General features: G+C 60.0%; 2 protein-coding genes across 7 annotated transcripts in view; one reads left to right on the forward strand and one right to left on the reverse strand.

Annotated features, from left to right (window-relative positions):
* Nucleotides 1–30,796: 30,796 nt before the first annotated feature.
* On the forward strand, nucleotides 30,797–93,590 carry BRSK2 (BR serine/threonine kinase 2; the record flags this gene model as incomplete). 6 transcript variants are annotated; one of them, XM_079709545.1, is made up of 21 exons in its annotated part: nucleotides 30,797–30,890; nucleotides 71,404–71,498; nucleotides 72,536–72,621; nucleotides 75,141–75,281; nucleotides 75,783–75,899; nucleotides 76,644–76,677; nucleotides 76,893–76,961; nucleotides 77,070–77,216; nucleotides 78,071–78,102; nucleotides 78,413–78,577; nucleotides 78,687–78,784; nucleotides 78,860–79,010; nucleotides 80,739–80,804; nucleotides 82,740–82,800; nucleotides 83,153–83,729; nucleotides 84,472–84,520; nucleotides 87,934–88,057; nucleotides 89,436–89,616; nucleotides 89,729–89,818; nucleotides 92,106–92,153; nucleotides 93,328–93,590. In XM_079709545.1, the coding sequence occupies 21 exons, from the start codon at nucleotides 30,797–30,799 to the stop codon at nucleotides 93,549–93,551; spliced, it is 2,649 nt and encodes an 882-aa protein (XP_079565671.1). The 6 variants fall into 6 exon arrangements, with proteins under 6 accessions (XP_079565671.1, XP_079565672.1, XP_079565674.1 ...); XM_079709546.1 differs by having other exon boundaries at nucleotides 83,522–83,729; XM_079709548.1 differs by having other exon boundaries at nucleotides 83,522–83,729; nucleotides 93,376–93,590.
* Nucleotides 93,591–100,906: 7,316 nt separating this feature from the next.
* MOB2 (MOB kinase activator 2) overlaps nucleotides 100,907–139,081 on the reverse strand; it is a 50,139-nt gene continuing 11,964 nt past the window's right edge. The window contains exons 2-5 of the mRNA XM_079709556.1: nucleotides 110,727–110,887; nucleotides 109,885–109,978; nucleotides 102,227–102,351; nucleotides 100,907–101,748 (exon numbers count right to left, since the gene is read on the reverse strand). Of these exons, the coding sequence (XP_079565682.1) occupies nucleotides 101,444–101,748; nucleotides 102,227–102,351; nucleotides 109,885–109,978; nucleotides 110,727–110,887 (685 nt within the window). The 3' untranslated portion in view covers nucleotides 100,907–101,443. The remainder of the gene's footprint in view (nucleotides 101,749–102,226; nucleotides 102,352–109,884; nucleotides 109,979–110,726; nucleotides 110,888–139,081) is intronic.

Below are 139,081 nucleotides of genomic sequence, written 5' to 3' on the forward strand. Positions count from 1 at the left end.
CCTCCCATCCCCTCACCACGCGGGCCTCTTCCCGCTGCTCTGGGTCTGGAAACCTCCCTCTGCGCCCCCCACCCCGCGTCAACCCCCCTTTCTCCTTCCTCCCTCTCTCTTCTCTTTATCTCTCCGTCTCTGTATGTCTCCCTGTCTCTTCTCGCTGTCTCTGTGTCTCCCCGTCTCTGTGTCTCTCTCCTCCCAGCATTCTCCTTCCTCAGAGAACCTTTTCCTTCTCCTTTCACTTGCTGTGGTTGGTCTTCCTGCGTCTCTTGTGTCCCGAGCCGGCGGCTCCCTTCCCCGGAACTCACCCACGGCCTCAGGCTCCAGCCTTTCCCCTGCACAGGTCCTCGTCCTCCGTCTGCTCTGGTCCCCCTGCGACCCACCCCCCTCAGTCCCTGGGCCCCATCTTCACAGTGCGTCCCAGGCTGGCGATTGTCCACGTGGCTGGAGCTGTCCCCAGCACTGAGACTCCCTCCGTGACCACTGGCCCTGCGGCCCTCTGGGGCATCTGGGCCAGCAGTGGACGGCCATCTGGAAGGCTGGACTGTTGCCAGCTGCTCGGCCACCAGCAGGAAATTGTTTCCTTTTCAGAGCATCTGTGGAAACTCACACAACATCCCTGGAAGGACGGAACCACCACCTCACCGTGGGTTCTGCGCTGCTTCTGCGCGTGCAGTTTCGGTGCCTGTCACCGAGCTTTCACTGGGTGTCATCGGGCGTCCCCTGCTTCTGGCATCGGGGACACAGAGGAGAAGGGGCCGAGCCCTGCAGCCTTGGGGCCGATGTGTGCACGTGTGTGAGCGTGTGTGTGCATCTGTGTGAGTGTGTGTACGGGTGTGTACATTTGTGCTGTGGGTGTATAGTTGTACCTATGAATGTGTGGTGTATCTGTATGCATGTGCACACACGTGTGTACCTGTGGGTTTTATGTGGGCATTTCAAACCCAGCATAAGAGCGGCTTCTCCTCTTGCTTCCGAGGAGGGCAGAGATGCTGACTGACTGCACCCAAAGAGGGTGATGGGCACCCCACCCCGGGTGCATAAGGGAATCCAAGAACCATAATAAGCTGACCAAATGTGCGTGCGTTGTCATCACTGCACTCTGACCCTCCTAAACAATGTCGGTAAAATGTCTCCCCGGACTGGCAGCTCCTCTGTAACCCCTGACAGGAGACTGATGCCAGGTATCAACAGAAAAATATCTTCCAACCTATGTTAAGATTTTATAGCTAATCAACAAGGACCTACTGTATAGCACTGGGAACTCTACTCAATATTCAGTAATAAACTATATGGGAAAAGAACCTGAAAAAGAATGAGTATATGTATCACTGAATCACTTTGCTGTACACCTGAAACTAACACAATGTTGTAAATCAACTCTAATACAAAATAAAATTTAAAAATAAAATAACTTAAAAATAGGTGTTAAAGGTGGCCACCAGGAGAACAGAAATTGGATGGAGAACTTCCAAACCATCATCGAGACAAAAAACGGAGCAAAGAAAATTCAGTCAATACGATGAAAGGCTTGGGAGGAGGGGTAACAGTAAAAACCATGGTAAATAAGAAATACAGGGCCTCCCTGGTGGCGCAGTGGTTGAGAGCCCGCCTGCCGATGCAGGGGACACGGGTTCGTGCCCCGGTCCGGGAAGATCCCACGTGCCGCGGAGCGGCTGGGCCCGTGAGCCATGGCCGTTGAGCCTGCGCGTCCAGAGCCTGTGCTCCACAACGGGAGAGGCCACAACAGCGCGAGGCCCACGTACCGCAAAAAAAAAAAAAAAAAAAAAAGAAATACAAGACCAGACGGCCAGGTAAATGCAAAGCTGCTAATGATCACGGAAAAGCGTCAAGGGCTTAGGTCCCTACTAAGAATCTTCCAGATTTGAGGGGGTGGGAGAGGGATTAGTGGACAATTCTGTATGCTGTTTATAAGAGATGCAGTTAGAAGCTAAATGAAAAGGAACCTTTGAACATAGAGGGAAAGACAGAGATTAAAGCAGCCACGCACACAAAGAGAAAACGGTTGTGCCACTCTATGTCTGAACAAGTATTAATTAAAATAGAATGAAGATGGAAAGACTTAATCTAGAAAAAGGAAGGTTTTATATGGACTAAAGGTATAATCCTCCAAAAAGACGTAACAGTAGCGAATCGTGCAGCTAAATGCTCACCTTCAGGATGTAGGAAGCAAAACCCTTTAGGACTTTTCGGGTGAGCTCCACCCTCACAGTGAGACACCAGACACGCTCACAGAAGCTGATGAAGGTGAAGGTAAATAGGTAAGTAGGTCCCTGGGGATGGAGTTACCTGGTCAGAGGGCAGGCCGAACGTGTGGTCACAGTAAGCAGAGGAGGCTGGGGACGGGAAGGTGGACTCGCTCAGTGCCACACGGGGGCCGGGAGTACCCATGAGCTCCCTCCGTGCCCCAGTGACGCAGGGCCCCGTTTCCCGGGACCCTTTAAAGAGACCTTTGTAAACAACTTCCTGGATAAAGCTGCCTGGAAATGGCCTCACAGCAGCACCGCGGGCGTTTCCTGGAGAACGGGGGTGGGGGGGATGCTGAAGCCAGAAAGCACAGGGCAGATGCCCCCAGGAAAGGGCTCAGTGAGGCAGAAGGAAACTGAGAAAACAGGAAATTGACAAGTAGACCTGCCCAGGAAAACCCAAAGCTGGACTTTGGGGGAAAATGAATTTTATTAAAGATAAAAGACAAAAAAGTAAAATAATGGCAGAAACTAAAGGGATGTCAAAAGTTAAAGGAGAACTTCATGCACAAGTTTCTACCCAGCACTCTGAAGGTCTAAATGAAACTGAGGAACTATGGGATGAAATGGACTCGTTCATTTCTCCCCAGATATTTGGGGGCATCTCCTGTGAGCCAGGGACAGACAGACCGACAGGGACCACAGCCCTCGGGGCACTGACTCTCTAAGGAAACTAGACGATGACCAGGAGTATGTGACGTGGTGGCCGTCTGCCAGCCATCAACACCAGGGAGACCCACAGAGCAGGTCCGAGCAGCGGGCAGTGCCCCCTTATGTGGGAGCGGCCAACAGTGAAAGATGGACAGCGGTCCTGGCCCTGGGACCAGCCTGCCCGCACCAGCGTCCCCCTGCAGCCGACAGGCGTTCACACACTCACAGTCACACACACACACACACACACACACACACACACACGGTAATACACACAAACAGACACAAATACACGAGCACGCACAATCAGACACACAGACATACCTGGTGATACTCACAGACACAGACAATCACATGCAGTCTCACACACAGACACACACAAAGGAAAAAAGAACGTGAAGGAAAATCACAGGCAGCATCACAGGAGACTGTGGATGCAAACACCCTGCAGGTTTCCATTTCACATTTGTTTCAGCTGCACGAGCCACAGACGGGCATCACACACAACGCAGACAATGGTTCAAAGCCCCAGGCCCTCCCCTTCCCAGAGTTAAATGCCTGGTTGTTGTTTGGAATCTCTCAGGCACGTCCACGTGGAGGTACGTACTGTTCTGAACTTGCCTAAATAAAACACCGGCAAAAACCAAGTGAGGGATCAAAAGAGTAACTGGTCCTCGACCCGAAGGAAGCCTGCTCTCGGCCTGCGAGGGTGTGTCCACGCTACCACGTCCATCAGTGCGATTCCGTACGTTAGGAGCTCAAAGGTGAAAACCCTCAGCGAATCAGGAGCACAAAAGCACATCCCTCATTCATGAAGCTGGAAACCTACAGCAACTGCCCTGTTTATTTCTTAGGTATTAAAAGCACTCCATTAAAATCCGGTGTCAAACACTGATAACTGCTTTGAGGAGAACTGACATCCAAACAGTACTGAGTCTCAAGATCCATCAATATAGCGTATTTCTCAATTTTTAGTGATAATCTTTAAATTCCCTCAAAATGTCATGACTTTCACCAGAGTGGTCTTATACTTCTTCTATTAGATTCATAGTTATTTGATATTTTTGATGCTTATTATAAGTGTCAGCTTCCAAGTTCTATTTTCAACAGTGTGTTGCAGGCACATAAATAATTGATTTCTGTGTATTGATTTTTTTTACTGTGGTAAAATAATACAACATAAAAGTTACCATTTTAACCATTTCTAAGGGAACAGTTCAGTGGCATTAAGCACATTCCCATTGTCCTGCAACCACCGCCATCATCCAGCCCCAGAACGTCTTCGTCACCCCAAAGAGAAACTATATACCCTGTATGTTGATTTTGTATCAATCAAGGCTGTATTAGTTTGCTAGGGCTGCCATAACAGCATGCCACATATGGGGTGGCTTAAACAACACACATTCACTGTCCCCAGTCCTGGAGGCTGGAATCTGAGATCCAGGTGTGGGCAGGGCTGGGTCCTCCCGAGGCCTCTCTCCTCGGCATGTAGACGGCCGTCTTCTCCCTGTGTCCTCACAGGGCCGTCCCTCTGTGTGTGTCTGTGTCCTGATCTCCTCTTCTTATAAGGACACCAGTCCTACGGGATTAGGGCCCATCCTAGTGGCCGCATTTTCACTTAATCACTTCTGTAAAGGTCCCAGCTCCAAACACAGCCACATTCTGAAGTCTGGGAGTTAGGACTCCAACATGTGAATTTTGGGGACACAGTTCAACCGGTAGCACTGGCTCTTGTGGATTTTTCTGTATACCCAACTATATCATGTGTGATGACATAATTTAATTTTTCCTTTTAATTTCTCTTTCTTACAGCAGTGGTCAGGACCCCAGCACTGAATATAGGCATCCAGCCTCAGAGGGACAGCTTTCTGTGACTCACCTCGTTTACCAGTCAGTTTTTCTCCAATTCGCGCTGTCTCAGCGCACGTACGTGTCACCGGCTCTTTTTTTTTTTTTTTTTTAATTTATGGCTGTGTTCGGTCTTCGTTTCTGTGCGAGGGCTTTCTCTAGTTGTGGCAAGTGGGGGCCACTCCTCATCGCGGTGCGCGGGCCTCTCACTATTGCAGCCTCTCTTGTTGCGGAGCACAGGCTCCAGATGCGCAGGATCAGTAATTGTGGCTCACGGGGCCAGCCGCTCCGTGGCATGTGGGATCTTCCCAGACCAGGGCTCGAACCCGTGTGTCCGGCATTGGCAGGCGGACTCTCAACCACTGCGCCACCAGGGAAGCCCCTACTAGTTATTTTTTAAATCAAATGAGGGAAGATTGGATATGTTCAAAACGATCCTCAGTCTCTGTTGAGATGATCGCAGGACTTCCTCCCTTTTTTAATTTACTTAAAAAAAATATTTAGGGACTTCCCTGGTGGCGCAGTGGTTAAGAATCCGCCTGTCAATGCAGGGGACACGGTTCGATCCCTGGTCCGGGAGGATCCCACGTGCCGCGGAGCAACTAAGCCCGTGCGCCACAACTACTGAGCCTGTGCTCTAGAGCCCACAAGCCACAACTACCGAGGACTGCGCGCCTAGAGCCCGTGCTCCGCAACAAGAGAAGCCACCACAGTGAGAAGCCCGCGCACCGCAATGAAGAGTAGCCCCTGCTCACTGAAACTAGAGAAAGCCCGCGTGCAGCAGCAAAGACCCAACACAGCCAAAAATAAATAAATAAAATAAATAAATAAATTTATTTAAAAATATGTATTTATTTATTTGGCTGTGCTGGGTCTTCGTTGCAGCACGTGGGATCTTCGTTGTGGCGTGCGGGATCTTTTAGTTGCAGCATGAGGGATCTGGTTCCTTGACCAGGGATCGAACTCCAGGGCCCCTGCATTGGGAGTGTGGAGTGTTAGCCACTGGACCACCAGGGAAGTCCCAGGATATCCTCCTTTAATCTGTGAGCCACGGCAATGAGGTTTCCAGTGGGCATGTTCTCCTGAGGCACTATATTTTGTAAATTCCTAGGCATGTTTTTTTCACCATTTAACATCTCTGAAGTCAGGTGCAGTGTTGCCGTGGATGTTGTCTTTTTCTATTATTATTGAAGTATATTTGATGTATAATATTGTATATCAATAAATTACAATTGTACAATATAATGATTCACAATTTTTAAAGGTTATGCTCCATTTATAACTATTATAAAATATTGGCTATATTCCCTGTGTTGTACAATATATCCTTGTAGCTTATTGTATACCTAATAGTTTGTACCTCTTAACCTCCAACCCTACATTGCCCCTCCCCGCTTCCACCTCTCCACTGGTAACAACTAGTTTGTTCTCTAGATCTGTGAGTGGCAGTGGATATTGTCTTATAATCACTGCCACCCTGGTGGCAACTGTGACATGTGGACATTTGGTCACCACCCACACACAGGAAAACTTGGCGGTTTCTCCTGTGGGTCTGACTGGACAACCACGGGCACTCCACAGCTGTCACCCAAAAGGCCATGTAAGGACCATCTGGAGAAAGGATATGAGTCCTGACTCTTGTCTGAAACCCTGCCTAACACTCTAGTAAGTGTTTTGTTTTGTTTTTTAACTTTTAAATTTTTATTTATCTATTTATTTTTGTTTTTGGCTGTGTTGGGTCTTCACTGCTGCACGCGGGTTTTCTCTAGTTGCAGCGAGAGGGGGCTGCTCTTCACTGTGGTGCGTAGGCTTCTCCTTGTGATTGCTTCTCTTGTTGTGGAGCACGGGCTTTAGGCGCATGGACTTCAGTAGTTGCAGCACACGGGCTCAGTAGTTGTGGCGCACGGGCTTAGTTGCTCCGCGGCATGTGGGATCTTCCCGGACCTGGGATTGAACCCGTGTCCCTTGCATTCTTAACCACTGCACCACCAGGGAAGCCCCATAGTAAGTTTTCTTTGTTTTTTGTTTTTTGTTTTGCAGTACGTGGGCCTCTCACTGTTGTGGCCTCTCCTGTTGCGGAGCACAGGCTCCGGATGCGCAGGCTCAGGGGCCATGGCTCACGGGCCCAGCTGCTCCGCGGCACGTGGGATCTTCCCGGACCGGGGCATGAACCCGTGTCCCCTGCATCGGCAGGCGGACTCTCAACCACTGCGCCACCAGGGAAGCCCCCATAGTAAGTTTTTGTTTGTTTGTTTTAATATCATTGTCAGAACTTGCAGAATTGGCATCAGCTGCTTCAAAGGGAGACACAGTGGACCACTGTTTTGAAAAACACTGCACTGAAACCCATGGGGAAAATTTTAAAACACTCTGGAAAGGGGCACAAGTCGGCTTGAAGAAGTGGAAAGACATCCTCATCCCCTTGGACAGAGGGACCCAACATTGTAAAGTGTCACTTCTTCCTAAGTTAATTTATAAATTCAATGCAACCCCAATCAAGATACCAAGACACGTTTATGGAGTGAAACGAGTTGGTGATACAGTTCTTGTGGAAAAGCAAACGTATAGGAAAAGCTAGGAGCGCCCCGAAAAAGAGAAACTGTGAGGACCCAGCAGACGTGATGACACCTGAAAGTCTCTGTGACCTGTTTAGAGCCGCGTGGTGCTGGTGCCGGAGTGGACTCGGACCACAGAAAGGACCGGGCTGGGTGGAAAGTTCGTGGATGACAAGGGTGGGTCACAAGTCACGGGGTAAAGACAGAATCTTCAGTGATGGCGTTGGGAGAACCGAGTGGCCCGTCGGAAAAGGGATTCACGTTCGTCTGGTCGTGAGTGGTTGCTAGGGCTTCTCTGCTCTCTACTGAGCATGGGTGCCATCTGCCAGGCCACCAGGGACACACGGCATCTTTCAAGGCCCTCCTTGGCTTTCTCATCCCCCAGATGTCCACGTGAAATGTCCGTCTGTCTGGGTGGTCCGCCGCTTGCCCCGACCACTACGGGGACCTCGGGCTAGCTGGGGTGTTGGCCTTCTCTGTCAGTTGCCACAGAGTTTGTTGTTGTTGTTGGCACCGCCCTGAGCATGGAATTTTCCAGACTCAGCTCCAGAGAAAGCCGGCCCCCTCTGCCATGGTCCTCCTGCTCTCCAGGCTGGGCCGGACTTCCCTGCAATGGGCCTTGTGGGCGGGGAAGGAGAGGAGCAGCCCCTGGCTAAGATGCCACAAACTCTCACGGTTCCTACCAAGATTCAGTAGATTTCCCTGGATAAACATGTCTCAAGGGACTTCCCTGGTGGCGCAGTGGTTAAGAATCCGCCTGCCAATGCAGGTGAAACGGGTTCGAGCCCTGGTCCGGGAAGATCCCACATACCGCGGAGCAACTAAGCCCGTGCGCCACAACTACTGAGCCTGTGCTCTAGAGCCCGCGAGCCACAACTACTGAGCCTGCGTGCCACAACTACTGAAGCTCACGCACCTAGAGCCCATGCTCTGCAACAAGAGAAGCCACGGCAATGAGAAGCCCGCACACCACAACAAAGAGTAGCCCCACTCACTGCAACTAGAGAAAGCCCACGCGCAGCAATGAAGACCCAACGCAGCCAAAAAATAAATAAATAAATTCATCAAAACAAACAAAAATAACATGTCTCAATTTGTTGCATGCATTTGGACAATTCCTAGGGTTTTTAAATGGTCGTCTTTGACCATTTTGCCCTGTTCTATCATTGCAGCTTTGGGGAGAAGACTTACCAAGCTCCTCACTCAGTCATCCTAGAAGCACTGCCAAGCTCTTCCCCACTTCACCCTTTGACTCCCCCATTCCTGTTGGTCATATTATTATTTCTAAATCGTCAAGGTTGATATGTCTGTGTTCTCCTTTGCTTTGTTTAGTCATTCTACATTTAAGTTGATTCAGGGTCAACCTCACTCATTTTACATCAGCATCTCGTTTTATTTCGTTATTCATTTATACAACGGATGCTGGGGCCCTATCTGAGGGGCTGGATAGTGATGCACATAATAGGGTCCTCCCTGGCCAGGGGGCTCTCAGCAAGTGGAGGAAGCACCACAGAGTCTCCGGGAGGCTCCTGTTCTCGAGATGTTTGAAAATGTTGTCTGCGATGCTACAAAAGGGTCAAAGGTCACAGACACGATAATGAGTGAAAATGGACACACAAAGAACAGGGCATTTGATTTCACTATCACAACGTCCTAGAACAGCCAAAACTGATCTATTGATAGAAGTCAGATCAATGGTCAGCAGCACTGGGGATGGGGCAGCAGGGATTTACGGCAAAGGAGCACAAAGAAACTTTCCAGGCCGATGGAAATGCTCTGGGTCTGGACCGGGAAGGTAGTTACAAAGGGGTGTACATTTTTTTTTTACAACTCATTGAACTGGACAGTTTACATGGGAGCATTTTATCCTCCAATAAATTATAAATTTATAATTTGTTGTGTATAAATTATATCACAACACAGCTTCCAATTACAAAATTTGAAAAATTCAAAAATTTCACATTTCAAAAGTCTGTGGCCTTTCCTTGCACAAGAATTTAGCTGGTTATAGAATTACTGGATTACACTCTCTTCCTCTGAGGTCCCTGTAGACATTGCTCCTGGCATGGAATGTTCCTGTGGAAAATTCAGAAACGAGCCTGATAATCTTCCTTGTAGATGAGTTTTGTTTTCTTCCAGGGCCAGGAGAAAAATGGGATGGCCACAGAATTCTCATCTGGTTCTTTGAATTCCAGGAATTCTGGACTCGTTCTGATAGGGTTTGAGGAGGCCCACTAAGTAACACTTCTCCCCGTGGAGCTCTGCACCAGTTGAGAAATAAAAGAGTGAGGTTTTGGGGACCAACATTCTGTTTATTACCGGTAAAGCTGCTGTTGGAAAATATGAGCTAAGGGGTCTTTTTAACAACGACCCTCAGAATGTACAGACTTGCCCCCCAGGCCCAGCTGTCCCTGCCCTTCCCTAAGAGTAGAGCCTGATGCTGGAAACCCCGGAGGCTGGAACAGCAGGGAAGAGGCTTGAGCAGGTTGGTTCCCAGGGAGGAGTGGGGACCCCTGCCCTGCCCTGCCCCTCCCCTTAGCTCTCCAATAAGCAGGGCCCCCTCCCCAATCTACGGGAAGAGCCATCAGGGCGGAGGGACACATCCGCCACCTCCTGTCTGACACTAAACAAAAAGTCTGTGGTGGATGAATGAGCCCCCTCCCAGGGCCGTCCACAGAGACCCCGACCTCTGGTCCCCGACCTCCTGGGGCCTCTGGGAGGCAGTGTAGCCTTTACCTCTAGCAGGTTCTGAAGCGGTTAGAACCATACTTAATTCCAGTGCCATTCTCCATCTGTGATGGGCTGAGTCATGTCCCCTTAAAATTCCTGTGTAGCAGACCTAAACCCCAGGACCTCAGAATGTGACTGTGTTTGGAGGTGGGGTCTTTAAAGAGGTGATTAAGGTAAATGAAGTCATAAGACTGTGACCCTAGTCCAATGACTGATGTCCTTATAAGAAGAGGAGGTCAGGACACAGACACACACAGAGGGACGATCCTGTGAGGACACAGGGAGGAGACGGCCGCCTACACGCCGAGGAGAGAGGCCTCGGGAGGACCCAGCCCTGCCCACACCTGGATCTGGGATTCCAGCCTCCAGGACTGGGGACAATAATGTCCGCTGTTTAAGCCCCCTGGTCTGTGATGTTTGTTACAGCAGCCTGAGCAAACTCATACCCCGTCCAAGGTGTAAATGCATTATTTCCCTCCTATTTCCCAAGCTTATTGTGTCCGGCCATGTTGTCTGGAACAGGCCATCAGAGATTCTGTGATGACATCATAAATATACTCCCAAACTCCACACACAATTATGCTTCAACGATACAACAAGAGCTAACACTTCTATACCGTCTGATAGCAACAGGTACTTTTAAAAGATTTTACACGTATTGACTCACTCAGCTCTCTCAAGCACCTCATGAGGCTGGCTTGCCGTGACCCTGGTTTTTATGAGAGAAGAGGACAGCAGGTCCCCCACCAGTACCTCTCCAAAGCCTTGCGGGTAGAAATGTGCAAGGCTGGCTTGGTGCTCGGGCTTCGGGGCCTGGAGCCTGGATTCTTGACTCCAAGGCTGTGGCCTCTCCAAACAGCCAGCTCTCCAGAGACGCCTCAAACTGAAAACAGTCCCCCGCCATGGTTCAGTCCAGGGTGGGTGTGAGGCCCCAGGCAGTGGTTTGTGTCAACTCAGCTGAATCAGGGCCATGAGTGTCTTCAGGACACAGTCGGCCAGAGAGGGGCTGGTGGGACTTGGGAGAGGAGCAAAACTCAGCAGCCACTGTGTTCTTTTTTAAAAATACTATTCATTTATTTTAGGTTGTGGTAACAAACACACAACATAAAATTTACCATCTCAGCCATTTCTAGGTGTACATGTTCGGGCGTGAAGCACATTCACATGGTCGTGTTACCTTCCCCACCATCATCCCCAGAACGTTCCGTCTTCCCAAATGGACACTCTGCCCCCATTAAACATTCCCCTCCCCTCCCCCAGCCCCGGACCCCACCATCTCCTGTCTGTCTCTATGGATCTGACTCCTTCAGGGACCTCACGTGGGTGAAATTAGACAGGGTTTGTCCTTCTGTGTCTGGATTTTTTTCACTTAGCATAACATCCTCCAGGGTCCATCCTGTGGTAGCCTGTGTCAGGATTTCCTTCCTTTTCAAGGCTGAGTAATGCCCCACTGTGTGCATGGACCACAGTTTGCCTGTCTGTTCTCCTGTTGACGGGCGTGGGCTGCATCCACCTTCAGGCGCTGTGAATGATGATGTCGTGAACACGGGTGAGCACGTGTCTCTCCGAGACTGCTTTCACTTCTTGTGGGGACACAAGTCACAACGCTCTTAAGGTCACGGTGGTCACAGGCAGTGAGGCAGACACAGGGCTGGCACTTTCCAGGTGTCTCCACTTTTCCTGCCCTGAGCCCTCTTTCCGATGGGTCCCCGCTGCCCCACAGGGACCCCAGGTGTTGTCGGGCACTTGGCTGTGGACTGGTGGAGGCAACAGCGAGGGGGGCAGCAGCCGGGGCTGCGCGAGTCCGGACCCAGCTGCGGGGGAGGCGAGGGCAGCCACCCCCAGGCCCTCCTTCCCTAGAACCTCCGACACTCACAGCGGGTCCAGCCCCGCTGCTACATTCTTTATTCCGTGACCTATTGCATCGGCTGCTGTGTAGCAAGTTACCCACAGACGTCACGGCTGGAACCAACACGCATTTCACCACCTCCCTGCTTCTGAGGGTTAGGATCCGGCAGGGGCTCGTCTGGGTCCCCCAGGGCCGTGGTCTCCCCTGAAGGCTGCCCTGGGGAGGCCCTGCCTCGAGCTCCTCCGTGGGTGCTGGCGGGTTCACTTCCTGGAGGGCTTCCTTTGCTTCCAGTTACTACGGGACATCCGGCCATTGCCGTGAGGGCCCCTCCCCCCAGGCCCCCTCAGGGCAGCTCAGCACGTGGCAGCTGCTTCCCCCAGGAAGTGGAGCACGGAGGGGACAGCAGGGGAGGACCCCGCCGCCTGCTGTGACCCAGGTCTAAAGCCCTCTCCCCGGGGCGGGGGGGGCTCCTGAGCACCCCCACGTGGTCAGCTGAGCCCCGTCCTCAGGGCCCGTTCAGCGCCAGCAGCCCTGGCCCCTCCCCACATCCCCATCTCCTCTCCCTGAGCTTCTCCAGGGGACCCTCCTGTCAGCACCCCCGGGAGCCCCACAAACTGCCAACTCCACGCCTGGCCTCAGCGGTGGCACCGTCACCAGCTGCCCACTGAGGGTGCTGGGCTTCTGTCACCCGGGGTCCCGGTGTTTCCTGGGGCAGGGATTCCCCGCCCCCCACCCACCCCAAGCTGCGCCCGGAGTCTCCCCGCTACCCTCCAGGGGAATAAACCCGAAGGCACCTGCAGTGGTCCCAGGGTGCAGGGGGGTGGGGCCTAGGGGTCTGCTGCTTCTCAGAGAGCCTTCACCAGCCTGCCTTCCTCCAGCGACCCCCGCCCGCGCTCACCCCCATGGCACCCTCACTGCTCACTGCTGTCAGGATGCGGGTGTGGCTTCCTCCCCCGTGAGCTCTCCCCGTGGACACTCCGTGGGTTTGCCCCCTCTGTCCGGCACTGACCACTATTCCTGGGGGTCCGTGGGCACCAGCTGCCCCCACGCCTGCGAGTCCTCGTCCACCTCCATCCCAGGTCGCACCATCGGCAGCAGGTTCGAGGCCCCTCGCGCTTCGTTTTCTGGCGGTGGATCAGCAGTGGTGGGTGGGGTGTCGTCACCCCGCCTCACAGGAGCCGGGCAGGGTCATTTCTCTGTGCATCTGGGGCGGCAGGGCCCAAAGAAGGGGCACAGGGCCAGCAGTCCCCCTCCTGGTGGGAGGAGGTCCAGCAAGAGGGTGACATGGTCTGAATTGTGCGTCTCTGGCTGGAGATTAGTTGGATGTCCCCCTGGAACAGAAGTCCAAGTCCTTGCCTCGCCTGCAGGACCCTCTCTGCAACTGGCCCCCCCTTGGTTCATGCCACCCTTCCCCAGCCCGCTGGCCTCGGGGCCCCTTCCTGCTCACTGGACGCACGTGGGGCTGTGAGGCTTCAATCGCTGGCACCTCTCTCCCAACCCACATTCTGAATTGAATGAAAACTAAGAAGAAGTACTGAGCACTTGAAGCCAGGCGGGGTGTCCTGAGTGGATACCTGTGCAGAGCGTGGGGCGCTGCGGGGAGAGCCACATCCTGCCTCTCGGGGAAGGGGCATCTATGACTCATGCAAACAAAACGCCGGCTGCACCAGGAGGCCCCTCCGAAAATCCAGCCGCGCAGTGGGACGTCCGCCTGTCCACGGCAGAGTCCTCTGCTCAGACTCCCGCCGGTGTTGGGGGCAGTTTGCAGTCTTCCTTGGGATCCCTGGGAAAGCCACCAAAAGCACATGCTCTGAGTTTCCTGGGGGAGTGACCTCACTTCTGTGTGCCCCTCCCGGGGCCCTGTGACCCTGTTGTGGGCGCTCTGAGCCAGGAGGGCGGCCCCAGGGAAGTCCCTGCCTCCTCCCATTTCCTATTAGAATTTCAATGGGACCTTCCATTTGATGGATGGCTTGTGGCGGTCGGTCGCCAGGCCCAGAGCACAAAGGCCCGGGCCTGGCCCCGAGGCCCACCTGCTCCATGTGGCCTGACTCTGACGGGCTCAGCGCCGGCTGCCGCCTTTGTTGTCTTTGTCCTTCCTCCCTCCTCCGAGACCCGGGCAGTAGGCTCCAATCCCACAGGCCTGTGGGGCGGCCAGGGCCTGGCTGTGGCCATGGGAACCGACCGGGCGCTGGGCTGGACAGCCCTTCAGGTAGAGAATGTCCTGCCTGGAACCCCCATGTCCATACAGCCCAGGCTCTGGCCCAAACATGGGCTGGTGCCCCACTGGCTTCTAGAACCTTCTGGTGGCCCCTCCTCCTGCCATCTCTGGCTTCACCTGGGTTGTCTCAGCTGACCACCCCCATCCTAACACCCGGCCCCTGCCTACCCACATGTCATCCTGGGGGGCCCGGCCCATCAGATTTGCGTCCTTCCCCAGGGCGAGCACCCCTCCGTCACTGACCCCAGCCATCCCCTTGGCCACACCCCCTGTGCTGGCTGTCCTTGCCGTCCAGCCCTGGCTCATCTGCCCTCCACCTCCTGGGACCCCTCCCTCTCTGCAGGAATGCACATCCCCCTCTCCAGGACCGCCCGAGTCTGGCCTTCTCCAGAAACATCTGGTCCCGTGCAGGCGAGCATTCCATCCAGAACTTAGTCAGTCTTGGGGCAGCTGCTTGTCTGAGGGCCTGCTGGGCGCTGGAGCAGAACGGTGAGCGACGGCGGACGGTCCTGCCCTCAGTGGAGGGCGTGGCTGAGGAGGGGGATCTCCCGGGGAGCAGCTCCTGGTTCTGGGCCTTTGCCCTAATGTCGTGTATCTGCCAGATGCCACCTGCTGCTGCCAACTCCTCCTCCCAGGTGGGCACTGTCTCCAGGTCTGGACAGGAGCCGCTGCACACCCTTCTTTCCTTACGCTTGGCCCCTGGCCTGGCCCTGTGCTCATGGGAGGACCTCTATCCACCCTGGCAGGACCTGCTCCAACTAGACAGGACGTTTCTAGAACTTTCATTAGTCATGTCTCTCAAGGTGTTCTCCACTAAATTTGTGGCAATTTGGTGCAGCAGCAGTAGACAGCTCTACAGTAGGGCAGAGCAATTGGAAAGAATTAAAGACAAAAGGACAGCAATGGATGCAAGTGGAATATGCGGCAATAACAAACTCCAGGAAAAACAATAGGCTGTACAAAGAAGGAAATGAAATTACACTACCTACTAGAGGGGATGGTATTTAGACATGATGTTGTAAACATTGACCATTGATTCAAATTTAAAAGTTCTCTCTATATTGAGTACATGAGGAAGGACAGGTGAGGGGTAATAACAGAGCTAATCCTCATCTAACATAACAGAAGTTAGTGAATAATATCTAAAATTCACCAATTAAGAACCATAGAGGATAGCAGAGACGGCTGCATAACATTTGTGAATGCACTGAGTGCCACTGAATTGTACACCTAAAAATGGTTAAAATGGCAAATTTTATGTTATGTGTATTTTACCACAAATATAAAATTTTGAAAAAATAAAAAGCAAATGAACAAAACTGTGTGCATGCAGAAAGCATTACTGAGGCCTCCATGGAAAAGGCAGATGAGACTCCAGCCTTGAGGAGACTACCGGGGGTGTATAGGGTGGACACAGAAGTACACGTTGAATTATCCTGCTGGGGATGGATAGTGGGGGAAGAAACAAAAGGATGGGGGGTGGGTAGTGGCTACTGGGCTCATGCGGGGAGAGAGGTGGTATAAACAGGAAGGAAAGGGTGGCATCCCTGCTAGGATGCGCTGAGAACTGGCAAGGGACAGTTGTGTGCATATTCCCCAGCCCCACCCTCGCCTTGCCAGGCACACCCACCACAGCTGCTGCCTGGACACCTAAGCTGCCCACTCAGTTCTCCTTCTGGCCATGGACTCTCCACTCCCCACATTCTCGGGGTCAGCAGACACCCTGGCAGCCGGTAGACCCTTGACCAACACAGAGAAGGGCAACAATTCCTGTACCCAAGAAAGTGGTCTCCGGGACTTTACAAGGGTCTCCAACAGCCACACCCAACCCTGAAAGGCTCTACCTTCAGGTGACCAAAATGAATTCCAAATCCTAACCTGTGGTCCGAGCTCCCCGCATGGGGCTCTTACTGCAGTGAGTTGCTTCCTGAATTTCTGGCATGTGGCTCCGTGGGACAGGACGGGAGTTTTTCCGATGGGCGTGTGATGGGGTGGAGTCAGCAGATGACCAAGGTGCCAAACACAAGCAGCCTCACCCCTCATGTGGGACTCAGGAAACGGGTCAGGTGAAGACCAAGTGACTGATCACGGTGTTGAAAGGGTCCTGAAAAAACAAGAGAAAAATCCCACATTAAACACCAATTTCATGGGAAACACTAATATTGCAAAAATGCAAATCTGCCAGCTATTCATGTACAGAGAATTGATGCACAGGCTTACCTCATGATGAGACGGGCAAACTCCAAGAAAGAGGGACTCAATCCACTGAGTTATATTAACTGTAATTATTAACATTCAACATAATTATTAGATATTTTTCTTCTGCTTACATCTGAGGGAAGCTTTTGCCTGCACTTTGGAGACATGTGACCCGGTTCTGGGGGAGAGAGGATGTTTGATGTACTCCTAATTCTGTAAGAGCGAATAATAATAATAATAATAATAATAATAATAACCAAATTGAAAACATAAATAAATGGCCCCATTACGAGCCAGGAGCAGACAGGAGGGGAAGCTGGGTTGGGGCAGCTCCCTGTCTCCCGTAGCACTTCCGGGGCTGGGACCTCTCCAGGGTCTCTGGAGCCCCATGTCATTAAACAAGTAAATACAAAGACAGTCTTACTGAAAATGCATCGACTATTAAGCCACAATTCGCCGGATTACAAGCGTCATTACGTTTTATCAGTCTGTCCGGTTATCAATCAGGTGGGGACTCCGCGCGCGGAGCGTTTTCTGCCCTGGCGCTCGGGCACGGTTTCTTTCTACTCTTCTCGGCCAGCTCGAGAACGAACGAGGGAGAAGGAAATGCGCACGCACCCTGGCAACCGCAGCACCTGCATTTATTGCGCTTGCCTAATAAGTGTAATTTCCAGCGTGGCCTGCTTCCTCCTTCCTCGGTGGTGGCGCGGGCGCACCGTCTCCGCGCAGCGTCTCCTGCGCGCTCCGCGTCGGCTCACCCGGCGAGCGAGGGAGGAGGGGGCGTGTGGCTGGGCAGTCTCTCGAGGAATGGGATTAATGCTCCAAAAATAGGCGGCCAGTGCAGGGAGAGCCGGCTTGGAAACGCCCTCCGTCCCCTCTCCCTCCCCCCCCCCCCCGCCCGCACCCAGCGCCCGTATTGGGTCCAAGAGGCCAGGCTCCCTACGCTGTCCTGCCGCACCTGCGCGTCTGACTCGCCGCGCACTGCCCACCCCGCCCCCACCCCCAAGAAGTCCCGCGGAGGGAGGGGGAAGAAGCAAAGCCCTACTTTGAAGAATATGACTCCCATCTTTTTTCCGGCCTGTTCTTTTACGTTTTTAATTGTGTTTAAAAATATAAATAAAATGGGGCTTCCCTGGTGGCGCAGTGGTTGAGAGTCCGCCTGCCGATGCCAGGGGACACGGGTTCGTGCCCCGGTCCGGGAAGATCCCGCATGCCACGGAGCGGCTGGGCCCGTGAGCCATGGCAGCGGAGCCTGTGCTCCGCAACGGGAGAGGCCACAACAGTGAGAGGCCCGCGTACCAAAAAAAAAAATATATACATATATATATATATGTGTGTGTGTGTGTGTGTGTGTGTGTGTGTGTATATATATATATATATATATATATATACACACACATATAATGTAACCTCTTAAGCATTTTTAAGCGTGCAGTTCAGCGGTGTCAAGTACCTTCACATTGTCCTGCAACCAGCTCCAACCGCTTGCTTTTTAACTCCCCATTTCTTATTCAAATAACGATGGAAATACACTCGTGGGGAGAGTGGAACCCCCCCGCCCTTCACCCCCAACCCCCCACCCCAGATGGGGAGCAAAGCCAGGGGTGCCTGGATCTTGACCCTGCAGCAGAAGAGGTCCCTACACTCTGGAGGCTCCTCCACCCCCTCCCACCCGTGGGTGGACCCCCCATCAAGCTGGGGGTGGGGCTCAGAGCCTCCTGTGACCCAGGGCGGCCCACCCACCTCTGAATTACTAGAAAGTCTTTCTGTGTCCTCAGGCCAGATCCTTGTCGCTGGAACCTGTACCCCTTGGGGCCTTGGGGTCACTCAGGAACAGGCCCCCCCATTTTTCCTGGGTTAGCCCCCAATGATCAGAGCCACCCACAGAGTCCTGAGCCGTCCTTGCTCCTTGGCTCCCTCTTCAGCCGTCTTCAGGTGCCCAAAGAGGGGGAAGGCGCTGGTGTGCAGCAGAAGGCTGGACGGGGGCCTGGAGGAGCCACTGTCCTGAGGCTGCAGGGGCTCGGCCCCTCCCCCAGCAGACAGAAGTATGGGGGTGGGGGCTGAACGCAGGAGTTGCCACTGAGACCCCCAGGGCCAAACGCTCCAACGGCCAAACACTGGGAACCTCTGTGTATCTGTGTGGTGTAGCCAGGGAGGCACCTGGGATTGGCCCTGGGGCCACCGGGTCACCTGCTCCAAGCCCCTCGCCTTTGTCATCTCTCCCTACCCCCTACCCCGAGCTCATGGGAAAGAGTGGTGACCCCAGGAAGTAGTGACTTGCAGCCAGCCCAGCCAGGAAGAGCAAAGTTCTCCCTTGGGGTCTCCCCCAGGGCAAGCTGGGGAGGGCACAGGTGGGAGGGCTTGCCTGCTCACAAAGGTCTTCATTTCCAGGAGGACAGCAGATCATAAGGCTGCCAGACACACCCTGAGCATTGGCGTCCAGTCCCTGCAGGGCTTGGTCAAGGCTTTGCTAGGGCAAGTGACCCACCCAGCTAAGAAGCAGGAGATGCCCCAGGGACACAGGCCAGTCTCCTAAGCCGTGGGCCAGGCCTGGGGAGCCTTCAAGGTCCAGGGAGCTCTCCATCCCGTCCGCTTGTGCCTCTCCCATCCCAGCCCTCTCACTCACCTCTGCAGCCCTCTCTTCCTCCCCCTCTCTCTGTGATCTGACTTTTCCAGCATCTCAGGGCCCCTGGGGGTCGTCCTACCCTCACAGTTCCCAGGTTTCTGTGTCCTCAGGTGGAATGGGCAGCAGTGCCTGGTAAGCACCTCTGGATCCCAGTCCCAAATGGTCAGGAGGGAGACCCCAGTTGGCCCCGTGTGGGCAGCTGGGCATCCTGGTCCAATGAGCCACGGCTGATGTCGCAGGGCACCAACAGATCCAACTCCGAGGTTAAGGCCATTGACAGCAGGAAGACCCTAATCTGGAGTGACAGCCCAGAGGTCTCCACTTTGCCAGAACTGTAAAGGGGAAGATTATAATACCTGACGACACAGACATTGAAAATGCACTTAGCCTGCAAAACACTGTAACCAAGATTGAGAGTCAAAGCACAAGCATGGAAAAAAACATTTGCAGTAAGCATGCTAGAGGGAATGTTGATGTCTTCAATACTAAAAGGGGAACTTCCCTGGTGGCGCAGTGGCTAAGAATCTGCCTGCCAATGCAGGGAACACGGGTTCGATCCCTGGTCCGGGAAGATCCCACATGCTGCGGAGCAACTAAGCCCATGTGCCACAACTACTGAGCCTGTGCTCTAGAGCCCGCGAGCCACAATTACTGAGCTCATGTGCCAAAACTACTGAAGCCCGCGTGTCTAGAGCCTGTGCTCTGCAACAAGAGAAGCCACTGCAGTGAGAAGCCCGCGCACTGCAATGAAGAGTAGCCACTCCTCGTCGCAACTAGAGAAAGCCCGTGCGCAGCAATGAAGACCCAACGCAGCCAAAAATAAATAAATAAATTTATTTAAAAAAAATACTAAAAGGTCTCTTGCAAATCAGTGAGAGAAACCTGAACGCCTCGAAAGAAAAGTAGGCAAAAGACATGTAGAAGTCATTCACAAAAGAAAAATGCAAATGGTGACTAAATGCAAGAAAGAATACGTCCAGCCTCACCAGTGACCGGAACCGTCCCCGCGAATGAAGAGGGTGGTTGCCCTGCATCCGAACCGCCGGGTGTCAAAACATGACCCAGTTCTGTGAGGGTGGACGAAGGTGGTTCATTAACGTATGGATGATGAGGGATGAAGAGGAGGAGAGAGGGCAGTAAATCAACACAACTGTTCTAGAGAGAGGGCCGTGCTGGGGGTGGATAGAAGGCGTGTAAAATGCAGTACCCACTGCCCTAACCACCCTGCGCTGGGAAATTCACTGTAGGAAAGTCATCAGAGAGGCACATGAAACATGCAAGTGCAGATGGGCCAGACCAGCATCTTTGTTTGTAAATGGAGGCATTATACATCTTATACAGTGTGAGGGTGAATTTTATATGTCAACCTGGCTGGGCTATAGGGGGCCCACACATTTGGTTGAACAAGAGTCTGGGTGTTTCTGGATGAGATGAACTTCTGAATCAGTGGACTCGGTAAAGCAGATGGTCCTCCCCAATGTGGGTGGGCCTCATCCAATCAGTTGAAGGCCTGAAGGCTGAGCCTCCCCAAGTAAGAGGGAACTCCTCCTGCCCAGCTGCTTGAGCTGGAACATCGGTCTTCTTTTGCCTTTGGACTGGAACTGCACTGCCCGGTCCCCTGAATCTCCAGCCCGCTGACAGGGGAGAGAGATGGGATGGAGATAGAGGTACAAAGAGAAAGAGAGAGGATGCACAGATCTCCTGTTGGTTCTGTCCCCTGGAGACCCCGGCTAACACTCACAGTTACAGTGCCTGCACCTACTGCAGCCCCTGAAGCTAATGCTACAAAAGAAGCTGTGAGGAGGAAAGTGGCTCATTGGCCGAGCGCCCGCCATGTGCCAGGCTGGGCTCTGGCTCCTGAGATCCATCCAGAAACAAAACAAGGACCCTGCCTCACGGGGCTAAGTTCCAGAGGGAGAGACGGGCCAAAGGTAACGTAGAATGGACCTCAGAAGATGGTACCTGCCATGGAAAAAGAAACGGTGAGCAGGTGAGAAGGATGTGGAGTCTTTGGAAGGAAAAGTTGCCAGTTTCAAGAGGCGTGCCACAGTGGGCCTCATGTTATGGGCTGAATTGTGTCCCCAAATTCACCTGTTTAACCCCAGCACCCCAGAGCATGGCTGTGTCTGGAGCTGGGCCTTTAAAGAGGTGATGAAGGTAAAGTGAGGTCACGAGGGTGGGCCGCAATCCCATAGGACTGGGGTCCTTATAGGAAGAGGAGATCAGGACACAGACACACACAGAGGGACGACCCTGTGAGGACACAGGGAGGAGACGGCCGTCTACACGCTGAGGAGAGAGGCCTCAGGAGGACCAGCCCTGCCCACACCTGGATCTCAGATTCTAGCCTCCAGGACTGGGGACAATAAATCCTGTTGTTTAAGCTGCCTCGGCTGTGGCACCTCTTATGGCCTCCCTGGCAAGCAAATACCCTGACACTTGATGAAAAAGTTGCAAGCCCTTCCAGGCTGTGAGGACGAGTGTGCCTGGCACCCAGCGCCAGTGAGGGGCCACGGTGGGAGGAGCAGTGTGAAGCAGGCCTCTGGTGGGAGAGGAGGCCCGAGAGAGGGGGTGAGGGAAGCCCACCTCGCCTTCTAAGCTGGGTGACAGGGACCCAGGGAAGGGTGTGAGCAGAGGAGGGGTGGGATCTGACTCCCAGTCTTAGCCCCTGAGAGGCCAAGGGGAAAACCAAAGACAGCAAAGGACTCGACTATGAATATATATGTGCTCCAACTAACTACATAACTTAGGTGAGATGGACAAGTTCCTGGAAAGGCACAACAACCAAAACTGACTCCAGGAGAAATAGAAAATCTAAATAGACTTGTAACAAGTAAAGAGATTGAATTAATAATTTAGATTCCCACAAGGACAAACCCTCACCCAGATGGCTTCTCTGGTGAATCCAACCAAACACTAGTGAAGAATTAATACCAATCCTTCACAAACCCTTCCAAGAAGAGGGGCAAACACTTCCCAACTCATTCTATGAGGCCAGAACCACCCTGATAGCAAAACCAGACAAAGACATCACAAGAAAAGAAAACTACCAACCAATTACCTTATGAATATAGATACAAAAATCCTCAACAAAACGTTAGCAGACTGAATCCATCAACATTATGTACCAAGACCAAGTAGTATTGATCCCAAGAATGCAAAGTTGGTTTAGTGTTCGAAAATCAATTAATGTAATACACCTCATCAATTGGCTTTTAAAAAGCCACATCATCTCAATAGACTTGGCAAAAGCATTTGGCCAAATCTGATACCCTTGCATGATTAAAAACATTTAACAAATTAGGAATTGAAGTGAACTTCTATCACTTGATAAAAGGTATTTACAGGGCTTCCCTGGTGGCGCAGTGGTTGGGAGTCCGCCTGCCGACGCAGGGGACGCGGGTTCGTGCCCCGGTCCGGGAAGATCCCACGTGCCGCAGAGCGGCTGGGCCCGTGAGCCATGGCCGCTGAGCCTGCGCGTCCGGAGCCTGTGCTCCGCAACGGGAGAGGCCACGACAGTGAGAGGCCCGCGTACCGCAAAAATAAATTAATTAAATTAATTAAATAAATAGATAAATAATAAATAAATCTTAAAAAAAAAAAAAAAAAGGTATTTACAAAAAACCCACAGCTCACACCATATTAACAACAGAAGACTAGGTGCTTTCCTCCTGACATCAGGAACAAGACAAGGATGTCTGCCCATCACCACTTCTATTCAACCCTGTCCTGGAGGTTCTGGACAGGGTAATAAGGCAAGAAAAAGAAATAAAGGCATCCAGATTGGAAAGGAAGAAGTAAAGCTGTCTCTATATGCAGATGGCATGAGCTTGAATATAGGAAACGTAAGGAATCTACTAAAAGCGACCAGAACTAATACGTTTAGCAAATTTGCAGGATGCAGTGCAAAAAAAAATGTGTATTTCTATATGCTCGCAAGAGCAATCTGAAAATGAAATTAAGAAAACACTTACATTTATAATAACATCATGAAGAATAAAATACTTCGGAATAAATTTAATGAAAGAAGCACAACACTTGTGCTCTGAAATGCTCTCAGTGAGCACACATGCCTTGGTAATCGAGTCACGTTGGCATCATTTTCCCAACAGAGCCTTTAGAACACATTGGTCCCACGCCTCCCTCCACACCCCTCCCTCCAAAGCTCAGCTGCAGACTCCTCCTGCCCCTCCTCCCGCCCCTCCCATCCTGGGTCCATCGCTTGTCCTCCATCTCCTCTGTAGGCCCGCCTACCGTGCCATCTCTCTGTGTCCCTCTGGCCTGTCTTCAGAGCTGCACACCTTCCTTGGGGGGCCTCGCTCACACCCAGCATCACTTACCTCCATGGGGGTGACTCAGGGCTGTGAATGTCTCCCTGGCTCACTTATGTGGTCCACCCACGTCTTTTTTTTTCTTTTTCTTTTTTCACATTTATTTATTTGGCTGTGCCGTGTCTTAGTTGCGGCACACGGGATCTTCATTGTGGCATGCGGGATCTTTTAGTTGCAGCCTGTGGGATCTAGTTCCCTGACCAGGGATTGAACCCAGGCCCCGTGCATTGGGAGCACAGAGTCTTAGCACCGGACCACCAGGGAAGTCCCCCACCCAGGTTTCGTAATCATTTATTTGTGTGATTCTCTCTCCAGGGCAGAGGGTCAGCAGCTGGGGAAGGGGCTGCCACACTGTGGCCGTGAACCTCAGGCAATGTGGAATGAATGAATGAATGATGATGCTGTCTGCCCTTAGCCTCAGTAAACAAGTGCTGGAGTCCTGGAGCCAGGGCGGGTGTCCCTGGGCCTGGGGACGCCAGTGGGCAGGACAGTGGGAGGGGGAGAGAGCACCCCTGCAGCAGTCACAGCCCGGCCACACGCACCGCGTGGCACCTGGAGTGCCTCCTGGCAGAGCTACTGTGCCCTGTGCCCCAACCCCAACCTGTGGCCACAGCTGGTTGCTGCCCTGTGTGTCTCACGGGGGCCGAGCGAGCCTTCTCTTTCCAGCTCGTCCTCCTGAGGGCCCTTGCTTGGGGCTGTGGGAGCTGGGAACCGGCAGCATCGGCCCTGCCTCAAGGAAACTTTAGGCTGCAGTGGAGTTGGGACGACCCAGTGACAGTCGAGTATCCTTGCCCTCACTGCTGTGCACACAGGTACTCAGGCAGCCCAAGCCCGCCTACTCCAGGAAGCCCTCTCCCACTCACATGCCCACAGCCGGGGGGTGCTGAAAACGGGCAGAGGTCATGGGCTTTCTCTCCCCACCTGGATCTCGGCCCCGCAGGGTGGATCCCATTTGTGCCAGTCAGTTTTACTAAAGTAAAATTCACGTGCGGTAAAATCGACCTGTAGGGCTTCCCAGGTGGCACAGTGGTTAATAATCCGCCGGCCAATGCAGGGGACACGGGTTCGAGCCCTGGTCCAGGAAGATCCCACATGGCGCGGAGGAACGAAGCCCGAGCACCTCAACTACTGAGACTGCGCTCTAGAGCCCATGTGCCACAACTACTGAGCCCACGTGCTACAACTACTGAAGCCCGTGCGCCTAGAGCCTGTGCTCTGCAACAAGAGGAGCCACCGCAATAAGAAGCCCACCCACCTCAACAAAGAGTAGCCCCCGCTTGCAGCAACTAGAGAAAGCACGCGCACAGTAACGAAGACCCAACGTAGCCAAAAATAAAAATAATAAATAAATAAATTTATTTAAAAAAAAATCGACCTGTAATTCGATGAGGTTGACAAAAGCCACTGTGGCGTAAGCACAATTGGGCCCTAGAGCGTTTCCAGCACCCCTCAAGGCTCCCTCCACCATTTGCCAGCAATCTCCTTCCCCCACCCCGCACCTGGCAACCCCAGTCTGCTTTCTGTAACTGCAGTCTTGCCTCTTCTAAAACGTCATACACAAAATCACACAGGACACTATTTCTTGAGACCAGATTCTCTGCATGATGTTTTTGAGGTTCACCTGAGTCCTGAAAGGCATCCTATTTACTGTGGAGCAGTTGTCCACTGTGTGGATGGACCACAGCTTGTCCATCTAGTCACCCACTGGAGGACATGTGTGTTGCTTCCAATTTTTGACTATTACAAATAAAGCTGCTATGAACATTGGTATGCTGGTTCATGTAGACTAAGTTTTCATTTTGGGGGGAAAATACCTATGAGTGGGATTGTTGGATTGTGTGGTAAGCGAATGTTGAACTTTGTAGATTATTGCCAAACTAATTTCCAAAGTGGCTGTATATTTACATTCCCATCAGCAACATGCGAGAGCTCCAGGCGCTCCAAATTCTCTCCAGTAGGTGTTGTCAGCATTGGGAGTTTTATTTGTTTTAATAGGTCTGTAGTTGTGGTTTTACTTTTCCTGGATCACGTGACTAATCACTTTGACCATTTTTTTCCAGGTGCTTATTTGCCATCCATTTCTCTTCTTAGTTGAAGTGTTTCGCCCGAGTTTTAAATCAAGTTTTCTTCTTACTGAGTTGCAAGAGTTCTTTCTGTACTCAAAATACAAATCTGTTACCGAGGATGTGTTTTGCAAATATTTTCTCCCAATTTGTGGCTTTTCATTTTCTTTACAGTGTCTTTTGAAGCACAGATTTAAAAAAATATTTATTTATTTATTGGTTGCATCAGGTCTTAGTTGCAGTGTGTGGGCTCTTCCTTGTGGTGCACGGACTTCTCTCTAGTTGTGGCACATGGGCTTAGTTGCCCCGTGGCATGTGGGATCTTAGATCCCTGACCAGGGATCGAACTGGCACCCCCTGCATTGCAAGATGGATTCTTAACCACTGGACCACCAGGGAAGTCCCCAAAGCAAAAATTTTTTAATTTTGATGAGACCCAATTATTATTTTAAAAATTTTATGGTTTGTGCTTTTCGCATCTTATCGAGAAAAATCTTTGCATAACTCAAGGACACAAAGATTTTCTCCTGTGTTTTCTTCTAGTAGGTTCATATTTATAGTTCTTACATTTATGCCTGTATTATTGTTTGTTAATATTAATAAATATTAATCTAGTTGATATTTATAGATCGTGTAAGCTTTGAGGTTCTTTATTAACATATGATGTCTAATTATTTCAGTACCTTTTGCTGAAATGACTGTCCTTTCTCCATTAAATGACCTCTGCACCTTTGTTGAAAACCTATTGTCATAAATGCAAGGATTGATTTCTGAACTCTAGCCTCATTCTTTGATTTATGTGTCTATCTTTAAGCCAACACTGTTCTGTCTTGACTGCTGTAGCTTTTTAAGTCTTGAAATCAGGTGGTGTAAGTCTCCCAACTTCCTTCTTCCTTATCATTGTTTGGAATTTCCTTTGCCCTTTGCATTTCTTTATAAATTTTAGAATCAGCTTGTCAATGTCTTTTTAAAAACTGGGTGGCTTTGCTTGAAATCACATTGAACCTATAGATCAATTTGGGGAGAATCAACATCTTAACAATATTCAGTCTTGGAATCCATGAACATGAAACCGAGCAGGACTCTGCAGGGGCTTCAGGGACAGACCCCCTCCGAGTCCCACACCTCTTGTTTGCAGAGAGGCTTCAGTCTTCTAGGCCTTCCCCGAGTTCTGAAGGGGAAATTTAATCAGAGAAGTGAGAAAATGCAGAAACATAGGAAAGTAGTCAAGCAAGACAAAATAATAATAGTTTAGCCATAAAACTAAGTCAAGTTTCCTTCTCAAGGGCTATAGATAATATCCTGAGCCATATCCTTGAGTTGTTTTGCAGATACTGAAACCTCCACCAGGTGGAAGAAGTTAACTGCATGCTGACCACCAGCACGGAGACCCCAGATCAGCTGGAAGAGGAAAGTCGATGATTGAGATTCCTGAAACATCACCATCAACCAATCAGAGAATTATGCAAAAGCTAATCACCCACCCTCTGAACCTCTCCTTCACAGTGTCTTTAAAGACCCTTTCCTGAAAGCCATGGGGGAGTTTGGGTCTTTTGAACAGAAGCTGCCCATTCTCCTTTGTTGGCCCTGCAATAAACTGCACTTTCCTTCACCACAACCCAGTGTTAGCAGATTGGCTTTGCTGCACATTGGGGTGAGTGGACCCAAGTTGGGTTTGGTAACAAACACAGTATGACTCTCCATTTACTTAGGTCTTTTTTAGTCTCTCAGTGGTATTTTATAGTTTTCTGGGTATATATCTCACACATATTTTGTTAAATTTACCTCTAAGTAATTCATGTTCTTTAATTCTATTTATAAATTGTATTGTGCTTGTAATTTCAAATTCTAATTGTCCATTGTTAGTACACAGAGATAGATGGGATTTTTATATTTTGACTTTGTATCCTGTGACTTTGCCAAACTCACTTGTTAGTTCTATGAGTATTTTGTAGTTTAGGATTTTCTGCAGACAAAAATGTCATCTGTGGATCAAGATTGTTTCAATTTTTCCTTTCCAATCATATAAAAATATAAGGTATAACTTGTTTTCCTTGCCTTATTACATAGGCTAGGTTCTCTAGTAAAGTGGTGATAGTGGATGCTTTTGCCTCATTCCCACTCAGTCTTTCACCATCAAGTACGATGTCACTGTGGGTTTTTGAAGATCCCCTTTATCAACTGAAGGAGCTCCCTTTTAGTCCTAGTTTACTGACATGTTTATGTGTGTGTGTTGTATGTGTGTGTGTTTAAACCATAAATGGGTGAATTTTGTCATGCTTTTTTTTTGGCATCTATTGAAATGATTGTGTGGTTTTTCTGTTTCAGACCAATCACATTGTGAATTGCATCAATTTTGAAATGTTAAAGGAACTTTACATTCTTGCAATGAGCCCTTCTTGGTCATATGTATTATTGTTTTAATATATTGCTGGAATCAACTTGCTAATATTGTTAAGGATTTTTTTCTGGACTCGTGAAGTATATTGGACTTTAATTTCCTTTTCATGTCATTTCCTTATCTGGATTTGGTACCAGGGTTAAGATGGACTCCCGTGAAGAGTTAGCGGGTGTGCCCTCCTCCTCCGTGTTCTGAAAGCACTTCTGTAGTGACCGTGTTATTTCTCCTTTAAGGGTCTGCTGTAATCCTCCAGCGAGGCCTCCCATCTTGACATTCTCTGCACCAAGGCCAGCCCTGGAGCAGGCAGATGGAAGCCTGACCACGAGGGGTCGTGCTCTTGACCCCCACAAAGATGGGGAGATGAGCTATTCTGTTGTGCATGCACTAAGTTTGAGAGTTTGTGCAACGAATACCAGGAGGAACGCAGGAGGGAGGCTGACCCACAGCCCTGGAGTGAGGGGGGCTGGCAGTGCTGATTCAGGAATGAGATGGGAGAGGATGTGGTCACCTGGAGAACATGGAGAGGCCAGTACAGGGGTCCCCCACGGAGCCCTGAGAAATGATGATGGGTATGGGCTGCACGGACACAGAGAAGCGAGAAGTGGCCAGAGAGGGAAGAAGACCCCAGGAGCACAGGGTGAGGTGGGGGTGGGGACGTGGGAATCTTGAAAGCCAGGAATTTTAGCCCAAGAGTATCCAGATAAGAATGGTCAGCTGGGACTTCTCTGGTGGTACAGTGGTTAAGTATTTACCTGCCAATGCAGGGGACACAGGTTCGAGCCCTGGTCCAGGAAGATCCCACATGCCGTGGAGCAACTAAGCCCATGTGCCACAACTACTGAGCCTGCGCTCTAGAGCCCGTGAGCCACAACTACTGAGCCTGCGAGCCACAACTACTGAAGCCCGCATGCTTAGAGCCCATACTCCACAACAAAGAGAAGCCACTGCAATGAGAAGCCTGAACACCAAAACAAAGAGTAGCCCCCACTCGCCACAACTAAAGAAAGCCCGTGCACAGCAACGAAGACCCAATGCAGCCAAAAATAAATAAATAAATGAATAAATTTATATTAAAAAAAAAAGAATGGTCAGCTGGGCCAGTGCTGCTGAGGGTACAAGAACGATGCGTCTGGTAAGTCCTGCAGGCTGGGGAGGCCCAGGTGATTGTGGAAGGCACAGCTCCAGCAGAGGAAGATGGGGAGGCCAGGGGCATGTCCTTCCCTGGCAGGTGACCCTCCTCCAGGTACCGGGATGCCACCCCTCCTCTGCCTGCCCACGGCCCTAGCCCATCTCTTGCCCACTTTTGACCTGACGACTCCCAGTCTGCCTTTAGCCCCTGGAAAATTTCTCTAGTCCAAGGTCCCAAACTCTCCTTATATCCAGTTTAAACTGCACCACCCCCCTGAAGCCTGGCGCTGTCTGCGACAGTGTTCCCCTGACCTGCACTGCACACCTTTGGAGGCACCTAAAGACTCTTAATCTGCAACTTTTTAAGAAACGAGTGGGAAGCAAGGGGGGGACCTGCAACGGCTGAGTGGAGCAGACAGGTATTCTGAGTTCAGATAGGGGAGATAGAAATGCAAACAGGCCCTTCCAGGAGGGGTGCTGGGAAGACCTGCGAGTTTCCAGAGTTCTCTCAGTCCTCCCCCCAGGGCGGGCAGGAGCAGGGGATTAGCCTGACGGGAGTGAGGGCTAGCTGTGGAGCCCTGGGAGCCCGCAGAAAACCTTCAGGTGAAACTCGGCCACCCAGGACTTGGCGGCAGATCCGAGCCACGGCAGGGCACCCAGCGGCTCAAAGGGTGTGGGACCCTCACGTGCAGGGTTCGGGGCTCCCTGCTCCCGGCCCTCACCTCTCTTCTCTCACCACCTCTGCAGCACTGGCTTAGGCAGCATGTGTTTTCCGCAAGGAACAGGGGCCCTCCAGGTCTGGCTCCACTGCAGACGCCTCTCCCGAGCCCTAGAGCCGTCGGTGCAGGTGCACCTTCGGCCCAATCGAGGAAGAAGGTGGGCCGGCACAAAGGCCTGCTGTGTGGCCTGGGTTGAGTTCCTGACCCCAATGTGCTGGTCACAGTTGTGTACCCGGGAAAACGGAGCGGAGGAGGGCAGCGATTCGGGCACGGCCTTGGGACGCACAAGGTCACGGCTGGGCCAAGAGACACGCAGCGCCGCCGCCCCCGGGATGGGGGTGGGGAGGGGCTAAGTAACTCCTTTCCACCCCGGTGGTCGCGGCCAAGAGGGACGGCGCCAGGAGCCGGGGCAGCTGACTGCCCACCCCCACAGCCCGCCGCCTGCACCGTCCCGGGAGGCGCTTTACGGGAGGGCCGCCGCAGCTCGGCATCCGGGCGGGGTCGGGGGACCAGGGGCGGTGGGCGGTGGGCGAGGGGCTCGAGACGCCCAAGCCCCGACCCCGCCCGGGCCTCGCCCGGACCCCGCCCGGACCCCGCCCTGGCCTCGCCTCCCGGAGACCAGCTCCCAGGAGCGCTCTCCGCGGCGGGGTGGAGCGAGGCGGGGGGCGGGGGTGGAGCGAGGCGGGGGGCGGGGCCGGCAGAAGGCGCCGCTGATTGGCCGATGCCGCTGATTGGCCGGCGCGAGAGCCACTCGCTGCCGCCGCTGCATCCGGCTGCGCTCGTACGGGTTCGGCTCGGCAGCTCGGCTCGGCTCGGCGGCTCAGCTCGGCTCGGCTCGGCTCGGCTCGGCAGCTCGGCTCAGCTCGGCGGCTCGGCTCAGCTCGGCTGCGCGACCGCGGACGGACTGACGGGCGTGCGCGGGGGGCGCGGGGCGCGGGGCGCGGGGCGCGGGCCTCGGCGGCGACGGCGGCGGAAGCCTTGTGTCCCCGCCCGCCCGGTCGTCTCGGAGAGGCGGAGGCAGCGCGGGCCGGCCGCAGCAGAGCGGGCGCAGGCGCGGGGGGCGGCGGCGCGGGGGAGGCGCGGGGGGCGCTGAGCGAGCGCGGCCCGCCGGGCGCCGCCGACCCGGCCCAGCGGACTGACGGACGCGCACGGACGCGGCCCCTCCCTGCCGCCGCCCGCCCGGGGCGCCCACCTCGCCGGCGCCGGGCCCGGGAGCGATGACATCGACGGGGAAGGACGGCGGCGGGGCGCAGCACGCGCAGTATGTGGGGCCCTACCGGCTGGAGAAGACGCTGGGCAAGGGGCAGACAGGTGCGTGCGGGCCGGCGGGGGCCGGGGCCGGGGAGACCGTGCACACGGAGGGCCCAGAGGGCCGAGGACACCAATGGGGGCCGGGGGCGCCGGGGGACCGGGAGGGCCGGGGGCGCACAGGCCCGCCGCCGGGGAGGCCGGCGCCGGCGCGCCGAGCGGGGGCCCGGGAAGGAGGCCGCCCGGAGCGGGGTGCTGCAGGCCCGGCCCACGTCTCCGGCCCGCGGCCGCGAACAATGGGAGGCCGGGCGCCCGGTCCCGCCGCGGAGCCCCGCAGGCCGCGCGGCTGCGGTCGGCCGGGCGCGGCCCAAGGACACTCGGCACGGACGGCGGCGCACTGGCCCGGCCAGCGCCCCTCGGCCCGGCTGCAGGCTGCAGGTGCGCGGCCCCCGCCGCATTGTGCGCCCGAGCGACCGGGCCCATTGTGCCGCGGGAGGAGGGGGCCGAGCGGGCGCCCATCTGCCGTCTGCCGCGGCCGCGCTAATAGGCGTGCTGCCCGAGCAGCTGCGCCCCGGGCCGCGCGACCCCGGCCACGACCCCCAACTCCCGCGGCCGGCGAGCAGCGAGGCCGCCATGCGCGTCCTGCAGGGACCGGGCCACTTTAGCCAGGCCGGGACCTCCCTCCCCGGTGGGAGTGGGAGAGTGCCCGGGCCACTCAGAGGGCTGGACAGCGCCTCTCTTCTCCCAACCTGTCAGGATGTCTGCGACACTGCACTCCTCCAGGGGCGGGAGAGGGAGACCGGTACTGGGCCCGACCGCGGATCCTGGGCCACGGATCCCACACCGGCGGTGGAGCAGACCCCAGCCTATGGGAGGAGGGGGCTTCCCGGCTGGTCCTGGACAGCCGTCTTCTGGCGATCGGGTTAGATCGCAGCCCCAAGGCCAGTGCCCTCATCTGGCTGGCCGGGCGTTCGCAGAGTCGCTTTGTGGGACACTGGGCTCAGCCATTTTCTTTCTTCTCCCTGGATGGGCCTCTCTTGGCGGCCCAGAGGTCCGATTGGCACTGTCTCCTTCTCCCTGCCTCTCTGGGAAGTTCCTTAGACCTAGAGCAGGCAGGCAAGCGGAGCAAGGGAGGAGGAGGGTGCGGCAGGGCTGGGCCCACCCCACTGGTGCAGGGCTGGGGCCCAGGAGGGAGCGCTCTAGCCAGGCATGCTGCAGGCCTTCCCCGAGCCCCCCAGGGTAGCCCAGAGGCGGAGCCTGGAGGTGGAAGGAAAGTGGGCCAAGCCCCGGGCTGGGGTGGGGGGCAGGGGCTGTGATGTAACTAAGGCAGAGCCTGTGAAGGCGTCTGGGCTAGAGGCAGTGGGAGCCCCCCCGCCCCCTGCTGGGCGGGCAGCCCTCGCACCGTGGGGCCCGGGGCAGTAGTGCAGTGCTGTTGGAAGTCAGGGTGGCGGGCCGGGTTCGAAGAGGAGGTGGCAGACAGCCTGTGATCAGCTGAGTTCAAAATGTGCATGTTTCCTGGGAGGAACAACTGTAGTTCGTGAAATTCTCAGTGGGGGAGGGGCTTGGGGCAGCAGAATGCAGGAGGCAGTGAAATAATCTAATTATCTTACCAATAAAATGTTATTATAGGGAAACATCGGCGTGCAAGCGATGACAGCCATGAATTATACGCAGGTCTCCAAGGGTAGGGGCTGGTCTCCGTACTCTTCATTGAGTTATTCTGTTCTACAGTTAATTACAGGAGGGTTCCACTGTAATTAACAATAACGAACACAAAAGGATGTACAGTGTGTGAACAACAGGCCGTGTGATGTTTAGAAGCAGCTCTGAGTGGCCCCTGCATCCAGCAGCCTCTCTCCTCAGGCCCTTCCCTGGTGAGTGGGATCAGGTCTCTAGTTGAGGCCCCCTCTCTGGGGGTCTGTCCGTCCTCTGTTCTTCTGGCCTCCCTGAGTGCTTGGAGCTGCCACTCGAGATCCTGATGGTTGGAGCACCTGCTTCCCAGGAAGGTTGGGGAGGAGGCTGTCCTGTTGGCGCCCGTCTCTCCGTCCTTTCTGTGGCAGGGTCATCTGGAGTTTGGTGGACGTAGGGACCTCACGGTGTGTGTGTGCCGGGCCTGGCTGCTTGGCTTGCTGGCTGCTCTTTGGCACCAAATGCTAAGAAAGCTGTGATTTCCCAGGCCTGTCCTTTCGCTCCCGAGATAAACACCTGACCTTCTCTGGGGGCCAGGCTTCTTGCCAGGACACCTCGGTGGAAGTGTGCCGCCTCCCTCCCCAGCCGTTAGTGCTGCTGGGAGCTGCTCCCCTGGAGCCGTGCAGCCCCCAGGCCCAGGGTGTGGTGGGGCCCGCGGTTTGTCCCTTGACTCCAGCCCAGCCCTGCTTGTCTCACAGGCACCTCTGTTCTCCCTGCTCTTTGCCAGCCCTCTGCCCAAGTCCTGTAAAGGGGGAACTGAGGAGAGTAGACGTCGGCGGCTGTGGGCCGCGTGGGGCAGCTGGGCCTCTCAACCCAGCTGATCCGGGCACTCGGGCTGCGTGTCCCGAGCGGGGGCCTGTTGGGAGGCGGGCCCGCTGCTCTCCCCCAAAATGCCGCCTTTGGGGAGTCAGATGTGGGATGGGGGACGCCGCCAGGTGCAGAGTGCAGGTGTGGGCAGAGCCGCCCCTTCCACCCGGCTGGGGCTGGCAGGGTCCGGCTCACACTTCTGTTGCATCTTTTTAACCCCTGGTGGTTCTGTTTTGCTTGTTTGGCATTGGGCTCAGGGAGCGGGTCCGTCACTCCTGCTGGGTTGGGCCTCCCCGTCAGGGCTGGCGAGGCCGTGGTTGAGAAGTCATCTCCTCTGCCCAGCTGTCCTTGACGGCCTGGCGTCACCTCTGCAAGCAGCCTGGGGAGGGTGCCTCCGCCTCGGCTGCGATGTGGTTTCTGGTCAAGGGACGGGACCTTCCGGGCCTGCTGGGGCGGGTGTCACTGTGCCCTGTGGTGTTCACTGCCGAGGCTCCGCCTGGCCCCTCCCTCATCCAGGAGAGGCTTCTTCAGCTGGGGGGTGGGGAGGACACCCCCTGAGGGCCCAGTGGGGACCGAGTAGGCCCAGGAGGTGAGTGGTGTGGGCTGTGCTGTCTTCACCCCCCCAGCCCCATCAGGAAACGGAGCAGTGCCCGGCCCTGCCCAAGCCAGGGCGCAGCAAGCCCAAGTGGGGCTCGGCGCCCATAGGCCGGGAGGACCCCGGGGCTCGATGGGGAGGACGGTGGGCTCTGGGAGCCTTTCCTGGAGCCAAGGTCCACGGTAAGATGTGGGGCCCACCCTTGGAAACCCTTCTCCAGTGGGCAGGAGATGGGGGCCGGGGGCAGCACTGAGACAGGGCTTTCAGGCAAGGGGTTGGTCCAGCTAAAGAGAGAAGGGGGCGGTGAGGGGCCTCCCTGCTGCTCATCTGGCTGAGCTCGCAGGTTGGTGGGTGGGCAGGGGGAGAGCCCCTCCAGGCTCTTGAGGGACCCTCAGGAGAATTAATGTGAGTGCTGGTGGCAGGCAGGCTGGGGAGGACTCCTTGGGTGGGATGGGGCAGGTGAGCGAGGGACAGGTGAGCTGGGAGGAGGGACAGGTGTGAGAGGGAGACAGGTGAGCTGGAGGGAGACAGGTGAGCTGGGAGGAGAGACAGGTGTGAGCAGGAGAGACGGGTGAGCTGGGAGGAGGGGCAGGTGTGAGAGGGAGACAGGTGAGCTGGAGGGAGAGTCTGGCAGACCCTGGGGTGACCCATGGCCCAGAGCTGGAGGGAGCCCAGCTCAGAGCAGGACGGGGGAGTCAGAGCCGGCGGCCGAGGTGGGCGGGGAGGCACCTGGGCCGTGGGGGACCACATCAGTTTTAGAAGGTTGAGCAGAAGGAGGCAGCTTTTTTTTTTTTTTTTTATTTTTAAAAATATTTATTTATTTTTGGCCGCATTGGGTCCTCGTTGCTGCACGCGGGCTTTCCCTAGTTGTGGCGAGCGGGGGCTACTCTTTGTTGCGGTGTGTGGGCTTCTCATTGCGGCGGCTTCTCTTGTGGTGGAGCGTGGGCTCTAGGTACTTGGGCTTCAGTAGTTGTGGCGTGCAGGCTCAGTAGTTGTGGGGCGCGGGCTTAGTTGCTCCGCGGCATGTGGGATCTTCCCAGACCAGGGCTCGAACCCGTGTCCCCTGCATTGGCAGGCGGATTCTTAACCACTGCACCACCAGGGAAGTCCGGAGGCAGCTTTGAGCCAACAAGAGGCCGCAGTGCGTCGGCTCTGGGGATGGGGCGGGCAGGGGCTGGCCCAGGAACCGGCCTGGGGTGCCATGGAGGGCTGAGGCCCAGAGAAGGAGTGGGCCTCCCCATGTGGGTGGAGGCACTGGACTTGGGGTGCACAGTGAAGGTGGACAGAGCAGGATGAGTGGGGTGGGCCTCCACTGGTCGCATGTGGACCGCCTGTCGTGCCTGATGGTCAGAACGGCCGCAGGCCACATTGCCCTTTGCTGAGTCCAGAGCCTCCCCCTCTGTGCCTCAGGCTGGCCTCAGTCCATCTAACCTGTTTTATAAGTGAGGGAACGGGCTCAGAACCTGAACTTGGTCCAGGGCAGTTGCTCCCGGGGATGGTAGGAAAGCCCACAGGTGCTCACTGCACGAGCCTGGTTAAACGTTAGGACCATATTCTCAAATAGTTGTGGGCAGACCTTGGGGGGCAGTGGGGATCCCCCACCTGTCTCCCTGCCCCACTGGAGTGGTTAGGAAGGCTCAGCAACCCATCAGTGACTTTGGGTGGGACAGAGGCTGCTCAGCCATCCTCCCGAGGCACAGACCCTCCCCCAGGAAAACCGCTTCCCCGAGCTGAGAGCTGGCCCTGGGTATGCTGCCCTTGTTGATGGAGGGCAGCTCTGCACGGGGCTTCCTGCGGTGATGGGGGTCTTGCGTCAAAGGATAGGCATTTTCCTGAAGGTAGGGCTGGGAGGGTCCTGGGGTGGACAGAGCCCTAGGACCCTGGTCCCAGAGTGTCCCCTACCCACCGTGGTCCCCTGTGGCTCTGAGCACCTCTGAGTTTTCACGTGTCCCGCCTGCCTCACCACTGGCTGTGGCTCTGCAGGGATGGTGGGAGGGGTGTTTGTACCAGGGAGGGCATGTGGGGCAGAGGGCACAGCCCGGGCGAGGGTACAGAGGTGAGAGATGCCCTTTGCAGAGCCGGCTGCTGCCCAGTGCAGCTCTGGCCGTGGGTTCCTCTGCGCTGGGGGTTTTCCACAGGGGGCATCAAGGCCTGTAGGCCCCCGCCTGCAGGGCCCCCAGCACGATGCGGAAAGAGTACGTCACCTGTGGCCAGCCTCTGTCCACCACGTGCCAGCTGTTGTCCCCAGAGCCGTCTGTTCGGAGTGGGTTTTGGGGGCAAGGCCAGGCCTGGCTCTTTCTGGAAGAAGCCAGGCCAGTGCCAGCCACGGCCCCGAGGTCCCAGCAGGACCTGTCTCCAGCAGATCCGGGGGGACCCTGCTGGATATACAGCCGTCTGCGCTGTGCTCAGGGCAGAGGAGCAGAGAGGTCTCAGACTCAGAGGGCTCCAGGTGCCCCCAACCCTGGTCTGCTGGAGGGTGGTCAGGGGTACCTGAGCCTTGCTGGTGACAGGCAGGCTTGGCTGTGCGTACTGGGGGCGCGTGTGGACTGGGGCCTCCGGGGCTTGCTCCCCCTGCCTCCTGGCCTATCCCAACCAGCCTCAAGAGCTGTGTGGGGCCGCCGAGGGCTCTGCCGCAGGACGCAGGGTCCCCTGCTGCCCACGGCCGTGGCTGACCGGCACCGCCCTGGGCCTGCGCCTGCGCCTGGACGGGGGCCCGAGCGAGCGTGTGCTTCCCCTGCCCACACGCGCCTTTTTCTGGCTACTTCCTCCCCTGGTGTTCATCGCTAGGGCTTATCTGTGGGGCAACCACTGGGCCTGAAAACGTCAGGGAAGGGAGAGGAGGCCGGCATCTGAGAGGCAGGTGGGCTGGGCAGCAGCACTGACTGCATCCTCTCTGCCTGTGTATGAGCCCTGCTTGGTGCCTGGCACCTTGCGTGTGCCCGGAGCAGACAGGTCCTGCCAGGTCAGAGGCCCGCGCTGAGGATGGCCCACGTTGGCCGTGCTCCCGAGTCAGCGGTGCAGTGGGAGGGTGCGTGGCTGGTGCTCATGAGGAGCGTTAGGGCGACTTCCTGGTCACCTAGTGCTCTGGTTTGGAGAGCACCTGTGCCTTTGAGGCCAGTGGACACAGAACCAGCGTCTGTGGGGGCCTGGCCGGGCGGCGGTGCCCACAGAGGAGGCTGTGTCCCCCGTCTGCCCGCGCCCACAGGCTGCGCCTGGAGCTGCCCGGGCCCGGGGCCCTGCCTGCCTGTGTCCCCCCGCACAGTCTGGGCTCCTTGGAGTGGGGCACGCTGGCGCTCCCCAGGGCCTGCTGCCACGCAGAGAGGGAGCACGGTGGCGGCACACACGTGGCAGGGTGTTTGAGGTGGTTGAGAGGCCTCACCGCCTGCCTGTGGCCCTGTGTGCTGCCCTGTGGCCTTCCCCAGCGGTACAGCCAGGGCCCCCAGGCCCCCGAGGCCACCTTGGACCCTAATGGGGTGGTTCTGTGCCCCTGGTCCCGGAGGTGCAGCCAGGGACAGCCCCCTAGGCTCTGGTGCTCGGTAGCTGAGGGGCTTTGAGCCTCAGGCCCCCCGACGGCAGGAGTGCTTCTGTGAGGCCCTGATGGACGGGAACAATGTCGGGGGCACGTCTGCTGTGCTCGGTGCCCAGCAGGAGGCCAGCATCTGTCAGGGCCCATCTAGGGTCTCGGGGGAGGGGAAGGACCCCCTTCCCTGTGGGTGGTACCTTGCGTTGCCCTGGATTCTGCAGGAAGTCCTCTCGGACATGGGGCAAGCTGGTGCCTTCGGACAGCTGCTCCAACGGAGCTCTCCCCGGTGCCAGGCCCGGCCAGCCCCACTGTCCCCTGTGGGCCGGTTGACGTGTCCAGGCCACACAGCACTGGGTGGTGGGCCCCGGGTGGGCCTCCATGAGCCTGCCCAGAGCCCTGGGTCCTGGCCAGGGATGGCCGAGCTGCCCGCCCGCCTGCCCGAGGTTTCACCCCAGACAGGGGTGCCGGCTGCCAAGCGGGGCTGCCCTGAGCAAGCTGCCTCAGACTCCGGACGGGATGGAGGCTGGGGTGGGGCAGAGGCCGCAGGGACAAAGCAGGGATTGTGCGGGCTGGGCCCTGAGAGGTGGCCCAGGCCTTGTTCTGCAGCCTCTGAGGGCCCAGTGTTCTGGAGCTGGGCAGCTGGGAGCACCGCCCCCCAACCCCAGGATGAGAAAACGGCCCTTCTCTTCTGGTGGTTTTCTTCCTGTTCGTTCTGCTTTCATCCCTCAGGGCCCAGGGAGGCTGCTGCTGGGCCTTGGTTTCTTCCCTGTGCCCTGGGGTGACAGCGCCTCCGGGTGGATTTCAGGGGTCACTGAGGTCGATGCCTGTCGAGCGCTGACAGGGCGTCCCGGGTACACACACCCTGGCTGGGGGTGCTGACCTGTGAGGACAGAGGTGCTTCCCCAGGTGCTGTCACATCCTCGTCTACACAGGGCCCCAGGGCTGGCCGCCCCCACTTGGGCCTCCCGCACACCGTGCCCACAGGCCTGGCCGAGGGTGGATGGAAGATTCTGGGGCCTGTGGTTCTGGGCTGGGGGGTGGAGGAGGACCGCGGGGCACTTGCGCCATTGCTGCCCACTCTGGGCTCAGACTGGGTCCCAGGGCTGGCCTTCCTGGCCCCAGGGCGGAGGTGGGAGGGCAGCCTGAGTGGCCGCCTGCGTGGCCTGAGTGACGTAGCTGGGGCTGGGGACATGGCAGGCTGCTGCTCCGTCTCAGGGCCGTGGGTGGTTTTCGGGGGCGGCAGGAGGCTGCCCGGCCAGGAATGTGGCATCTGTGGGGGGGGCCTTGGCCGTGGTGCCCCAGGCGACTCTAGAGTTGCTGGCAGCCGCTGGCCTGGGTGGAGGAGCAGGATAAATGGGGGGCCTACGTGTTGGGGGGTGGCCGCCTGGGAACCTGACGGGTCCCTCCCCGTGGCCGACTTCGGCCTGGATCACAGGCCACAAGGCCAGAGCAGCCCCAGGGAAGGGCAGGGCGTGGGCCCCGAGGCCAGGTGCTTCCTGTGCCTAGTTCTGAGTCGGGTCCAGCGGTGTATGAGGCGTGCGGGTCCAGCTTCCACAGGTGTTGACGCTGGGCCCAAGCTGGAGTCCGGGGCACGGGCCGGCAGGGCGGTGGGGAGCCCGGGTCTGCAGAGGCTGGGAGGAGCCCCTGCCCGGGGCGGGAACTGCAGCCTCTGCCGCCCCTCCCAGACTCCCCGCCGCCCCTCCCAGACTCGACGCCCTACTCAGTCGTCTGGCAGGGGCCTGCAGTGGAGCCCAGGCAGCCTCGTGGGGCCAGTTTCTTCTCTGAAGGGTGAGGGGCTGGTGCTCGGTGGGCAGCTGCAGGGACGTGGGGATCCCCGATGCCTGTGGAGAGGGGTGTGCCTGGAGCGTGTGTGAGGGACTCAGGGTCCTCCGAGACCATTCAGAGAAAGTCCTTTGGCTGGCCCCGTGGAGCCAGGAAGGAGCTGGATGGGCTTCTCCGTCCCGGGCTCACTCTGGCTGCCCCCAGGAGTCAGCCAGAAGGCACGGAGCATTTGGGGTCATCCAGGGTCTCTGGGGTCAGCCTGCGTGCAGAGCCCCCGGGGCAGGGCCCCCAGCCCAGACTGGGTGGGAAAGTCGGCATCTGCAGGCCCCCGTGTCCCCGTTGTGGCTCAGGTGTGAGGGTGAGCGACACTGCGAGGGAACGTGTTTGCTTGGGGCCAGGTAGGGGGCTGGCAGCCCGTGTCACCCTTGGGCCGTGGGCCTGAGAGTGGACTCAGCCTTCACGTCCAGCCCGGGCCCAGGGGGTCGAGGGGGAAACAGGACGAGGGTGGACAGATGGGCATCGTGTTTGCTTATCCCCGTGGATGTGGTATTTTCGTGCGTCGCTTGTTTATGGGGCAGCGAGTGGGGAGAGTGGATGCAGATTGTGGCAGAGCTGGGCCGCCAGCTGTTCAGGGCTGAGGGACCCGGCAGTGGGGGCACAGTCTGGGCTGGGGAGGGGCTTGCCTCATCCCTTCCCTCTGCCACACGGTGCCCTGCGACGCGGCCTGCCCTGCCTGTGGCCCTGCCCCGCTGACCTCTCGCGCCCAACCTGCTACATTCTGGCCGGCAGATGCCTCTGTTCTGGGGGCCCACCCGGAGTGGAGGCCCCATGTTCCTGGGCCGCCGTGGGAACCGGCTTCTCGTTTCCCTCTGCAAACGGGCATTTCCAGATGCGGAGGTAGAGAAAAGAGCACCCTGGACCCCACGAGCCCACCCCAGCCTCAGCGACACAGACACGGGGTCAGTTTGCTTCACCCCACCCCCAGACTTCCCTGTAATGTAAATATTTTCAGGCTGGGTCTAAAAGATAGAGACTCTTTAAAAGAAGCACCATACCATTAGTACCCTGGGAAGTTAACCCTAATTTCCTAAACTGGCAGAAATACAGTCAAACGCTGCATTTTTAGCGGGTAAGGGCTGTTTCCTGGAACCTGAGTCCCCGTGGCCCCCCGTGTGTGGCATCTGGAGACCTTGGGTCCTCGGCACCGGAGCTGCTCCTGGGGTCCTCAACCTCAGGATCTGCGCGTTTCTGACTTTCCGGGGGTCTGATGCTGGCGGGGCCCCACTTGGACAGGAAACCGTGCGTGGTTGTGGCCAGTCCCACCCTCACTCCCGCCCCGACCCTGACGTGATGGTCATTGGCGCCGGCATGCAGTGAGCAGCGAAATACAGGCCTGGCCTTGCCTGGGAGCAGTGGGTCCACCCAGCCCAGAAGCTTCTCTGCCGTCACTGCACAGAGGTGCAGGCCCAGTGGGGGACATGGCACGTGAGGAGTGCCCCGTTTGGGTTCTGTCCTGCGGGGGTGGACCTAAGGCAGGTGAGGACGGCTGGCCTGCCACTCTCTGGTCCCTCGGCCCTGAGCCGCTGCAGCCCTGGGCGGGGCGTGTAGGTGAGGGAACAGGCTCGGTGGGGGCCTGAAGGAGGCCCTCCTGGGGAGCTTGGAGCAGCTTCCGCCAGGCGCCTGGTCTCCTTACGTCTTGCTGGGCCCGTCTCCGTGTGCAGCCTCACCCTCTTGGCTGCAGTGGCCCTGTCACGGAGGGCCAGTTTGAGCACTCACAGCCTAGGGTGGACAGTCAGCCTGCCCACGCCCGGCCCACGCCTCCAGCTCTTCCCCCAGGCCCTCTGCCACCATGCCCGGCCTGTGGCTCCGACACGTGACCTCACACCGGAGACGCTGAGCTCGAACCCCTTGTGCTCTCTGGGGTTTGGGGCTTCCCGCTTGGTGTCAGGGCTGCTTGAGGCTGGGCACGCGCTCCTCCTGCAGCGGGGCTCACGCTGGGGGCACCGTGCTTTCCCCAAACGCGCCTGCTTCTGTGCAAAGCCGTGGGCCCTGGTGACCTGGGAGAATTGCTCTTCAAGGCCAGCGTGTTCATACACGGCGTGGGCTGCCAGGAGACCCTGCGTCCAGGGGCCAGCTACCCATGAGCAGTGTGCAGGCAGCCTAGGACCCCCGCTCTCCCCTCCCTAAGTCTCCAAGGAGAGCAGCGGCAAAGCCCTCAGGTGGTGCCCCATCTCTGCTGCACTCTGCTTGTGGGGTGGCTTGTGGGGGTGAGGCCGGGGCAGCTCGCTGGCTGCACCCTGTTCCTGAGGGGGCGCCGAGGGGCCTGAGTTGGCCCTGCAGCCTGGGGCCAGGCCCTCTCCCTGGGCCCGCCTGTGGGAGCTGTCCAGCGTGGCAGTGCTGAAGTCTGCAGCTTCCGCGGCCCAGGAGGGAGGCTGCGGTTAGCAGTTTGTCCTCAGCCCTCCTTTGCAGCTGAGCAGACCTGTGGGAGGGTCTGTGGGTCTTTGGTGAGCTCCTGCACCTGTCTCCCTAGTGTGGGACTTGGGCTCTGTGCTGAGGAGGTGGGCAGGGGGAGGCTGCCTGGTGTGCTCCCAGGGGAGACCCCGGCCCCCACTCCCCTCCTCGGTCAGGAGGAGCGGGTGGCCGGTTCTCTTGGGGCTGCTGCTCACCTGCCGGGGCGGGGGGAGGGCCAGGGCCCCACAGAGCGTGAACCATGAGCACTGCTCGCCCTCCAAGGCTGCCGGCACCTTCTCTGGCTCTGGGGTTGATTCAAGGTGACTCTCCAGGGCAGTCCCTGGCAGCCCTGGCGTTCGCTTGGTGTCTCCAAGGTGGCAGGAGCTGCTGCAGTGAACCCTCCCATCCAGAAGCCCTTGGAGACCCCCATCGCCCGGGTGTGGGTTCCGTTGGGGGCACACAGCAGCCAGGGAGGCCTCGGCCACCTGGCCCCGTGCTCTGTAGGCTGTGGGTGCCCTGCGTCGCCTGGGCTCCCCAGGGAGGGGCAGGCACACCGTGAGAGGCTCTGGTGCACACCAGCCAGTTGCATCTCCTGGGTCCCCTTATTTCAAGGGTCTTGTGGCCCAAGGGTGGATGAAATGCAGGAGTTTCTGCAGCACGCTGGGACATCAGTGATGGCCTTGGGGCGGCCGGGAGGGGAGACCAGCTGGGGCCCGGGCTGTGCACCGACCCTCTGTGTCAGGGGTCTGCCCACCTGAGCCCCTACCCAGGGAGACAGAGATGTGATGGGTGTGAAGGCGCGGGTGTTACCCTCCCGCTGGTTCTGCCTTGCGCTGATCTGTGGGGCTCCCCATGCACACAGGGAGGGTCCTCTGACCTCCAAGTCCATGCCCGCAGCCCCCTCCCCAGGCCTGGGTACTGGGGGGAATTGAGCCTGGACTCAGGAAGGCAAGCCCTCAGCTCCAACCCCCACTAAACCCCGGCATCCTAACCAGCATCCTGGGCTAGCTCCGCGGGGAGACTGGAGACAGGAGACGTTTGGGAAGGACCGAGGCCTTGGAGGGGGAGCGACTGTTTCCTGTGTGTGAGGGGGTGGGGCTGGACCGGGCAGATGGGAAAGGGTAGATGCTGGCTTAGCTCTAGGGGCAAGAGCGCGTCTCTGATTGGAGGTTTGCTGACTCTAAACCCCAAATCCCAAGGGATTTATAACTAATCATAAAGTGGCACAGATAGGACACCCTCCAGCAGATGCCGCGGGGCGACTGAGGGCATCTGTGGGCGGTCGTGGGCTGCGTCGGCCTGGGAATCAGGGCAGCCGTGTCGGGGGCTTGGTGGGGGCTACAGGGGCCCCTCTGGGTGACGCCCAGTGGCCCAGGGTCTATGGGCCGGGTTCCCAGATTCACTTCCAGCTTCGCTGCCGGCCCTGGCAGGGCACACGGTGTCCTTGGCATCCTCAGAGAGCTGGCCGCTGCCCTCAGTGCCAGCCACGTCCGTACCTCCCCCTCCTGGGTCCCTCTGCCTGAGGGGTGCTCAGACCCCTGTCCCACAGCCTGTCTTTGGAGTCAGCTAGCCGTAGGGCCTCTGACCTCGGGGGGTCCTGCTTCTCGCCACCCTATGTGCAACGCACACCCTCCTGTGGGCATCTGTGCGCTGCCCTGGTGTCTGCAGAAGGGGATATGGGGACTGGCTCTCTGTCGGGGTGATGCTGGTGATGCCCCCGTCAGGATCCAGGCTGGTGGGGCAGGAGAGTTGGCTCTGGGGGGCCAGCCTGGGCTGGTCAGTGCTGTGGGCCTCCAGAGGTGCTCAGGGCCTGGCAGGGGCTGGGTGGCCAGCCGGGGCCTCTGACCCCACAGGCTTACTCTGCCCCTTCTGCCCGGGGGCTATGGCATCCCGAGTCCCCCTGGGTGGGTGGCCTCTGGGTGTCAGTCCCCCCGTGCCGGGTGGTGTGCATGGGGTCCTGCGCTGACCAAAGCCTGGTGGGCAGCCCTCTTGGTGCTGCTGGGGGAGGTGCTGGCCTCTGGCCGGTGGACACCTGGGGGCACCTCTGGGAAGCTGGCCAGGCTCTGTGCTGGGGACAGTCCTGTCCTGGGCAGAGCGACCCACTGGGCAGCCAGGGTTCGGGGGAGGCCAGCTCCTGGGCCTGTCCATGCCAGTCCAGGCTGGGTCTGGGGCCCGGGCTGCCCCCCCACGCCTGTTGCAGTGGGCCTTGGGGAGGAAAGATGGCCCCTGGGGAGCCTCTCTGGCCCTGCACAGGACCTCAGGCGTGGTGGCCGTGGGCACGTGCCCCAGGCACCGTCTTGGGGGCTCTGCGGTCCATCGCTGGGCCTCGGGAGCTCACCACTTGGGTGAGTCCTGCCGAGCCTGGGGGGCTGCAGGCCAGCACCCGTCCCCTTGGGGGTGCCTCTTCTCTTGGACACCAAGTGGCCCGTACCCTGGGGGAGCGGCCCCCAGAAACAGCGTGGGCGTGCGGGGGGCCGTCAGCTCCGGGAGGCTCACAGTGGGTGTTGATGGAGTGGTTGGGGCGGGGGGGCGCACGTGCTCCTCCGCTTCCCGTTGCTCGAGGGGCCAGGGCAGGTGGGGACAGGTCAGTCAGCGGGGTCAGCAGAGTGAGATCCTGGGGACCCCGTGCTGGCAGGACCATGTGGGGTTCTCTGGTGAGTGCACCTCAGGACAGGCGGTCTCCTGGAGGTGTTGGGTCGGGGACTTCATAAACCAGGCCTGCGCTCCGTGGCCAGCGCCGAGGCCAACCTCAAGTTTGCAGGTGCAAAGATGTATACGTAATTGAGCGCCTTGCCTGCCCGTCCCTGGGGGGATGTGCCGGCGGGAGGCGTGCAGGACAGTCTCTGCTGCCCGGGTCGGGGGGTCAGGGCAGAGGCCCAGGGGACACTGAGCAGGGCCCTGTGGATGGCGTACCAGGGCAGGGCTGCTCTGCATCCCCTCTGGGCTGGGCTCCTGTCCTGACACCTCGTGCCCATTTGCGCCTTTGAGTGGCAGGTCCCACTGCCTGGCCCTTCTGGCTGCTCCGCAAGTGCCAGCCCCGGGGAGGAGGAGGTGGCAGAGGTGGGCGTCCTGCCCGGGCTCCGTGACCATGGACAGCTCCAGGCAGGCGGGCCTCCTGGAAACAGTCAGAGGCGCTCAGGGACTGAGCTGATGTCTGGGAGGATGAGGTGGCAGCTGTGGGCAGGCGGGTCTCTGCCTCTCTCCTCCTCTCCGTCCTTCGGAGAAGCTGCCCGCTGACCGCCAAGCAGCTTCTATTATTACCCCACGCTGGAGGTTACATCTGCCGGTGCCCTTCCGGGGATGGGCAGGCTCTCCTGGCACCTGATCCCCGCTGGGCGGGGGCGGAGCTCGGGCCACAGGCCTGTTTCCCACTTCCTGCTGGTACCGCAGGCAGGGTGTGCATCTGTCTGTCCGTCCGTCCGAGGGACCTGGGCAGGGAACTTGTCTGGGTCAGGTGGGAGCAGCCTGCACACGGCCTGCCTGGCCCAGCGCCTCGGTGTCCATCTCGTGCCCAGCACTGGCCGGGCCCCTGGACAGCCAGCAGCTGCCTCAGCCCCCGGCTCCCCCAGGTCAGGCACCTGCCACGAGCGGTCTCGAAGCTCCATGGTCGGGGCAGGTGCTGTGGTGCCAGCGCCTTCCCGTCCTGCCTGGGCGCCCTGACCCAGGGGCATCGGACGGCTGGCTCCTGAGACAAGTCTAGGGTGGGGACTGCAGCTCCCCGACCCGTGAGCAGGGTGGGGACACAGGCTTCTTGGCCCGGGGGAGGGTGGGACACCAGACCTACCTCGTGGCTGGGGAAACCAACTAACTCAGCAGATAGTTTTTAAAACGTGGATTGGGGTTTTTTTTTAAATGATAAATCCAGATTTGACACTGCAGAGTGGTCCTCTGGCCCCCATCCACTCCCACGTGGGGACAAGGGATCTCAGCCATAGACCAGAGAGGGCTTGTCTGCCCCGCCGCCAGCCCCCCGCCCCGCCCTCCTGTTCCTTTTTCCCCTGCCCGCTGGACCGCGGGAGCCCATGTGGCTTCCCAGGCCAACCCTGGCAGCCCTCCCAGGTGTGCCAGGCGAGGGGGCTGCCGGGGGTGCCTGGTGGCCACAGGCGGGCGGGCTCTGCCTTCCTCCGCTTGACCACAGGCCGGCCCGCAGATGAGGGGCACCTTCCCTGCACAGGGCTTCGCTGTGTCCTGTGTCGGGGCCTGGAGGCGTGGCCAGGGGGCCGGTGGGAGCTGGGAAGCGGACAGGGGTGGAGGGCGGCCAACCTCTGGGGTCTGGTCACCTGCAGCTCCTGCCCCTCGGGGTGGGGGCTGAGGGGAGGCCCAGGGGCTTCTGGGAGGTATTTCCACACCTGGCTTAGCTGTGAGCGGCTCTGGGCCTGGCTCCATCCCGGAGGGCCCCCCACGCCTGACAGGTGTGAGTGGGGTTGTGTGGTGTTGCATCTGCTACCAGAGAGGCTGTTGGTGTGTGTGCCTGGGCCTCCCGGGGCAGGCATCCCGGCCTTGTCACCAAGGCAACCGCATCACCATCCCTGGGGCCTGGAGGGGGTGGAGCAGGAAGGAGGGAAGGCCTGGTGCTGGGTGGGGGGGGGCGGTCCGTGTCTGCTGCTGAAGCCCCCTGGGGCCTGGCCTGTAGGCAGCCTTCCTGTCCTGGCGACCCCTTCTCTTCCCCCCTCCCAGGCGCTGGGTCCCTGACCTTGAAGCACTCCTGCCGGTCACCATGGCTCTGTCCCTCCACTCCCCCCCCCCCCCACACACGTCCCTGGAGGGCTGGACAGCTGCTGGTGGTGCATGCTCACGTCACAGCATGGCGTCCACGCTGCACGTGTGACCTCGGCCCCCTGGAGTCCAGCCTCCTCGTACAGCTGGCTCCTCGCGTGCGGGACCCGGCACCTCGTCTTCACAGCAGCTGCGTCCCCTGCCACCTGCTCCCCACAAGCCTCCGACCCCTCCCCTTCCTAGGTCCCTTGGGCCAGTCACCCTCCTTCCTGCAGGCCCTTGGCAGGCGACCCCAGCATCAGCCCCCAGTCCTAAGGCTTCTGAAAACTAGGGCACCCGCTTAAAACAACAACACCAATTTACCAGATTGAATTACTGAATAGTTACTGAATTCAATCAAAATGTTTCATTGGGCTAATTTTACAGCGTTGAACTGATAAAGCAGTTAATAAAAAGCCCACGTGGTCACCTGCCACCATGGGAAGCGGAGATGCGGGGCCCGCTCGCCAGCCTCTGGGAATCCCTGCTCCTCCCAGAGGCTCTCAGAGCGAGAGCGGGCGCAAGTGTGGGCAGGCAGGGCAGGAAGGCTTCCCCCAGCGCACCCCAGAACTGATGGTTTCCCAGCACTCGTGCCCCCCAGACAAGGCCGCCGGGTCCCCCTGGACATCCCGCCCCGAGGCTGCGGTCAGAGGGCCGAGGGGCCCAGGTGCCGGCCTCTCCCTCCACCTCTCCCCGCAGAGGGGGCCCGGGGCGCACAGGTCAGGCCTCCGAGTATCTGGGCCTCTCAGGACGTGCTGCTGAGCACACAGTAGGTGGACGCCCCTTGGGGACACTGGCTGCGTGGGTGGGCTTTCTGTGGCGTGGCTGAGGGATGTCCTGGGGGGCCCTGGTGCATCTGGGGGAGACCCGGCCTGGAGGTAGGGGTGATGATTTCCACGCTCTGGGTGTCGGCCAGGGTACCTTGGCTGAGGGAGAAGCGTCCACCCTTGTGCCCCGGCTTCTGCGGGTGGGACTGGGGGGGTTCCTGGCGGGGGTGGGGAGTTGGCCCTGGGGTCGGAGGAAGCGGGGGAGGGGAGGCCTGTTGTGGTCGCCATGGCGAGCACCGGGCTGCTGAGGTTGGGGCGCTGACTCTGGCTGGGCCCTCAGCCCAGGAAGGAAGCCACGGCCCCCCTGCCCTCTCCCAGCAGCCCGGGGATGTGGGGACCTGGGGTGGCCCTCGGTGCGCGGCCGGGGCCTCCCCGGGTCTGTCCCTGCCTGCAGCCCTGTGTGCGGCCCACACTCCGCCCGCCTTGACCGTGTTCCTTCCACAGCCCCGAGCGAGTCCCCACTGTGGTGGGAAGGAGCCCCGTCCTGGCCACACCACGGTGGGCGGGTGCCAGGGCAGCTGCCCTTGGAAGGAGCCGGGGTGTACGTGGTATCACGGGGCAGGGGGGTCTCACACTGCAGCCTCGGGCTGTCCCCGCTCCCTCCCGCCCCCGCCTCCCAGGCCCCCGGGGGCCGCTGGGCAGAAAGAGCAGGACAGTCTGGGGAGGGCCGGGGCCCTCTTGCTCCTGTGGCCCCCATGACTCTGCCTCGAGCCCGGCCTGGCTCCCCCGTTGCCGGGGCCTGTGCCTGAGCCTGGGGGGCTGTGACTGCACTGGGAGCGTCTCAGCCCGCCCCGGGCCTGTTCAAGGGTGCGTCCGGCTCAGGCCCGGCCAGCCTGGCTGAAGCCCCTGTTTTGGTGTGTTGGGCGTTTGTGTTTCTCTTGGGAATCACCGGTCTCATCCTTGGCTCCTCTGAAGCAGCCGCACTGGCGGGTTTCTAAAGGAGCTCTTCACATCCGAGGGCCGGGTTCACTGGGCCTTTCCCTCTGTCTGCGGGTGGGACGCTCTGAGTCACTTCTGGCTGTGGTTCTACCAGTGGTTCCGTTGACACGAAATCCCGGGGAAGGTGGGCTGTGGACACTGACCAGGCTGCTGCGGAGGGCGGGGTGACGGGGGCGCCGGGACGCCCTTCCGCAGGACCCAGGGAGAAACGCTCTTTAAGTGTGCGCGTCGCTGACACCTCCAAGGAGCTGCTGAGAAGGGGAGACTGCTGGGGAAGCGGGTTTTAGGAAGCAAACCAGGGCTCAACAAACACAAGGAAAAGGAAAACCCTGAACTCTGCCTGGTCTCAGGCTGGGTGCTTCTGGGAAAGTCACTGAACCTCTCTGAGCCCGGGGCCCTTGTGAGAGGGGCAGTCAATGGTGTCCGCCTGGCAGAGGTGTGGTGTGACGTGGCTGCAGCCGTGTGCCTTCTTGTCACCGTGATGGCTGTGCCCCGGCTGCAGAGCGTGCGCGGTGCTTTCCTTCTCGGTGGTCTCCTTGGTCTACCTGGAGTTTATCTGGGCAGCATGTGTAGGCGGGGCTGCCTGCTGTATCTCCCTGGCTTGGTCATCTGCTGGGCACCGCCCGCTGGGCAGCCAGGACTCCCGGAGTCCGAGCCTGCCTCGTGGTGGGGTAGGGGGAAGGCTGGCCTCCTGGGGATGCTCCTTGGGTTGGGCCTGCAGCAGGCCAGGGCCCCGCTGGTGGGAGCACAGCATGGGAGATGGGTCAGGGACCAGACAGGGCACCAGCCATTCCCTAGTGCGAGACAGGTCCTGCCCTGGGCAGGGTTGGCACCATGGCAGGGCAGGGGGCAGGGGTGGTGGTGGTGGTGGGGGTGCTGGGAGCTGGAGTGGGGACCCTTCGCCTGGCCTTTTTGTGCAGGAGGCGGGTGTTAGCTCGGCTGAGGCCATGCCCACTAGCTGGGGGCAGGGGTCTCTGAGGCCGGTGAGGGCTGCAGCCAGTGGCTTGCTCTGAGTCCAGGGCCCAGCTGAAGGGAGAAGGAAGGAAGGGGGTGGGGGAGAGCGCTCAGTGCCCCTGCCTTTCTGCTCCCGTTGTCATGGCAACAGATGGTGGTTTGGCAGGAGAGTGGAGGGGGAGGGCTTTGCGTGAGGAGGCTCGGGATTTGGAGACCAGCTGGGATCCTTCAGGGACAGGGCGGGGCTCTGGCGACGGGGCTGAGCAAGCTCCTCCCCTGGGCCCCCAGCGCAGCCCCCCCCCGTTCACAGGGCAGGTTTTAGACCGAAACCCGGGTCTGCGCTTCCTTCCTCTGGAGTGCCAGCTCCACCCCGGCTCACAGTGGCCGCCTGGCCCTCCTTGCTCGCACCTCCCTCTCTCTCTCCCCTGGTTCCTGGACCAGGGCTGCAAATCAGAAAGAGACCAGTGCCCCCACCTGGACACCCCACAAGCCTGGGTCAGCGGGCAAAGTTGTGGTGGGGGGGGCTGCAGCTGGGCAGTGGGCCCGGCTCTGCCCCCGGCCCTGGGGATGGGGAGAAGGCCGGGCTGGAGCACTGGAGCCTCAACCCTGCACTGCCACCCGCTGCAGGGGCGACCGCCACGGGGCACCATCCCAGGAGGACCGAGTCCCAGCCAGCCCTGTGCTGCGACCCCTCCACTTGGCCTGCCTCCCTCTGCCTGTGGAGAGGGGGGAGGGAAGGGGCTCAGGCTTTCCGGGGTGATCACCTGAGCAGGCCCCTTACCGCCACCCCTGCACCTGCCTCCCTCCCTCCCACTGCGCCTGCTGGCTTCTCCCCAAGGCCAGGCAGGCGCTTCCTGCACAGCCTCCCGACCTGCAGGCCCAGTCCGGACTCGGCCCTGGTTGTTCCCCAGGAGCGTGAGTGTGAGGCCGTGTGTGAGCGTGAGAGGGGGTCCTGGCCTCACCACGGGGGGAAGGACCCTGTGCACGTCCATCAGGCCCAGCTGAGCCCCAGCTGTGGGTTCCCAGGGCAGAGTGCACACTGAGCTGAGTCTTTGGCCTGGTGCCGCCCACCCCATGGGTGAGGAAGCTGCCAGTCACCTGCTGAGGTTTGGACACCACTGCCTGGGCCACTGCAGGGCGGGCTCCCCAACCCAGTCTGGCATCGGAGGCCCTGCATCGGCCCCGAGCCCCAACACAGCACAGCCCCAACACAGCACAGCTCGGGTGGGATGGGGGGCGGGGACAGGGCCCCTCCTCCTATCCCACCCACAGGGCTCCTGCTGCTTTTGCAGGCTTGTGGCCACGCCCAGGACCAGCCGCCGCACCCAGCCTCCTCGCAAAGATTGGCTGGAGGGTTCTGGGGCCCCTTTCTCTGAGACCTCTCATGGCTCCCAGGGCTCAGGCCTTAGGCCAGGGTCTCCGGCTGAGCAGGTCGGCACGCCAGGTGTGCCCCAGCGCCCTGCGAGCACCCCTGGGGCCCCGACCCGTCACCAGCATCCGGCCATGTCCCCCTGCAGTCTCAGCTCAGTGCCTCCACGGAGCTTGCCCTGGCTCTCTACCTTGACCCCACCACCCACTCTCAACAGTCCGGGGGACCCCACCTCTGCAGCCCCAGGCCCCAGCGCTGATCCCCGGAGACCCTCCAGGGACCCCCCTCTCAGGACTTGTCAAGGGCCTGGGTAGGCACTCGGGGGAGACTGACCCCCCACCCACCTTGGGAAGCCTGGGTCTCCTTCAGGGCCTGGACAGCAGGAGGCCTGGGGCCTGGTTCGAGGTCCCCTCACTGCAGAGGGTCCGGGGGTCCCAGGCTGCAGGCTGACTCCTGACCTTTCTGGGGGAATGAGGTGTGTGGTGATGGGTGGGGATGTCAAAGCCACACGTGTGTGTGTGTGTGTGTGTGTGTGTGTGTGTGTGTGTGTGTGTGTGTGTGTCTTTCCATGAAGGTGGGCTCTCAGGCACCTCCCGACTCCTGCCTGGCACTAACCAGAAGGGGGAGGGGTGGAGGGTGGGTAGGGCACGGGGGAGGGGCAGTGTAGCCCAGGCAGCTTCCAGGGCAGACACAGTGACCTGTCCCCAGGGTGGGGAGTGGCTCAGAGAGCCAGCTGGTGGGGGCCCCTCTTCTCTCTGCCCTGCGCCCCCCGCCCCCACCTCCCAGGGCAGCAAGGCCTGGGGTGAGAGTGGGTGTGCTGCCCCTCTGTGCCGGTTAAGCTTGGCCCCTGGCACTGCCTCCTGCAGGCCACTGGGGGGAGCGGGGGAAAGGACCCCTGGGTCAGCCCAGGCCCCGGTGTGGGCGCAGCTCACCAGCCCTTTCCCCGGGGCTGTTTCCAGAGTCAGGGCAGCATCTGCAACGCCCCCGCCCTTGGGGAAGTGACTGGAGACCAAGGGCAGCTGCCTGCCAGCAGGGAAGCCAGAGAATTTTGTGGCTGGTTTGGTAAAATGCATGCCTTTTCTGGGGGGGCTTAACTGGACTGTTCTCAGTTTAAGAGAACTGTTCCTGGAAGGTGGGGGAGGGGCAGGCCAGAGCCAGCCCAGGTTTGGGGTGAGGCTGCTGAATGACGTGACGCAGGGCAGCCAGGCTGGGCGGGTGCCAGGCAGATGCCAGGGGACTGCGGTGCAGCTGCAGGAGGCGTGAGACACGGGGCCCTGTGGCCGTCCTGCCCCGCCAGCGGCACCCTCAGCCCCGTCCCTCACCTGCAGGTGTGCTGCTGTCTGCCCCCAGCCCAGTGTGCGGGGCCCAGCCCCCAGCTCCCCAACAGAGTCCCCCGTCAGGAAGGGAGTGGGCGCAGGGTGTCTAGGGCCTGCGGTGCGGAAGCTGAGCCCTGTCTTGGGGGATCCCTGCACTGTTCCCCTGTCCCCCACGAGTCCAGGTGGTGCCTTCCTGGAGCAGGTGGGAGCCAGGAGGAGGGGCCCTGACCTGAGCCCCGGGGTCAGCGGAACCTGCCTTACCCCTCCCTCCACCTCACAGTGTCTTTGGGGTGCTCGAGGGGCAGGGCAGTTGTGACTCCCGGGCAGGTGCCCTGGCCACTGGTCCCAGCCTTGGCTGCAGGCAGAGAGAAGGAGGTGACCACCTGGGGTGGGCTTAGGGACACCAAGGCCAAGGGCAGCCCTAACCAGTGGCCAGCCCTGCAGGGCAGAGGACAAGGGCCGCCCTCAGGGGCCAGAGGCTCATCTGCAGGGCCTGGGATGTGAGTGGGGCTGCCCGTGACCGTGGCACCTCCTGGTGACCTGTGGGGACACGTGGCAGCCTGCCCCACCCCTGCTGGACCCCCTTGGAGAAGGGCCCCTCCCTGGGAGTCGGTACCCTCTCGCATCCTGACATCCAGAGCAGGCCGTAGCTGAACGGTTCTTACGACAAAAGTGTGTTTGGTAATAATCAGTGACAGTCAGTGATAACTGTTTTCTTGATTCGTTCTTTGGATCTAAAACTATTCTCATTAATTAATTTAATTCATTTAAAAGGAAGACTTCACTTTCAGGCTCAAAGATACTAAAGTATTTCGTGTATGAGCCAAGGTTTGCATCTTCCAAAGACATCACACCCCCGAGGTTCACCCCGTGTCATTGCTTTGAGCCGTGAGCGCAGGGGAGGCTCTGGGGCGGGTGGGGGCCTCCGAGCGGCAGCCAGAACTTGCCTCCTGCAGAAGGTGGCATGTGTCGGGATTCAAGGACTCATCCTCTGCGTAGATGCAGCATCTGTCGCCGCCTCCGCACACGGGACAGAGACCCACCTGTGAGCAGCGATTGTCTGGAACTAGGAGGGTGATGGACTGCGTTTGGGGGAAACGGGTGTTTATTTTATCGCTGACGTTTGGCATTGGTGCGTGGTGGCAGAAAGTAGACCCGTGTCTTTCTTTGTAAAAAAGTTGAGATGAAATTCACATAACATAAAATGGACCATTTTAAAATGCACAGTTGTGCAGCGTTCGGCGTGTTCAGTGTGGTGCAGTCACCGCCCCTGCTTCCAGAACAGTCTCATCCCGCAGAGGAACCCGGTGCCCGTAAGGAGTGGCGCCTGATGCCCCTTCCCCAGCCCTGGCAACCACTAAGCTGCTTTCTGTTTCTGTGGGTTTATGTATTATTGTAGATATTTCATAGAAATGGAATCATGCGTATGTGGCCTTTTGTGTCTGCCTGCTTTCACGTAGCAGAAAATCCCAAGATTCATCCAGGTTGTAGCTGTGTCAACCTGTGTTCCTCTTTAAGGCTGAATAATATTCCTTTGTGTGGATGGACCACATTTTTTTTTTTTTTTTTTTTTGGCCGAGCCACGCAGCTTGTGGGATCTTAGTTCCCTCACCAGGGACTGAACTCGGGCCCCGGCAGTGGAAGCGCCGAGTCCTAACCACCGGACCACCTTTTTTCACCCATTCATCTGTCGATGGGCACTTGGGTTGTTTGCACCTTTGGTTGCTGTGGGTGTGTTTGAGTCCCTGCTTTTGGTTCTTTTGGGGACACAGCTAGGAATGGTAACCCTTAGGTTTAATTGTTTGCAGAACGGCCAGACTGCTTTCTGATAGACCCACTTTTAGTCAGTTTAGTTTTGCTGTGAATGTCTCCATAGACAGGGCCCCCCATTGCGTCCCCCCACCCGTTGGGTGTCCCCCACTGCCCACCCTACCACTGTCCTCTCTTCCTTTGCAGAATTTATGGGCTCAGAGGGAGGGTGTGACTCGCCTACATCTGTGTGATGCTCACAGGTGGTCCTGGTCCTGGTGGGGGCTCCCTGGGCTGCTGCCTGCCTGTTGTACCGGGCTCCATGGTGGCCACGGCTCCCCTTGGTCACTGTCACTTGCGAAGGCGGCTGTGGGAGCCCTGAGCGCCCAGCCTTGAGCTCTCAGTGGTTCTGTTCTGTGTCTTAGTTTTTACAGATTTGGACAAGTCGAGAGTTTGAAGTCCGTTGCCAGCTGGGACCCAGAGCAACACGATGGACAGAGTTTACCACTGGTTCCCGTGGTAGCCCTGGGCTTCGTCCAGGGCATGGGGCACCTCCCAGTAGACAGGGCAGTGTGGCCTCTGAGGGGCCGGGGAGGGGGCGCGGCTGGGAAGCCAGGCTGCAGGGGAGGGAGAGAGGCCACACCATCGAGGGCTGTGCTCTGGCTGGGGTGGGGCCCAGTGGTGCGTCGACGTGTCCGTGAGAGTGAAATGCAATAAAACAAAGTGAGGAAAAAACCCCAAACCTTGTGCAGCACAAGGCCGTGTACTTTACCATTTACTAGGTTCACCAGACATGAGATTATTTGGTCCAGTTGCTGCGAAAGTGTCTGGATGTTGTGGCGGGAACGAGACTGCACCCTGGTCCACTGGCCGCTCAGGGGCCCGGGCGCAGATGGCTTGCTGAGCGCTGCCCCGAAGGCTACCTCTTTGAACCGTTTCCAGTTGCACTGCTTTGGGGGTGAACTCACACCTCAGGGGCTTGACGGGTCAAGTTAGGCAATCCCCAGTGACCCCTGCATCTCCTCCCAACCCCCCGAGGTGGATACCTGTGGCTCTTCCCGGGGCATCCTTGGGTTTCCCTGTACTTGCAAATACCGCAGTAAACGCCTGTCTTGTCCATTAGCTGCAGCCGTATCTCTTCTCTTTTCCCTGCGAGATGAGCATACTGCTGTCCTCACCTCTCTTTCCCTCCCATCCTCCTTTCTAGCAGCTACTTTTACCTTTTTTTTTTTTTTTTTCTGAAGAGCAGTATCTCTGTCCTTCAGCCCACCCGTGCCTTGTGGGATTGACTGTTGGTTGACTCTCAAAAGTAAAAAAACCGTAAAGAGGGTTTTCCTAGATGTCACTCGGGAATTGTTGGTCAGTGCTGGGCTAGGTAGTGTGCCGGGATCACCTGTCTTGGTCATGTGACCCGCTTGAAGGAAGCTGTGCCTGTGCACCAGCCTGGTCTTTAAGGAGTTGGGGAAATCAGGGGTTTGGAGTCCATCAGCGGAATCTCTTTTCTGAGACCCCATGAATGTTTGTGTTCTTGACACATTCCACTTGCGTCACCATGACTTTCTTGAAGAGCCCTTTGATTTTCCTGGAGTTCCCAGGACTCCTCTCTGGATGGGATCTTAACTTCCTTCTGGTCTACCACCTCCTTTTGTCAGGTGACTTCCAGGAAAAGTGACACGGAGGCACCTTCTCTGCGGACTCATGCTCCTCCCATTAGCTCCGGACCTCAAGTGCTGATGGGAGATTAGATGCCAGTCTGACTTACCTGCCTTTTTCTTTGCCCCCATTTACACCAGAGCTCCTCGAAAGTGTTATTCCTGTTGAACCCACATCTTTTCCCTCTACCTCTTGACCTGGCCACCCTGCTGCATGCATGACCCTTACAGTGCCAAATCAGTGGTCACTTGGCAGTCCCTGGCCCGTCAGCAGCATCAGACGCAGTTGGACATCCTCCTTCACTTAACTTATGAAACCCCACATTTGCCCCTTTTTTTCCCTTCCTCCCCATTCCGCTTCTCTTGGACCGTCCTCATCTTGCCAGCCTGAAAATTGGAGTGCCCCCGGTCAGCTTGGCCTTTCTTTGCTGATGGTCACCCCAGGTGGCCTTGTCCATTCCTGCATGCTTAGGGTTTGCATGGCCCATTTTTATCATCCTCTTACTTTCAACCCGTGTGTGTCCTTTCAGTTGAAGTGTCACTTGTAAACCACACGTACTTGGGTTTGAGTTTCCTTTTTCCCCTGTCTGAGTCTCTTTTAGTTGGAGTGTTTAGATCAATTACATTTGGTATAATTACTGACATGCTTTGGTTTAAGTCTACTATCTTTCTATTTGTTTTCTATTTGTCCCATCTGTTCTGTGTACATTTTCCTTTCTTTCCTGGCTTTTTTTGTGTCAACCAGGTATTTTTTTAGTCATCCCACTTTCTTTCCTCTTTTAGTGTTTTCGCTACACCTCTTTTATTATTTCTTTAGCGGTTACTCTAGAGTAGTTCTCAAAGTCTTAGACCAGGGACCCCTTGGGGAGATCCTTGTGGGGGGTGGTCCATGAGGCCCAAACTGTTTTCATACATTATAGGATATCATTATACGATAGTATTTGCCTCAACACAGGGAAATTTCCGGAGGTTCCCCATGTGTCTTCTTTGAAGGCAGATGTTAAAAGAGGTCTGCAAAGATGTAAAACAGTGCCACTCTTCTCACTAGCTCTTTTTAGCTTTGAAAAAAATGGTTATTTTTAATAAAAATTATTTATGTTTGTGTATACTGGGTTTATTATATATACATTTTAAAAATATTTATTTGTTTATTTATTTATGTATTTGCACCGGGTCTTAGTTGCGACAGGCGGGCTCCTTAGTTGTGGCATGCGAACTCTCAGTTGCAGCATGCATGTGAGATCTAGTTCCCTATGCAGGGATCGAACCCAGGCCCCCTGCGTTGGGAGCGTGGAGTCGTAACCACTGCACCACCAGGGAAGTCCTGGGTTTATTATATTTAACGAGTTAATAAATATTTGTAAAATTTCTCAGTTTTAATTTCTAATCCAATAAATATCAGTAGATATAACCACATACATAAAGGTTCTTTGGTGTCCTCAGTAACTTTTATGAGTATCCGGGGATCATGAGGCCACAAAGGCTGCGACTTTCTGATTTAGGGGTTGCAGCATGCCTGCCTGTCACAGTCCTCATGGAGTTGGCACTGCCCCACATTGCAGAGGGGAGCGGCTTCCTGACGCAGTCCCTCATTTCTGGGCCCCTGTTGTGTCTGGCTTCTGCCTGGTGCTAACCCCACAGTACTTCGCTGCTGCATCTGCAGAGTCGACTCTTTAAGAGATGCCCTTTCCAGGGAGGGTGTTCCAGTTTCCTCATGTGTCCCCTTCTTGGTGCACCCTTTCCTGCCTGTGGATTGGGGCTCCCTCAACCTGAAGAGTTTCCTTTAGTGCTTTTATAGTGCTCACAACACATCCTCTCAGCTTTTGCCTAACTACGAATGTCTTTATTTTGCCTTAGTTTTGAAGGATATTTTTACTGGTTATAGAAGTTTAGGTTTTCTTTCAGCACCAAGGATGTGTTAAGCCATTGCCTCCTGGTCGCACTGTTTCTGGTGAGAAGTCAGGCACTACTGATGCTCCGCGTGATGTGATGTGCATTTTTTGTCTGGCTGCTTTTAAGATTTTCTCTTCCTCTCAGTTTTATCAGTTTAGCAGTGATATGCCTTAGTGTGGTTTTCTGTGTTTCTGTCATACTTTTGGTTCAGTGGGCCTCAAGGACCTGTGGGCTGAAATATCTAATAATTTGGGGAAATGCGTGGCTGTTATCTCTTAAAATATGTCCTCCACCCTGTCCCCCGACCCCCCTTCTCTTTTTCTGGGACTCCAATTACAGATATGTTAGACTGTTGGGTGCTGTCCCCCAGGTCTCTCGTGCTGTTTGGTTTGTCTCTTTGTTCTTTTGCTCCATACTTCAGCTTGGATGGTTTATATTGACCCATCTTAGATTTCACTAGTCCTTTCTTCTGTTGTGTCTAGTCTGCTGTTAAGTCCATTCAATAAATTCTTTTTGTGCATCTTTTCGTCTAATTAAAAAATATAGATAGATAGATATAGATATATAAATATTATTGCACAATCCTTTTCAGAAAATTCTACTGTTTGGGTCAGCTGCAGCCTGCTTCTGTTGGCTATTTTTTCTCTTGAGGGTAGGTAACTTTTCCTACTTCTTTGTGTATGTCATCATCTTTATTGTGTGCCAGGCATTATTTATTGAAAAGATCAGCGCAGTGGGTAAGGCTCCTCCAGAAAGGGCTTGCCTTTCCCTCTGTCAGGCATGTAGGGTGGTAGGACTTTCTCTGGGTCAGGACTAAGTGGATACTTCAGCGAGTTTCTGTTCATCTCTAGCCAAGTGTCTCAAGGGTGTGAGCTCCATGGTGTGGAACCTCTTTTTGTTGCTGTGGTTTTGAATGCCTGTCCCTGGAGAAGCCCAGTGAATACTTGTCAAGTGAATGAGTGAAAGAATGAAGCAGGCTCCCGGGATCTCACCTTCGAGAGGCCGTGCCTGGGTGTGGGTCAGCTTGCAGCCAGGGCCTGGGCCGACCAAGGGCCTTTTGCTCTGGCACGTCCATCTGCTCCAGGGCATTATTTCTGTTCACTCTTAGCTACTCCCTTTGGACAAACATTGGGCGTCCTGGATTGATCATCTCTTATTGTTTCACCTTTTCTTTTTGCTTTTTGCTCCGCCCCACTGGGCATTTTCTCATGTTTTTAGTCCTTATTTCAGCAGTTTCCTTCTCTAGCCGTTACTGTTATATCTTAGGGCTCTTTCTTGTTTTCTCATCCTTTCTGTAAATTTCTTGTTTTATAGATGTAGCAACTGATTAAATCCTGGCAAGTCAATGCAATAAACAGTAAAATAATTTTTAAATGTCTCTTTCTACCAAGTCAGTGCTGTTTCTTTCTCAGACTTCCTCTAGTGATGTGGTCGGCTGTTTACCTTCTGTGTGAGAAGCAGGAATATTTTCTTGCCTGGGTCTCTCCTCAGGGGGTCTCCTGCCTGGAGTTCAGAGTGTGGGGTGTCTGGTGGGGGCATGCTGATGGCAGGGGCTGAGCATTCAGCGTGTGAGAACAAGGACGAGCAGGGCAGCCTCCTGGCCCCTGTGGTCCTGGGCTTTGTCCCTGGTTGTGCCTCAGTCTTTGCCTGGAGGGAGGGGATGCTGACCCGGGCTCTCCCCACATCTATGCCCTTGATACATGCCCATCTGTTTTTGCAGCCCCATCCCAGGCCTGCCCTCTGCTCCTGGCTGATGCTGGCACCTGGAGTCTCTCTAGGGCACCCTGGAGGCCGGCCGGCCCGGCCCCTGCCCTGTCCCCCATCACCTGCCCCCTGTCTTCCTCCTTCAAGAGGTTTCTGGAATGTTTCGAGAGCTCTCCTTTCCACCACCAGAGGGTGGGGTCAGTAGGAGGCAACTGCAAGGGACCTGGGTCTGTCTGGCCAGCAGGGCCCTGGCAACCTCTCCAGGTCCTGGCCCCCAGCCCAGACTCCTCCTAGGGTCTCCCGGCAAGCATCTGTCCCGGCCCCTCCTCCCCAGAGCTCCACCCAACTCTGCCGTCTCCTCCATCACCTGGGCCAGCAGAGTCCTCTGGGCTCAGCCCTCCTCCCTCCAGCTCCGTCTTCTGACTCCCCATCCGTCTCCAGTGGAGATGCTTCTGAGCACACGCCTCAGTGTGGCCAGCTTAGGAAGTGCCTCCGGGCACCTCCCGGCCACAGGGCATGTTCCTATTCCTAGCTGCTTCCAGAGCCCCCTTACTGAGCCTAGAGGCCTGGATGTTTGGCATCCCCTTCACGTCCAGCAGGTGCCCAGCATCTCGCCCCTTCTCAGCTTTGACCTTGGGAGCCTGGCCTGAGTGTCTCTTGGGGGAGGAGGGTCTGTGTCCCCAGGATCACTGCGGCACCCACCCCCAACCCTCCAGCTGGGTCCTGGCAAATGATGTTCTTCATCCCAGGGCTTCAATTGGTGGTTCCTGTCAGCAGTTTCCCACTGGGCACAGAGCTGCGAGGGAGCTTGTTTTGTTTCTTTTTTTGCAGGGAGGGGGTGTGGGCAGGCATGGCTGATCATCTTTTTTCAGCGGTTCTGGGCCTGAAAGCATTCCAAGGCCCTGAGGGCTGCGTTGGGCTGTGGGGCAAGGGTGCCTGGCCCCACCCTGGAGACCCCCTGGCTGTGCTGAGGGTTAGAACCCTCAGCTGTACGTTTTCGTGGGTGCAATCCCAGATGCCTCTGGGAGGGGGAGGGAGGAAGTGTAGGATGCTTAGGACTGAGATGTGGGTGTGTGAGAGAGCGATGGGGTGTTTTCTCATTTAATCTCTACTGGCATCAGGAGAGGGTGTTAGCACACCCCTGTGGCTGGAGGGGCCACCCAAGTCCCCACTCCGGGCGGAGATGGGGAACCAGGCTTCAAAGCCTCGGCCCTGACCACAGCCGTTGTGCCCACTGCTGGCCAAATATGGCTGGCTCAGCGGGGGAAGGGCCTTCAGGTACCAGAATAGCCCCCCGAGCTTCGTCAGGGGCACAGAATGGCCGTGGAGGTGGGAAGGGCTCTTGGGGATGGGTGGGGAGCGGCCCCCATGTCCCTTTCCTCCCGTGGGTCAAGGGCTGCCCTGGGGCTTCTGGCCTGTCCCACGGAGGGGGCAGCAGTGCCCTTGTGTTTGGGTGCTGTGGGCGGGGCAGGCAGGGAGCCCAGCGGAGGCGGCTGAGTGGCTTCAGTGCGTGTGAAATATGTCAGGGCTTAATTAATTTAATTTGAGAGGTTCCTTTTCGGAGCGTGAACAGTTGTCTCCCAAGAGACGCCGCCACCTCCTCCCCCTCCCGCCTGCCTGGCGCTGGTGGGCGAAGGAAACAGCGGAATCTATATTGAGAGTGTGCCACCCCCCGGTCCCCCCCGGGAGCGCGGTGAGGGGTGTCGGGGTGTCACCGGGAGCCCGGAAGCGTGGGCGCACCGGGGGCGGATGCAGCGCAAAGCTGGGGCGCGCGATCCCGGCATCCCCGCCAACCGGAAGGGGGGAGGAGAAGGGGGGAGGGAGAGGAGGAGGTTGGGGAGCTCCGACCCCAGGAGGAGAGGCCGAGAGAACCGGGGCGCCTTATCAGCCCACCGAGAGCTGGGGCTGAGTGTGCGCGGGCGGGCGGGGAAAGGAGGGAGGCGCGGGGTGGGGGGCGCGGGAAGAACCAGGCGGGACCAGTAATGAGGGAACGTGCGCGCTTTGATGTCTGGCGGCAACTTCAACGAGGCCGCCCCCTACCGCGCAGGTGTGAGTCCTCGGAGGCCCGAGGGAGGCCCGAGGCGCGCAGGCGGCGCGTGTTTGAAGTGGGCCCCCTGGGCGTGGGCACCCTCTGGGCGGGGACCCGGGGGCCGGGGCAGGTCGTGGCGCTCCCGGGTCCAGTGCTCCTCCCTCCCCGCGCTGCTCCTGGAGGAGCAGACGTGAGGGAGGAAGAGGGGGCGGCTGCGGAGAGCGCCCCCAGACGTCCTCCAAGGCCGGGTCTCCCGTCCAGTAGGAGCGATTACTGGGGCCGCGGCAGGGGACGCAGGTAGAGCCCCGCCGCGCTGCTGGCCTCTCTGTGGCCATTCTTCGTTTATTCATCTGGCCCACTGAAGGCCGAGCCTGCAGGCCCCGAACTTCCCCAGCCCAGCCATGGGGCCCCTGGTGGTCGGGTGGGAACAGAAGTCAGGCAGGATTGAAAGGGCGCTGGCAGCTGGGTGCCCGGGCCGCTGGGGGGGCGGGGGGGGCTGCAGGTGTGGGGGGGCTTGGCCTCAGCGCGATCCCCCCACCCCCCACCCTCGCCGGCCCAGAGCAACGTGAACCCTCTCCCAGCAAGGTCTCCCCCTCGGGCCTTGGAGGTGGCGAAGGCAGTGCCCCCAGTCCCTGCAGTGGTGGTGGGGGGGCGTTTTGGACCTTCCTGAGCACCGGCTTCAGAGGCTTGGAGGGGGCGAGGGTCCCTCCCCGGGTGGAGCCGCCTGGGCCCTGCCCCCCACTCTCCCCAGGGCTCCACCTGGGCCCTGGGCCACCAAGCTCCATCCTCTGCCCGGCCCAACTCCGGGCCCTGCCTTGGTGCACTCCCTCCGAGGGGTGGGAGCTCCTGTAGCACCTCCCCACCCCACGGTTGGAGGGGGGTGTTATCCTGGACTCCGAGGACCCTTCTGTGGGACCGAGCCGTGGGAGACCCTGTGGGGGGCCTGGGTGGGGCTGCGTGTCCAGGCGCTGGAACGTGGGGGGGGGGCGGGCGGCATCTCCTGAGGTTGGGGCTGATGCACATGGGGCTGTGCAGAAGGGTGTGCGTGCCCCTGGTGTCCTGAGTTTACAGGCCACAGCAGTGCCATGTCCCCAGGCTGTGGTGCAGGCAGGCCTCCTGCTCGGCGCAGCGGAGAGCCAGGGCTGTGGCCGGTGGAGGTGCCCCAGGATCGCCAGCTGTCTTCCAAGGGCACCCTGGCTCTGGTGTCCCCCAGCTCCAGTGTGGTCCGGAGTAAGTCGCCTGCTGTCCCTGGGCGGGGACGGGGCCATCCCGCTGCTCAGCTGGCCTGGAGGGTGCGCCGGCTCCTGTCCGTGGTGCTGAAAGGGGCTTCACGTGCCACCGCCCACCGCCTGCACCTCCTGCAGCCCCGGGCAGCTGCAGGCATTCTTTCCAGCATATGTTTTTCCCCCACCTCTTTGCCCAGCACACCTTCGACTCCCCAAGTCTGTAATGAGGGGGTGATGGGGATGGAACTTGTGTCTACACCAGCTGGGGAAGCCCCGCCTCCGGGGCTGGCCGTGGGGCAGTTTCACCCTGACTCCCTGGGCAGTGGCAGTGAATGGACCTTGGGGTGCTGCAGGCCTCACCCAGCCTTGTGTCCCCTTCGGAGAAAGGGAGGAGCCATTGCAAGGATCAGGGTTCAAGTGGGACATAGTCGGGAGCCTTCGTCCTGACCCGACAGTGGCTGGAGCGGGGGCCACACCCAGGCCTGACCACTGCCCAGAGCCTGCCCGCCCGAGGGTCGCAGCCGTGGCGCCAGGCTGACCAGGTCTGCAGTCCCCAGGGCCCGTGCCCCAGATGTCGCCGGTGCCGGCCAGGCTTGCCGTGAGAGCTGCTCAGCACTCACAGAGACAGCAGAACCTGACAGCCCACCCCCAGTCCTGACCTTAACCTCTCCAGGGCCCCTGGGTGCTCGAGCACTGTTGGCAGCTACCCATTGTGGCGGGCACAGAGGTGTTTGCCGCGTGTGTGTGGGCCTGGGGAGGGGCTCCCGTTACACTGAGTGACGTGAAGGTGCGTGCTTACATAGAGGCCTCCGGAGTGAGCGGAAACCCTTCTGAAACGTACCAGGAGGTTTGGGGTGAGAGGAGACTCAGGTAAATACCGTGTGAGCTGAAGGGACCCTGCACAGTTCCCTGGGGCCCCACACGACTGCCACAACCCTGGTCACTAGAACAACAGAATCTTATCCTCAGCTCCAGGAGCCGGAAGTCTGCGGTGGTTCTCCTGAGGCTCTGAGGGAGGATGGTTCCAGGCCCCTCCCCCGGCTTCCGGTGGTTTGCTGGCTCTTCTAGAAGCATCCCCGCGGCTTCTTCCTCCATCTTCACGTGCACCTGTGTCTAAGCTCCCTCTGTCTTTCTCTTATAAGAACTTTTGTCACTGGATTTAGGACCCACCTATCCTCCACGCAGGGTGGTCTCCTCTTGAGATCTATAACTGAAGTACCTCTGTAAAGGCCCTTTTCCCAAACATGCTCACACTCATGGGTTCTGGGCATTAGGACGTGGACACATCTTCTTGGGGCCACCATTCAACCCCTGCACACTGGGTTTGGGGCCCCAAGTGGCTCCGAGTTCTGCACTGTCGCTCCCTGCCCGTGGGCTCAAGAGCTGCTCGGCTGCTGCCGGGAGCCCTTGGCTGTCGCCTGGCTGTCGCCTAGCCGTCCCCGGTCCTGCAGGATGAGGGAGTGGATGCTCTTCCTGGAAGCCTGGACCCAGGTGCCACCAGGGCTCCTCCCCCACAGCTGGGTACCCCGAGTGGGGGGGTGATGGGAGGAGAGCCAGGTGGGGTTAGCCGTCACCCTAGTGGGGTGGCCTCCTGCCCCCCGTCAGGATCCCCCACCCACGCAGGCAGACAGCGGAGTGGGCTGTGCCGGGGAAGAGACGGGGTCAGTGTAGGAGACAGAGGACGGGCCGAGGAGTCCCCTTTTCTCAGCGGCCACCTGGTGGCAGGAGTTTCCCCAAGGTTTAAAAGACTAGGATACAGCCCCCTCCACCGCCCCCCCTCCAGGAGTGGGGAGGACCGTGCATCATCCTCAGCCCACCACCAGCACCCGTGCGACTCGCCGTCCCTAGGGCTCCCAACCCGGCCGGGCCTGGGAGGACTTAGTCCTGGGAGCCGGGCAGGCCTTTGCTCTCCCCCAGCGATGGCGGGAGCCGGCCAGCTGGCTGGGGGTCAGGACAGACCAGGGTTGAGGCTCTGGCCCTGGGACGCCCTCTGGGTAGGCTGCCTAGGGGGAGAGGCCGCCCCTCTTCCGGTCCCAGGGTTTCACAGGCACCTCCTGCTGTCTGATGGGGCTGGGCTGGGCCAGCCGGGGGCCTGTTGGGGGATTATTTTTCCTGCTTCCTCAGGTGAGGACACTCAGGCCTGGGGCGGTTCGGGATCTTATCTGAGAGCGCCGGCCGGGACCACCAGGCTCGACTGCCGCTGAGGCCATGTGTCTTGTCTGTGAGGCTGTCCCCCACGTGTGCTCAGCTCACACTGGGCACCGTCCTGGGCGTTCCTCTGAGGCCTGGCGGTTTTAGGGCTGAGTGTATTTCTTTGATCTCTGTTGCTGTATAACAAGCTGCCCCCAAAACCTAGTGTCTTGAGACAGCAAACGTTCTCTCACCACCCCTGAGGGGCTGGCATCCAGGGCAACTGAGCTGGGTGCATGGGGCTCAGGGGTCTCACGAGGTTCCAGGTGTGGGCTGGACTGGAGGCTCCCCCCGCCCCTGCTGTCTCCTGGAGGCCATGTGGCTGTCTCCGAGGGGCACTGCCTAGAGACAAGGCAGCCGTCTCCACCCGAGCAAGACCCCAGGGACCCCAAAGGAAGCTGTGCTCTTGTTAGCATCTGACCTTGGAGACAGGAAGCCATCCGTTCTGCCACGTTCCATTGGCCACAAAGACCAGCCCTGGTGCAGCGTGGGGGCGACCACACTGCCCGGGGGCCGGTTTCCAGGAGGTACGAGTCACCAGGGGTCCTCGTGGGGCTGCAGTCCACCGAGGCGGGCGGAGCAGCCAGCACCTAGGTGACAGGAAGGACCTGCACCGGGAGGCCAGGCGCCACTGCACTGATGGCAGAAGACGCGTCCCCTCCCAGGCTGGGGACTCGGCCCCATTCCTGCTCTTGCCCCGTCTCAGGGCAGCCGAGCCCGTCTCGCCCCGACCACTCTCTAAGTCTCCCCTGGTGCCAGCTGCGGTCAGCAGGGCCGGCAGCAGGTCGAGCAGAAGGGCTGGGCAGCAGGCCGGGCAGCAGGGTGACCAGCTTTGCTGACTCTTCCCAAGAACCGGTGTGGAGCCGCCTCCCCATCGTCCAACGAGAGCCTGGGCGGGAGGGGTGACAGGGCTGCTCCATCCTGTCCACCCCAGGAAAACGGCATCCCCCGACGCCCCCGCAGTGGGCGGAAAGTGGGCCGCCGTTAGCTGTGCTTGTGGCCCTGGCACCACGTTTGCTGGCCACGTGGTCCAGAGGCACAGTGGGGAGTGATGCGCGAGGAGGGCCGGTCACCGCCCTGGGCGTTAGTGGTGATCGGTGGTCCTGTGAGCATTAGCGGCTGGATGCTGGTGTCTCCCAGGGTGCTCAGAGGGGCTCTGGGGGGTCCAGGCAGGCTGCCCTGTCCTCCTCCGGGCTCAGCAGAAGCCTGACGGGGGACTGGAGGTGCCAGGTGACCCGAGCTGGGCTCTGGCGCATCCTGCCCTCCACCCCGTCTGATCACCCGTGCCCGCGTCCCCAGCACGAGGAGGCCAGTGTGGGCACACGGACGGGGGCTTCGCAGGAGCGGGTGTGTCCCGTCCCTTCCCCTCAGGGTCTGTTTCTTGTCCCCTGAAGGCCTGGGCTCATCGGAGGCTGCGGCCCGGCTCTGTCAGCACCACGGACAGCAGCTGGCGCTGCGCTGCGGCAGAGCGGATTCTGGTTTCCAGGCCGCCTCCCGCTGGCTCACGTGGAAGTAACCGAGAAACGTGCTGACTCCGGACTGGCGCCCCTCCCCCTCCGCCAGAGCCTGGGGCTCGCTTCCGGGGAGACAGGCCGACCCCCACCCTTTATCTGAACCGTCGCCCTCTTCTGGGGGGCGCGAGGCAGAAGCCACAGCAGGGGTCTCGGGGTTGGCCCCTGAGGCAGGGGACTCCCCCGTGGGCTGGGGCGGGCAGGAGGGACCCCTGAACCTGTGAAGCTACGGCTCGGTGCGTCTGGCAGTATGGAGACGGCGGGGCAGTGGGGAGAAGGGCCTTTTAGGCAAAAACTCCAGGGCCCTGCAGAGCTGACGCCACCGAGGGAGGGGCCCACGCAGGGGACAGCCCGGCCCAGGGGCTGGAGGGGCCTTCTCTCTTCCTTCAGCTGGCTCCGTGCCCCAGGGATGGGTGCTCACGGTGGCAGAATGATCTAGACTTGGTGATTTAAACGAGAAACGGCAAAAACAGTCTCTTCTCTCTTTGCTTTCCCGTCTGTGTGGGAGCCGCATGCACCCTGCATGTGTCACTTCGCAGGACTCTGCCAGCAGGGCCTGGGGCAGACCCGGCCGCTGTGCAGAGCCCGTGGGATTTGTGTCACCGAGGTCACACGGCCAGTCGGCGGTGTGGAGGCGCAGGCGGGGGCAACCACGCACGGGACCCACGTACGTGTGTGCGCGCTAGCTTGCGCACACCCCTCTCGTGCCCTGGCTCCCACGTGCAGAGGACACGGCCGGCGAGCGCTGGCTGGCAGCGTGGAGCTCAAGCCAGGAGAGGAGGCGCGAGGTCACACTCCTGTGTTGTCGTGCGGTGGGTGGGACACAGGTCAGCTGCGGGGGAGAAGGTCACGAAGCTCTCCTGCCACAGACACCGGCTGAGCGTGGCCCCCAGGCCCCGAGAATCTCCCTCCCGGCCTGTTAAAGAGGGTGCTGGGAAGGCCCTGGGTGACGGGAACCCACAGGCCATCTTCAGGGGCCATAAGTGTAGGAAAGGCACCCCAATCCTGGGAGGGAGGCTCCCGCCCACGAGACGCCGCCCCTCCGGGAGGGTGGTCACAGTGCCGTGTGGTGGGGGGCTGACAGACTGAGCCACGGTGCCCCCATTGCCATCCGGGGGTTCAGATGAGGTGGGCAGCGCGTGGGCTGGGTGGGTGGGGGGATGGTAATCAGATGGAAACTGACAGAGGAATGTCACTGACAGGAGTGGGACCTCCCTCTGGTCCTGACCCCCCTGCAGCCGCCACTTGGGGGTGGCCAGGAAAGCCCTGGGTGCAGGACGCTCACTGGGCCCCCAAGGGGTGGGGTGGGGCCAGCTGGGGTCTCAGGACCTGACGGCCACAGGCAGAGGAGCGAGGGGCCCCGGGGCGGGGGGAAGGGCCCTCTGGGAGGTGCTGCAAGCATGCCCTGAAGGAGGCCGTGCAGTGGCCTGGCACCTGGAGAGGAGACAGACAGCCGAGGGCCTGGGGCAGCTCTGAGCTCAGGACGAAGGGCGGAGGGGCAGGCCCCTGGGAGCCGCACTGTCTGCCCACAGGGACTGCGGGGCTGGGGGCTGCGGGGCTGCGGGGCTGGGGCCGCGGGACTGGGGCCGCAGGGCTTGGGGCAGCGGGGCTGGGGGCTGCGGGGCTGCAGGCCGCGGGGCTGGGGCCGCGGGGCTGGGGGCTGCAGGGCTGGGGCCGCGGGGCTGGGGGCTGCGGGGCTGCAGGCAGCAGGGCTGGGGCCGCGGGGCTGGGGGCTGCAGGGCTGGGGCCGCAGGGCTGGGGGCTGCGGGGCTGGGGCCGCAGGTCTGGGGCCTGCGGGGCTGGGGGCAGCGGGGCTGGGGGCTGCGGGGCTGGGGGCAGCGGGGCTGGGGCCACCGGGGCTGGGGGCTGCGGGGCTGGGGGCAGTGGGGCTGGGGCCACAGGTCTGGGGCCTGCGGGGCTGGGGGCAGCGGGGCTGGGGGCAGCGGGGCTGGGGCCGCAGGGCTGGGGGCAGCGGGGCTGGGGCCACAGGGCTGGGGGCTGCGGGGCTGGGGGCAGCGGGGCTGGGGGCTGCGGGGCTGGGGCCGCAGGGCTGGGGGCTGCGGGGCTGGGGCCGCAGGGCTGGGGGCAGCAGGGCTGGGGGCTGCGGGGCTGGGGCCGCAGGGCTGGGGGCTGCGGGGCTGGGGCTACAGGGCTGGGGGCTGCAGGGTTGGGGCTGCTGGGCTGAGGCAGCAGGCCTTGGCCGGGCCACCCTGAGAGGTCGAGAGGGGAGCCTGATGCCGCCTGCACCAGACCAGGGCCTTCCCCTCCCAGGCACTCACGGAGGCTCATTACTTGGGGGTGGAAACAGCGCTAGAAGCTGGCATGCAGTTAGAGGGAGTGACCCCACTGTGTCTGTAGGGAGGGAAGTCCTCAGGGGGCCCCGCTGACACCCCCAGTGTTGACTGCCCTGTTGGGCTACAGGGCTGAGCCTGAGGTGCAGAGGGTCCCCTTCCCCGCCCCCCGCCCCAGATGCAGCACTGTCACCTGGCCTGGACCCCTGTCCAGCCCCAATGGCAGTCTCTGGGCAGTGGAGCCTGGGCCCCCCTTTGGCAGGTCCCCACTGGGCGGTGGTCCCTTGTGCTCTGTTCACTCCTACGAGCTGGCAGCCCTCTGGGTGCAGGGCCCTCCAGCAGGGTTTTTCCCTGAAGGTAACTGACCAAGAAGAATAGGGAGGCCAAGGATGACCAGAGAGCCGTAGGGTGAGGCATCTGCTCAGGACCACCCCTGCCTGACCTCTGACCCCACAGGCCTGTGCAGCCACCTCCCATGCTGGACCCCTGCAGGTCTGAGAGCCCCGAGGGCTGCACCTTCCCGCTCCCCACCGCTCCCGGGCCGCCCGGGGCCCTGGCCTCCTTCCTCCGACCAGACTGGTGCCCTGGGTTTGACGGCTAACCGGGGGCCAGCGGGGGCTGCAGAGGGCGCTGAGCCAGGCCTGGAGAGCTCCCTGCCCCCAGCACTGTGGCCGCCTCTTGGCCCTCGAGCCATAGTAGGTGAGTGGAGGGGCCGGGGTGCTCGAGAAGGCCGTCCTGCTGTCCTGCGCCCTTGGCCCAGGTGCGGGGAGGTCCCGTACACTTGGGCGCCCTGGGGCGGGGTCTGCTGTCAGCTAGCGGCTCCTGGATCCCCTTGACCCTCCCAGCCACGCTCAGGAGCCCCGGGAGGTGGGGACCCGTGTTCGTGCACACGCGTCCTTGTGCCTGAGCCTGGGGTGTGGTGGGGAGCTCGTGGTGGGCCTGGGGTCCTCAGGACGCCCTTGAGGAGCCCCTTCCTGCAGCAGGGCCCAGACGGCACAGCACCCTCAGGCCCCCGCCGGGCGGGATTGCCTCTGTTCCTCCCGCAATTATCTGTGTCGCTCTGTACTTTCCTTCTCTTGACGTGCGCCGTATTTGCTGCAAAGGCAATAATTAGAGGTGAAATCACAGTTGGAAAATGAGCCTGAGCTGTTGGAGGGTGCGGTAATTAGGGCGGTCTTGGGCTTCCCTAGCAGGCCCTCCTGAGGGTGCACTCTGCTCCCTGCCTCCAGGGAAGTGGCAGGACTGCTTGGAACCCAGACCTCCCACCCCAGAGGACCCCGGGGCTGCAGGAGACCAGCACAGCCAGGGCGGCCTGGAAGCTTCACCCAGGAGGGGCACCTCCATGCTGGGCTTTGAGGGGTGTGTAGGAGTCTGGGCAGAGGACTTTCGGGGAAAGAGGCAGCAAGCGGAGGAAGGTGAAGGCAGGGAGATAGCCACCAGAGTTCTAGGACGCGGCCCAGGGCAGCCCCCTGCACCCCAGCCACGTGTCCTGGCCGGGGGCCCAGCCCGCAGGCCCGCTAGCAGCTGTGAGGGTGGGTAAGGCTCACGCCCTGATGGCATGGGGCTCGTCCAGGGCACCTTGTCCACTGGGTCCTTTGTCCTCCTGGCCTTTCTGTGCACCAGCTGGTGATGGAGTTTCTCATCTGTGAAGTGAGGTCCCCGATGTCACGCGGCCCCAACACTCTGTCAGCAGACTGGCTGCTGTGGTGGTCAGTGATGGGAGTGGTGGCAGCGGCCACTTAGTTTTCCACTTCCGGAGGGTCGCCTGCGTCCCTGTCCAGCTCCCTTTTGAGTTGAAGCTCACTTCCCTTTATTCCCCATGTGCCCGTGACCCCTGCCTCCTGAGGACACGCGTGTAGGGGTGTGTGTGCACAGGTGTGAGGTTCATCTGTGGGGCGTTTCTGGGCCATCTGTCCTGGGCATTAGGGACTTGGAGGGACTTGTGCCCCCGGGGAGCAGCCTGGCCGCCGTTGCTGCGGCTCCTTGAGGCCTGTGCATCTTGTCTGGGGGCCCCGCCAGGCAGAAGCCTGCTTCTCACTCAGGCTGGCTCCCGCTCCGTTTCTGCGTCTGGGCCCGGACCTGCCTGGAGCCGGGGTGGAGGGGTCAGTGCCAGGCCCGGTTCCCATCCTGGAGGCCGTCCTGGGCCACGGCTCTGAATTACAGATGCCGGTGACACTCTTCCTGCTGCCCGGGGCCCATTCTCTGTGCTCGGCTCCTGACCTGCAATCGCAGGGCTCGGGCTCCGGATCAAAGGCAGCTGGGGAGAGCCCCCAGGAGCCCGCAGCCCTTCCCGGGTGGGAGCCGGGGCTCAGCGGGCCCCCCTGCGGGACCTCTGTCCTTCCCTGAGCCGAGGAGCTTCGGGCCCCCAGGCTCAGGGCTCGGGGGTTCCACTGGGCCTGGTCCCCCGCCCCTCGTCCAGCCCTGCCTGCCGCTGCTCCCGCCTCTGGGGGGCACAGGTCATCTCCCGGCCGCCAGCGGGCTCACTGCCCACGGGGAGCAGGAAGGAGGAGGACGCGACACTGCTGGGAGGGTGTGACTGCTCGTGACCCCCAAGGCCTGATAAAGAGATGCGCCCCTTAGGGGAACATGTTTTCAATGCATATGACAAAGAATTCATTTCCCATACAAAGCAAAGGGCTTTGCAAATTGGTAAGAGCCACCCCTCAGCAGCCTAAAAAGGGGCAAGTGCAAACCCGAGTGGTCGGAACCGTGAGACTGTGTCAAGGTCATAACTAAAGCAGCAGCAACAGAGTCGGAAAAGTGTGAATGAAACCGAGGGGCGTCCAGCGCTCCACATCCCTCAAAACCCAGCACAGGTCGCGGACAGGCTGCAGTGCCGTGGGGAGCAGGTCGGCCTACGCTGCATCCAGGCGCCTGAATGCCAGAGGCGGCCCAAACTATGGTGGTCACCTCCGTGCCCATCGGGGGACACAGGCCACCTCGGGAACGTCCAGGTCGGGCCCAGGCTTGGGAGGGGAGAGTGCAGGGCGTCTCGGTCTGAGGCCACAGAGGGTCCAGCGGAGGGCAGGAGGCCAGGGGGCAGTGACCAGGACTGCGGCTGCCTGCAGCGTGGTGATGACAGCAGAGGTGAATCGGCGGAGTGTCCTGTCCCGTGGGAGATGCAGGGAGGCGGGCCGCGGGGCCGCAGCTGCTAGGAGAGACATTGGCCTGGGGTTGGCCCAAGACAGGCGGGGCGGGGGCGGTGGCGGCAGGGGCACAGGATCCGGGTGCTGAGGGAGGGGCCGGGGTTGGGTGCGGGAGGGGCCCCGCCGGTCAGGCCTGGGCGGTGGCCGGACGGGGTCTGAGGGCTCCTCTCGCCCCCAGGCCTCGTGAAGCTGGGGATTCACTGTGTCACGTGCCAGAAGGTGGCTGTCAAGATCGTCAACCGCGAGAAGCTCAGCGAGTCTGTACTGATGAAGGTGAGCATGGGGGCGGGCGGGGGCAGGTGGGGGGCGCCCAGTGGGCGGGGTGGAGCCAGGCCGCAGGCGAGCCAGCCTGGGAAGGGGGGTTCCTGCTGGGTCCTGCCGTCCCATCTGTTGAGAGGGCTGGCTGGCCTCAGTTTCCCCCGTTAGAATCAGGACGAGACCCCTGTCTCTGAGGGAGAAGGGGAAGTGCCGGGTCCCAGGAGGCCTCGCAGCCCCTCCTCCTCCCCGCTCCCCCCACCTCAGCACCCCGCCCCAGCCCTGGTGGAGTCTGGTCCCCTTAGGGACTGAAGCAGACCCCACATGACTGGAGGACTCCTGGGTGGGACCAGACACTCAGCGGGGAGGGGCTGCCCAGGCTGTGTTCCCCATCTGTCTGTGCTCATCTGTCCAAACGGCTGTCAACTCAGCGGGCAGGGCTGAGGGGCAGAGGGGGAGCGGGCCTGGCTCTCCAGGCACACGGGGGCAGCAAAGCAGGAGGGCCGTGGTGGGGGCCGGCCAGTGACACAGTGAGGACCCCTCTGGCCGGGGGGAGGGCAGGGGGGGACCGGGTGGGCCCAGCTGGGGAACCCTGGGGGATGCGCCACGGGCTGGTTTTAAGGGGAGGTGGCGGTCGTTTGGATGGGGTGTGGGCAGTGCTGGTGGCGGCTTGGCAGATTCCCATCCTGCCTTGGCCAGCGCCCGGCTTGGGGGCGGGGTCTTACACGTCAGTTTGGGGCGCTAAGGTCAAGATGCCACAAGATATCTGAGTGGGGAGACAGGAGCTATCTCAGTGGAAGTGGACCTGGGGGTGTAACCGGGCCCCCCCACCCCGGAGGCCTGGCAGGGACCGAGCGCAGCTGGGGGAGGGGCAGGGAGGCGGCCCACGGGGTAGAGATGCCAGTGCGAGGCTGGACCTGCCCCAGGGCCCAGTGCTGCCCCCAGGAGCCCAGCATCCCGGGGGCTCTGTGACCCCACAGCCTGGACGGGCGGGTGGGCGGCGCACGGGTGGGGGATGAGCCCAGCCTGCCGTGACGGCGCCCCCTTCCCCGCAGGTGGAGCGGGAGATCGCCATCCTGAAGCTGATCGAGCACCCCCATGTCCTCAAGCTGCATGACGTCTATGAAAACAAAAAATATTTGTAGGTATTGCTGGGTCTGGAGAGCTGGGGGGCAGAGGGGGGCTGTCCCAGGAGGGGGTCGGAAGGACAGGCCATGGCGGTCACTGCTCCTTGCCCAGGTCCAGGGCTGGTCAGCGGGGAGTTGCAGAGCCACTGGCTTGAGGATGGGGCCTTCGTGGGGAGTGGACTTGGGGGGGGGGTCGAGGGGCAGGAGCAGCTCAGGCCCTTTCTCCAGGCCCCAGTGAGCCTCAGGAACCCGCCGCTCTGCCGGGGGCTGCCACGGACCCCTTGCCAAGCCCCTTGGAGCCCCCGTGTGCTCCCTCATGTGGGTGGGGACCCCAGGCCGGCCGACCGCACTGTCGCCACCCAGGCCCCTCACCCAGCCTGCTGTCGGGATGCTGAGCGTGGCTGACCTCCTGTCACCACCGAGGCCACTGAGGCTGGCGGACGTCTCCCCGCGTGGGCAGCCCCCCACGTCCCCCGCTGTGTGGCCTCAGCGAGCTCCCCTGGGGGTGTGGGCGGCCGCTCACAGGGTCCCCTCGGGGGAGCCAGCTCTGCCGCTGCCCCGTGTGTGGCCGTAGGAAAGGCCTGGCTGCTGGGCCGCGTCCCTCAGGGAGGGGTTCTGCCAGAGCGTTCCTCGGGATGGGCAGCTGAGTGCGGGGGTGTGGGCAGGGGGCTGGCCTGGCACGGTCCCCGCAGGCCCACTGTCCCAGGGGCCCTCAAGGCCTCGAGCCCAGCCCTGACTGGCCCCTGATGCAGGCTGGCCTTAGCCCCTGCAGCGCCGTCTCGGGTAGGGGAGGTGGGGGCAGGAAGTGGCCCTGGGGGAGCAGGGGGCCCGGATTCGGCCCCAGCCCCTCCGACAAGCAGCGCCCGCTCTCGGGCCTCCCTCTCTTCCTGTGCCAGCCGCGGACCCAGTGCTGCACGAATGCCCAACTCTGAGTGTTTAACTGCAGATGGGATGACAAGAGCCACCCCCCCATGGGGGCCCTGAGAAGAGCAGGGCACCGGTTACCACGGGATTGGGGGTGGGAGGCAGGTGGTGGCCCTGGGCCCCCGACACTGGTGAGCTGAAGCCGCCATCGGAACTGCCGTGAGGGCCACAGGCCCACGTGGGGACCCACCTGGCAGTGTTTTGATGACATCCGTGAGTTTGGGGTACGGGTGGGTGCTGGGTAGGCCTTGCCCACCTCTGCACACAGGAGACTGGTCACACTGCCTCCTTCTGTTCAGCTACTTGTGGGGGTGCCAGGCAGGGGGAGAGGCTCCCAGGAGGGGCAGGAAGCAGGGAGGGGCCCAGACAGCAGGCCAGGCGGGGGTGCAGCCGAGCAGAGGCGGGGTGACAGGAACAGGATGCTGGGAGCATGGTGGACAGAGGCCGGCCTTGGTGCTGCTGGGCCCAGCGCCCTCCCGGGGGTCCTAAGGCGGCCCAGGGGGCCTGGAGGCAGGGGAGCAGGCAGGGGACCTCTGCCACCGAGGTTGGGGCACCACTGGGCCTGTGCTGTGGCCTCCCACTCAGGAGAAGGGCAGGTCCCCTGGGACTGGCCCCGCCTCGGCTCGAACCCCACCCAGTGTCCCCACCCTGTGTCTCCAGCCGTTTCCTCCCCCCAACCTCTCCCCTCTGCAGACAGGCTGCCCCCCCGCCCGCTCCAGCCCCTCCATTCCTGCAAGACCAGCTCCTGATACAGCCCCCCGAGGCCCACACCCTCATCCTTGCCAGCCCTGGTCCCGCACGTCTCCTGTCACCCACCTCCCCTCCCCAAGCCACCACAGCCCACCAGAACCACCCCTCCCTGGCTCCCACCAGGGGCTCCTCGGGGCCTGTGCTCAGCCCTCCAGGCCCAGCTCCCCTGAGGCCTGCAGGCATCCGTGTCCATGTGTCTTGGACCACGCCCCCGCCCCACCCTAGAAACCAGCCCCTCAGGTTCCACCCCGGGGAGGCTCAGCTTGGACACAGCCCACTGCTCACCGCAGAGGGGCGTGGGGTCCCCATGGAACCCGGGGCACCATGGGAAGCCCACCCCTCCAGCAGCTCACCCCTACCCTTCGGCATCACCCCAGCAGTGTTGAGCCAAGCTGGGGGCATTCACCACCTGCCTTCTGGCCACACCCACCCAGTCCCTCGTCCCACCCCCGCCCCCATATCTTCCGAGACCAGCTGTGCCCTGTCCCCCACCCATGCCTTTTTGAGGTCTGCCCTGCTGGCCAGGGCTCCCTGAGGCCTGAGTGGCTGATGTGTCCCCCCCCCTCCTCTGGGAGCCCAGCCCGGGGTGGCCAGGGAGGGCCTGGAAGGGCCAAGCCTCAGGCTCGCAAGAAGGTAGCAACTGCAGTGCCCCTCTCGCCTTGGGGCCCAATGTGGCCCTGCTCCTCTGGACCTGCTTCCCTGGAGGCGGGCGGGGACCCCACCCGCTGAGGGTGCCCAGTGCCGGGACGTGGTGGAGGATGGCGCCGGGATGGGGTGGTGGTCCACCGCCTCTGGCCAGCGGTGCCCTGGCTGGGTGCGCCCACCCGACGCCCGCCCGACCCCCGCCCGTCCCCCGCAGATACCTGGTGCTAGAACACGTGTCTGGTGGGGAGCTCTTCGACTACCTTGTCAAGAAGGGGAGGCTGACCCCCAAAGAGGCTAGAAAGTTCTTCCGGCAGATCATCTCTGCGCTAGACTTCTGCCACAGTCACTCCATATGGTGCGTCCCCCGCCCCTCCAGGTGCCCTGTCCCCCACCAGGTAGCCCCCGTCCCTGCAGGTGTGCCTCCCCCCACTCTTGCACCCCCCCCGTTCCCCCTGGATCAGGCAGTATATCCTCTACTGGCCTCCCAGCCCAGGGGCATCAGAAAGCTTTCTGCCAGGTGCCCACCCAAGTCTCCTTGGTTTTTTCAGGGGTCCTGGGGTCACGGCACCCTCGGTCTGGGGGCCCCAGGTTGGCCTCGGCCCAGAGTAGGTGTGGTGGGGGAAGCAGCGAAAGGGAACGGGACCCCAGGGAGCAAAGCCGAGTTTGCCCGTTGCTGGCAGAGTCCCTGTCCTTCCATCCTGCCACCCTGAAGCCGTCCGCCCCGTAGGAGACTTCCGATTGGCTGCTGGTGACATCACCAGGCAGCGCTGCCGTTGGCCTCATGTTGTGAGGGCGGGGTTTCGGGAGGGGCGGCAGCTCCCACCCCTGTCAGCCTCAGTCCCGCCTTCCTTCCCAGCCACAGGGATCTGAAACCAGAAAACCTTCTGCTGGACGAGAAGAATAACATCAGGATCGCAGACTTCGGCATGGCGTCGCTGCAGGTTGGCGACAGCCTGCTGGAGACTAGCTGCGGGTGAGCTGTGCCCTGGACCGGCTGCCGGTTCTCCATAGGCCAGGAACAGTGGCCAGGGGCTGCTGCCCCGCCCACAGCCTGGCCCCGCGGCTGCCCAGCCAGGTGGCCCCGCAGCCCCAGGGCCCCCCAGCACCCCACAGCCTGGGCTGGAGGCAGGGCCCCGGCTCTGCTCCTGGCACCGTCTCCCCAGTGCAGTGAGGGGCTGCAGGCGACCCGCCTGGCCCATTACATCCCTCGGCTCTGTGGCCAGGCTCGGAAAGGCCGGTCTTGCCCTGGGAGCTCCCTGCCCTGCTTGGGAGTGAGGCTGGCATGCCAGCTTCCTGGTTCCATGCAGTCTCATGGGGGTGCTGAGGCTGGAACCCTGGACGTGCCTCACCGTCCAGCCTCTGGTGACCATCTCCTTGGGCAGGGCAGGTGGGCAGACAGCCTGGAGCAGAGTAGGCCCCTGGGTCCCAGGCCTGGGCCTCCCCCAGGAGCATGCAGGGGGGGTGATTAGGTTGTGAGGGAATCGGCACCAAAGCCCTGAGGCCTCCTGGTGGGCCTGAGCATCCCACAGTGGGGCATCCGTCCCAGGCAGAGTTTGCGGTGGGGGGTGGGGGAGCGGGGAGGGCCCCTCTGGGAGGGCCCCTCCCTCCGTCTCCACCTGCTGCGGTCGTGGGTGCAGTCCAGAAGCCCAGGGGGCGGGACGGCTGCGTGCACAGTGGGTCCTGAGTCTCCTGCCCTGACTGCTGCCTTTGCCTTCAGGTCCCCCCACTATGCCTGCCCGGAGGTGATCCGGGTAAGTAGCCAACCCACCACGCGCCCCCACCCTGGTCCCTGTCCCGCCTAGGGGGCCTCCCTGCCCCGGAGATCGTGGACACCCAGGCCGGGGCCTGGCCGCCTGTCCTTGGCGGCGCCCACGGGGCCAGCTCCTCCCAGACGCTCCCCTTGGGCCCTTCGGTCCCCGCAAAGACCTCGGCCCTGCGCCCGCACCAACCCCAGTGCTGTCCGCAGGGAGAGAAGTACGATGGCCGCAAGGCAGACGTGTGGAGCTGCGGCGTGATTCTGTTCGCCCTGCTTGTGGTGAGGCTTCCCCCGCCCCCGCCCCCGCCCCCGCCCCGGCCCCGGCCCCGGCCCCCATCCCGCCCCCGGCGTCGGTCCGCCCCCGCGGTGACCCAGTCCCGCCGGCAGGGGGCGCTGCCCTTCGACGACGACAACCTGCGGCAGCTGCTGGAGAAGGTGAAGCGGGGCGTGTTCCACATGCCGCACTTCATCCCGCCCGACTGCCAGAGCCTGCTGCGCGGCATGATCGAGGTGGACGCCACGCGGCGCCTCACGGTGCGTTCCTCCTCCCCCAGAGCTCGTCCCCGGGCGCACGGGCGCGGGGCGGAGGCCGCGGGCGCGCGAGGGCACAGGCATGGGCGCGTGCCCGACGTGACCGTACGCAGGTGGTGGGTGCGCGCGCCCGGGGCCGTCCGCGCGCGAGCGCGGTCCAGGAGCGCGGAGCCTCTCCGGCTGTCCGGGGCCTATCCTGCACGCGCGAATAGTTCCTCATGACCGACTCCAGTGGCCAGGGGGTGGCCAGGGTCTGAGGGAAGCCCCCGCCAGCGTCTCTGGCCTCCTCTGGGCTCGACTGGTGCCAGGATGTCAGGTCCCCCGGGGAAGGGGCAGCAGGACTGCCCAAGAGGCCGCCCTCCCCAAGCAAGCCCCCCAGGTCAGGGTGGAGGGTGGGGCTAGCCCCGAGCCTCCTGCTCACACCTGCACCCAGCCCCTCCGGCACAGGTGGGCTGAGCCCTGGCTGCTTCCCCCTGCTGTCCTCCCTCAGGCCTCCCGCCCTGAGCCCCGGGGGGCTCCTGCTTCCCACCCCCCACCCGCTCCCTCGGCCGTGCCTGCAGCCCCCACTCTCCCCAGCGCTCTGCTGTCTCTAGGGTGGCGTTTTCTCTTCCACTTGAGATAGGCAGGGTCAGAGGTGCTAGCCTGGAGCCCCGCGCTCTCCCCACTCTCCATGCTCCCCCAACCCCTCCCCCTCCCCCAGGCTCTCCCTCCCCCTCTGGGTCCTCCTCCTCCCCTCCTCCCCTCCCCCATTCTCCTGCTCTCTCCACACTCAGGCCCCGCCTCCCCGCTCCTTCTGGCCTCCTAACGTGGTCTGTGCACCTTCCTCGTACTAACTCCCTGTTTCTCTTTCCTTGTAGCTAGAGCACATTCAGAAACACATTTGGTATATGTAAGTAGCTTTTCCTCCCCTCATCGCCTGCTTTGCCTGCTGCTGTGGCCTGGAGGGCCTGCTAGGGAAGGCGGGGGGCGGGGGGGCAGGGGGCCCAGCGCAGGCTTGCCTCCAGCCTCGGGACACCCGGCCAGCTCTCGGGGGCCCCTGGGCCGGCCTGCGCTGGGCACATGCAGGACGCAGGAGGTGTGCAGGGGCTGGGCACAGGGAGAGCAGCAGGATTCGGGGCCCCAGGAAGGGGAGGGGCGGGGGAGCCTCGGGCTGGGCCAGAGGTGAGTGACTGGTGGCGGCGGTGCCCTGTCACCCACAGAGGAGGCAAGAACGAGCCCGAGCCGGAGCAGCCCATCCCCCGCAAGGTGCAGATCCGCTCGCTGCCCAGCCTGGAGGACATCGACCCCGACGTGCTGGACAGCATGCACTCGCTGGGCTGCTTCCGGGACCGCAACAAGCTGCTGCAGGACCTGCTGTCCGAGGAGTGCGTCTGGGAGCCGCGCCGGGGCGGGGCCGTGGTGGAGTCTGTGGGTGGGCACACCGCCCTCCGGGAACCCGCATCCACCCTTCCTGGCGCCTCTCACCCGCTGCAGGGAAAACCAGGAGAAGATGATTTATTTCCTCCTCCTGGACCGGAAAGAAAGGTATCCGAGCCACGAGGACGAGGACCTGCCGCCCAGGAACGAGATAGGTACAAGGTCCCAGGGTGGCCTGGTCCATGCTGCCCCCTCCAGGCTGCCTGGCCCTGACCCCCATCTGCACGCAGACCCTCCCCGGAAGCGCGTGGACTCCCCAATGCTGAACCGGCACGGCAAGCGGCGGCCTGAGCGCAAGTCCATGGAGGTGCTGAGCGTGACGGACGGCGGCTCCCCGGTGCCTGCGCGGCGGGCCATCGAGATGGCCCAGCACGGCCAGAGGTGCGTGCCTTCTGGGAGGGCCCAGCGCTCTGCCTCCTGGTGCTCCGGCTCAGTCAGCGACGGGGCCCCTCACGGGCTGTGCTGGGCCTGGCCTGGCTCTCCTCTGCGCCCCTGGCCCTGGGGCTGGGCTAAGGCCACTGGGCAGGGCTTGACTGCATGGGCTGCACTGGCTGCATTGAGCTGAGCTGGGCTAGGCTGCCCTGGGCAGGGCAGATCTGGACTGGGCTGGACTGAGCTGAAGTAGGTTGATCTGGGCTGGGCTGGGCTGGACTGAGCTGGGCTGGACTGGCTGAGCTGAGCTGGACTGGAGTACACTGGGCTGGGCTGGACTGAGCTGGGCAGGGCTTTGCTTTGTTGGCCTGGGTTAAACTGGGCTGGGTCAGGCCATCCTGGACAGGACTGGGCTGGGCTGGGCTGGGCTGGGCTGGGCTGGAGTGGATTAGACTGAGCAGATCTAAGCTGAGCTTAGCTGAACTGGACTTAAGTGGGCTGAGCTGGGCTTCTCAGAGATCAAGCTGTGTTCAGAGCTGCAGCCCAGTAGGTTTATCCCTGATTGATGCTGAGCCCATGTTTGGGTCACCTGTGGCAGTGCAGGGGTCAGGGACGTGGAATTTGGGGGCAGGGCGGTAGGTGAGGAGCAGGTCTGGGCATCCATACAGAGTGCCCCTGGAGGAGGGAAGGGTGTCCAGGTACTGCAGAGCCTCTGCTGATTCGGGGCTGGCTGGGCGAGACCAAGCTTTCCTGCCCAGGCAGGGGCTTCAGCCATCTGGGGACAGCCCCTTCGGCCAGGCCTCTGAGGACCCGCAGGGCTACTGGGCCACCATCAGGATTCAACTGGCTGCCCAGCTCACAGGCCACAGCCCCATGGTGGTTCCAGGCCCTCCCCGGGGAAGCAGGCTGGCTCAGCCTCTGACCTGGGCTCCTGGCCTCTGGGGCTTCCTTCCAGGCCGCGTGGCCCACCCGCTGCGGGCTCGTGCACTGGGTGGGGGGACGAGCAGCAGGAAGGTCCCTGCTGGCCGCGGTCCTGCCCTGATTGTGCCTTGTGTCCCGCTCGCTGGGAGTGCACCTCTCCCGGCGGGGCCCCAGGGAAGCGGCCCAGGTGAGAGGTCACCTCTCCCCAGCCCACCTTTCCCGAGCCTTGTCCTGGCTTCCGGTCCAACACCTGCAGGGCAGCTTGAAGGCTCGCCAGCCCTCCCCGCACCAGCCACCCACACCCCGCACACCGCAGCTGCCTGGGGCAGGCGCAGGCGCAGGGGCAGGGGCTGGGCGTGGGAGGCCTCCCGTCGTGGCTTCTGCTTTGCCTTCCAGGCCTGGACACCTCGGGGGCTGGGGGTGCCCGGGGGTGGTGGGGTGGGGTCAGGTGTGAGCCGTCCTTTCCCTGGCACTTCCCCACCCGCTGCTGCTTCTCAGGCTCTATCTCCTCTCTGGCTTGGCCACTCGTTACCACAACAGGCCACACCCGCTGGGGCTGGAGGGGTCCCGGGGCTGGCGGCAGTGCTAGGCATCCTCCAAGGCCTGGCCAGGCCACTCTGCCGAACAAGTCACTGGAGCCGGGTGTGCTACGGCCCTGGTGCTCTCCTGCCTGACCCCCACCCCTCACGTCTGTGCGCCCTGGCCTGGGGCCAGGTGGGTGGTGCCCAGCTCGGAGCTGTGTGGAGGTCTGGCCTCCTGGACCGCCTGGTGGGGCTGCGTCAGTAACTCTGTTTTCTCGCTTTGTTCCCGCTGTAGTAAAGCAATGTTCAGTAAAAGCCTGGATATCGCTGAAGCCCACCCCCAATACAGCAAAGAAGACAGGTATACACCCTGCCCACCCATCCCCCGCCCCCCAGCCCCAAAGACAGCGGCGGGCCTGGTGGCAGGGCTGGGCCTGAGGTGCATCTGGCCCTCTCCCCTTTGGCAAGGGAACCTTCCAGCGAGCCGGGGAAGGGCCCGGGTCAGGCTAGGCTGAGGCCCAGGAGGAGGAGCGGGGCTGCTGGGACGAGGCCCACGGCCGGCCCCGAGAGGGGCCGGGAGACCCAGAGACTCTCCCTGCCCTGGGCCCCTGGGCTGCAGGCCGTGAGGTCCCTTCCGGCCGGCCCTCGCCCTGTGGTCAGTGGGCCTCCGTGGCCCTCGTTAAGCTCCCCTCCCCCATCCCACGCTGGCCCATGTCCCGTAAGGGCCGGAGTAGACGTGGCAGCCCCAGGCGGCTGCAGGCTCCCTAGGAAGGGGCAGGAGGTGTGCCGGTCCCAGGGGTCTCTGCACAGGGTCTGGCCTTCCGGAGCCCCCAGCCCCACCCCTGCAGGGCCTCCTGCCTGGCGGTGACAGTGGCGGGGCCTCGCTCGCCCCCGGGCCCCCTCTGACTCCCCCTGCACCTGCTCTGCTCCGCGCCCTGGCTGCTCTCGTGCTGGCGCCGTCCTTCCGCAGCTCAGTTTCCAGGGACGGCCTGGTTAGACAGGAGGGCGTGCACGCGGCTCCCCTCTCTCTCCCGCTGCTGCTTCTCCGCTTTCCTCGTGCCGAGCAGCAAGCTCATGGCTGGCTTGTGGCTGCTGGGGTGGGCACCAGCTGGCACCGACCAGCCCCCCAGCCCCGTTCTCAGCATCTGGAAGCTTCAGGCCCGGGCCTGGCTCCGAGTGCAGTCCTGGACTCGGGCAGGCTGGGTCGGGGGTGCCAAGAGCAGGGTCAGCGCTGCCCCCGGCTCCGGGCTGTGTCAGCTCGCGGGGCGGGAGTCGGAGGGTCATCGCCACGGGGCCCCAGTCCACAGGTGCCGGGGGACCGGCCAGTGCGGGCTTAGCTCCGGCCCGAGGCCCAGGGGCCAGCTGCGGTGCGGGCGGTGTGGCCGCGCTGGCGGGTGGGTGGTGTGGACACCCTTCACTCTTCTATCCTCCTCTTCCTGTGGCTGCCTCGACCCCTCCGGTTTCCTTGCTCTAAGGATGGCAGGTGCCGGTGCCCAGGGGTCAGCGGGCGTTTCCTTTCCCTCGAGGCCACGCGGGGTGGTGGGGTGAGGCCCCGCAGGCCTGGCCCCACCCCGAGAGGTGTCCAGCTCCTGCCCTGAGGGGGCGGCAGCTGCATGCGTGTCTCCGCTGGGCATGCTGTGCTGGTGGCCTCTCTCCGGCCAGGCCCAGGCCAGGTCTGCAGGCCAGATGGGGCCGGGGTGGGCCGAGTCCGCGTCCCTGCTGACGCCCGTCCCAGGTGCTCGTGGTGTGAGCAAGGGGAGGGCTGTGAGCATGGAGGGGCTGGGCTGGTGCCAGCTGGTGGCCCCCACGGCCGGGTGTGAGGTGCCGGGCCGAGTGCAGGACTCGGGGCCTGTGACAGCTCAGCCTCGGGCTTTATCTGGGCTGCCTCAGGGCACCGGGGCTGGCGTCGGCTCACGGGAAGCCCTGTGTCCTCTCATCCCGGGTCCCGAGAGATCCTCGCCGAGGGCTCCTCCATGCCGTCCTGGACCTGGGGCTTCGGGCCTTGGACATAGGGCACCTTCTGCGTGGGGGAAGAGGAGTCTCACGGTCTCCAGCTGCACCACTGGGGCTCTGATGGGACCCCCGAGGGGCGGTGGGCTCTCCTGGGCCTGGTGAGAGGCGGGGTGGGGACAGCAGGACAGCCCCGGGCATGGCCAGGTGTGCCGCAGACTGGGGCAGCCTCGGGGCTCTCAACCAGGGCCCCAGGCCTCCTGGAGGGTCCACCTGAGGGGAGAGAGAAGCCGAGAGCTGGAGGCCCCTTCCTGGTCTGAGCCGCCCTCTGCACCTGTGTCCCCAGGTCTAGGTCCATCAGCGGCGCTTCCTCAGGTCTCTCCACCAGCCCACTCAGCAGCCCCCGGGTAAGTGACCCCGGCCCAGCTCTGTCGCCAGCGTGCACCCGGGTTGGGGGTGGCTCGGTGGGGCCCCCCAACCCCGCCTGCTGCTGGGGCCGCCCACGTGGTGGCAGCTGCTGCTCTGTGGGCTTCGGCTGCCTTCGCTAACTGCACGTTGTTTGTTCTGTTTTGTTTGTTTTCTCGTGTGTTCTTTTGTGGCGAATGCTCCCACCCCCATGCCTGCCTGCCCCCCCACCGGTCCTGCCTTGGGGTCCCCGGGTGCTGTGTGTGCATGCGGGGCGGGCGGGGCACGCACTGGGGCCGCGTGGCTCTCGGGGGCCCGCGCGCTCTCCCTCCCGCCCTCGGCGCTGCCCTGTAGCCTGCTAGGAAGTTTGTCTTGCCTCCCCCGCCCCCCGAGCTCCCCTTTGTGGCCTGCCCCCCGGCCACCTCCGTGGAGCCCGAAGCTGGCCGGAGCGCCTCGCGGCCCGGACACGTCCTCCCTCCACAGGCCGCCCCGCGGCCCAACCCCAAGACCCAGACCTTGCCGAGCAAGGCCAAGCTGACCGACAAGCCGCTGCAGGGCACCAAGTCCAACCCACTCCCGGCTGGCACCCAGGCCCGGCCCCTTGTTGCGGGAGGCCTCAGCCCCCAGCTGGCCCTGACCCCGGGCTCACCCACCCTGCCGGCCGCTGCCCGGCTCCCACCCACCGGGACTGAAGCAAACACCAAATCTGTCCCCACCATACAGGTGACCCCTCACCCCTCTCCGAGGGGCAGTCCCCTCCCTACCCCCAAGGGGACGCCTGTGCACACGCCCAAGGAGAGCCCAGCCGGCACGCCCAACCCCACGCCACCGTCCAGCCCCAGCGTGGGAGGGGTGCCCTGGAGGACACGGCTCAACTCCATCAAGAACAGCTTCCTGGGGTCACCCCGCTTCCACCGCCGGAAACTGCAAGGTGAGTGTGGCGGGACACGTGGGGTGGGCGGGGCTCGGGGGGGGCTGGTGGCGGGGGTCCAGGGGAGCACTGACCGTCCTGGTGAGCAGGGCAGGCAGGAGCCAGCTTCAGAGGGTCTTCCCCTCCCCCTTGGTGGTTTATCCTCCCGAAAGCGCTGGCGGGAGGTACCCCCAGTGTCCACGTGTCCCCAAGCCTGCCCACTGTGTGTCAAGGACCCCACGGTGCAGGGATGCCTGCCCAGTGGGTGTGGCCTGGGGACCCCTCCGGGCTCCATTGTTTCCCTTTGGCCCAGTGGCCTGCGCAGGCCGGGCTGCCTGAGCCCCACAGAGGAGAGCGGGCCAGTGGGCGGGCATGGGTGGGTGTGGTGAGGAAGCCCACGGGGCCGGGGCAGTGGTAGGCAGCCTGCCCCTGTGTGCTGGGTGCCGAGGGTCAACTGGTACCTCCAGGCCACCAGGCCCCACCAGCCACCCAGTGTGGTCGACAGGCGGTGCCGTCTATCCCGGGACAGCAGGGCTAGTTGGAGGCCAGAGACGGTGAGGCTCGGTTTCAGCACCAGAAGGCAGGACAGCTCCCCGTGGCCCGAGGCTCCTGCGGTCGCGGCGGGCAGGAGCCGGGAGCTGACCCGTGCCCGTGGGCGCTGGAGACAGTGCCGTGGCTCCCAAGACCCCACCCGCGGCGCAGGCGCCCTGGTGGGGGAAGGGTGGAGTGGTCACCACGCTCTCCCTGTCCTTCCTGTGTACAGTTCCGACGCCCGAGGAGATGTCCAACCTGACTCCGGAGTCGTCCCCAGAGTAAGTGGCCCTGCCCGAGGTCAAGTGACCTGTCGCCGCCTTCTTAGTGCGTGGGGGTCTGCGACAGACCCTCCCATGTATCAGGCCGGGGGATCCACTGAGGGCTTTGGGGCCCCTCAGTGCTGGGGTCTCTGTATCTCCACCTTGAATGCCAGGCCAGGGGGGCAGGACCTGGGCGGTGAGGGAGCTGCTCTTCCCAGATGTGCTCAGAAGCCACAGCCTGGGGGTGCCTGGGACTGGGGGTGGCAGGGGAGAGCACACCTGCTGAGAGCCCTGGCCTCCACATGGGGGAGCGTGTGGGTCCCCAGCCCTTGGTGACCGGGGATGCGGTGCCTGCAGGGGGGGGGTCTCCACCAGGGAGGGGCGCTGGGCAGTGTTGACTGGGGCTTCCCAGGGTGAGCCCAGCCTGGGGTGTGGCCGGACACCTGGCGGCTCCTAGGGATGGAGGGTCTCAGGGAGGAGGTGAGGAGGAGGGACGGCCGGCGGGAACACGTGTCCAGGGCCGGGTGGCCTTGGCCAAGGTCAGGACAGATCGAGCCCCCGGCTCACCGTCCTGCAAGGGCAGGAAGCAGGGCCTTGAGGCGACGGGGGGGCAGCGCTGCAGCCCAGCCAGATGTCTGGACGCGAGTCCGTGTGTCTGGGGTGAAGACCCCAGAGAGGTGCCAGCCTTCGCTCCCCAGCACCTCGTGTGAACGTGAAGTGCGGAGTGGACACAGGGCAGGGCCCTGTTGTGGCCTCACCGGCAGCCTTCGGCCCGGCAGGAGAAGCTGCCGTTACCCTGTCGTCGTGACCCCGCGTGGGGCCTGTGGACGCAGCGGGAGCGGGCGGGGGCCGAGCTGGAGGGCAGCCAGCCTGAAGTGTGGGGTTTCGGCATCTCCGTGAGCCACCGTTGGTCTCCCTTCGGTCACGGTTTCCTGCTGTCGTCAGAAGCTCTCGCAACCATATTTGTAACAGAATTGTTAGGTTTATCGGAAAACTCAAAAAAAAAAGTCACCCAGAGCAGCTGACACCGCCGTGCAGGTGGCCTGCAGCCTCCCCTGCCCATTCTCGAGTCCTGGAGGCCTCGTCCCCCTCCCGAGGGCCCTGGCCAGCGTCGCCGCCCGGTGCATGTGGCTGACGGGAAGGAGCAGACGGGTGGCCCTGGAGGGCCGCTGCACCCCCAGCACCCACTCCTCCCGAGGACGTCCCCTCCACCAGCGGCCAGCAGCCTCGTGTCCGTGGAGCGTGTGCGTCCGCGTGTTCCAGAACCGGCCCGTGTGATCGTGGGGCTGGCGAGTCTGGGGACTGAAGGCTTCGCAGGCAGGAATCCGGGCGGCTTCCCCGTCTCAGTGCTGAGAATGCCTTCCCCTCCAGGAGCCTCAGCCTTTGCTCTCAGGACCTTCCGCCGAAAGGACAAGGCCCGCCACGTCCAGAGTCTGCTCGTCACCGTGTCTCAAAGTTGCTCTCAAGCAGCACACCCAACCTTTTACCAAACGGGCCCAGTTGACGCCAGACTTAATTACCTGTCACAGGCCTTCCCGGCTCATCCAGGCTGCTTGCCAACCAGACACCAAAGGACAACACGGAGCTTTCCTGTTGCTCTGTGTCTTCATCGAGGGAGGAGGGGCAGCAGCCCCCACCGTGGGCTTCAGAACCGCCTCCCGGCCCACGTCCTGGGCTCAGGCCCCAGTGTGGTGCTGGGGTGAGCAGCGCGGGCGGCCTGCACCCCAGAGCTCTGAGCACGCCCGCGGCCACAGAGACGGCAGGATGTGGGGAAGGAGGTGAAGGTGGCCAAGGACGGCGTGGCGCCGGGAAGGAGGTGTCCCCGCGGCCCTGCCTCCGTCAGGTCTGTGCGGCTCCAGCCGCAGGAGCGGACGGCCTCTGGCGGCAAGCTGCCTGCTGCCGCCACATCGCCACGGGCTGGAGAGCCGGCTCTGGAAACAGGCAGGAAAAGGGAAGGCACACAGCAGGAAAGAGCAGCCGAGCCTCAGACCCCACGGCTCACGCTGCCAGCGCCGCCGGAGCAAGACACCGGGCCCGAGCGGGCCGGCCCTGGCCCCAGTGTAGCCTGAGTTGGGCGCGTCTGCCAGTGGGGCCCTGGCCGTGTCCGCACTACAGCTGCCTGGGTGAGCGTGATAGTCAGCCGTTGCTCCCAATGGCACGTGGCTCGGGGTCAGGCCCCATGCATGGCCCAGCTGGGCCCTGCTTCAGGGTGTCAAGCCAGCGGTGGTCATCTCAAGGCCCAGCTGGGGCAGGATCCTCTGCTGAGCTCGTGGGGTCGCGGGCAGGATTCAGGGTCTTGGCCACGTGGGCCTCACTGTCACATCTGTCCGTCCCCGCTGTGTCCGTCGGCTTCGTCAAAAAGAGGTGGAGACCCGCTCGCCAGACGGAACTCCAGCCTTTGAGAGACTGAGCTCGCACGCGACCCCCGTCACCTTCTCCCCCGCCTCCCGTTCTCCTGGTCAGGAGCAAGTCCCGGGCCTCGTCCACACGAGGGAGGGGCCCGCACAGGCTGAACCCCGGAGGCAGGATGGTGGGGCTGGCAAGGGGTCTCCCCCACACCGGTGTGCGCCCTAGGGCAGGGCCCCGCTGCAGAGAAGGGGGGCCCCGGAAGCAGGGCAGAGTGACGAGACTGGAGGACGACGGCGTGGAGGGCAGGGAGGCGCACACGTGACGCCCGTGAGACGAGGGGTCTCGTGCGGGAGGGCACTGCCAGCCTCGGGGCCCCTGGGGTGGCCCCTGCCCTGCCCCGTACAGCGGCTGGGCCCCCAGGGGCCGAAGCGACCACTGTGTTCCACAGAGTGACCTGGGCTGGGGCAGCGGGGCTGCAGGTGGCCAGGTGGCTACCAGTCCCCAAGGACAGAGGGTGGTCCGCCGGGGGAGGGGCAGGTAGCACCCGGGGCCCCCAGCCCCGGTCCTCTGCACCATGGCACCCCTGTCTCTCCTGTACATACCTGTGCAGGGGTCCCCGGCCTGCCGCCCGCCCCCAACTCCTGCCCCCCACATAGCCCCGCCAGGCGGGGCACTTCTCTCCAGGAAGCTGCAGGATCGCGGCTTAGCGAGTTACCCCGAAACATGGTGGCTTCAACAGAGAGGAGCAAGGCTGGGGGTCAGGGTGGGCTCAAGGGCAGGGCACCCTATCCCCACCCTCCTTTATTTCCTGGTGGGGTTCCGGTGGGCGCAGCCCAGGCCCAAGCAGGCAGGGGTGGTTGGGGTGAGGTGTGAGGCCGAGGGCTCTGCGATAGGCATGAGGGCTGTCGGGTGAGGGTCAGGGCAGGGCGGAGGGTGGTCAGGGTCAGGATGGCGGGTCAGGGCGGGGAGTCGGGGCCAGGGTAGAGTCTGGCTGGGACAGCAAGCTGGCCCGCAGCCCAGAGGGGAGGCTCGGGGCTCGGCTGGCGTACCCTGACCTGCCCAGCCCTCCGCCCCGCCCCCAGGCTCGCCAAAAGGTCCTGGTTTGGGAACTTCATCAGCCTGGAGAAGGAGGAACAGGTCTTCGCGGTCATCAAGGATAAGCCGCTGAGCTCCATCAAAGCCGACATCGTCCACGCCTTCCTGTCGGTGAGCCTCGCGCCGTGCGGCCGCTGCCCCCGGGGCCCAGCCTGGGCAGGGCCAGGGCAGCAGGCACACTGTGGCCGGGAGATGGGCTGTGCACAGGTCCGGGACGGGGGCGTGCCTCGGGGGGCGCCTCGCTGAGACGGGGGTGAAGCACGGGTGGCTGCGAGGCGGCTCTGAGGAGGGAACTTGAGGCCTCGACACAGAGGGGAGGGGCCTCTGCTGGGTCTGGTGGGTGCGCCTGCGGCCTCAAGAATGGCCCCGGGGAGCTGGCTCCGTGTCCTGTGTGCCCCTGCCCACTCCCACATGCTGCTGGCCTCCTGCAGTCCCTGGCCTCCCACTGGTGGCTTTTGAGGTGGGCTGTGCTTGGGCCTTGGGTGGGTTCCATCTATCTTTGCTGAGATCTTTGGGCGCGTGGGGCAGAAAGCCCTGAAGAGTGTCTTCCAGAGTCACTCGTGTCAGGAGGCCTCACCCGCCCTGCCCTGCATGGGGCCTGCCTTGTGCTGGGCCCCCCGGGATCACAGGTTTGGGGTCCCTCGGCATCCCCACAGCCCAAGCCCAGGCTCCCGCCTTGGTATGGGCGGGGCCTGCTGGGGTGGCAGCCTCAGCCCCCCCCCACACACACTTGGCCACACTGCCTTCCTGGGCGCAGCCAGGTTTCCCTTAGGGCTTGGGGCACAGCGTGGCACTCCTCCCAGAGGTCTCCAGGAACGGGAGAGCTCAGCACCAGGTGGGGACTTTGGCCTCGTGCCGGGTGTGGGCACCCTGGCCCCGCTGAGTCCCCCCGAGCCCCGCCACTGCGGCCTCTTCTCCTCCGGGCCCCGGGTCTGGGCCTTCCCTGGAGCCCCCCAGGCCTCTCCTGGGACACCAAGATTTCCCCCGTGATGTGGACTCAGCCCCTTGTAACCGGCGAGCCAGCACTGTGCTCTCCCAAGCAACAGAGCCCTGTCCTGGGGGCGACCCCTCTGAGGCAAGACCGCCTCCTGGGTTCGTTTTGCTGGCCATTTCCCTGGCCACCGTGCAGCCCAATCACGCAGAGGCCCCTCGCCTGCGCCCGGGGCCGCAGACCCCGGAGCCAGCAGAGCAGCGGGCGCTGTCGTCAGCGGTGCCGGGGGCCTTGACCCCGGGGGCTCTGTCTCAATGCGGGGCACGGGCTCTAGCCCCGGGCCTCCAGCTGCTCGCTGGCCTCCCCGCCCGCCGCCGAGAGCCCTGCTTTCTGCTGCTGTGTCGCGATCCATCTGCGACCCGTGTGGAGCTCTGTCTGGCTGAGGCTCTTGGGGAGCCAGTGCCACTGGGGCCTCTGGCGGCAGCTGGCTCCCTTCCCTCTGGGGTTTCCTCTGGCGACTCCAGACGAGGCCACGCTCACGCCACCCACTGCCCGCAGATTCCCAGCCTCAGCCACAGCGTCATCTCCCAGACGAGCTTCCGGGCCGAGCACAAGGCGACGGGGGGCCCGGCGGTGTTCCAGAAGCCGGTCAAGTTCCAGGTGGACATCACCTACACCGAGGGCGGGGCAGCGCAGAAGGAGAACGGCGTCTACTCCGTCACATTCACGCTCCTGTCAGGTGAGCTGCTGGCAGAGGCCGAGGGCGGGGGCTCAGGCCGAGGGCAGGGGCTCCCGGGGGCGGGGCTCCGGGCCAGCCCTGCCCCTGCCTCACCCACCCCCATCACCCCCAGGCCCGAGCCGCCGCTTCAAGAGGGTCGTGGAGACCATTCAGACCCAGCTGCTGAGCACACACGAGCAGCCTTCTGCCCAGCACTTGTCAGGTGAGGGAGGGGCTCAGCTCGGGCCGCCCTGAGGGTTGGCGATGGGGTGCGGCCCCTCCGCGGGCACCCCCGGGAGCAGGGCCCTCCCGGCGCAGCGGCCGGCCGTCTCTGCACACCAGGGGGGTAGGCCCAGCACGCCACACTGAAAGGCGCCTCTTGTCCACTGTAGACCCCCCCCCGCCAGCTCCGGGACTAAGCTGGGGTGCTGGGCTTAAGGGCCAGAAGGTGGCCACCAGCTACGAGAGTAGCCTCTGACGCTGGCAGGTAAGGTGTCCAGCCCCGCCGCTGGGGCAGGGAGGGGCTGCGGGCAGGTCCTCTGCGAGAGCCAGACTGGCCCCGAGGAGGCACCCTGTGCCCACCCACGTGTCCAGCGGCCACCTCCCGGCCCTGGACAGGCCCCGCAGGCCCAGCACCCAGCCGAACGGCTGGACACAGGGGCAGCCAGGCCAGTGAGAGCAGGCTCTGGGAGAGCAGTGACCAAGGTGCTGCCGGGAGACCTGCCGCCCTCAAGGGTCCCCCATGTAGCACTCTCCAGGGCTGTGGGCCTGGTGCCCACACTGGCTGGCATGTGAGGGGCTGTCTGCCACCCACCCTCCCCGTGGTGGGCAGGACACAGGGGCCCTGAGGTCCAGTCAAAGCAGGGGCTCCCCAGCTGGGCCTAGAGGGGGCCACACAGCAGCGGGTCCGCCCAGGCCTGCAGGCGCCAGGGGCCCGGGGGCCTGAGGGCCTGTGCCGCTCGGCACCTGGCGGGGAGCGGCTGCAGCCCTGTGGGTGTGGGTGAGCCCCGGGGGCACGTGCATGAGCTGCCAGGGAGGGCGAGTGGCGCGCGTGCGCTGAGCGGGAGCTGCCAACTCGCCACGAGGCCCGTGTCGGGGTGTGGGGTCTGGGGAGCACAGGGTCCAGCCCAGCTCCACCTCTCAGAGACCCCTGTGGCCAGCTGTCTGTGCTTTCTGTGTAGGGTCCTAGAGGCCAGACCGGCCCCACCGTCCACCCTGCCCCTGCCATCCTCATTCCATCGTCTGTGTTTCACCTGCCCCCCTCTTCTCCCCCAGCGTGTGCCTCACTGCCCTACTGGTGGGTTGGGGCTGGAGGGGCCCTGACACCCTGGCCCTGGGAACCAGGCTGGCCTGGGGGCCGGTGCCTTTAAGACCTCTACGTCGGAGCAGGGCAGTGCTCAGAGGGGGAAACCGAGGCTGGGGAAGGACAGAGCTTGTCCAGGGAGGCAAGCGAGGGGCCTGGTGTGCTGCCCAGGGGACAGCCGTGCCTGCACCCACCGCCCCGCGCCACGGTCCCTCTTTGCTCCTGGCCAGGCAGAGTCCCACCCTAAGGAGTACCATTCTGTCTGTCGGCGAACGTGCCCTGCTCTAGGCCCCAGGCCCAGCAGGAAGCAGGGTGGACACGGCCCTTCTGCAGGGCCCCATCCCCGTTTTAGCCCTGGGCCCAAACCCACGTCCCTGGAGACTGTTGGGTGCCTGCCCTGGGCCAAGCCCGTCTCCCCTGCCTTCCTTCAGGGAGCCCTGGGCCTAGGGAGCCCACTCCGGGACCCCAGCCCATCCCTTGGCCCCGTCCCCAGGCCTCCCCGAGGAGTCAGCCTTTCCCAACACCCTCCCCCCCCATACTGGACACTCTTGTCCAGCAAGCTCAGTCCTACAGCCACTGGAGGAGGGGGCAGAAGCTGGGGCCCCTCGGGCACCAGGCCGAGAGAGCTGGTGGCCACTCCAGTAGGGCCCCTACCCAGCCCAGGGAGGGGAGCCCCCAGTGAGGGCCGTGAGGCAGCCGCCCTCCACCCCAGGCTCTGCTGCCTTCCCTACCCCCAGCCCTAACACTGCCAAGCCCAGCAGAGAGTGGGAGGGGGTCAGGGAAGGGGGTGCCACCGTGAGTCGAGGGGCGAATGGGAGCCTTGCGGCCACGTGAGTCACAGAGCAGCAGGGTGAGGACACGGAGGTGGCCAGTGTAGACCACAGCCAGAGACCTGGACCTCTCAGCTCCAAAGCGTGTGTGCTGGGCCCAGAGGGCAGAAGGGAGGGAGGGCCAGGCAGGGCCCTCCACTGCCCAGGAGAGGGGCCCCACTCCAGGCTGGCCCTCTGCTGAGCCCCTCCTCTCTGAGCCCCCCACTCCAGGCTCTACCCACCTGAGCCCCACCCCTTGGCCACAGCCCCTCAACCCCACTCCAGGCTCCGCCCCTCCCCCAGGGCCTGGCCCGAGGCTGCAGGCAGCATCCAGCGTGCGGTCTGAGCTGGAAGCCTTTTTCACACGTCTCCCCCCCTCTCTCCGTTCTGTGCTCCAGACACCACTAACTGTATGGAAATGATGACGGGGAGGCTTTCCAACTGTGGTAAGAACCCCTCACGCTCACCTGGGCACCCCCCAGCCTGTCACCCCCACCGCTCACCCCTGCACCCCCTGCAGCCTGCTCCTGGCCAGGTGCTGCCCCGCCACCCCCGGGGCTGTCCTGGGATCCCTGTGTACACGAGGGGCCCGGACATGCACATGTGGCCTTGCTGGCCCCCAAGGCACCCAGCTGTGCCCAGCCCCCCAGCCCCTGCCACGAGCAGCCTCGGTCACCCTCCAGGGTGGGCACAGGCCTGGCCCTAGGATCAGGGCAGGCCACGGAGGGACCCCAAGGCTCAGAGCATGAAGGGGTGCCCAAGCCCCAAGGCCAGCAAGGGTCCCATGTCTGGGCCCTGGCCGGGGGTCAGGGTGGCGTCAGGCCCTCTCTGCCCACTGGAGGGGGGCGGGGAGTGGCTCCTGCCCAGGCCCTGAGCTGCCTGGCCGCAGGTGTGCCGGCCACCCTGCCGCAGCTGGCAGGGAGAGGGCCCTGCCCGTTCTTGCTCAGGTGGGGGCCAGGTTTAGGAGGTAGAACTGAGGTGACCCCAGTCGCGCACCTGGACTGTGAGCACAGGGCCCCCGGGTGGGGCGGGGCCCTGCTTCTGTTCCCTCCTCCTTGCCCTCTGAACATGCCCTCTGGGACCAGGGCCCCCACTGTGGCTGCCTGCCCAGCCCCCCTACACCCAAGCTCCATGCCTGTCCACCCACCCATCCATCCGTCTGTACCTCTGTGTCCACGCTGTGCCACCCGGGCTGGCTGGGGGCCGGGCTCCAGGCCTCCTGGGAGGAGTGTGGCAGGCCCGCTGGCTCCAGCCTCCCCGGCCGCCAGCCCCAGGGTCCTGCTCGGCCCCGGCCTTTACGCGTCTGTCTCCAGAGCTGGGCCGGCCCGCTGGCCAGGCTGCAGGGCTGACTGGGAGGCCGAGGCTGAGGTGGAGGGAGGGCCGGTCCTTCGGGAGGCCTGGCGAGGGAGGAGGGTGCCCACCGGCCCCAGGTTCCGCCCCGCAGCCCAGAGGCCTCGAGCCCCCACCGGCCCCCTGCCCTGCTTGCTGCCGCGGCCCCGCTCACCCGCTCGGACCCCCTCACAGGCCTGTCGTTCATTCGTCTGTTGTTCTCTCTCTTCCCTCCCTCCCTCCTTTTCTCTCTTTTCTTTTTTTCTTTTGTCTTCTGTTCTGTGCACCCAGGCAGCCCATTGAGTAACTTCTTTGACGTAATTAAACAACTTTTTTCAGACGAGAAGAACGGGCAGGCGGCCCAGGCCCCCAGCACGCCCGCCAAGCGGAGTGCCCACGGCCCACTCGGGGACTCCGCGGCCGCTGGCCCCGGCCCTGGAGGGGACGCCGAGTACCCAGCGGGCAAGGACACGGCCAGGACGGGGCCGCCCGCCGCCCGCCGAGAGCAGCCTTAGACACATAGCCCCCTCCCCCTGCACGGCCCCGACAGTGGCCCCCAGGCCGCCTCACCGCCCGCTCGCCCGCCCGCCGCCCGCCCGGTGTGGACCCGGGGCCGTGCCCGTCTGTCCGTCTAGACTGTTGCGAAGCCGGGGAGGAAAGGAAAGGGGGCACCGGGGGCCACAGCTGCGGCTGGGCCGCCCGCGCCCGCTCTCTCTTTCTCTCGCTGTCTCTCTCTCTCTTGCCTGTCTCTGACAACGCCACTGTTTCCGCTCTGATACCAGGAATTATCCCGAAAAGTTAACATGTCATCTCCACGAGGCCGTCCTCCGTGCTCTGCACCGGACACCGGCTGACCGAAGGCAGCTGCCGTGGACCTGCCCTCTCTCCTCTCCTGCTGCTGCCGCCCACTGGGCAGTGAGGTCCTGCCCGCCCGCCAGCTCTGCCCAGTTTCAGCTCCGCATGGCCACGGGGAGGAGGACCCGGCCCCGAGGGGAAGCCGCCTCGGGCCCACCCGACTGGACGCGCGGCGACCAGTGCCCCCGGCGGGTCCGGCCGGCCTCCGGGGCAGGCCCAAGGGGGCGAAGCAGCCGTCTGGCCCGGCCGCCACGGCCTCTCCTCGGCACGTCCCCTCCTTGCTGCTCCCTCCTCGTCCACGTCCATGCCCCTCAGCGCCGCCCACCTGCCTCGCCGCATCCCACCCCCCAGCTCCCCGGGGCTGCAGGTGGAAAGCAACCCCGGGGGCCCCGCAGCACCTGCCCACCTGCCCGCCCACCCGCCCGCCCCAGGGCAGGCCAAGATCAGTATCATTTACTTGCTGTTTTAACTTACTGAGTTTCTTTACTTCTCCGTTCAGGGAAGGGGCAGCAGCAGCGCCGTCCTGCCGTCTGTCTGTCTGTGTGTGTGTCTTGGGCAGGGTGGGGTCTGGGCCAAGGTGCCCCGTGGACAGAGCGGTCGGGGTGCTGGGGCCGCGGGGACAGCCGGCCGATGCAGCGCCGGCAAGCTACTGTAAACTTTAAAGAATTCCTGCAAGATATTTTTATAAACTTTTTTTCTTGGTTGTTTTTGGAGAAGGGTGTTGGCCGGGGGGACCACGGGGCAGGGCTAGGCTTTGAGTTCGGTTCTTTCTATACACACGCATATAAATATATTTAGAGAACGGCGCGGTTCGCTCCGTCCCCGGTTCTGTGCCGTTACCGTGGAGAAGCGACTCCAGTCCTGTGGGGGCCGGGCATGGCCAGGGCCCGTCCGCCAGGCCCGGGCTGGGGGCCATCTTGGTTTTGTGTCCGAGTGTGGGGCGGGAGGAAGGCCCGAGCCGGCTGCCTATACACAACATGCAAGATGGCAGGGCCACTGCAGGGTTTTTTTTTTTTACTAAAATGACAAAAAGTGAAAACAAAAAGCAACAAAGGACAGAGAGAACGGGAGCAGCGTCCTCGGCAGCGTGTTCTCTGTTCCCGGAGGGGCCGCGAGGCACGTGTGGCTGCACGCCCTCGCTGTGACAAGTCCACTTCGCATCTGGCGTCTCTCCCGCCCGCCCTGCTGCCTCTCCCGTCGTGGATAGATTTTAATGCTTCTGTTCCCTTGACCCCCTACCACAGGCTGGGATTTCAATACACAACAAAAAATGAAACACCTCTAACGGCAAAAGCCGTGGTACAAGCGGGAGGGCTTCTCCGGAGACGGAGGACCAGAAAGCAATACCTCTCGTTAGCCTTCCTCTTTTGTACTCGGGACGCACACAGACGTCACGGCAACGGACAAGCCCCGCCCCGTGTATCCCCTGTCAAGTAACTGTGAGCAACGTTAGTTCCGAACAATAAATTCCTTCAGCAAAGACACCCACGCCGGTCTCCATGCGGGCGGGCGGGCGGGTGGGCGGGGATGTGGGACCACCTGGGACTGACCCTGCCAGGTGTGCGCGGTGCTACTTCCGCCCCAGCCAGAGGACAGGCCCTGTGCCGCGGGTCTGTGCGGGCATCACATGGGCTGGGCCAGGTGGGAAGCAGAGAGCACAGGGAAGCACCACCAGAGGCTGACACAGAGCTCTGCTGGGGATGGGGTGCCTGGCGAGTATAGCCCCCTGCCCGGTCGCTGAGGCCTCACCCCGAGACCAGCACCTGCGCTTCTTCCTGGAGGACGAACCTTCTTTCCACTCCTTCCACGGGAAGAGGCAGATGGGGAGCGTGGCCCAGCCCTGCAAGTGATGGGCCAAGGCTGGCGGGCAGCCCCTGGGGATGGCGGCTCGCAGGGCAGTGTGGTCCCAGCCGTGCCCACCACGCCCGCCAGCCAGGGACGGAGGCACCATGACCACGCACCAGGGAGCCACCCCCTCTGCTGCTGCAGCGTCAAGGACAGGTCCAGCCTCCCGAGCGCCACGGACCACCCAGGCCCACGTCTCGAGGGCAGCACCTGGGAGTCACCGTACAGCCTTGAGGGACGAGGAGCAGCCCGACGAGGGGTCCCAGCAGAGACCACAATGCCCTCGGAGGCCTCCCCGAGCCACTCACGCATGCACCTTCTCCCCCAAGTGTGGAGGGGATCAGGTGTGGCCTGGCCACTCTGCAGCCAGCCGTCTACACCACTGCAGCACTCCCAACCTCGGGGCTGCGTGGTTCTCTGTGGTGGGGACCGTCCTGCCCGTGGGAGAATGTCAGCATCATCCCTGGCCTCTACCCACTAGATGCCGGTAGCAGCCTCCCAGCCCCACGTGACAAACTGTTCCCAACCTTGCCATCCGTCCCTGAGGGCGGACAGAATCAGCCCTAAAGGGTTCACGCTCTTGCCTCCCCCACCCCCTTGCTGGAGAGCGCCAGGGGCGTGCCACGCTTCACTGGCTTAGTTGTGAGCTCGGGGGCTCTGCTGGAAGGGCACAAGGCCCAGGACACGAAGGAGGGCTGCTAATGTGGAGCTGGTGCCCTCTTTTGCCCAGCCCCGGACACAGCACCCCACCTTTGAGGGAGGCCTCAGAAGGTACTCTGGGACCAGGTTCTGTTGCTATCTCTGGACTGCATGGTGTCCCATTAATTTTAGCTTAAAAACCAAGTTGAAGGAGGGGATTTGGTTGCTACGTCTCGGCAGGGAACGTCGTTATGTGGCTCCTGGCCAGCCACCAGAGTTTCCCTGACCTGTGGTTCTGCATGTGCTTTACTGAAAGGGCAGCTGACACACACAGGCCTCCTCCTCTTGTCCCACTTGGCCCTCTCAACGTTTGCAGTCTGATGTGTCAACCTTAGTGGGCACATGATGGAGTCCCCAAAAGAAAATACCACAGTGCACCCAGCAGACGGCCAGCTTTCCGTATGCCCACCACCGCACTCCTTTAGTGGGAAGGGGCCACTTTCCTGCAATCCCACTTCTGAAACCAAAGCAAGCTCAAAAACTGTTAGTGTCAGTATTTACTAATATAAAATAAAAACCAACACAGAAGGACTTACCATGTGCCAGACACCTTCTGGGCACTTTACACTGAGCATTAAGCCAAATGGTCCTCACACCATTGCTATGAAGTAGAAGTTTAAATGGGTACTTGTGAATACCAAAAAGGATGTGGTGGTGGGTCCAGCACCTGGTGAGAGGATGACTTCTCAGGCCCCACTCTCAGGTAGCCAGCCCGACTGGCCTGGGGGCTGGGTTCCTGGTGAACAAACAACGTGGTGTGCTCGCCACAGCAATCATGGATGGGGGTGGGGGGAGACCGTCTGACCCGTGTCCCCACTGGGGCTCTGAGTGCTACCGGGTGGCAGAGCCAGAGTGGGCGGGGGCACACACGAGGGAGGGGATGTGTAAGCAGCAGCCCAGCCCTCATTCTGCTCTGCCAGGAGCCTGCCCTAGACTCTGTCCACGCTCTCCGTTGACGGGTGGGGCAGAGGACCCCCCAGGCTCCTAGGCTGTGAGATGGAGAGGTTCCTGGTGTTCTGAGGCCGCTTCAGGGAGGGTGCTGCAGCAGCCAGGCAGCGCGCTGCTGGAGGTGGGCTGGCCCTCGTCCCGCCCTGCCCTCTCCCGGTGGGTCAGTGCCCACTCCTCCTGCCCTCACCCCAGGCCACCAGGTCCACTCCACTCCCCGTCACACTTTCCCTTTCCTGGGCCCACGCCACTCCCCACCACCAGCCCAGGTCCTCGGTGTGACTCAGCAAGGGGTGGAGGTCAGCAGGGAGCAGACAGTGGCCAGAACCAGGAGGAGAGAAAACCTGTGTGAGCTTCCAGGCAGGGAAGTCTGCGGAGGAGGAGGGCAGCAGAGACGGACACACACGAGGGAGGGGAGCCAAGTGCCGGCCCTGGGGCCTCAGGTGGGGTTGCGGGGTCTGTGCTGTTAGTCACAAGCCCAAGCACTGCTGTCTGTCACACTGTCTGTCACACTCATCCTTGGAGTCAGGCCCTGGGTCAAGTGGATCATCTCTGTGGGCCCTCAAAATGACCCTATGAGAGTTCCATGGCCCATCTCACAGATGTATGAGTTTCCTATTGCTGCTGTAACAGGTTACCAAAAACCAAGTGGCTTAAAACCACACAAATGTGCCATCTTAAGATCTGGAGGTCAAGAACTGGGTCTCACTGAAATGGGTCTCACTGGCTATAATCAAGGTGCCGGCAGGGCTGCGTTCCTTCTGGAGGCCCTGGGGGAAATCCATTTCCTTGTCTTTTCCAGCTTCTCGAGGCCGCCTGCGCCCCTGGCTCGCAGCCCCTTCCCCGGTCTTCAAAGCCACGTCAGATGGAGCCCTTCTCACACTGCCATCTCTCTGCTCCTCCCTCTTCTGCCGCCCCCCTTCCAGTTTTGAGGAATCTGGTGATTATACTGGGCCCACATAATCTCTCTATCTCAAGTTCAGCTGATTAGCAACCTTAATTCCACCTGCAGCTTTACTGCCCCTTTGCTATGGAAGGTAACATGTTGACAGTTTCCAGGCATTAGGGTGTGGACTCTTTTTCTTTTGGGTGGGGGAGGTGGGCATTATTCTGCCTACCGCAGCCTGCCCTCTAGCAAGTCCCACATCTACCTCACGTGTAAAACACACTCCATTCCTGAGGTCTCCAAAAGTCTCAACCCATTACGGTTTCAAGTCAAACCCCAGATCTCATCTAAATCATCTGAATCAGGTAAAAGTGAGACTGAGTACGACCCATCCTAGCACAAAATTCCTTTCCATATTGAACCTGTGAACCTAGGAAAGTTATCTACTTCCAAAATACAATGGTAGAACAGGCATAAGATGCCAGGTACAGACAGTTCCATCCAAAAGGAGAAAATGGAAGGTGGTGGACAATTTCAGAATCCAGCTGGGCAAAAGCCCCATTAGGTGCCCATCAAGGCCTGGGAATCGTCCTCTGTGGCTCCAAGGCTCTGCCCTGAGGACTCACAGCTCCACCTTCATCCTTTCTTTTTTTTTTTTTTTTTTTTTTTTTTCGCGGTACGAGGGCCTCTCACCGTTGTGGCCTCTCCCGTTGCGGAGCACAGGCTCCGGACGCGCAGGCTCAGCGGCCATGGCTCACGGGCCCAGCCGCTCCGCGGCATGTGGGATCCTCCTGGACTGGGGCACGAACCCGTGTCCCCTGTATCAGCAGGCAGACTCTCAACCACTGCGCCACGAGGGAAGCCTCATCCTTTCTTTTTAAGAAAGGTAGCAAGTGTCCTCAGCTGAGGTTTCATCAGTCTGTTTCCTGCCCAGAGAATTTTGAGTCCAGCAGCCTTTCACCGGATCTTCTGTCCCTTTCAGCCCAAGCTGGCAGGGTTTCTGATGGAATTAAATTCTCAAGAACCACGTGGGTCCCTTGTGTATGTCATGGGGGTTCACTCCATAAGACAAGAGGCTCCTCCAGACCCTTCCAAGAAAAGCTTTCCTCTGTTTCTGGCTTTTGCTGAGAGGACTGAGGTCTTTTCAAAGAACCCTCTGTGGGGCTGAATACTCTGACCTGTTCATCTTTCTGAGGTATTAACAAAAGGCTGTCCAGCTACCCTTGACTTTTTCTCTTTTTAGGGCACATTTTCCCGACAGCGAATCTCCTAATTTTAGCGTCTTTTGCAATCTGGCTTGGCTGAGAATTTCTCAAATCATCAAGTGTTTCCCTCCCTTTTGTTAACAGTTCTTCCCTCAATTTATCTTTCATCTCATCTTTTACTTCACACAGCAAGAAGAAAGCAGGCTGTACCTTCAACACTTTGGTTGGAGATCTCCTCAGCTAAATATCCCAGTTGACTGCTTACAAGTCCTGCTGTACATATAGCTGGAGGACCCAGCAGCCCGGCTCCACTCTGCCCTTCCTTTGGCTTCCCCCAGAGGGTCCTCCCTGGGCCCCAGGCCCGGCCCATGGTCAAGTTCCACGGGTGTCTTGAGGCCTCTACTTAAGAAGAGGAGGGGGACACACCTGGAGGACGGGCCCACGTGGCCTGTGGACCAAGGGTCCACAGCGAGGCCTGAAGGCAGAGGGGAGGAAGGCACAGCGGACGGGTGGATGGCCCGGGAGGGGCTGTGGCCTCCCCAGAGGCGCAGGGCTCCTGGCAGCAGGGTGTGGGGACACAGCACGGTGCTCAGCCAGGAGCCACCACTCCAGGAGACAGAGGTAGCAGGTGGCCCCGCTAGGCCCCAGGGGCTGGTGATGTGCCAGGAAAGCAGAGAAAGGGTCTGTTGGCCACAGCTGTGCTTGAGGAGCAGATCAGCGTCAGGAGGGCAGGAAACCCAGGACCCGGCAAGGAAGGCGCAGGAGCCCCGGTGAGCTGGGGGACAGAGACCAGGGCCCAGGGTCCCACCATTGCCGTGTAAGGGCTGGAGGGGGGCGGGGTGGGTGCTTAGCACAACAGGAATTAAGAACCAGAGAAGGCTGTCCCTGCGTCACCAGGCGCAACGTCAGGGTCGGGGGACAGGGCCCTACAGAAGCCCCTCACCTCTGCCCACAGGGGGCTGGACAAGCTCCAGGGTTGTTCGCGCCACGGCCACCCTGCCCAGCCTGCGCTGCAGGCACACACCCCTCTCCCGAGCTCTCCCTATGCCCACCCCTCAGGCAGTGCTGCCCTGTCCAGAGGTGGTCCCTGCAGCAGAGCCCCTGGGACAGGCTGGCTGGCTGGGAAGCACCCCCAGCGGACTCCAGCCCACACTCTAGGGTCCCTGCCGCCTGCGTGGAGAGGGCATAGCACAGAGTGAGTGGTCAAGGGCCCCTGGAGACTCGAGACACAAAGCACGGCCCCCGCAGGAAGGGTGGCACCTGCCCTTGGCCAGCATCACCTTGGTCAGTGAGAGGGCTCCACCGCCAAAACTGCAGGGGAGGGCGCTGCCCCAGGGGCACAGAGGGGCGGGGGAGGGTAGAGGAGAGGGGTGTGTGGCCAGACCGCCCTCCACGCAGGGCACCAAGACGCTGAGGACACACGCAGGCGCTGACCTGAGAGAAGTCTTTTTATTACACCCGCACAGGGAAGCCAGGCTCTCCCCCTGCCCCTGGCCACGTCTCTGCACAGGCCGCCCACCAGCGCACCGGGATCCGAGCCGGCCAGCCCAGGGGCCCCTCCTGGGCAGCGTGGGTAGCGCAGGGAGACAGGGCCGCGGCTCGGGGCTCTGCAGCCTCCCCCTCCCCACCCGCCCTGAGCCACCAATAGCCGAGGTCCAGACCAAGCGGGAGAGAGGAGGAGAAAGCCACCCCCAGCCCGAACCAAGACTGAAACGTGGTGGAAGCGAAGCCTGCGGTCCCCGCCTCGGGGGAAGGAGCCCCGCCTGTCGCGTGTCTCCCAGGAGGCCGAGCCGGGCGGCGGGGCGGGCGCGGAAGGCCGGGAGAGACGGACCCACAGAAGGGGACTTGGATGGGGGCGGTCCCTAAGTGTCCGCTGAGCAGACGAGCGGAGTCCCAAAGTTCTCGGTGCCGGCGGCGCAGAGCGCCCGCGCCCACACTCCGCGCGCCGCCTCTCCGCGAGCGGCGGCCGGGCTCACCTCTCCTTCACGTGGTTCTGTGCGCCCGCCGCCCCGCCCGCCCCGTCCCCGCCCCCGCGGCCCCCGCCGCCGCCGCACAGCACCTCCGTCAGGTCGTCCATGACCGCCGTCTCTTTGGGGTCGAGCAGGTTGAACTCGCGGGCGAAGAGGATGAAGTGCACGTAGAGCGTGTTCAAGTGTCCGTGCAGCTCAAGCGCCAGGGTCTCCTTGAAGTGCGACGAGTAGATGTGCGCCAGCACGTGGAACAGGTACTTGCAGATCTTCTTCACCAGGGACTCGAAGGAGCTGGGGAACTCGCGGCCTGAGGGGAGGGGGCTGCTGTCAGCCCGCCCTGGCCCCACCGCACTGCCCCCCCGACCCCACAGCCCTCACCGAGCCGCCCACCGCAACACCCGAGTGACCGGGTCCCCTGGGCGGGGCCGCGAGGGGGGCAGCTCGCCGAGCTGTACTGGGTGCCTCTGTGATGCGGGGCCCGCGACCCCGCCGCGCATGGCCTAAAGCCAGGACAGGCGCCCAGGGCGCTCTCTGTGGCCTGGGCCGCAGAGGAGGGGGGACCCGGGAGACGGGGACCTCCTGTCGGCCAGGTGCTGCCCACGGCAGCTCAGGATGGGTCTGGGGCCCCGCCGGGCCCGCTCAGGGCTGTACACAGCTGTGGGTGCTGCTCGACAGCTGCAAGCCCCCCCCCCTCCCCGGCAGGGGGACCTCATGGGCCCAGCCATGGGGGGAGGGTGGTAGTGGAGGCCGCAGGTCCAGAGCCTGGGGTGGGAGGGGCCACGCACCATATTTTGTGGGGAACACGTCCTCGTCGGTCACCAGCTTCTGCACGGAGCTCATGACGAAGTCGACGTACTGGGGGGCCGTGCACTTTACCTTCTTGCCCCGCTCATCATACCAGTAGTACTGTCTGTGGGGACAGAGGGGGGCGGTGACGCCCGTGGCCAGGAGAGCTGGCTGTGCGCGGCATCAGGAAACCAGCGCGCACCTTCTGCTCTACACATGGCCTCAGGCTTCATTCTCTCGAACGCATGTTGTTTTACACATTGTTTTAGAGGTATCCACGCTCTGTGCCTATCCCTTCCCGGAGGCCCTGCTGTGACTTGTCAACCGGGCCTTGACCCTCAGTAGCATCCCTGCTGCCATCAGTAGAGGCCAAACCTTTGCCCTGGGCTGGGTGGGGTGAGGAGGCCTCTGTACACGGGAATCTGGCCCCTGGATACCCCCCAAAGCCCCCAACCTGCCCTGTACATGGGGGTGGGTGTGGGGCAGACAGTGCTCAGGCTGGAGTGGGCCAGGGTGTTCGGGGTGCAGACACCTGGGCTTTCTTCTCATTGCGTAAGCCCAGCCGTGAAACCAAGCGCGTATCCTAGCTCATGTAAACATGACCTATCCTCCAGTGGAACAAACACAAACCCCTGGTGGGCTCCCCCTGCAGCCACCAGCATCCCTTCCCACCAAGGGCCCCAGTCTTCTCAGCAGCAGGCCCTGTACCTGCAGGCTGGCTCGCCAAGAGCTGCACTGGAGCCCATAGGGGGGCTGGGGGGACACAGGCTGCATCTGTCAGTGAGCGAGCGAGTGACCAGAGCACCCCCTTCCATGGCCTAGCCACCAACCCTGCCACACCCCTGCCCCAGCCAGACGGGCTTCATGGAGACCTCCGCCAGGCATCCCCGCCCCCATTTAGCTGACTTTACTTGGCTTCAGAACTGGCTTAGACCAGGTTCCCCTAACACCTCACCATCCCACCTTATCCCAGGCCAGCACCCCAGGCTGGCTCTGAGCACCCTGCCCTGATTTCCTGAGCTCACTAAGCACCCCTGGGTGACAGCCACGTGGGCTCACCCACCTCCACCACCTTGCCAGGCCTGTCGTCAGGACAGCAGGGTCCCCATCTCTCGTGGCCAGCCTGACTCCAGCCAAAATAAAAAGGCACGGCCTGCCCACGTGACCTCAAGGCAGCCCTGCTGCCTGCTGCGCACGACCCCCACTGCCTCTAGCAGGAACCAAGGCTCTTCCCCGCCCCCAGGACCGGTTAGCTTATTTGTGCCCCTGGCAGGGCTGGGTGGGGGTCAGGCTGCAAGAGAGGGAAAACAGCCCACACACAAATGGACAGGCCACCAGGAAAAAGGCCAACCTTCAGTGGACAAGGGGACACAGCCCTCCCTGCCACGCCTGCTCCCAGGCACTGCTGACCCCGCAGCAAGACCAGGCTGCCCCACAAGGCCCCCGAGCTGGCCAGACAAAGCCCCAAGAAGCTTGCCGACCTCCCTGCCGGCCCCCAGCAGGGATCCAGAGCCCTCCCCACCACAAGGTGGCCCTGCTGACCGTCCCTCCCCTGCCCGGACATCGGCACCATCTGAGGACATGCTCAGTGAAAAGACAAATGAATTGTCCCTCTCCTCACAACAGCCCCTGGGGTCCTCGGACCAGCTCGGGAGGGGCCCCAGCCAGAGGTCAGACACCTGCCCCAGCGATTCCCCACCCCTGCTTGGTGCTGGATGCGCCTGGCCACGGGTGCCACAGTCAGAAAAAAACACCAGAGCTAGAAAATGGGAAACGTTTTCATGCTGTCAGGCCCGGAGAGACCAGCCCCTTAGGGGCACTGTGGTCGCCCTGCCTGCGTGACAGCTGGAACACTCTGCTTTCAACGTTCCTCTTTCTCGTTTTCATTTTATTTTTGAACTGTCACACAGTAAAGCTCACTGGTTTTGGCATGCAGTCTTATGCATTTTAACCCAAATAGAAGACGCACAACGGGGCACAGCTCCCACCCTGGCCCCCGGCCTGCTGGTCAGTCCCCAGCACACTAGTGTCATGTCCTCAGGAATGCCACGTGATGTATGTCCTGGGCCAGGCTCTGCGATCCATACCACTGAGATTGACACCTTGTGGACGCGCCAGTCTGTCCAGACATTCACCTGCCGAAGGACACCTGTGTGGCCTCCTGTTTGGGGCAATTATGGGTCAGGCTGTTAAAAAACCCTCCCAGGCAGGTGTTTGTATGAGCACTAGTTCTCGTTTCTCTAGGGTGGACGCCCAGGAGCGGGACAGCTGGGCCCATGGTAGGTGAATGTCTTGTTTCCTGAGAAACCATCAACACGTTCTCGGAGCGGCTATCCTGCCGGGACCCCCTCCACCCTCGCTGGCCCCCGGCGCGTTTTATCAGGCGCTCCTGCAGCGTGGTCTGAATTCATATTTCTCCACCTGCTCATGAGGCAGAGCCTCGCAGGTGCTCATCTGCCCCGCTTGGGTCCTCTTCCATGATCTGTCCAAGTCCTTTGTGCACTTGTGACCAGATTTTCTTACTGATGAGCTGTGAGGGCTCTTTATCCATTCCACGCACTAGTCCTTTCTCAGATATGGGATTATTCTGTAGTCTGTCTTCCCTTTCTCCTAACAGCGTCTTTCTCAGAGCAAAAGTTCTAAATGTTGACAGAGCCCAGTTTACGGATTCTTTCTCGCCTGTGGACTGTGGCTCGTGTCACGACCGAGAACTCTCCGCCTAACACTATCGTGAAGGTTTCCTCCTGTGTTTTCTTCTAAAAGTTTCATGTGTTATATTTAGATTTAGAATTCACTTCAAGTTAATTCTGGCAGAAGAGGACATGCAGATGACTGGTTTTTCCAACAGCTCTGGTTGAAAAGTCTGTCCTTTCTCCACTGAATTCCTTTTGCATCTTTGTCAAACATCAAGGGGCCATGTTTGTGGGGGTCCATTTCTGGACTCTATTCTGTTGCACTTTACTCTGTGTCTCTTCCTTCACCACCACCACGCTGTCCTGATTACCACAGTTTTATAGTAAATCTTAAAAATAGGCTGTGGGACTCTTCCAACTTGACTGTTCTTTTTTCAAAATCATTGTAGCTATTCCAGTGACTTTGCTATTCCATATAAATTTTAGAATCAGCTTGTTTATATCAATAAAAACTCTGCTAGGATCTTAACTGAAATTGCAATAAATGAATTTACACTTCTGGTGTGTTGAGTCTTCCCATCCATGAACACAGTATGTCTCTCCATTTACGCCACTCTTTAATTCCATTCATCAGCATTTTGTAGTTTCCAGCATAAATATCCTGTGCATGTTTCCTTAAGTCTGTACTTAAGTATTTCATTGTGTTTGGAGCTACTGTAAATGATATAATTTTACCAATTTCGTGTTCCAATTGTACAATGCCAGTATACAAACTATGATTTTTGTGTGCTGACCTTGCTAAATTTATTCATTCGACTTTTTGCTAGAATCCTTGGGTTTTTTTTTTCCTACATAGACAATCATGTTGTATGCGAATACAGTTTTATTTTCTTCTTCTCCAATTTGAAAGACTGTTATTTCTTTTTCTTGCCTTACTGCATTACCTATCTTGGGTAAATTGTGATATTTTGTGCTTTCCAAGGAATTGGTCCATTTAATCTAAACTGTCAAATTTAATGTATGCAGAGATTTTTGTGATGTTTCTTTATTATCCTTTTATTATCTCCTGGGTTTATCATTATTTCCCCTTTCATTCCTTGTATTGATAATCTGTACCTTTTCTCTCTTTACCTTTGTTAGTTTTACTAAAGGTTTCTCAATTTTACCAATCCTTTCAAGGAGTCAGCTTCCGGTTTCATTAATTTTTCCCTACTGTTTTCAGAAATCAATGTCAGTGATTTCTGTTATTTTACCATTTCTTTCCTTCTGCTCAATTTAGGGCTTTTTTTTTTTTTTTTTTTTTTTTTGCTCTTCTTTTTTCTAGGTTCTTAATATGGAAGCTTAGATTGAATTGAGATCTTTCTTCTTCTAAAACAAGTGGTTTAATCCTATAAACTTTCCTCTAAGCCTTGCTTTAGCTGCACCCTACAAGTTCAGATATGTTGCATTCTCATTTGTGTTCAGTTTAAAACATTTTCTAATTTCCCTTGAGACTTCCTCTCTGACCCATGGATTATTTAAAAGTATGTTAATTTCTAAATGTTTGGAGATTTTCCTGTTACTGATTTCTAATGTAATTATGGTCAGAAAATTTGCTCTGTATCACTCTGATTCTTTAAAGTTTGCTAAGGTCTGTATTGTGAGCCAGGATATGATCTACACTATTTTGATGAATAATCCCAGTGCACTTGAAAGGGCTGTGCATTTTACTGCCCAGGGTGGAGTGTTGTGTAAATATCAATTCAGTCCAGTTGGCTGATGGTGTTATTTAGTTCCAGATTCTTGCTGACTTTCTGCCTACTAGTTCCGTCTATTACCAAGAGAGGAATGTTGAAATCTCCAACCATAACGTGATTTTGTCTGTTTCTCCCTTTGGTTCTGTCCATTTGCTTTGTGTAAAAGCTCTGTTGTTTGGTACATACACATTCAAGGTCAGTACTTCTTGATGAATTGACTCTTTTGTAAATAATGCAATCTTCTTCTTTATCCCTAGTTATTTTTTGCTCTGAAGTTTACTTTGGTATTAACATAGCCACTTTAGTTTTCTTCTGATTTGGTATATCTTTGTTGGTATATATTTTCCCATTCTTTCACTTTTAACCTACCAATGTCATTGCATTTAAAGTGAATTTCTTGTGACTTCCCTGGCGGTCCAGTGGTTAAGACTCCACACTTCCACTGCAGAGGGCGCAGGTTTGAACCCCTGGTCGGGGAACTAAGATCCCACATGCCATGTGGCACGGCAAAAAAAAAAAAAAAGTGAATTTCTTGTATACACTGAAATCCATTCTTATGACCTGTCTTGTCACTGGCACGTCCACACCATTGACATTCACTGTAATTACTGATCTGTCTGAATTTAAGTTTACCATCATTTACTATTTGTTCCCTTTGTTTTTCACTCCTTATATTTCCTGCCTTCTTTTGCGTTATTTTTAGTATTTCCTTTTAATTTGTCTATTATGATTTTGACTATGTCACTTATGTAACTTTTTAAAGAGATTGCTCAAAGGATTATAAAACGCATATGACCTTTCCATGCTGTACCTGGAGCCAAGTATCACCTCCACAAGTGGAATCACAGAGCCAACCAGCACACAGGGCTCTCTGCCTGCCCCAGGACACTACTACTGTCTCAGTGTTCCATCCACACACGCTGAAGACCCATCAGACAGGGTGATGGGTTTTGCTCACCCACCAGACACGCTTTAAAGAGCTGAAGAAGAGTGGAGCGGCCTATCACATCTCCCGTCTCTTGCTCTCCCCGAATCCTGCTGTCCCGCGTTCCCTTCTGGCACCACTTCCTTCCTGTGTGAAGAGCCCCCTGCGCAGCTCTGCTGGCTGCGAGTTAACCCTCTTAGTCTCCCTTCCTCTGAGAAATGTCTCTATTTTACCTTCATTCTTGAGGAGCATGACGTGGAACTCCCAGGGGGACCGCTCTTTCCTTTCAGCACCTGAACGATGTTATGGAGCCTCCTCCTGGCCCCCGGGGGGGAAGGAGAGCCACAGCCACCGGCACCACTTCCCCACAGGTACGGTGCTGCTGGCTCTGATGCTCTTAAGGTGTGTTCTCTTCAGCAGTTTGATTATGTGTTTGCGGTGGATTCATTGGGTTTATCCTGCTTGGAGTTCATTAAGCTTCCTGAATCTGCAGGTTTGTGTCTTGACCAAATTTGGTAAGTTTTCAGCCATATTTCCTCAAATATGTTTTCGGCATGGCCCTTTCTCCTCTTCTTTTGGGACTCCAACATTACCCTTTGGTTTCTGTCCTTCAGGCACCAGCAGGGTGGAGAAGGGCCTCTGGCCTGGGCCTCAGCCCCACTCCAGGCGCCGGGTGGACTGGATGGTCCCAGGAGAGCAAGTGGCTCTGTGGACCCTGACAGACCTCCCTTTTCCTATTAAACTAATTCATGTGTTTCCATTCCTTGATCTCAAATGATTCCTAGGAAGGCATTTATATACATATCAATTCATATAAATCTACAAAAACCCTACAAAGTAGGTTACAGATGAGACGAATGAATAGCAGAATTCTCAAGATCCCCAGATCTCCAAGCTTTACATGGCAGAGCCAGCATCTAGACACACGTCTGCCTGACACCAAATCCTATGCTCTTTCAAGGAGCCTCTTCTCAAACACATCGATACTGGAAGGGCATGTGGCGCCATGGAGGGGCCCCGGCTTCCCCACTCGCCAGCTCATAGGCCACCTGTGATGCTGCCTGGTCAGGCACACAGCTGGCAAACGTCCTTCAAGCATGCCACACACATGGCTCTGCAGCACTGCCCTTGCCCACTTCCAGCTGCTGTGGCCATGTCTGCCCTACAGAGGCCACTCTGTCCCATGCTGATGGTCTCCTGCCCCAAGCTCACCTCAAGCCTGCTCCCAGCACTACCCACCCAACACTGCCCCATCCTCCCTGGGCCATGCCTGGCGGTGGCTATCTGGGGACACACGTGACACCTGAGCATACCATCAATGGGTCTCGCTGGGTGAGTAAGGGGTGAAGAGCAGCTGTCTTCTGCACTTGTGCCCTCTGAAGGGCAGGGGAACCCTACCCTCTGCCTGTGCTGAGGCTTTGGCTGGGCTCTCAGCAAGAGGAGGGCCCACATGTCTGGGCCTGAGCTGGGTCTGCCCGCAGCCTACAGGCAGGGTGAACTCAGGATGGCAGCACTGACATGTCCACTAGTGGAGGCCCCCTGCTCACATGCGCTCCTATCAGCCCCTGGCCTGCAGAGGAGACCTCAGAAAGGAGCTTCTCTGCCCCCAGGCCACACCCTGCCCGGCTGAGCCCCTGCAGACCTGGCCTCTTGCCTGTGGCCTCTTCTGTGGCTTCTGCTACTTGGGGCGGTGGCAAGCCCAGGGCCATGCGGTGGCTCTCCTATCCACGTGGCGTCCAAGAGCTGCCACAGAGGCAGTGGGGTACCCTGGAGCCCCTCAGGGATGCCTGCTTACTGAGGAAACGAATGGCACGTGCTTCCAGAAGAGAACAGCCTGCACTAGGCCTGCAGGACGTCACCTTATGGGAAGGTGCCAAGGCATCCCAGCCCCACGGACCAGCTCCACGGACCAGCAGTGGGTGGGGTGCAGTAGGGCCTCCATGCAGAGCAGGAGCTCTGGGTTAGAGCCATCACCTGGTGGGGCCGGGAGCCATAGCAGAGAAACACACACCCTGCTGTCTCAGGAAGCCCAGCGGGCACATCCTGGGGAAATGTCCTTGCCCCCAGGAACGTGTCCTGTCAGCCCCTGGCCGGCTCCCAGCACCTGTGCCCCGGAGGGACCCACACCGCCGGGGTCCCAACCTCCGCAGGGCTCTGCTTCCCGTCACCCTGCCAGGCCCTGGGCCCGTGAGGACAGGAGGTGCAGCCTGGCGAGGACGCTGCTGAGGAAGGCCCTGAGCCACTGGGAGACCTCGAGTGGAGGCTGCGAGCGTGGGGTCTGAGAAGACGGAGTGCAGCGGCCAGGGCCACGGCCACAGCCTGCCCGAGCCCCTGGGGCAGGGCCGCATCGGGCAGCGACTCACGTGTTGCACACGGCCATCGTCTGGCACGCCTCCCCTGTGCAGAACTCTGAGATGGTGCTGTACTGGAGGTTGACGTGGTGGAAGAATGTCGTGGCTGGAAGGGAAGAGAAAGGCCGGGCGTGAAAACCACACCGTGGAGCCACTCTGCGTCTCCAGCATCCTGCAGGCCCAGGGGGACCAGAGCCTCTCTCCTCGGGCCCCTCCTGTGGGGGCTGGTGCTTATCTCAGACCAGAGACCGAGGCCCCAGTGCAGCAGCATCCTCGGGAGTGGGCGGCACGGACTAGATGGTGCTGAGTTGGGCAGGGTGCCCGAGGACTGACACAGAGTCCCCTCCACGAGGGCTGGGGCAGCAAACCTCCCACCCCAGCCCCTTGATCACACCCTGCTCTATGGTCACCAGCTGATCAGGGACACTGCTAAAGCAGGCGGCAGCACCAGCTCACGGCCACAAAGCCTACCGCTCTCGGGAGGAGAGCTGGCACCTTGCCCTGCGTGGGGCACCCCACAAACCCTGAGCCTGTCTGGCAGGCGGGGGTGAGTCCGCCACCCTTCCCATAGGCTATGGCCTTCCCGCCACCACAGCACTGCCGGCCTTGCAGCCATGCTCCTGTCCCACGGTGCCTCCCTGGCCCTGGTGTCCTGTCCCCTGGTGCGACCAGGACCCGCACTGAGTCCCCGCATCTGAGGAGACCCTGAATCCCGGCAGGGCTGGCCACCCCGGGCCTCGGCTCCCAGCTGACGCGGGTGGGTTGGGGGGGGTCGCTGAGCACCAGCTCCGGGGGGTCCTGCGGGAAACGGGGGGGGGCTGCCCTCCTGGCCCTGCCAGCCCGCCCCCACGCACTGTTGCTGGCCAGCCACTCGTTGAGGTCGATCTCCCGGGGCAGCACCACCAGCTCCTTGAACCCGAAGTCGGTGATCCTGGACTTGGTGTACTCCGGCTCCAGGTACACCTTCTTCTCCTCGGCAACGGGCTTCTTGCCGTTGGGCTTGGCTTTGGACTTCCTGCAGAGACAAGGGAGCGCGGGGTCACGGCAGATGCAGGTGTGGAGGCCGCGGGCTGGCTCGGGAGATGAGCAATGCCGGGGGATGCCTCGGGGGCTTCTGCTCCTGTGGGCCCAGGCATGGGAGGAAGCTGCCCTGCGCCCGTGCCCTCCCTTGCCGCCGTCAGGGGCCCAAACCTGGAACCCAGGGCAGGCAGGGAGCTCCAGGCCCACTGAAGGGTGGGGTGGTGGTGGCCACACCAGCCGGCTCACCCGCCACATGTGACATCGCGGCCCTGCAGCCCTCTTGGCCCCCACCTGGGCCTGGGGTCCCGCTGCAGGGACACAGGGATGCGCACCACTCGGCCAGGCCCTGAGCCTCTGTGTGGTCCCACCACGCGTCCTGCTGCGCAGGGGATCCAGCAGCCCGCCCTTGCCGAGCACCCACTGTGTGCCGACGCCCCAGGCCACCCCACTGAGGCCTCTTGTCACCACAAGTTCATGGCTCACCCGCCTGACACCTGCCCGCTGGCTCGCACTCTCTCCCAAGTAGTGCACGGTGCAGGTTCCAGGCAGAGACAGGAGTAGGCGTGAGCAGATGTTACAGAGATGTGACGAAATGGCCACTTTTCACTAAAGTTTTTCTTGGTCAGGAAAATAGTTCTTTTCCATTAAAAATATGCTGTTAGAGAACACAGAATGGGCCTGTTATGGCTATTTTTACATGCACGAATACGTATTTTTGCAATGTCTTTGTTCTCCTACAGTGAGCGTCAGTACCTAACCCGTGAACCAAAGCTCTTTGGGGCTGAGGGAGCCTCGGCCCCACCTTGGCGGAGAAGGCGGTGGCCCCAGAACCAGCCTCCCACCAGCTGCCCCCAAGGCCGGAGCCGGGGCCACAGTGTGCGCAGCCCAGGCAGGCCAAGGAGATGGCACATCCCCTAAGGAGGAAAACTGCCCAACAGAGTGGCCCAGAGGCTGCGGCCGGGACGCCAGCCCGAGTCACCATGTCTGCCACAGGCCGGAGCCTGAGCTGGGCGAAGTGAGCGGCGTGCCGAGGGGCTGCCTTCCGGGCGCCGCTGCCCCACGTCGGCCAGTGTGGAGCAAGGCTGCTCTCTGCTGCACCTGTAGGCCCATGACGTTTCAAGGTTAAGACTGGGTTCTTGGGCCGGCGTGGGTTGAAAAACTGAAGGAAAAAACCCCTAAGAGCATGGATTAGTCTCTCGCTTCTTTTTTTACTTGAATGACTGAAATCTTTAGTGGCAGACATCACGACTTCCAGAAAACAAACTGCAAATCAGTCAAACCGTCCTGAGTCTCACTGACCAGAAGAGGCCACTTTCGGCTGTAGACTCTCAAGGAGGGATCACCTGGGACAGAGGATGGTCGAGGGAGACTGAGGGCAGGCACAAAGCCCAGTGTGGCCTCCCACCCCAAGGGGCAACCACAGGCCGGAGGGACGCTGCCTTGCAGGGGACGGTGGGCGGGCCGAGGACCTGGGCCCGGGGGCTGGGGCTCGCGGCTGGGTCCTACCAGCTCATACCCCCGTGATCTCCAGCGCCTGCATTAGGAGAGGCGCTCCCGTCGCTGCCTCCGGGGCCTGGGTGAAAACACGCCGCGGCCCTGCACGGGGCGCGAACTAGACACTGCCGTCCTCCGTCCCAAGGGCTCTGTGTCCCTCCCGCCCCCCGCCAGCCCCGCTGAGGCCCACATTTGGTGGCGCGGGGGGTGTCACACGGGATGAAAGGTCTGCAGCTCCTGACCTTGCCGTTTTTTCCCTTCTGTTTTGAAAAGTTGCTAGTGGCTTATTTAAGAGAAACAGGAAGGAAAAATGCTCCCTGAATGCCAGGGAAATGTTTTCCCTTCAGCTTCTCACAGCAGATCTTTGCCTTAAAAGGCAATGTGTGCTTGGCCTCTGGGTGCAGTGCCGGCAGTGGCCAGTGCTGGGCAGGGGCCACAGTGTCCTGGGGATGGGTCCGGGTGGGCTGGAGCTGGAGTGACGGTGTGAACACTGCACAAACACAACCACAAGCAGGGGGCACTCCGGGGGTCCCCATGGGGGGGCAGGTGGGGCTGTTCACTGGGGACAAGTGTGGGCACGGGCCTTTGGGGGCCCTGCAGCCGCCCCCAGTGTACACAGAGGGGGACAGGGCCCCAGAAAGGCTGAGGGCACCCTGGGCTCCCCGGAGATGGGTGGGTGGGGTGCTTTCCTGACCCTGGGTCTGTGCTGCTGAGCCATGCGCCACCAGTCAGAAAGCCTGCACTCGCTTGGAAGGTCCCCATGTCCACAGCCCCAAGCACACAGGATGCACCTCCAACCTCAAGCCAACTTCTGCTCTGGTCACCCCTGAGTGTCCATCCGCTGGGCAGACTCCCAGCTATGAGCCCGGCCAGGCTTAACCGACCCCCTCGCCTGTGCTCCAAGCGTGTACCTGCCCGTCCCCCGCCACAGTGCACACCTGGCCCGGGCCAGCCATCCACTCGGAGCCTCAGTGTCTGGGTGTGGAGGCTGCCGCCACCACACGTGAGGGTGGGATGAGCGGGGGCCTGGGCTGTGAAGCCACTGCCAGACCCGCCTCCTCGCCCCGCGCTCAGGGCACACACGGCAGCAACAGCGGCCAGGTGGCCTTTACATGAGCGACCGTGGGCAGAGCGGCAGCAGGAAGTGGCCGTCACAGAGGGGTGTCACGGGGTCTCGGGCACAGGCCTACTCGGGGGTGCCGTTGTGCTGAGGGTGTGGTGTCCTCATGCCCACACGTCACTTCCAGAAAGGCCGAGAGCCCCTCCGGCTGAGGGCACCCTCCGTGTTTGGTTCTCAAGAGGGGCGGGGGAGGCAGCCCCAGGAGGACCTGGGTTTCTGCTCCGTGCGACAGGCGTAGGGGGCTCTGGGCCATGATCTGTGTGGTCAGAGGCCTCCACCTCCTCGCCCCCCCTCACTCCTCCTTCCGCACCTGCCCTCCTACAACCAACAGGTAGGAGCACCCCGGGGCCCCCAGGCCCTGCCTCATCACCCAGCGCTGGCATGGGGCCCCCAGACCCAGCACGGCTGGGAACGGCTCTCCTACCAGGTCAGCCGGCCCGGACCTCTCTGCACCGTCCTCGAGTCTCCCTTCACACCCTCCACCAGGAGACGACGGCCATTGACCAGGTGGTGGCAGGACTGAGTGACAAGCCGGCCTGGGGCGAGTCTGGGGACGTGGAAGAGCCTGCCACACCTGAGTGCCACCACCCCAAGTCCTGTCCTTTCTAGAGAGGTGAAGGCTCCTAGCCAAGACGCTCGGCCCCTTAGAGCACAGAGTTTCAGACGACACATGATGACCTTGGAAGTGGGACAGGCTACTGTGTGACATAGCGGCGGCACCCATCCTCAGTCCCCGAGGCCGCGTCGGCAGAGAAGACGGGACTCTCCGCCCAGAGGCACCAGGCTCCTAAACGGGCCGTGTCCAGCCTAGGCCCAGGCACCCCCTATCCAGCTGGGGCTCCCACAAATCCGCGAAAGGGAAGGCTGGGCATGGCCCCGGTGTGAAGAGACAACTGTGGAACCCCTGGGCCGCGGGCAGGAGAGTGCACGCTAGGCCTCAGCCCACCCAGGGTCCGCTGCGCCTCCTGGGAGAAAGAACGCGGCTGCGGGCACACACGGAGAACCCCCCGTCTTACTGTGGCCGAGGCCCACCCGGCCGACACCAAACACCTGGGAGGGGCCGCGGCTCCCCAGGAAACACCTTCTGACGGTCTCCCCAGTGGACGCCCACGCAGCCTCACCCCTCAGCATCCCCTGCTCCTGAGGCCTTTACTGCGGGGAGGCAGGGTCCCCACACCTGAGGCGTGGACCCAGCTAGGTCCCTCCGCCAACGGGCCTGGCCTGGAACATTCCTGTCTACACGACCCCGTCCAAGGTCACTCGGCCCAGTCCCCTGGGATGGCCCCCGCAGCTCGGTGTGACTTGGCCACAGACACAGACGGCCATGCAGCCTGCCAGCTGGAGCGTGTGGGAGGGGTCCAGCCCAAGGAACGTGGATGCGCCGCGGGCCCCGCCTGCACACAGCCCCGAGTGCTGGGGTGGGCGGCGGCCAAGGGAACCCACCGAACGCCGAAGGCCCACGCCACGAGCTCAGTTCACTGTCTCCATCCAAAGGCAACTCGGCTGGCCCAGCCCCCAGACCCAAGGCACGGCCACCCCTGGGGGCCACCACAAGGATGCCTTGGTTGGCACAGTCCTGCCCTCCAGGGAGTAGCAAGCAGCTTCCGGGTTTTACAAACAAATGAATCCTCCAGGCATCATTAGTGCTGGGCAAGGGGCTGGTGGTCTCCAGGTACAGAGCCGGCTTGGCTGCAGCCAGTGAGGTGGCGCTGGACTGGGGGACGAGACGGGCAGGTGGGGGCGGCTCCCCCTCTCCTCAGAGCCCCGCCCACACTGCTGTCCTCCCCCCAGCCCCCCCAGCCAGCGCCTGGCCCGTAGTGCTCCCCAGATGCTGGCACAGACGACAGAGCGGCCAAGGTTCTCACCAGGAGGGGGATGCGGGGCAGATTCGGCAAGGGGCACCTGCAGGAAGTCAAGGGAGCCTGGAGGCCTGAAGGAGGGTGGGCAAGCCTGGAGGTGGGGCGGCCTGGAGTCAGCCTTGCGGGACAGAGGGGGTCGAAGGTCTGGGGTGGGGAGCGGGGTTGTGAGGCTCCTGCAGATGCGTGAACGTGGACTCAAGAGGAAAACACAGGTGCCGGGAAGGTCCCACAGGAAGGCCCCATGGAACACTGGGCGGTGCCCTAGGTGGTCTTAGAAAGGAGGAGCCCACAGACAGGGATGCCCACCCTCCCAAGACCCCAAGTTCTATGCAGTGGGACTGGGAAAACTGCACTCTGACACTTAGAGACATCCCCCCACCGCCGCCTGGACCATGTTCTCACCAGTCCTAACTGGCCCCGGTGACCAGCCCCTTCCCAGAGCAGAAACTCGGAGGCCGAGGGCTGGGAAGACCCCCACGGAACCCCTGTCAAATCCCCACGGGCTGCATGAGGCCGACGCTGTGGAGAGAGACATGCAGGTCACTTCTCGGTTTAACAGCCTGGCAGTCAGCACCCAAACAAAGCACACTTTCACAAGCCATTGTGTCCCCTACAAAATAAGGGACCCATTGAGAGGGAAGCCACCGGGGCAGACAGAGCGGGGGCTGCAGACACCCGAGACCCACCGTCCACGCACATCAGGTGCTCGGGGCAGTGCTCCATCCAGAACTGCAGCCACGAGGCGGCCACTCTGCTCAGAGCCCGCATCCTCCTCTACCCATGAGGTAATAAGCTGCTCTTCTTCTAACACCTGGCTGGACCGCCACCTTCACTGGGAAGTCTTCTCGGATCCCCCAGGGGGATGGCCTTGGCCTCCTTCTCGCAGACAGTTCAGAGGGCTGGCCCTGCCTTCCTGTCGGGCCCCTCCCACCATGCCATGTGCACACAGGCACGCACCGGCCCCCACTCGCTGTGGGGACGTCACCGTTCCTGATCTGAACCAACGACCTGGAGGGGCACTGCCAGCTCGCCCCACACCTTTACATTGCAGGGCAGACACCCCGTGAGTCCTCCCTGGGTGGCAGAGGGCGGCCCCCGTGGGAGAGGAGGGTGCAAACCATAGGAAGCCGGAGACACAGGTCACAGAGCTCTCACTGCTGTTCCCACCACCAGCCACACTTGGCCCTCACCCCTGACCCTGACCAAGAGGCTGCTTAGCTTGGTTGCAATTAAAGACAGGATTAGAAAAGCAAAAGATACTTCCACTTAAAAGGTACGACCCACGCAAATTACAGGCAAATACAAGACTATTACATTGAAGGAAACCTGACTTCAGTTTAAACTGTGACACATCCCGGGTGAGGAAGGACAGTGCTCCTGACCCCGCCAGGAACCTATCCTGGGCCCTCTCCCCTCCCCGCTGGGCTGAGCCGGGCCCCCCAGGCCCGCAGCATAGAACAGACCTGACCGTTGTGAAGGCCAGGAAGGCCTGCTCCCCGGCCCCCCCACTCTCCCGAATGCCTGAAACAGACGCTTCCACCCTGAGACAGAAGAGGCGCTGGAGTTTCTCCAAACCCCTCGTGTGGGACACCGGAGGCTCTGCTGCAGCAGGTCAGAAAAAGAGGTGAGAAAAGAGGTCAGAACCTGCTTTTCTGGTAACGCCCCTACAGCAGACAAGGCCCAGGGCAGTTCTCTAGATAAGGCCACTGGTGGACAGACTCTGGTCATCCTGCCTGGGGACCAGAGGCCAGACACCGGGGGCGGCGAAAGCTCTGTCCAGCAGGCTCGGGAGGGCACGAGGCAGGTCTGCTGCGGTCTGAGACGTGGTTCATCAGAAAGACGGACACTGGTCATGGGCGCCCCCTGTTCTTACCCAGACCCTCTGGGCCAAACACTTCCCTTTCAGCCCCCCCACCCCCCAAACAGCAGGAAGCACAGGACTCTAGGGAGAACCTCACTCCAAACAAAGTTCTGACCGCGTCCAGCTGGTTCCCAGGCATCCACAGGTGGGGCCGTGTCTGCCCCGGGCCCATCACCCCCCAGTCCCACCGGAGGGGTCTGCACACCATGGCAACCTGACCCAGAGGACAACTACGGCCACTCCTCCCCAGACTGAACCCTGGGGCAGGGACTAGGGACAGTCACACAGCCCCGCCGTCCCTGCCACGTTCACCTGAGCACTTTGCCGACTGCTTGAAGCACCATCTTGCAGCTGAGCCCGGTCTTCGGGGGCTGGCTGAGCAGAGCCCGGTCTGTGGGGACACTGCTGTGGTCTCCCAGCATCACGGGCAGCGTGCAGCGCGGAAGCAGGCTGGGAAAGTGGGAGCCCCGGCAACAGCGCTGCTCCCCGCCGCCCTGCCCTCCAAGCAGCCCTGACTCGCCCTGACTTGGAGCCAGCCACGCCAGCCAATGAGGACAGCGGGGGAGGAAGACGGGCTCTGGCCGGGCAGGGACAAACAGCTGCTCCTTTTACAGGCGGAGGCCGGCCAAGTCTGGTTACACGAGGGAGTGTCTCAATCGCCTTTTCAAAGTGGCGCCGTGCGGGCGCAGCGTGGGGCGAGGCCACTGCCGAGGGGACAGGCATAGCCCACAGAGAGGACCCGTCAGTGACGCCCTGCCGTGGCACAAGGGCCCTTCCGATGTGGCCAGGAAAGCTCTCTGAGCAGGCGGGGCTGGGCGGGCGCCCCGGCCGGGCTGCAAGGAAAGGCTGGCCGTGCACCTGCAGAGCACAGACGAGGGCGTGTGGTGTCTGCATCCACAGCCTTGGGAAGACAAGGCCAGGGCGCCCCGATCAGGAGCTGAGCTGGCATAAGGCAGTGGACGGTAGACCCCAACGGACACGGCCAGAGGCCTCCCAAGGGGGCACAGGAAGCTGCGTGGCCGAGGCCTTCTTTACAGCTGGGCCACACACAGGAGACCACCAGGGACTAAAGACGCAAACGTGTGAAAGAGGACGACGCTCTGCACAGCCCTCATCTCCGGCTGACCACGGGGACAGCTTGCTGCCGACGGGGCAGCACGGCCACACTTGTCCAGAGGCCCCGTCCAGCGACAACACAGCACCCCGGCCTCAGCCCAGCCCTCTGTCCCCGAGGCCGTGTCCCACAGAGGGCCCGGCCAACCATCCGTCCAGGCTCAGGCCAGCTCTGTGCGGTGGCAACTCCAAAGCCACCGAGAGGAATACCTGACGTGCAGTGGGGCAGGCTGACTGCCCGGGCAAAGCTGGGGATGCCGACAGAGCCCCGGCTGCACATGAGGACCAGGGCAGGAACCCAGGCACCGTGCTCACCCAGTGAGCGAGTGAGACTTGGAGGCCCTGGGTTGGGAGGACACAGCCTCTGGGCAGTTGGAATAACTGAGCAGAAGGTGCCTCTAGGCTCATCTTGTTATATTCCCTGCCCTGGTCCCACAACCAGCCGCTTCTTCAAGGAGCCCTGGGTCCCTCTATTGGAGAAAATTAAAGACCGAGACCTGGGACTTCCCTGGTGGTGCAGTCGTTAAGAGTCCGCCTGCCAATGCAGGGGACCACGGGTTCGAGCCCTGGTCTGGGAAGATCCCACATGCCGCGGAGCAACTAAGCCCGTGTGCCACAACTACTGAGCCAGCATTCTAGAGCCCGCAAGCCACAACTACTGAGCCCGTGTGCCACAACTACTGAAGCCTGCGCGCCTACAGCCCATGCTCTGCAACAAAGAGAAGCCTCTGCAATGAGAAGCCGGTGCACCACAACAAAGAGTAGCCCCCGCTCGCTGCAACTACAGAAAGCCCATGCACAGCAACGAAGACCCAACACAGCCAAAAATAAATAAATTTTAAAAAATAAAAAATAAAATGAGTAAATAAAAAAAAAGACTGAGACCTGACCTGGTCATCCCACTGCTGCTGGGATGTCACTTTCCTAGACCCTCTCAGCTGACAGAGCAAGGAGACGGGTGTGCATGCCAATCTATACGTTTACATCTCCACTCACGTGTGTACACTGCAACCACATTAAGCTAGACATGAGTTCATCCTGACACCTCCATCTCTGATCCAACCCCCGGGGATCATTCCGACATCCCCCACTGATGGTGATACACCTAGAGGTTCTGAGTGGCTTTGTGAAACCACAGAAGAAGAGGCCCCCGTGCTGTGAAGGCAGCAAAGCCATCGGGCCCAGAACCCTAGTTGAAGGTGCAGGAAAATCTGGTGCACTTAAGAGCAAGTGGGAAAAGCTACAAGGTTGAGTCCAATGAAAATAGAAAAGAGTAAGGAAGAGTAATAACTAAAACACTCCAAAAAGACACACACAAAACAGATGAAAACTGTACCTCGATAAATTGGAATTTGAAAACCTCAAAAATAAAGTGATTTAAAGAAAGATTTGAAAAGAGAGAAAAAAGAACTCAAAGTAAGAACCACAAATGAAAGTTCCTGAAAAGAAGTCTAGACTAGAAGAAACAGCAAGGCAGTGCCATGGGAAGGGAGATTTTTTTTTTTTTTTGCGGTGCGTGGGCCTCTCACTGTTGTGGCCTCTCCCGTTGCGGAGCACAGGCTCCGGACATGCAGGCTCAGCAGTCATGGCTCACGGGCCCAGCTGCTCCGCGGCATGTGGGATCTTCCCGGACCGGGGCACGAACCCGTGTCCCCTGCATCTGCAGGCAGACCCTCAACCACTGCGCCACCAGGGAAGCCCGGGAAGGGGGATTTTTTTAATGAAAAAGAAATGAAAAGCTTTCCACTTCCCCGATGGAATAACTGATGCTAGACTTGACTTCCACCATCAATAACCTCAAACTGGGTACAACATACAAGCAACTGGTTTCAGACGCTGGACAATATGCAGGATGGTGCCCGCTGGAAACTGTGGTGCAGGGGGGCAAAGCCTGCACAAACCCCAAAGTCTCAGCCGCTGCGGATGCAAGAACAGAAGCTGGGGCTGCTGACATGCACAGGGCAGGGAAGCAGAGGGACGGGGCTTCCCAGAGGAGGGGCTCTAGAAATGTGGAAAGAGGGCCATGAAGTCTTTGGCCAACCACTGAGCTGAGGGCCACAGGTTGGAGAAGAACAGCTACAGGAGCTGTGAGCCCAGGCAGCTTGTATCCCGTATCCTGAGATGTTGCTAAATTTACCTTTTTCTTTAGCTCTAGCAGACTTTTTGCAGTTTCCTATAATTTTATAAGGATATATGACCCTGTTATTTCCCAAACTACCTCTTCCTTTCCAATATTTATACCTTTTATTCCTTCTTCTTCTTCTTCTTCTTTTTTTTTTTTTTTTTTTGCCTCATGGCACAGCTAAGACCATCAGCACAGAGCTGAACAGAAGCAGTGAGAGAGAGCATCCTTGCCTGGTTCCTGATCGCAGGGCAAGATGTTCAGTCTAGTCTTTCAATTGAACATTTGATATGAGCTCTAGATTTTTTCCGGGTGCCCTTTACCACTTGAGAACATTCCCTTCTATTCCTGGTTTGCTGATTGTGTACGTGAATATTTTGCCATGCACTGTTTCTACATCTAATTGAGATTTTTTTTTCTCCTTTATTCTGTTAATGTGGTGAATTATACTGACTGATTTTCAAAGGTCACCTAAGCTTAGATTGCTGGGAAAAAACCCTCTCTGGGTTACGACCTGTTATTCTTTTTATACATTGCCGGATGCATTTTGCTAATAATTCCTTAGGGAGTTTTACACCTGTGCTCACGGAGGACAGTTCTCTGCAATTGTCCTTTTCTTGTTAGGTTCTTGTCTTATTTTAGCCTCACTGAATTAGTTAGGTAGTATTTCCTCCTCTATGTTCTGAAAAAGCATGTGTAAGAATGTCTGAAGTTTTCCCAGTGAGGGGTGCTCCTGGTGTCTTGTGGGTGGAGGCCCCACCCAAAGACCTGTCCTGCCCCAGCATCGACAGTGCCGTGCAGGTGGCAGACACTCCGCGAGGGGCGTGCAGCTCATGTGCTCCCACGCCCACGAGGCCTCCACACAGTTACACGGCTGCTTCTCCACCTGCTTCTGGTCCAGCATCACCAGCATCACCTGGGAGCCTGTTGGAAATGCCAGTTCTCAGGCTCACCAGCCCAGCTGACCGGAAACTCTGCAGAAAAGCCGGGATGTGGATGAAGAAGCTCTCCAGGCGAACCTGACACGCGCGACGCTCTAAGGACACCTGCTGAGGGCGGTGTGAGCACCAAGCACATCCTACCTGGAGAGCCAACCCTGCATGACGGGAGCACCAGACACGACGTAACTCAGAAGATGCAAGAGGAAGGGGAGTGGCAGGGGTTTCCAGCTAATTTCAACGCTGCTCCTGTGAGGGAACCAAGAGACAACAGCCAAAAGACGGCGGGACTGAGGGCTTCGCAAAGGCAGCTGCTTGAAAAAACAAACATTTCTAAATACTCTTTTTATTGTAGCAAAATACACGACATAAAATTTACTATCGCAACCATTTTTAGGTACATGGCTCAGGGGCATAAAGTATATTCACTGCTGTGCAACCATCACCCCCATCCACCTCTCACCCTCCCAAACGGACACTCTGTCCCCATTAAATACTCACTCCCCTCCCCTCCCCCAGCCCTGGGCACCCACCGTCTACTTTCTGTCTCTATGGATGTGACTCCTCTAGGGACCTCACGTGAGTGCAATCAGACAGGATTTGTCCTTTTGTTTCTGGCTTATTTCACTGAGCGTAATGTCCCCAAGGCTCATCCATGGTGTAGCCTGTGCGGTGACTGTCAGCAAGTTCACCTTTTAAACCAGAAAGCCCTTAAAACCGCCAGTTGGGACGTCTACTCCCGGTCGAGAGGGAGTAATGAGGACCGGTTTTTACCTCCTGCTTCAAACAACAGGACACTGGACAAATGTATGACAGTTTTCAAGACACTGGACGTCAGGCAATAGAGCGCGGTGATTCCTGCAAGATGGGAACCGGCGAGGGGACGCTGCAGTGGCCTGCTCCCGCCTGGATGGATCGGCACGCTGGGGAGGGGACCCAGGAGGGCCCCGAGGGATGTCAGTTGAGGCGTCTCAGCGGGGAGTCTGAGAGGCCAAACAGCCAGAGGTCAGGGGGCAGCGCACCAGGGGGAAAGGACACTGAGCGGAAAGAGCTGCAGAGAGAACTCGGCAGACGTGCTGAGGGGCCCTGTGGGGTCCCTGGCTGAGCTCAGGACAGGGCGCATGTACAAGGAACTGCTGCGGGAGGGACAAGCCACCCAGAAGGATCTGCAGGACGCTCCTCAAGGTTCGCATGGGCCCAAGAAGAGCTCCTTCCACACCAGCCAGCGTGGCACCAGGTGGAGACCTCCAGAGGTTCTGTGTCAGTGGTGAGAAAATCCAGCCTGAAATGAAACATCGTCATAACCCCACCAACACAGAGCACACACAAGAACTGAAAAGACTCAATCGTTTCCAACTGAGTCCAAGGAACACAGACACACAAAAATATCCAGCACCAAACAAGGCAAAGCTCCCAAGGCCTTGCATCCAAACAGAAGTCACCAACCTCAGGAAAGGAGGAAAATAATCCATTACTAGGAATCAAATCACTCGATCAAAAAAGACCCCAAAATGGCTCAATGACACAGAAGACAATGGTGTTAGAAAGTCACTATGACTGTATCCCATCTGTTCCAGAGACAAGAGAAACACTGGACATGTGATAAGGAGATTTAAAAAAAACGTGTTTTTTTTTTGAAGATCTGAATGGAACTTGTAGATATGGAAACTAAAATACCTGAGACAAAAGGTACCCTGGGGACATCCCTGGTGGCGCAGTGGTTAAGAATCCACCTGCCAACGCAGGGGACACAGGTTCGAGCCCTGGTCCAGGAAATCCCACATGCCGGGGAGTAACTAAGCCTGTGCGCCACAACTACTGAAGCCCACGAATCTAGAGCCTGTGCTCCACAACAAGAGAAGCCCCGGCAATGAGAAGCCCGCGCACAGCAACGAAGACCCAACGCAGCCAAAAAATATATAAATAAATAAATTCATTAAAAAAAAAAATTGGGGGAAAAACTAGGGTTTTTAAAAACAAAATAAAGTGGTGTGTGTGTGTGTATGTGAGTATTTGTACGTGTGTGAGTCGTGTATATATGTGTGTATATGCGAATGTGTATGAATGTGAGTTGTGTGTCTATGCGAGTGTGTGTTGTGAGTGTGTGCTGTGAGTGTATGTGTGTACTTATAAGCATATGTGTGAGATATGTGCATTTATGTGGGTAAGTCTGTGTTGTGAGTGTATGTGCGTGTTTATGAGCACACGTGTGAGTTGTGAGTACAGCTGCCGGGCAATGGTGCCCTTTCTTCCCACCCTTCCTCCCCTGGCCACCCCCAGTGCCCCTGCCCCCCACCCCAGGCTTGCCCCGCCGGCCCCTGATGGCACTGTGAACAAGCTCATGCTGCCGGGGGCCACGGCCCTCCCACTGCTTCACAGGTACATGGCTGGTGTCAGAATGCGTCTCTCCTCGCCCTCCCAGTTGCACCTCTTTTATACGCTTGAGCTCCAGTAAAGGACGCAGACACAGACTCAGGTGCTCACGTCCACCCAGGCACCCTGCCTGCCTGCCCCTGACCCCTCCAGGAGGCCAGCCCCAGACATGCAGAAAGGGCCACATGCCAAACTGGGAATTCTGTTCGGAAGCAGCGGGAACGAATGCTCAGTCCTTGCACGTAACAGAGCAAGTCGCCAAGGGCACAGTCCACGGAAGGTGATGGGGAGCTGGACATCGTCAACCGTAACAATGTTTGTGCCCCAAGAGACAGTAGTAAGAAAATGAAAAGACAAGCCACAGACTGGGAGAGGAGATCTGCAAATCACGCACTGATACAGGACTTCTGTCCCCAACAGACAAAGCACTCTCAAAACGCAACAACTGAAAAATGGACAAGAGACTGTAATAGACATTTCCCCAGAGAAACTACACCCCACACCCACCAGGACGGCCGAAGTCCGACCATGGAGGCTAACAAGGGCTGAGCAGGACGTGGAGAAACCAGAGCCGCTGGAGGGGATGGAGAGGACAGGGCAAAAGTCTTCCAGAGCCACACACGCCCTTCCCCAGCGACCCAGCAACTCTTCTCCTTTCTGCAGGAAGAATGAAGGCGTCGGGCACACGAAGACACCGTCAGCGCCCACAGCAGTGCGATTCATGATCTGTGAACACGTGGGAAACAGCGGTAATGGCCTCCGCTGGTGCCGGCTGAGCCAACTGTCTTATTTGTGAAAGAGACCAATTCTCAGCCACAAAAGGAAGAAAGTGCAGCCACACACAAGCACCTGGGTGAGCCTCAAAGCAGCAGGCTCAGAAGCGGCAGACCCCACACGCCAGACACTCGGGGATCCTCTAGGTGGAGTTTAGCCAGAACAGAAGGCAGGCGGCAGGCCAGTGGTTGCCAAGGCCCAAGGGTGTGTTGAGCAGACGTCCAGTGTTCTATACTGTCCCTGTGGGTGGTCATAGGCTAGGCACCTCTGTTGAAATTCACCCTTTAGATTCAGTGGAATGTAAATTACACCTCTGTAAAAGCTGACCAGAGGCAAACACACCACACACCAACAAGAGAGCAGGAACTCCTGCTGGTGCACCAGCAGGGAGTCCCGCAGGCCTGCGGAGAGTGAAAGAAGCCACCGCCCACAGGTTCACTGGCACGGAATTCCACTCACAGAACACCCAAGGGCAACCAGGTGCCCGATGTCAGGAGGGGACAGGAGGGTCGCAGGGCCTCTGCGTGCTGCCTCCTTTCCAGTTCTGTGACATGGGCAGGGCATGGTGAGCTAACCTGAGACCTGCACACACACGTGCACTCGGAGTTGTGCTTTCTCTGCATGTGTTATGCTGCAGTGAACGATTCACTTTAAAAATATAGGAAAGAAAAAGGACAAGTGCGTTGGGATGCCTTATTTCTACACTGGACGGCACTTACAAGGCTGACCACCACTTTCTCAACTCCTTTTGTAGGACTGATCCGTTTCACGGTAACAAATAGCTTCGTCTATGTTTTCAAAAATGAAAAAGTAGGCAAAGGTTTTAGGGGACTGGAACGGCCACACAGAGGCTATCTTCTCACGGGCCTGCCCTCTCTCCTCAGCACCAGGAGCGCACAGGCCCGCAGACAGCGTCCGCCCCTCCCCCTGCAGGCTCCTGAGCCCATCCCCCACTGCCACCCACCCACCCTGGGGCCGCATCCAGATGCCCCAAACAGCCTGGCCAGCTCATGCCCTGGAGTATGGGAAAACTGCTGGGGTAAAGTCACTATTCTCATGAATGGAAAGGTCCCGGGAGTGACTGAAAAAGGTGCTTCTGTGACTTCAGTCAGAAGTGCTGGGACGCCTTGCCAATGTCGCAGCCAATGCTACCCCATGGCAGCGCCACTCCGCGGGGTCACCACTCCATGGGGTAACCACGCTGGATCTCAGAGGGGAAAACTAGAGTTCCACTCAAAGAAACCAGCTTGGGATCAAGGGAAGAACACTCAGGACACACGCGGCAGTGGTGGGAGAGGCAGGAGTGGAAGGGTTTCTGCAGCGACACCCTCTGGTGCAGGGACAGAAACTGCCTCCTGAGGCCAGAGGTCCCCATCCCACACCACCCAGGGGACAGAGGAGGAAGGAGAAGCCCCTCCCACAGCGGGCTGAGGCCATCTCCTCACCTCCCCCTGCTCGTGGGTGGACCTGCTACATCCCGAGCCGGGTGGCAAGAGCCTCGCTCTGCTTCCCGAGACGGCGCTGGGCCGGGAGCCCCGTGCACGTGCACCAGCGACGACAGACAGGAAATGACCGCCCGGAACCCCAACTCCTGGGCCTCGGTGCCCCAACTCCATTCCTGTGGCCTCCCCGAGTGCTCCGATGACTTCCCAGTGTTCACTCACTTGAACCCTTACGTCCCCATCCTGCAGTGGAGGAAATGGAGGCACAGCCGAGACAGGCCACCTGCTCCAGACCCTCTGCTCTTAATGCCAACCCCCTCCCCCGAGGGGACAGGCACCTTTGGAAGGGAAGGAAGCTTATTTCTATGCTTGGCTAAAGCTCAGCTGCCCCGGCAGAACGCAGGGCCCTCGGCGGCTCGTCACAAACAGCCCAGGCAGCTGCTCAGGAGGCAGGTGGGTGAGTCCGACTTGCAAGGGCCGGATCCCCGCCTCTCTCCCAGCGCTGCTTGGCAGAGGAAGCGGCTGGAGTTAGAAGCCCCGAATCCACCACCGCTCCCAGGAAACTGCCAACACACCTCATACCAGAGAGGAGAAAGGGGTGCTGCACCTTTCTCCTCTCTGGTGTGAGAAACCCCTGCTGGGCTCGTCCTTTCCAAGCCTGAGCGCGACCAGGTCTGCTGGGGCTGGGGGAGAACGGGGCTGGGCTCCAGCCCATCGCCCTCCAGGGCTCACCCTACATCGCTCACACACCTGTCCAACGCCCCTGCACAGCACCCTGTGGGGTCAGGGTGGAGGTCAAGCGCCGGCCTGGAGCCCAGCTGCCAGGGTGAGCGTGGAAATGCCCAGATGCTGGAGCAGGGCGGAGGCCAGGCAGGAAGAGTGCCTGGAAAAGCAGTGGGGGAGGCAGGCTGCACCCCTGCCGGGCTCAGGGCCAGGAGAGCAGCACAAAGTTACAAGGCAGAGAAATGCCCCACACGTCATGGTGGCATTTCAGGTTCAAGTCCAGCCAAATGCCACCCAGTGGGAGTGGCTGGTGGAGCCTAGTCGGTCTGCTGGGCCCCTGGCCACCACCGACCACAGGGGCGCCCAGACCGCGCAGTAGCCATGTCTGACCCCTGCAGCTCTGGCTGCCAGACGAGCAGATGCAGAGCCAGGTGGTGACCAGCGAGGGCCTGGGGGCACCAGGAGCAACGCTCCCCAGTGCGCTCCACGCCCACAGAGAGGCCAGCTCATGGCTAGGGACTGGGACACTGTTGCCCCCCCGCCCAGTCTTCACAAGCCAAGCTGGCACGGAGCCCAGGCCGCCTAAGAAAAGGGTGATAAAGGGTGATGTGGGTCCTGCCAAGTCGCCCCGCCCTCCCCGCTGGTATAAAAAGCTCGGAGGCAAGATTTAGCCCAGGCTCAGTCCACAGGAAGGAGGCTTGGAGTGCACACAGAAGGGAGCCGCCTGCGCCTGTCCCGGCACAGGCCTGTCCCCGCAGGCACTCCAGCACCAACACTGGGAACCTCCCCCCACCCAAAACACTAAAATCCAATCAAGAAACAGCCTTTCCTGAGAAAAACGTCAGAGAGAGATGGAAGAGGTCCACTGCACATGGAAGGGCTGTAGGGAAGTTTCCAGAGAGGGAAGGACCCCAAGAGAGGTCAGGCTAGGAGCCCAGTGGAGGCGGAGAATGAGTTTCTGCCCACAGCCTCCCACCTGCGGGCCCCAGGCTGTTCCCTCACCACCACCAGGAACGCCACCCGTTGGGGGTCTGGGGAGAACTCGCGGCCACTGTCAGAGCTGCAGACCTGAAGATGTCCACACGCCCCACGTGCGCATAAGATGCGCTGAGCCAGCTGAGCAGCTTCACGGCACACTTACAAACCTGGCCGCGCGTGGGTCACGGCACTCAGAAGGCCGTGAGGGTCAACGATCACCAAAGAGCTCCGGCCACCCTGCCGGGCTGGTGTCCTGCGTTGTCCACTTCCCACTGTGGCCATCGGGCCTGGGGAGGGCCTGGACCTGGGGGTTTTATATGGGAGAAACAAGGGGACGCAGCCGGTCACGCAGGAGAAGGCAGAGACTCTTCCTCTGGACACCCGGCTCACCAAGGTCAAAGGGCGGCCGGCAGTCAAGCAGTCCCCATGGCAATATTCGCCTCCGACTGGAGATCTGTTTTCTTCTCTAAATTAGAGGGAAGGCATCCGACGTGGGAGTGTCAGAAAGTCAGAGGAAAGCCAGAGCGAGATATGCCGCAGCCCAGACTTCAGATCCCTCCAGGGGAGGCCCGGCTGGCAGGAGGGCAGCACTCAGGCCAGAGGAGCGGCAGGGAAGAGGCGCTTTCGGGACAGGGGTCCAGACGGCAACGCCCACCACTGCAAGTTGGCCCCGCCACACAACAGACTCTGCTCTGCAATCAAGAGAAGGAACTGCTGCACGGCTGCCGGTGACCACAGACCAGAGGCAGAACTAGTCCAGAAAGCAGAGGAGCGGCGGGAGGGCATGGGGAGGCGGCGCCTCGAAGGGAACGCCATTGCTCACGAGAATCCATCTCATCGAGGGGCGCACTTCAACTCGGAGGACGCCGTGGAACGTAAATTACACCTCAACACCACTCATATCACTCTCACACACACACAGGCTTTTCCAATGCAATCCCGTAACTTCGGAGACAAGAGCGGGGCTGATCGCTACCAAGACAGGCCTAGAGGATGTCCAGCCTGTGACCTGCGCCCGCCAGGTGAACACAAAGGTGTTCACAAAGGTGGATGCCTGCGCCCAGGGTCCAGGTGACCGACGTTATCAGAACTCACTTCACGATGAAATACAGGATTACGGGTGAGCTTCCCTCCACTGGTCATGCCTTTTCCAAAAAATGTCTTTAAAAAGTAAGCACTGCACGTTGGATGAGGAAGGACAGAAAGATGCTGGGGGAGCAATGTGGACACGCGTGTCTGCGAGCTGACAGCCACCCCAGGCACGGCACGCCGACCACACGGAGTTAGGTTTAATGTGGTGTGACTAAAAACTGAAGCCAGGAATTATTAATTGGGAAAATTAAGAATCCCTGACTTATGGTTCGAGTTGTGATTTTTTTGACTTTATGACAGTGCAAAGGCAAAACGCGTTCAGTAGACACTGTATGTGGAATGTGGCATTTTGACCTGATCCCAGCAGTGACGCGGGGCAGCAGTGCAGCCCCCAGTCAGCCCGCAGTCACAAGGGTGAACCTGACCCACAACCATTCTGGACCTACACAACCATCTAGTTTCCACTTTCAGTACAATATTCAATCAATCACACGAGACATTCGACACTTTATTATACGACAGGCTTTGTGTGAGATGATCTGGCCCAACTGTAAGCTAATTTGTGTGTTCTGAGCACATTTAAGGTAGGCAAGGAGGTCAGGTGTATTGAATGCATTTTCAACTTTCAATATTTTCAACTTAGGATGGGTTTGTCAGGACGTAATTCCCATGGTAGGCTGAGGGAGATCTGTATAAGGACAGGCCCCAAACAAGACATACGATTGGATCCAATGCCTCGGAGGTAACCTGAACCACCCTCAGTATTTTCTGAGTGGTTTCCTGACGGGGAGCCCGGAATGAAAGTCTCAGCCGGGGCTCTTCAGCTGCGGCCCCTCCCTGCACCCCTGGAGGTGACCAGCTCTGACCAGGCGGCTCCCCAGCCCTCTGCGGGGCTGCTGTCGCTCCCATGGCCGAAGACCCCCTTCCTCTCCCTTCGGCACTGGGTCTCCTCAGAGGTTTCCTGAAAGGGGGCTGATGAGATGCAATATTTTTTTCAGAATTTACATGCAAGTTTTATTCTATCCTCACACAGGATTAACGGTTTGGCTGATGTGAAAAGAAGTCCATGTTGCAAGTCCTTTTCTGACAGTCTCTTAATGATTATTTTTTAGTTTCCGGGTTGGAATTTTGTTCGGATTCCTGGTTTGTTTTGTTTTGTTCCTCTCTCTGGAAGCTTCTGAAATCCTTTCTTTATCCCTTGTGCTCTGAAATGTCACAACCGTGTTCCCTGCTGTGGGAACAGGGAGCATTCACTGTGTGTGTGGGGCATGGGGTGAACTCACTTCCTGTGATTCTGGAAAATTTTTGAGTTGCTTAAAATTCCGTCTTTCTGTTTCCTGCTCTTTCTGGAATTCCCCTGTGGCCGCAGAGCCCCCTGCACTGATGCTCTGATGTCTTTACTCCTGCACTCCCGGTGTCCATACCTGACTTTTTGTTCTACTTGCTGGGAAATACACCCACATTTTATCTCCTATCCCTTTATCAGGTTTTTAATTTGTTATCGCACCTCTAACCTGCAAGCGTTCTTTTTAATTCTCTGGATGTTCCTTCTTTGTACCAGTCAGTTCTTATCTGCCGGGGTTCTCCATGGTCTGTAAGTCTCTGAGGAAACTAATTACAGCCCCATTTTACTTGGTTGTTCAGAGTCTGCTCCCTCTTTTTCTTTTGGTTTTGGTCTCTGCCGTTCCTGTTCACACATTCCACAAAACACCTGGTGGCCCTGGCCACCCACTCATACTTAAAGGTGGCACTGAAGAGCTCCCTGACATTTCTGAGTGCGCGGGCGGCACTCAGGGCATGTCACTGGGGGACCGTGTGCCTCCCTATAGCAGGTAGCACGGGTGATGTCCGCCGGGCCCTCCACTGTCAGTGTCTGGAGGTCTTTTCTCTTGGGTGGGTCAGACTCCAGGCATTCTCCTACCTGGAGAGTGGACTGCAGTTGCCAGGTCTTGGGGTCCAAGACTGGGTTGGGGAAGCTCACCACTGTGGCTGCGGGATGTCCTCAAGGCTTGATCTGCATGCTGGTGGCCCTGGTGCAGTGCTGGGACTCATGCTCTCCAGACAGTGACCCTCAGATTCAAGGTAGGTGGGAGGGAGCAGGGTGTCCAGCTGCTTCTCCTGCACACCTCCAGACCTCCAGACCTCCAACTGACTCCTTCGGGGGCTCCGAGGGCCCACAGATCCGGAAGCCATCCAGAGGTTCCTCAGGAGAAACTTCCCAGCTCTCTCAGGTTCCAGCTTCCTCAAGCCTGCGTTCCACTTGCTCACCAGCTTTCCAACTTCCTCCTCTGTCTGCTGTTGTCTCCCACCTTTGTTCCCGTGGGTCTCTGCCTTTCCAGAACTCTCAGCTCTCATACCAGTGGGCCTGGGCAGGGGTTAGGTTCCACACACAAGTCCAGTCCAGTCTACTTAGGCATCAGGGCCAACTGCGACACAGGATACTGGCAGGTGGCCCCCGGCTCCCCTTCCGTCAAGGGCCCCCTGGGCTCTCCCCTTCCTGACGGCCCCCACACTCGGCTACCAATTGATGCCCACAGCTCCTGTGCCCGTCTGTGGGCAGGGCTTCCCACCCAGCTAAGGCAGATTCACAGAGGCAGGCCCTGCCCTGCCTGCGGGGCTGGCTGGCCTCTTCCAGACAGTCTCCCAGCACAGCTCAGCCCCTGCCCAACCCCCCGCCCCAGGCAGCACCTCAGGATAACCCCTCCCTTCATCCCCCACCTTCCAATGCCAGGGAGTCAGAAAACCCCTTGGGGGCTTCCCTGGTGGCGCAGTGGTTGAGAGTCTGCCTGCTAATGCAGGGGACACAGGTTCGAGCCCTGGTCTGGGAGGATCACACATGCCGCGGAGTAACTGGGTCCGTGAGCCACAACTACTGAGCCTGCGCGTCTGGAGCTTGTGCTCTGCAACAGGAGAGGCCGCGACAGTGAGAGGCCCGTGCACCGTGATGAGGAGTGGCCCCCGCTCGCCGCAACTAGAGAAAGCCCTCACACAGAAATGAAGACCCAATACAGCCATAAATAAATAAATAAAATAAAAATGGAATCATATACTCATCTTTCTCTTTAAAAAAATAAAATAAAGAAAACCCGTTGACCCAACCCTGAGAGTGAGTTGCACCCTGTCCAAGGCCATGGGATATAACCCAAGTCCCAGCCCAAGGCTTCCAAACGGACATCACTGTCTCTGTGGAGATGTGCCCAGAGATCAAGGACAAAGGACACATCTGTTGCCCACTGGACTCTCCACCCGGAGCCCGGCCAAGGCTGCTACCCAGGCTCCTGCCTGCACAGGGAGGGCGTGGCATATGGGAGGCCTGCTCAGAAAGGGGGGCCCCTGGCGAGCCCCGGTGCACAGGGCACCTCGCGTTTGTGGGACCGCACTGCCACCAGCCACACCCTATCCTCTCTCGAGATTCTGACACTCCTTGGAGAAGGCCTGTGTCTCAGAGAGGTCCCCACCCCCTCTGCTGGGGCCACAGGCAGAGTCCCTGGTCCTGGCAGTGCCCCTGTCCCAGGCCTCAGGCCATCACGACAGAATGGCCAAGTGGACAGTAAGCTCTGTGTTGGGTTGCTGTTTTCATGAGGACCCTGAGAAGTAAACACTTCACTCAAGGTCAGGGAGCAGCAAAATGCAGACTCTCCTCTTGGCGGCCCCTTAGAAAGATGCTCAAACACTGGCACCTATTACAGCCAGACAGTGGTGGTGGGCCCGGAGCTGGGCCTCCCCAGAGCTCAGAGCTAAGCAGGGAACCAAACACGGGCACAAAATGGCCACATTCCCCTGAGGTCCGTCACCCTGACAGGTGCCACCAGACGGAGTGGGCACAGGTGGTCTAGAATCCCCCAAACAAAATCCCAGCATGGGGCAGGGGAGCGGGAAGCAGGGTAAAATGAACAGGCCAGCAGTGGACCGCCTGAGACAACAAAACACCTGTTTCACCTTCCACTCAGAGATTGAAACACTGAGGCCGCCCAGCATCAGAGGGGATGTGGCGGGGCGCCCACCGCCCCCGCGCAGGTGGGAGTGGGAATCACGTGCAGGCCCGGCGTCCGCCCGCGGCTCCCACCTTCCCAGGCGATCGGGCGGTTCCAGCCAAGCCCACCGGCCGCTGCCGGTCCGCCGTATGATATGGGCCACCCGGCGCACCGGGAGCAGCCAGCAGCCCGCGCGGACGTGAGGGGCGGCCGGCAGCAGGAGGGACCACTCAGCGCCTGCGCGCTCCAGCTCGCTCCAGCTCGCGCCTCTCCTCTCTCCCGGTGGCCGGTGGCCGGTGGCCGGTGGCCGCAAGCCCCGCCCCGGGCCCCAGGCCCCGCTGGCGGCCTCCGGCGCGCCCGGCGCGCCCTCTGGTGGACGCAGGAGCCACACGCGGGGAGAAAAAGCGGCGCTTTCAACCTGCGGAGCCTCCCTCTCTCCTCCTGCAAGTCCGGCAAAGCGCTCCACGTGCCCCCCCCGCCCCCCACCCCCATCCCCGGCCCAGAGCCTGTGTTGGAGAGAGAACCCAGGGCTGCGAGGTGGGTCGGTCCGCCTCCTGGGGGGCCCTAGACACAGCCCAGAGGCCTCAAGAGCAGGCTCGGTGGGCTCCGAGCAGAAAGGGGGCCGTCACTTCCTGGCCTCCGGACGGGGCAGCTGCCCAACTCTGTGCCTCCTTCCGTCTGTGAAATGACAGCTGCCCACCAGTCCAGCGTGTCCCCACTCGCAGAGTGTGGGGCTCGGGCCGGAGGCCGACTGGCTCCTGGACACCCCGGGCCTGGCCAGGAGAGCACAGGAGCCTCGGGCACACGATGGGAGGGAGCATTTTCCAAATGAACGGAACTGACGCGGTGAGAGAAAGAAGAGCCCCGGCAAGCGTGTCTGCGGGTAGAAAAGTGAAATCTCCCTGCTGTGCAAAGAGAAGGCGCCAAGCCCAGCTGCTTCCAAGGTCTTACTACATCTGAGTGTGGCACCAGCTCCTGGCACCGGAGGGAAGTCCCTCTGCGCGGGAAGCACGGGCAAGAAAAAATCCCTTTCCCAGCAGTGAGCACAGCACGCGGACCTGAACAGCATCCCGAGACTGTGCCGAGCAGTTCACAGAGGAAAGCTCTTAAAAGGTAATAAAAGACATCAAAATAGGCTCAGCCCCACTAAGAAGGAACACGGTGAGAGTGGACTGACACTTCACCCATCAAATGGAGGGCCATAAAAGACAGCGCCAGCCAGGGCAGGGCCTGGGCCACCCAGCAGGCAGCCGGTAACAGAAAGCCTGTGACAAGATGTAGCATCAAGGGAGGGCCCCCAACGGGCTTCCTACAAAACAAGTAGCAAAGAGAGATGGACCCACCACGTTGTTTGTGACCAGCACGCAGGAAACAACCACCTCAGGTAAACTCTGCTACACTCCCACGGGTTACACTGGCACGCAGCCTTCATCAGTGCGTCTACACCTCAGAAAGGGGAAGGCTCACATCTTCCTATTCTCTCCCTCTCACCCAATGAGGAGAAAATGAGACACAAAGCAAACAAAAGTAAGTGCCCAGCACTGACCTTGGAGGCGAGTGGGGACCACACAAAGACTGTGAGCTCTGAGAAGGGAGGTTTCCTGGCCAGCACACAGAGAGGTCTGTGTCAGATGTCTTCTAGACCAAGCTCCTGGCCTGCCTGTGGCCACTGTGAGAGCCTGGCATCGCCTCTCTCCCATCACCTCTGTGGGCAGAGAATGGGCCATGTGCGAGGATGGGCCCTCTGCGGGCCCAGAGGATGCTTGGAGCGCAAGAGGAAGTGGTCAGCTGTCCCACGGGGCCTTGCTCATCTGTCCGTCAGCTCTGATGGGGCTAAGGGTTTATTTCCCTCTCCCCAGAATCCCCAGTCACCCAGGGTGGATGAGCGAGCGAGAGGGGGCAAGGTCGCAATGTCCTGAGCTGCCATGGTGCCCACCACATGCCACGGTCCCCTGTACAAAGTGGCTGCTTTCATGCCCTCAGACCCCAGTGGCTCACAAGAAGCTCTGTAGTGCTGGGTCCTTACAGCCACACGGGAGACACAACGAAGGCAGCCTCGGGAGCCCCTCTAACACCTGACCCAGGAAGCTCGCGCTGGGTGTCCAGCTACTCGCCTCACAAGGTGCCTTGCTGGGGCTCCTCCAAGGCAGATGGCCAGGCAGACCTGTCTTGCCGGGCACTCTGGCCACGGGCAGGCTGGCGTGCAGGAAGGGCCCCGCCGCCTCTCTGGGATGCTAGCAAGAGGCCAGGAGATGCCAGCAGAGGGGGCCGAGATGCATGCGGCACCGGGCACCCCTACCCCGAGGCCGGCCACAAGAGACCCTGGTTCACAGACCCAAGACCTCACTGCCCTGCCTCCAAAGGGATGGCCAGCAAGGGGAGCCGACAGAAGGAACAGAGGCTGGAGGGAGGCCAGAACACCGCGGTAGCACAGGAGACCGGGGATGGGGGCCTTTCTGGGCGGCCTCCAGCCACCCCGGTGGAGGAGTGGAGCAGACAGACTGTGGCACCAAGAAGACACTGGACACGGAACAGAGGGAGAAGCTACCAGTGGGGCCCAGCACATTCTGGAAATCTGTGAGGGGGACGCCATGGGCACTAGTGTGGGCCCCACCATGACACAGAGCAGATTTCTATCAGGAGGGCCACCAGAGCCCAGGTGTTCACGTGAGGTCTGATGGAGAAGGACACTCACTGGAGCAAAGCCTGTCCAGAAATCCCAGCAGATGCTGGCATCCCCGACATCACAGCCAGGCAAAGGGGCTCTGACATGACCGACCAGCGACACAGAGCAAGGGCAGAGCCTGCAGACAGGAGCGGGGAGAGTGGGCCTTCTGTTTTAGACAACTTCACCCTAAATACTCCAGAATCAGCCGAGGTGAAAAGGAAGGATCTTACTGATTTTCATGAACAAAGGCTGCTTTCAAAATCCTTCAGTAAGAGACGTGGGCCATGCCAGTCACGCAGCCGACGTTTGTCTGGGGCCCCTCTTGTTTTGCAGCTTCTCTGCCTCTGGCCCCAGAGGCAGCGGCCGGGCTTCTCCTGGCACCGCGTTCTCCCCCTTCTGTCCACACTGCCCGGCGCCTCAGGAGCTGAAGGTGCTCGTGTGCCTCGACGTGAGTGGGGCTTCGGCCCACAGCTCGGCAAGGGTGGAACCTAAACGTGTGCACACTAAGCGTAAAAGGGTTAAAAGGAAAGACTATTTACGTAGGTCTGGTTGTCCAGTTACGTGAAGTCAGCAGAGACAGGCGACCCTGAGCCCTGGGCAGCCCCTTGCCCATGGCGGTGAGCAGCGTGGCCGGGCCCCTTCCTCTCATCAGGGCAAGAGCGTGTCCTCTCCTGTGAGGTGTCCGTTCGCGGAGCCTCTTGCCCGTTTCTCTGTGATCTGACAGGGTCTGGATGCGCCTTCTGTCACTGACGTGTGCACTATGCGTCCCCCGGTGGCCGGCCTTTTCCCTCTTGAAGGATCTATATATACATACACACGTACCATGTTTTCTTTATCCATTCATCCATCAATGGACACTTAGGTTATTTCCATACCTTGGCAATTGTGAATAGTGATGCAGTGCATGTGGAAGTACAGAAATCTCTTCAAGGTAATGATTTCCTTCAGATGTACTCCCAGAAGTGAGACTGCTGCATCATACAGTAATTCCATTTGTAGTTTCTTGAGGAGCCTCCATCCTGTTCTCCACAGTGGCTGCACCGAGTTACACTCCCACCAGCAGGGCATGAGGCTTCCCCCTCTCTCTACACCCACGCCAACTCTTGATGCCTCTTCTCTTTCTGATGATGGCCATTCTGACAGCTGTGAGGTGGTATCACTTTGTGGTTTGATTTGTGTTTTCCTGATGATTGGCGATGTTGAGCATCTTTTCATATACCTCTTGGCCATCTGTGTATCTTCTTTGGAGAAATGTCTGTTTAGGTCTTTTGTACATTTTAGCTCTTTGTATATTTTGGATATTAACTTTCTTATCACATGTGTGGTTTGCCAATATTTTCTCCCATTCCCTAGGTTGTCTTTTCATTTGTTGATGGTCTCCTTTGCCATGCAGATGGTTTTAGTTTCATGTAGTCCCACTTGTTTATTTTTGCTTTTGTTGCCTTTACTTTTGGTGTCAGATGCAAAAAAATCATCACCAAGACCAATGTCAACATACTGCCTATGTTTTCTTCTATAAGTTTTATGGTTTCAGGTTTTACGTTCAAATCTCTAATCCATTTTGAGTTCATTTTTGTGTGTGGCATAAGAAAGTGGTCCAGTTTAATTCTTTTCAATGTGGATGTCAAGTTTTCCCAGTACCGTTTATTAAAGAGACTGTCCTCTCCCCACTGTATATTCTTGGCTCCTTTGTTGTAAATTAGTTGACCATATACACATGGGTTCATTTCTGGGGTCTGTCTTCTGTTCCATTGATCTTTATGTCTGTTTTTATGCCAATACCATACTGTTTTGATTATTGTAGCTTTATAATATAGTTTGAAATAACTGACGGTGATCCCTCCAATTTTGTTCTTCTCTCTCAAGATTGCTTTGGGGTCTTTTGTGGCTCCATACAAATTTTAGAATTATTTTTTATATTTCTGTGAAAAATGCCAATGGAATTTTGATAGTGATTACACCGAATCTGTAGACTGCTTTGAGTAGTGTGGACATTTTAACAATATTAATTCTTCCAATCCATGAACATAGAATATCTTTTATGTCTTCTTCAATTTCTTTCATCAATGTCTTATGGTTTTCAGCATACAGATCTTTCACCTGCTTAGTTTATTCATAAACATTTTATTCTTTTTGATGTTATTGCAAATGCGATCATTTTCTTAATTTCTCTTTCTAACAGACAGGGCAAGCATCTTTAAGAAGACAGGTGGGAAGCTTCATTCTTGCCCCCATTTGTGACTGGGCCCTGAAGCTGGAGGTCAAATGTTCTGGGAGCCCATGGCCAGAAAGCCACACAGGAGTCAGGCAGGCAGACGGCAGGCTCTCCAGGCCAAGGAGACAGCGTGAGTACAGGCCAGGGGTCTTGGCTGAAGAGGATACATCAGAGGCCTGACCAGGCTGTAGTGCAACGGGCACCCATGGGTTGGGGGTCAGGGATGGAGGGAAATGGGGACTTCATCCCTTAGGCAAGGAGGTCCAGAGGGTCTTTTTTGTTTGTTTGTTTTTTTGCGGTACGCGGGCCTCTCACTGTTGTGGCGTCTCCTGTTGTGGAGCACAGGCTCCGGACGCTCAGGCTCAGCGGCCATGGCTCACGGGCCCAGCCGCTCCGCGGCACGTGGGATCTTCACGGACCGGGGCACGAACCCGTGTCCCCTGCATCAGCAGGCAGACTCTCAACCACTGCGCCACCAGGGAAGCCTCAGAGGATCTAACTTTTAAGCAGGAGTACAACACGGTCAGTACTCTGGTGGTTTGCAGAAGATCTGAGCCAAAGACAAACACATGCTCCCCAACTCCACCCACGGGTGCCCGGGTCTAGAAGAGCCTGTGGCCCGGGAGCTGGGTCAGCCCAGGGAACCATGGGCCTGCCTGGAGGGAGCCCAGTGAAGTTGTGACCCTCATGTGGTCACACCACCCACAACTGGCTTCTGAATCAGGCCCTGTGACCAGGACCGTGGGGTGTGTGAGCAGTCAGGCTCTAGGCCCAGGCACACAGGCCAAAGAGTGCAGTCTCCACCCCAGACCCTCCAAACGTCATTTTAGGGAACATTTTATTGTTTTTGTTAGAAACAAAGTGACCTGGACTTCCAGGAAAGGGATGAGAGACGGAAAAGCGCAGTGCCGTGCTGCCTGTGAACTGCTCCTGGCAGGTACACGCAGCTCCCGGAGGCCAGCAGGGGCCTGTGATTACCACTGCTCTCCCATCTGCTGTGTGACCAGGAGGATCCTGTGACCCCAACTACAGCGAATCAGCAGAAAGCTGGGGACATATGCAGGTGCAGTGTCCTGATCCTACACCTGAACTATCAGAGCCGACTCAAAGACCAGTGACCTGTGGTCCCATAGTTCCCCGGCTCTGGGAAGAGTCACAGGGCGGGGCAGCTCCCTCACTACACCCCCACCCCACCGTCCAGTCCCATGGCCTCCCTCCCCTGGGGACAGCCAGCCCAAGCCCAGCACCGGCATCGCCCCCCTGTAGCGCCACAGGCGCTGATTCCTGAAGGTCCACGTATGCCGTGGAAGCACAGCTGTGCGCCCAGCCCTGACGTCCCCCCACCGCGGGTAAACGCAGGGAGAGGGCACCGTGGAGACGCGGCCACCACATCCCTCACAGCAGTGCCTGTTCCCACCACACAGTCACCGCAGCAGGCATGAC

The sequence above is a fragment of the Hyperoodon ampullatus genome, assembly GCF_949752795.1.
Source record: "Hyperoodon ampullatus genome assembly, chromosome: 7".
NCBI classification, from domain to species: domain Eukaryota; kingdom Metazoa; phylum Chordata; class Mammalia; order Artiodactyla; family Ziphiidae; genus Hyperoodon; species Hyperoodon ampullatus.